Genomic DNA, 144,179 nt, shown 5'->3' on the forward strand with positions numbered 1-144,179 from the left:
TTTCTGTTACTTAGGGATTTTTTTTAGTAAACCTGCAAGTAGTTTAGTAAATACAGCGTATAGGTAAAATCCTAAGCTTCCAACAGTGAAAGTAGCAGCCTGTTTGCTTAGCATTTGCAAATTTCTCTGGCTTGACCGCGGTGGAATGGGACTGTACATGTTTTGGGGAACGTATTTTGAGCCAGTTTCCCGCGCAACTTTGTAACTTGTCCTTGTCGTATAACGGTAAACTAAGTTATGAAGGGATTTCGCGACGGCCTTGGTAAAGATATGCAGCGAGGCTTAAGCTTGATGATGTGGTCACCGCCACAAGGGAAGGAGCGAAAAGCGCTTCCTGCAGCCAGTCCTTTGTCGCTTTTTAGAAAATTTGACGTCTTCCATACATTTTCTGTAATTTTTGTGTTGTCGGATTACAGAAAATGTACGGAGGAACTCAGGTTTTCTAAAAAGCAACATAGGACTGCTCAGACTGCACTCCAGATTTAGTGTGCAATTTCTTTAAGCTCATTAGTTACATTTTTCAAAGGGAAATATATTCAATTAGCAAGAATTAGATGACTTTGTATTCTCACACAAACTTTTGATTTTTCCACCATCTTGTCCTGATTACCCAGCGTGCCCTCGCAATCGTAAATACCTGTTGGTCCTCTAATACACCAACTTGCGGTCTCGGGGCTACGAAGTTGACAACGCACGCTCCCAATTTTGGCATGACTGTTTGTTGTTCAGTTTTAAGCTGAGAAATGACTTAATTAATAGACCATCTACATCACCGTCGCCTGTCAGTTCTGACCCGTGTCAAAGGACAACTACCAATAGATACGAAAACATTTTAACTCAAACTCTTTGTTGGAATGGTTTATTCTGACATTCTATAAAACCATGCATTGCTGGTTTGCACGTGACGTCACGGCGGCGGCCATGTTGGTAGACAAGAACAAAAGCATCTTTGTCCTTTGGGAACTAAACGCCATTTTCATGTAAATTCTTCGAGAAAAAATTCTAGTGTATTGACCACCAACATGACCGCCTTGTCACGTGGTTGCAAACAGAATATTTTTCACTATGAGGTCAGCAGCTATGCAAATTTCTTGGAACAATGAGAAAAAGAGTTCAATCCCCACAGGGCTTTTTTTTGTACATCAACATGGCCTACGTGACGTCACATGAAAACGATCTCTGGAAGCGAGACCTTCGGTACCAGTGTGGTGTATCTTATCATTATTAAGGGTTATTTTCCAGATGTTTTTACTGGTAGAGACTTGAAAAGCCCGCCCTAAAACATCGTTTTCCGATTTTGAATACTTAGGCCTCCATTTGAAGACTCTCCACTCCCTCCCTCAAGTGAAGTACTCTCAAAGAAGGTAACAGCCTCATCCCCAAGCCGGATCGCTGTTCTTCCCGTCCCCAGGGGACGAGGGATGAGACAGGGAAGGCAACGCCCGTCTTCAGTATTGGAAGCAGTGTTTGTGAGCCTGATCAAAGGTAGGTGGGGGCGGAATGTTAATTGATTAAAAAAGCTGGAGTAGTTTTTTCAAACAGTAAAAAAATAAATATTTCCACACCACTGACTTGCGCTTGAGTAGCGGCAGCCAGTTTCAGGCCCTCAGTTTGTTGGGACGGGCGAGAAGAACATGAAACGACTAGGAGAAGACTGAAAACGGGCGAGCACTATTTTAGATAGAAAATAATCCGAGCCCTTGTTTCGGGGCACAAGTTTCAAGTCCCAGTGAGTAAAAAGATCACCGTTTTCGTTAGATAGATTTCTTTCTAAATAAGTTACTTCAAAAACCAGTCTCAAATATAGATGTAATTATACCTATTATATGTAATCGCTACAGTACATGCATTTATTCTGAACGTTTGGTCAACAGTCACTTATCAAAGTTGGAGTGACACTTGTGGTTTCCAAGGAAGTAAAAACAATTTTGCCGGGGATATTCGGAGGGGCATGGGGAAGGGGGCAAAGAGGTGCACACCACCAAATCCTATCCCCAAATCTTACCCCTAAATTTAACCCCAACCCACTGATCTCTTTTTACCCCAGACGTCCTTCGTCCTTAATAAAAACTGTCGCCACCCCTTACTTATCTATCCCCCATTATTTTTCTATCTTAAAGGAAAAAAAATGATGCCCTCGTTATTAAGGAGGCGCTAAGTTTTGTGACGTACTTTCGCATGATACTAAGTTAATATGAGAGTAAGAGGCCCTAATAAGTTTACTTAGGAAGGTCCCACTGCCTAATGAATACCAATTCTTATTGCGGATTAGCGGGTCCTGTCTCTAGTATAATTAAGTTTTGACCTCATCCAATACAAATATTCTGGAGTCTCGTGACAGTTAAGTGTGCTCGCGTCACTTCGAAGTAAGAAGGGTAAAGAGCGACCTCACTTAACAGCTTAGTCGCCTAGATACCACTGGATACCCTAGACTTCCTCGACTGTAAAACTAGTTTAAAACAGGAAAATGCAAGAGGAGAATAAAGCCTATTCACAGGCAATTTGCCAGTATTGATAAGGACTCATGAGTCCGTTGTATTTGTATTACGCTTCCCGTTTCCTAGAAGCAACGTTAAGAACATTCCGTGACAAAATAGAACAAAAATTAACACCTGATCGCAGGTAAATTAAGAAGGACTCCACGAGTCTGTTTAACTCTCATTAGCTTATCCCATTCCCCGTTGTTTGCTTTCTCTCCTTTGGTGAAAGGGGTCTCTTTCCAGCCTCATCCATAGTTAATAAATAGGACTCTGGCAGAGGTGACAGGCGACTCCTTTGTAAGTCTGGTCTTTGAAGAGCACTGGAGTCAAACGAACTCTTTTGGTGGATCCTTCGGATTGGGAGAAGTCATAGGCAACGTTTTCGCCGGCGATTTTTTTTGTCCTCGTCGCATTCTGGGAATTTCCGGAGAGAGTCGACCCAGATTTGAAGCACCGGAATCTTCCGATGGGACCTGAAGAGTGAGAGAAATGTTCACACTACCAGGCGGAAGTGAATTTGATTTTCCGTTACAATGACTCCAACCGTTTGTCCCAAGGGGTCCCTGATCAAAAGTCCTGGATTCGACCATGGTGTTTGCCGCTGATGAAGGTTCAGCTACGCTTAACGTGGGCTCAGAGACGGCTGCAGACAAGTTATCTTTTCCAGAGTCATCCGAATTAAGATCCAAATCAACATACGATTTAAAACTCTCCATAGATGGCTTTTTCTTGCGGAAACTTTTGATCAGCTTATTACTAACCGTGGGTTTGCGGCGATTGGCGCTCAGGTCTGGGGAAGAAAAGTTCTTCAAAATTTCAGATCCGATAGTGGCAGTGATTTGTTGTTTTCTAAAACCTGATTGCACAGGCATAGAGCATGGACGCGGCCTGGTGTCTTGAACGGGCTGCCGGTATTTTAACAGGCTGTCACGAACATCCGGGGACTTCTTATCAAAACAGCTTGTTAATTCAGTAGTGTACAAATAGGAACCAGTTCTTTCGCGTGTTCGTGTTTCTTGAAGTAATGATAAATTTAAAGTACATCCTCTACCTGTCAAAAATAAAGAAAAACCTATAATAATAAAGACAACTTTCCGTTGCTCACAAGAATCAATTTTAACTTGCAGCTGTATCGAATACCAAACAGTTTTCCTTCTATACTTTTTGCCGAACGATTAAGGGTGTTTCTTGGTATTGCAGAAACTATTGTTGGTTCGCTTTTGTTTGTTTGTTTGTTTTTTTTCTGTGAATGTATTGTTCTGTGTCAATCTCTTTCTTACCCCCGCCCTTCCCTCTCATTTGGAAGAAAATACGCGAAGAGGAGACTGCTAAACAGCTAAACCACTGACACGAGTTGTACGCGTTCTGCCACTATTGAAGCTATCAGTATAAGATTCTGGGAGACGGTTCACCCACCCCTCCCCTAATCCAACATTAACGTCAACTTCTCACTCAGGACAAAATATTGATTGAAGGGAGGGGTAGATGGGGAGTTTCCCAGAATCTTACACAGATTCGATGCTAGTGACCTTGAGAGTTTACGAACCTTCCAGTAAGTCCTTTTCGTTCTTGGAAAGATCTTCAAGCTCTCGTTCTTTGACCGCTAGCTCAGCCTAGTAGGAAAATATCACACAAACAAAATGAGAAGCCTCAAAATCAAACCTGTCGGATCATTATACGTTGCTGGGGAAACTGCCCACCTACCCCTCCCCTAAGCCAACACTAACACTATTATTTTCACCTAGGGCAAAATGTTGGCTTAGGGAGAGCGGAAACTGCCCACCATAAAATTCGGCGTCCTGATATCACAGAGGAGAGAAAGGTCGATAAATAGAGCTTATTACTATAACACGTATTTGGGTTGGTACAATGAGGCTTCACGTAGGTACCATTAAGACAGCGTTTGTCCACACGTCCAGCACGTTGGTTGAAATTGTTAAAGCATTGCAGCACTCTTTATGGTATTGTTACCTTTGTTCAAGTGCCTTCAGATTTTACTTAATTTGGGACTCTACCCGTTCTCATTTGAGCGCAAAGAAATCAACCAACCTGGAGAAGTTTTAGCTTCGTATTCATCTTCATTCGTCGAAGAGCATCAACAAACACTACAACCAGCCTGTACAAAGAAAGAGACAATGTACAATTCCATGCACTTAAAATCTACATTCACAAAAATTTGCTTAGAAATTAGGAATTTAATATATCGCTACAATGCGAATGATAACTTTTTCTTCCAGGACTTTTCTTCTTTCAGTGGCTTCCATATGATTCATTCACCTGCATCATATTTGAGTATCGCAGACTCACGTTCACAACCTATCGAAGTCACAAATGTCTTTGAAGCATTTTTTGGTTGGCAACGTTTAAGGATCATTGTTTTTATATAAATACATAGTATTTAACGGTAGCTCCGCTTTTAGGCTTAGCTTAATCTCTGCTGTAGTGGGATGTGATGGCCTATTGTACATTATGTTCTACCTTGACCAAGGTGATTTTACGGCTAGTAAGTACTGAATGCAGCATTTGAGCTTTGGTACAAACCTGACGGACTCAGAAGGTCGGTGAATATGCGTTACTATCGTTTTGTGATCCTCCTCTTCCACATTTGTACCATCCACTTCCAAAATTATGTCTCCTGGGAAAACACAAGGGATATTTAAGATAAAACCAATATTAAGCTTTAACAATCATATCATCGAGAAGCTAAGCCTCTCTTTTTGGTACAAATCTTTGCCGTTTTCGTCAAAGCCGCAATCATGGTTAAATCCGGCGAAAATCAAGACTGCGTAAAGAGCGTGAAGACAACATAATCAACCTGGACAGTTAAGTGGCTTCCATATACACGAGAAAAGCTGTAGCAGTTTCAACGTAAATAAAAAGAGCAATAACAATTTTTTTCAAACGACGTTCTTCCGGGTGATGCCTCAGTATTCGCTATTAACCGGTCAGATATTTGAAAGATATCGGACTAGTCCAGTGACACTACAGTGCAGATTTAAGTAGAAACGTGCCTTAACAAGCTTCTTACACCAACAGCAAGGAGGAAAATGTCTCACCTGGTCTTAACCCTGCCATATAAGCTGGTCCATCTTCCTCAACGCTTAGAACAAATGTCATGTATTCTACGTCGCCACCTTGCTGAACGATTCCGTACGTCTGTAAATTAAATAGACGCGCGAGCGTTCAAATATAAATCAGTGAAGTTGATTCCTACTCTTTCTTGAATGAATTGCGCAATGTTCACGTATATAAGACACTCCCTACAGGCTAGGTCAAGAATTAAACCCAAAGATGTAAAAAAAAATCTTACAAAAATCTTACTACAAGGTCTACTACTTGTATTGGGATCAACATGAGCCTAGAGTAACTTCACAGACAAACCACGTTAAATTTACGGCAGACAGCAGAAATAGCCATATGTACTGGTAATGTATAGTTCTTTCTCCAGTTGCTAATCATTCAGTAAAAAAAAAAACATTCCTTTTCGCCAAGTGAAAACGGGCAAACGACGAAAAATAAAACCGGAAATATGGTCACGTTGCCATCTCTGCCGTTTTTTCAAAACGTGAAATTTAATGTCTTTTCTCACCTACCTGCAAAGTGAAACCGAAGCCTCCCGAACTAGGTTTGCTAAGTTGAAGAGTACGGCGTTGATTTAAAGGCGGAGCGTTCTCTGTAGAGCTGTGAAAGAGAGAGAGAAAAGGAGTATTTCAAATGGAAACGAAACAAAACAACGGAGATGACACATGCATTCATTCGGTAGCCTGTTCCAGGCGTTCATATAGAGCAGAGCGCGGTGTTCGGATGGTGGGGAGCGAGTTAAATCGTATGCCGAGGAAACGAGGGGGGAAAACGAGAGGATAGTGGGGAGTCTCTCCCGTTTTTTTTTTCCTCGTCAATTTTTCGACCGCGCTCTACTATCTTAACGCCTGGAACAGGTTATTCATTCGGTGGTTAGGCCAGTATTCCGGCGTTCGCCTTTCAACTCAGTGCATGAGCACGATGAGGGTTAGATTCTCCTCATGTGAGATGCGTTTGTTAGTGGTTCTCTTTCCCGGATGTGCTTCTTAACGTAAACTATGCTTTAAAATTAAAATCTTAAGAATGTGGGTATGGTTCAGGCCTCTGTATCAAGCCTCTGTATCAAAACGAGGTTAAGTGCTCAGCCTTTGATATGGTTTTTCACAAGAAAGGTTGTGCACATGGCCTCACTTTGAAAGTGAGGGGTTTTGGAACTCAGAAGTGGCTTATTTGTTTCCTTAACTTAAGAGTTTTGCTGCAAGTTATTTCAAAACTATTTAAACTTGGATCTTTCATAGCATTTAAGAAGCAAGTCCCTATTCAAGGTCCTATTCTTCGAGTTTACTCCCTGCATAAATACAGATGTTTCCAAATTCCAATTCAAAAAGAGAGTCTAAGGCCAAAGGTTTGTCCATCGAGACTATGACGTGCCACGCTCATGAAATAAGGTCCACTTATTAAACTTTCAAGACACGCTGTCACGTGTTTTTGACAAGAACCTAAAAACAGGTTCTCATCTAGAACTGCAGAGTAAAAAGGAAATAAGGAGAGTCAAAAATATTTCAGAGTCAAAAATACAAGGATCCAGTCCTTTGTCGGAAATATAGTGTCTTGGAATATATATTTAAGACCGTGTCACTACCGCTGTCTCAAAGACGTGAGGTGCACGTGATGTGTACTAACCTCCAGGCGCCAAGCCTTTCTATCGTTGTGCACGTGTTAGGAGGGAACGAGGGAAGTTTGTCCGCTGGTGACGAGTAATCTCGGAGAAGTTCGTCAGTGGTCGACGAGCGAGGATTAAATTCTTGGGTGCTAGGTAGAAAACATAACACGATTAGTACAAAGTGTGAACAAACAAAATAATATTTAAAGAAGAAAATCATTTATCAACAGTAACAACAACAACTAAGCAAAGCAGGTTTACTGCGCAGTTTTTGCTATGATTCTAAACAAGGCATAACTTATTAATCTTACGCGTCTCGTATGTTACACACAGTCAAACCTAAAAAATCTTACAGAGATAAAATAACAACTCCAAAAAAAAAAAAACCGCCCTAAATTCAAGTAAGATAAATGACGCAGTTCAATAAATGAACAAACCTTGTGCTCAAGGTTATTGCAGCTCGTTTCATCGGAACAAACGCAGAATGTGACCGCACTCCTAAAATTGAAGGAAAAAGTGAATAGGAAAACACTTATTTAGTTTCAAAGACCGTACTGATTCAAGGGAATTTCTTGCGGGGAGCTCAAGAGCATATTGCTTCAAGTACTTATTTCACTGCAGTAATATAATCTGTAATATCTTGCACCAGAACGCATCTTACCCTCCCTAGACGCATACATAACAACAACACGAGAGTACTACAAGCTATGAGTAGATGGAGCCTGAAAAGTTACTGTCGACTGCCGTAAATATTTGACAATTTGTATGTAACTGGGACGCACCCGAAAAACTTTTCACACTTTTTAAGTGGCAAATAAAAATTTCAGTATTATTCATTCAAAATATTTCGCCGTTTCTGATTGGCTCAAATCTCCCTTCAAAACCAGCTACTGCTAGCGTTGACCAAATTTTGAAGACGTTTGCGATATCCTGTAAAATGACGTCAATGGTGCAGGATAACTGCAGAAAAAGGCACGGCAATCAATCAAAGGCTCCTAGGAGCGAGCTCATGGATGAATTGAATTAGTGTCGAAAAGACAGTTCAATAATCAAAGAAAAACATATAAATCTTTTTGAACGGTTCATTGTGTACGGACTTACGAAAATACAGCGTGACTCGATCGAAGTATCCGATTGCATGTGCACCCGAATATTGTAGAAACTTTTTATCAGCGCAGCATTTCTACTTACAAAGCAAAGATCACCTTTAAAAGCAATTATTAACGCTTTTTAGTTGTAAAATAATTTGCGTTCTCATGTGACTGTCAAACACTTTCCGAACGACAATGCACTTTCTTGTAAAATAGCCAAGTTTTACATAAGCACAAGTTTTATTTAAACCGTGGTTTTAAACAATATTTTAATGGACCTCGACGGTTTCCTAAAAGTGCGATGCTTTTAAATAAATGTTTCCATATGCTGTTCACAAAGAGTTCGAAACGGTTAGTATGTGTAGTACGAGCTATATTAAATACAGAATACAGGCGTTTATGGCTAAATTGAACTGCTTTAGAACACGCTTTTGATAAACACGACCTAAAAAAGCAGTACGTGCTCTGACCTAGCCAAGTAATTTAAACGCAGTCGAAGTATCCGATTGCCTTTCTCCACTTGAATGTTCTAGACACTTGTTTATACCAGCGCAGCATTTCTTGTAGAAATTACATTAATAGCCCTGCTAAATGGAATCACCGACAAACAAAAGCTTACTTTAAGGCAAAGATCACCTAAGAATTCAAGCAAAATAGCGTAACGCTTGTTGGTTCAAAAACCTGTGATTCTAGTTCACACAACATTAATTCATTCCCTGTTTGCATACGTAGACAAATGGTCGAACGGATTCGTCCAAATAACTGAATAAACCACAATAGATACTCCTCAATGTCGCTTTAACAATTCGAGGACCTTTTTTTTGTATTGATTATAAGGCTCTTTGGCTTATTCGCTTTTCGCTTAACGAAATCCCATCGTCAGGCTGCAATAGCTCTTTCACACTCCTGTTGATCGCATCTTCTCCATGTCAAGTATAATATCGGGAACAAATGTGCACAATTCGTCCAAATATGCAACAATGAACCACGCTCAATTATTTCAATGTCCTTTTAACAATTCTAAGTCCATTTCTTGCGGATGATATTATCAGTGTTCTTTAGAATCTTTCCATTTATACAAAACCCATCTCTATAATTGATGTGTCGGGAAAAAATTCGCCTTAGTAGTACCCTCTAGAATATTCCAAACATATGTGTAAAAGGCACTTGGAACAAAAGTGAGTGAGTGAGTGAGTGAGTGAGTGAGTGAGTGAGTGAGTGAGTGAGTGAGTGAGTGAGTGAGTGAGTGAGTGAGTGAGTGAGTGAGTGAGTGAGTGAGTGAGTGAGTGAGTGAGTGAGTGAGTGAGTGAGTGAGTGAGTGAGTGAGTGAGTGAGTGAGTGAGTGAGTGAGTGAGTGAGTGAGTGAGTGAGTGAGTGAGTGAGTGAGTGAGTGAGTGAGTGAGTGAGTGAGTGAGTGAGTGAGTGAGTGAGTGAGTGAGTGAGTGAGTGAGTGAGTGAGTGAGTGAGTGAGTGAGTGAGTGAGTGAGTGAGTGAGTGAGTGAGTGAGTGAGTGAGTGAGTGAGTGAGTGAGTGAGTGAGTGAGTGAGTGAGTGAGTGAGTGAGTGAGTGAGTGAGTGAGTGAGTGAGTGAGTGAGTGAGTGAGTGAGTGAGTGAGTGAGTGAGTGAGTGAGTGAGTGAGTGAGTGAGTGAGTGAGTGAGTGAGTGATCGAGTGCCATTCGAGTGCCTCCAAAAGCCCATGGCATGACTACGTCATCCATGAGCTAAAAAGCCCTGGAGACGAGGTTGCGTTAGCTCAGCTGTTTTGGTAGAGCAAGAAAAAATGACGGAAAATTGCACGCGTTTTACGAACAAGAAATCGCCAAACTGGGGCCTAAAAACATAACAAGAACAGCAGGATGAAGGATAATAACTGCTATTTGCAGAATATAGGATAGACTACAAAATCCTGAATATCAATATTGGCTAAGGACCAGACAAACGAAAACAGGAACTTTAGGTCAATCGATGTAAGCACGTTTTCGTTTGAATTCTTTTGAATGAATAATAAAACAATTCATGATTGATTCCGGCTTTCGTATAATCTGATGAACTATTCAGATCTCAGAAGGCGTTGTCCACCGCGAGGCCCAAATTGCTAATTATCCTGATGTCATATGACGTCCGGATATCCGGATCAATTTAGGTTTTTGAGTAACTGTCCACCTACCCCTCCCCTAAGCCAACATTAACACTTACTTCTCACTTTGGGCAAAATGTTGGCTTAGGGGAGGGGTTGTTGGGAAGTTGCCTAAAAACCTAAATTGATCCGAACTCTCTTACGTACATAAACAATGGGTGTACAAGACACTGCACATGTTGATACGTGGCCGAAGTAAACAAGAAGAAATAAAATTCATACCTCCCTCAGCCTCTTCTTTTTCATAACGCGTAAATTCTGCATCCAAACGTCTGAAACGAAAGATAAGAAAAATGTAATTTAACCCGCAACTTGACAATGCCTAGGAACATTGTTTCCTAGTGAGATTGCTGTTCCCTAGAGAAAAATAGATTAATTATTTAAAAAAAGGGGAAAAAAGAGAATCTCCCAGCGTGATCTAACCATTCTCAAGGAACATCCCTTCTTCAGGTAATCACGAAATCACGGTAATCAAATAGACAGACGTACAAACAATAAAAGTTTACATTGTTTACTCCTCCAAAAATATCTAAAGCCCTAAGGACCTCACTTAGCGTGAGTTCCTGCGTTCCAGGAAGAACTGGAATTGGGAAGCGTTTGTTTTGTAACCACTCACAAGATATTCTCTCCTTAGCCAACCACTACATAACGACAAACAAATAGATTGACCCAAAGACATTAAAAATGTACCGAATTAACCCCAAAGAAATCACGAGAGTTCGTACACGATAGAACGGGAACTTTGGAAGTGTTAGGTAGTGAGGAGAGAAAACTGCAAATCCCGGAGAAAAATCTCTCGCAGTAAGGACAAAACCCACAGATAATTGAAATAACATGATGCTGTCTCTTCTAGAAACCAGTTAAACCATTTTGATAAACATTGTGATAATACTGAATGCGCGAAACAGTGTTTTTTTAGTCCTACAGAAGCAACCCGCTCACCTTAGCGACAGCTTTGAGGAATATCCTGGACCTATTGATCAACAATTAACTTTATTTAGAAAGCGTCGAAACTACTGGCTGGTCTTAAACGACCTCCCAACTGGGACACTTAACAACAACAACAACAACAACAACAACGACAACAACAACAAACATAATTTGACAAAGGGTTATTGCTATCAACTAAGTATTAGTAACTACTTCTGAACACCATGTGCTACCATCTCTCGTAACCACAAAAGTTTTCGCAGTCAAAGCCCCATCATAATTTGACCAAAAGTTGTTGTTAGCAAGAAACTAATAGTTAAAACTACTTCCGAACTCCATGTGCGACCACCTCCCGTGAGCAACAAGATTTTGCCAGTCGAAGCCCTATAGTTGGAGACCGCCTTAAGTAAGCAATCGCGACTACTTTTGGGCGATGAAGGTTTTCTAACTGTTTTTAAACCTCTTATAAGCGACCACTTAACGCAAGGTCTGTTCGAAAAGTGACAACATGGAACTACAAATATCGTAACTTCAAAATTGCAAGCGGTAAATTCCCTTCAAAAGATGTCTTCTCGAACGAGACCCTTTCTGGTTCGACTCTCTTCAGCGAACATCTCCCGTGAGCGACCACTAAATCTTCCTTTTTTTGAGGGTCGCCTACGGGAGGTTAGCCGGACTACAGTACTATATAGATAACTTTAACTATTATCGAGTCAAAGTGGAGTCAAACCCCATTTCTACGGACACTGATGAGGCCGTAGAAAGTGTCCGTATTAATCGGGTTGAATTTAGAGAAAATGTAAGGGGCTTTCTTCCCCCAAAGACGAAGCAAACTGTATTAAGCAAGTGTCCGTAGAGTGGGGTTTGATTGTAGTGCCTTTCTGAACTTACTAAACCCAAACTTTTATTGTCAGAAATGAAGGTTACCTGTCATTCATGCAACCAGAAACGTAAACGACAAAAAGGACAGCGCCACCGGCGAGTGAAGGATTATACTACTTGTTTTTCTTACAATTAAGCAAATTGTAAATTAATTATCTTTTACCTGTATCACCGTCATCTTCTTCTTCTGTGGACAGAATATAAGTCAAGTGAGGATTAGATAAAAATAATTTATTTACGACAATTATTAAGTTTAAAATTATATTAGTGGCCTACCCTTACGATGAATTTCAGAACAAAAGTGGAGGGATTTAAATTGAGATGTAAAATGCTTATTGTTTTTAGCAACAGAATTGCTCAAAATAAGGGAATCCAGAATTTGGAAGCGGAAATACTTTATACGATTGTAGCGACGGAGGAGGTTAATACATGCAGCTTTAAATATAGCCACTCAAAACATGACGTCTTGATAACAAGATCGGCCTCCGTTTATTGATTTAGCTGTCAAGTGGAACTTTTTCATATTCTGTTTTGCTAATTACGGAAACCAGAAAAAAAAGGCCAAAGACAGTAAGCGAAGTTTCCTTTTCACATGAAACATTTACTCTGTATCAATATAATTCTTCTATCAAAAGCATTTACCCTTCTCTTTTCGGTCTAAAACTACAACTAGGAGCAAGAACCTTGTTTTGTTATGCCGGTTGATTGCATCAAGAGGCTACACCTTGTATTTCTAAAAAGCTAACACTTTTTTTCGCATCAATTGAATTCCAAAAATAATGGTCCAGTTTTGTTATTTAAGACTATATTAAGGCACTCAAACTATTTTCTGTCGCCTGTTGCAACAGATGGCAAGGATGGACATGGATTCAAACTTGAAAAAGTTGAGCCAACTTTTTCAAGTTTTAATGTGATGCCTGCAAACCCCCACAAAAATATCATGGTTAGTGCTCCGTGATAAAATTTGTCAGATATCTTCTTCGTAACTCTAAAGGCCCATTTTGTGTATGGGTAAACACTTAAGTAATGACTTTAGCGCAGAATTGGCCTTGAACAGCAATATTCACGCAACATGGCCCCTATAAGAACGATCTCATTAGGAAAAAAAAAACTAGTGCTATGATTATATTGCCTGGGCAGACAAAGATTCTTTGATCATCTCTTCAAGCCCAGTGAAACGTCGCTACATCGCCTCTAACGCCCAACTTAAGCCTTCCTCAAACAAAACTGTCGTAACGATAGAAACGTCAGCTAATTTTCAATCTTATTGTGGTGAACAAATAACCTATGTTGGAGCTCCCTCGATCAAACAACTGGTATCTATGAATTGTTTGACACTACCAATAGGCTACCGACTCCGCATGAAATAATGCGCGATTCTTGCCTCCTTCCTTCTGTAGTGACAGTCAACCAATTAAATGAATAAATGAATCAAATCAAATCAATGAATGGAGTGGGGGGGAGTGGGGGGGGGTTGGAGGAAACGCCCGCAAAGTGTTCCCACCTGAACTTGACGATCCCACGATTAAGCTTATTCCTCGTTGCCTTAATTTTTTGGTCACCAGGAAAGCATAGTTTGGCCGCACTCCACCTGGTGACTCAGCGTCTGCAAAATAAGGACAATCTACATGTTATGAAAGGTTTGAATCCAGGAGTCATTTCATTAGTAGGTTGAGTATGATCGTCTCGGTGAACTCTTGTTGTTGACAGTGACTGACGTTTCGACAACTAGTGCGGTAGTCATCTTCAGAGTCAAAGTGAGTTGTATCACGTCTGTTGATGGCATTAAACTCTGTTTATTGACCTGATAAGTCAGTTAAGTCGCGATGTTATTGGTCGTCTTTCAGTTAAGCCGTGATGTTGTTGGCTATAAAGATTCGTCATGAGCTTAAACGCGCTTTGCCACGAAATATATCAAAATTCAAAGAGTGGGAAACGTCACCAAATTGAGTGAAAGTATCAATTTAGGTTTTCTGGGAAACTGCCCACCTACCCCTCCTATAAGCTATTAACTCTTACTTTTCATTTAGGGTAAAATGTTGCATGGTTTAGGGGAGGGGTAGGTGGGCAGTTTCTCAGAAACCTATATTGATCCGAGTGAAACATAAAAATTATGGCTCAAAACATTTTAAAAAGGTGCAAGTAGCACAGCAAATACAAAGGAGGCACGGATGTACAAACCTCAAGAAGACTGAAACGGATTTTTGAAAACTTGTTAGCGTAACAGTTTTTCAAAGTTCATTCTTTCTGTCTTGAACGGAATGCATGGGAGACACTGTCTAGTGTTTAACATAAAGAAGTGAACTTGCCATTTGCAAGCAATTTCTTTGCTAACGTTAAACTCCATTGCGAATAAGGGTGTGTCTCTGACAATAATATTAACCCTTTAAGCCCCAATATCCACATACAAATTCTCCAAACTGATCTCTATGCATTTCTTTCATGAATGGATTGAAAGAATTTGATAAAAGATCAAAGCATTTTCCCTTAGGTGATCATTTTGTTAATTCTCATAACCTAATCTCTTGACATTGTATGGATATTGTTAGGAGAAAATTGATGTTGGTCACTATTGGGACTTAAAGGGTTAATAGGGAGTTTGAGCAGCGACGTTTGTGAGCGATGCAAGTCGACCGGAAGTGGACTTTTTGCACTCTTGAACCACGACTTTGAACAAATTTTAGGGCAAATCGTCTCTATAAGAGTAAAGACACTTAGCAAAACAAATATGGTAACGTCAAGGCATTTAAAAAGACAAAAAGGCTCACTTCCGGTTGACGTGTCGCTCAAAAACGTCGCTGCTTAAACTCCCTAACAATAATAACAAAGTGAGCTTGACAGCCGCGACACAGCCTCATTAAAGGCTGAATGGCTGACAATAAGCATTACGTACAACTGGATGAAATCGGAACATTTCCGTGCGTATTTTCTTCCAAAACACTGGATCTTGACTCACCAAACTCACGCTGTGGTGTGTTCTTCTTTACGCGCATTTTAACAGTTTCTTTCTCCGCTCTCAAAGCTTCTTCAGCCTCATGCGGTGGAACTTCATCTATAACTGTAACCATCCTATCATCTTCCGAATCACTACCAATGTACGTTTCTGGCACATCATCATTCATAAGAATCGCTTCTCTATGACTTTTCACATTCAAAGTAGTTCTTCCTGCACTGTCTTCTTTTCTTCGCCTAAGAGCAACTTGAGAGTAATCTTTATTTCTTATTTCTTCACTTCCCATATTTTCGCTTTCCATTTGCTCATTTCCCTTACTTGCGTCCGCATATCTTTTCTCATGTTCAGTTGTATGATCAAAATCAATATTCTCCAATGATGCTCCAGATGAATTTGAGCGCGAGAGCGACGGAGTGGTCGACCGCGACGTAGCAGGCGACGAGGGAGGGGAGGGTATGCAAAACTGCTCCCAGATGTCCTGTTCACTTAGATTTTCACTCGCGATAGATCGACGTAAAGAACTTCGTTTATTATTCGGCAAGGAATCTCTGTTGTTTTTGTGCCTGGAATAGGGCGAATGAGGAGGGGAGGGGAAGGGGGATAATTGTGGGGTTTCCCCTGGGGAGGCAATGGGCGTCCCGTCTTCATATTTTAGTTTAGAAACTGAGGGAAGACTCAGTTCAACGAGCAGACTACTTGGCACACTTCCTATAAAAGTTTCAGTTTTTGAGCTCGAGTTAAGAATCGCGCCTTCCTCGCTGATGTCAAACGATGAAATACTCTCAACTTCAGAAGATGTTTCCCAGTGATTTCCATTTGTGAGAACCGTAAACTTGTTTTTTGGCAGCTCAACAAAGCATCGCCAGCGACCGTTTGGCATTTGCCCGAGTATCGTCAGTTCAGTTCCTTTAGGGATAAACGAGCGCGGGTGACCTGGTACCAAGAAGTAGTCTGTGCTTGTTGTTGACTTAAACTCGCATCTTTTTATCACTGAAAACAAGAGAAAAAAAATGAAACATCGTCTTTAAGCAGAATGGCATCATCTGAAGCTCATACCATGACCTCACATCTATCTAGCTTGTACTTCTATTTTCTGAAAACGCAGCAGACAGATTAACGGCTTCGAGTTGAAACAAGTCTGAAACGTTTGAACTCGAAAGGGCGTTGATTTTAGAAGTGGGAATACTGTCAAAAAGATGAATGAAAGTAACTAAAGAACGATCAGTTAAGATCCATTGACAGCTGTTAACATAACTAAGATACGATGTAGTCTGCATTTTGCATGAAAGGAAAAACTTACTTTTCGAATCATTTGGGCCTAAAAAAGCCTCTTCTTCCTTTTTCAATTGTACTACAAGGTCCTCCATTTCCCGCAGACGTTTCTACCATTAAGAAGTAAACATACAATTAAATACATAATTGCACTCCCAGAAAAAATCGAGATACATACTATAACGAATACAATTTGAGGATGTTTGAAGATAGTAAAGATACGCGCTGCTCTCACCTTTTAAGGTGATGTTACACGAGACGATTCGCAAAGACGATTTTTAGCGCAACACGGTGTTGCAACATCAGTGTTGCGACACTGATTCGAATAGCTAGAACATTGTTCCGACACTGCAACGCTGTGTTGCGCTAAAAATCGTAGTTACGAATCGTCCCATGTAACATCACCTTAAGGGTCGACTCTCTCTGAGATGGACAACTTTGGGACCGCCACTCAGTGTCCGTCTTATAGCGAGTCAAATTAAGGGAGTAAAGAAAGGCAGGGACCATCTATAGGTGTCCGTTTTAAAGAGGTGTCCGTCTTATATAGGTGTCCGAGTCGACTGTATTGAGAAGGAATGCCACAAAACAATGCAAGAAAGTCCACGCCCAGACTCTGGATGAGGTGGATGACAGCTATAGGACTGAAGATTCTGTGCTCACGTGTCAGCTGTTTATGCTTTGTTCAGGGTTAGTACAACCATGTGACATACAATCTACTCAATAATATTTTCCAGTGTCGCTACTCATACGTTTCTACTTTGTATAACGTTTCTGTCAGTGCTTAGGCTGTAAGCAGTGAACAGTTGGAAAGAAAAGGCCGCTAAATTTGAGTTAACAACAGTTTCCTGACCTTCAAACTGTCCAGATGAGGATTTGCTGGAATTTTCTTGGACGCATCGTAAGCTTCTTCCACGTCTCCTGCAGAAATATTAACAACTCTATTTAAGACCTCACCAAATTTAAATGTACAAACATTCGACTTGTGTGTAGTAAATACCTTCCATTCCGGAGTCAACATCATCTCTTGAATAATGAAAACCCCTGAAAAAAAATTCAGCAAAGTCAATACATTACAATTCGTAATTCATACTTGGTTCAGAGGCTTTGAGAAAAATATAGGAAATGTATTCAGTGCTTTTCTCTGAAATACAAGGTAACCCGTTTTAATTCCCCAAGTCTCGGAACCAAGTATGAATACTGGTCTTTATTTTGTGTGACTAAAAAACTTGTATGATGCACGCAAATGATGCACCTTTTCAACCACAAGGTACAATAACAACATCATTTGTAAGTATGCGCTTTCAGTCAGCTATGAACATTTGTTCATCTCCAGTCTGTGGCTTCAACAAGCCTAGAAAGGGGCAGTTAAGCATTTCGTCCTCCTGTTAAGGTGGAAGAAATATCAGCTGTCTCCCACTGTAAGCCACGCCTTGTGCAGTGACGATGAATCCCACTGAGTAGAAAGACAGCTGTTGACTGCTACACTTACGTGAACTGAGTTATTAGAGACCTTAAGATTCGGGGACGAGAACGACTACGAGTACGAGATTTGATATAAAGTTTTTCGCGTATTGTCAAAAAATATACACTCTGGAAGTCTTCATTGTACCTTTTTTCACTAGAGAAGTAAGCAATGTTATCGTTATTGAAGGAGGTTAAGACCTCTCCCGATTGCAAATGCTAAAACTTCTAACATTTGATAACTCGTTTCCGCCACAACGACGACGGCTATCACGGCTACCACGACAACGGCTACCACGTTTTCCCGCCAAAATGACGCTGCCTCACGCGCGAGCACTACTTACTATTGAGAAAATCTCGTACTCGTCGTAGAATCTAAAGGTCGTCTCTAGTTAAAGACCCACGTCTCGAGCTCCGCGCGTTGGCCACTGTATTGCCCGTTGTTTTCGAGATTTCGGACGTTACATGTAACCACTAAGCCAAAGGTCGTGTAGAATTTAACTTATAGTATGATATTGTAACAAAATACCAAAAAGTGGCATGAGCAGGCATTTCGGGCGCGTGACTGACCCGTCTTTAGTGTATATAAAGCCGTTAAAGTACGCAGTTGTCATATGGACGTTAAACGGAAGCGCGTGCGCGAGTAAACAGTGGCACACCGTCTGGTGAAAACACTGTGAAATCGCAGCTGCGATGCTGCATCAAAAGGGAACTTGTTAACTGTGTACGCGGTTTATTTAAGGTGACTCGACCCAGTTTTTTTGGGGGGTACCACCCTACTTTGAAGCTCTCTGGTATCCCCACCTTTACTTTTATCGTAAGTCTAACACATAGAATGGATAACATATAGATCAATCTACAATATAACATAAAATTTTTGGCGATCGGAGTAAATGTCACGTGGTTATAATGCCACGCCCCTTTGAGGTCTGACTCGAAAATCTGCTGTTGCCGGCATTTTTTCGTGAAAATCTCTCGGCTACACATAGTGCGCATTAGTGCCTTGCGCTGAACAGAGTTTCACCAAAATCGCAAAGACCCAATTCGAGAAATTCAGCGGTTTCCAAATTTAGGTCATAATTTATGCGAAAATGATAAGCAAACTTTACACGGATTATATCTAATAAACTATGAGATTCATCTCTTTATTTTGGGTATCGTTATAACAGATGGGTCCTTGCAAGTCAGCAAAACGCTTTACGGCCTTGTAAATGCGCGCGATTTCAAGAAAAGCAAACATATAGAAATTATAGTTTTCGCTATTTGTTGACGTTTGTCAGCGTTTAAGAGTCCTTCTCACGAAAAAAGTATTTTCTTAAAAATTCGTAGTTTTTTTTCCTTCAAATTTTTTCAGGGCCACAATTGATTAACTAACTACCCGGACTCTGAATTTCATGGTCATTGAAAAACTGTGACATTGTCTTCTATAAGCCCAAACTTGAGTAAACATTGAAGATTTTTAGCGTTTTGGCTGAGTTAGTGCTTTGGGAGTTGTCTATTGTTTCTAGTCTGTCATTATACAGCATTCTTGTTCAGCACGCGTGCAATGACCACGCTTGGCTGACTTCCGAATGCTCACCGAGATATTCCCGTCACGACTTGGTTTAATTATTGGCTTGCATTAAACCTATGAAAAAATGATATTTTTTTAATAGTAAGTAGATTTAGTATGTAGCACTTCTTGATCTTTTTGCAAAGGCACAAGAAGCACGAGAATTGATTAAAAATTGTGAGTTAAACCTCTATGTATCACGCGATGGCCTGTCTCACTGTACCAAAATTATTATATCTCGGTGAGCATTCGGGAAGTCAGCCAAGCGCGGTCTTTGCACGCGTGCTGAACAAGAATGCTGTATAATGACAGACTAGAAACAATAGACAACTCCCAAAGCACAAACTCAGCCAAACGCTAAAAATCTTCAATGTTTACTCAAGTTTGGGCTTATAGAAGATAATGTCACAGTTTTTCAATGACCATGAAATTCAGAGTCCGGGTAGTTAGTTAATCAATTGTGGCCCTGAAAAAATTTGAAGGAAAAAAAACTACGAATTTTTAAGAAAATGCTTTTTTCGTGAGAAGGACTCTTAAACGCTGACAAACGTCAACAAATAGCGAAAACTATAATTTCTATATGTTTGCTTTTCTTGAAATCGCGCGCATTTACAAGGCCCTAAAGCGTTTTGCTCACTTGCAAGGACCCATCTCTTATAACGATGCCCAAAATAAAGAGATGAATCTCATAGTTTATTAGATATAATCCGTGCAAAGTTTGCTTATCATTTTCGCATAAATTATGACCTAAATTTGGAAACCGCTGAATTTCTCGAATTGGGTCTTTGCGATTTTGGTGAAACTCTGTTCAGCGCAAGGCACTAATGCGCACTATGTGTAGCCGAGAGATTTTCACGAAAAAATGCCGGCAACAGCAGATTTTCGAGTCAGACCTCAAAGGGGCGTGGCATTATAACCACGTGACATTTACTCCGATCGCCAAAAATTTTATGTTATATTGTAGATTGATCTATATGTTATCCATTCTATGTGTTAGACTTACGATAAAAGTAAAGGTGGGGATACCAGAGAGCTTCAAAGTAGGGTGGTACCCCCCCCAAAAAACTGGGTCGAGTCACCTTAACTTTAAGTACTTTGCAAGCAAGGAAAGTTTGGAGGCAAGGAAAGGAGTGCGCATTATGTGTTCTCAGAGGTTCTCACTTCCTGTAAAAAACTTACATTTCGGGAACCACATGGTATCTACGCTGCTCCATGGATAGGAGTTTGGCTTCTTTCAGTCTCTTGTCTGAAAAAGAGATAGTAACACCGCCATGACTAAAGCATGAAGTAAAAAAAAAAACGGAGAACAAAAAACAGCACAATCACATAAACGTAGAGAAGATGATCATCACAGTTAAATACGCAACTTATGTTGCTCAGAAAAGTAAGCCCGAAAATTTTCAGGCTTGACGGAATTTGAACCCCGCCCTATCTCTGCGATATGGTTGATATTTCTTCATCCCGCATTTCAAATATATGTAATTCATATATTGGCCGTTTTTACACTGACGACACATTATCCGTCTGGACGACCTTGATCAAACATTTTGTAGTTCGTCTAGTTATGCGTCTTTAGTATGAAGACGGGAAAAAGACACATTATGCGAACAAACGAACTACCCTGCGTAGTGCGTCGTTCAAGACGTATTTCGAAGGAAAGTTCGTCCACACGCATAATACGTCTTGTACCCGTCTTTATACTTCAGACGCATAACCAGACGAACTACAAATGTTTGCCCAAGTTCATCCAGACGGATAAGGCGTCCTCTAGTATAAAAACGACCATTCATCATTTCATCTTGAATGATCTTTTCCGGGTCTCTTATGAACCAACGCAATGACCATTTCCAGCTGGCTTGTTAGCAAAGTTGCCTAGAACGCTTCACTGACATAAGTTGCGTATTTGACGGTGATGGTCTTCGCTGCATATATTTCTTCATCCCGCAGTTCAAATATGTGAAACTCATACATTCATCATTTCAATGTAATCACCTGAACTACGAAACAAATCATGCAGCGATTTAAAATATCATCTTGGTAATGACAGGGATGCAAAAGGGAGGGCGGGTGTGTACAGTCATACCCCATTAATACGGACTCTGAGAGGGGGATAGAAAGTGTCCGTATTAAGCGGGTTGAATTTAGAGAAAAAATTTTGGGCTTTCTTTCCCCAGCAAATTGTCCGTAATAATGAGGCGTATTTGGCGAGTGTCCGTAAAGCGGGGACTGTACCATCTAATCCAGAATAAATCACTCCACGAATCGGAAAGCTCTTCAACCACGCTACAGAACGAAGGGTCAAGTTGAGACGTTTTCCTCTCATTTGTCTGTTAAACATTTTCTACTCAAATGCACCAATAAACGACAACTTGACTGTTTCTTTCCTAGCAATGCTACATGCAATTGCACTCGTCCTCACTAAATGAAAATTCTCACGTTTAAAACGAGTCTTTTTATACAAAGAAATGAAATAAATTCTATACCCAACACATTTACACCTCTGCCATTACAAACCAAAATAAGCAGATGATAGTGAATTACGCTATCCTAAAAGAACGAAGATAATAAAGTACAATCTAAAAAAAACAAATTTGAGGAGTGTGTATTGAAGTGCTCCATTAGTGGTAATCATTTATATTTTAAGTGCTTTTAGTTTCCTAACTGGTTAAATCTTTAGATTAGACATACCCTACATCCTCAAATAAACGGTTCTCACTGGAATAAGCGCCCTTGCTTAAATGTAAATTTGAAACAAGCACTTCTCTGTCTTAAAATAGCTCCGCACTTTTATTCTTGGTGAAAAATAAAACAACGGCAGTTGAGTATCGCAAGTAATCGAATTACGCCCAGCGGCAGTGGTTCCTTCGTGGTATCTTGAGCTCTAATCCCGAATTGTCCCATTTCACGGGTTAACTCAAAAAGAAAATCTCTTCGCCTCGAAAAAAAAAATGCGTTGTTTTTATTTGACCCTGTTTGGCTCGTCATTTGCAAGATAGCCAGCATAGCCGGCGGGATCGTTCGCGCGAGGAAAGTTTTGGCAGAGGAGCTGCGAAGCTGTGCGGAGAATGGGGGTAGACTCTTTGAATTTTCTCACGCCCTCAGTGTTCGCTTGGCGGCCTGACCACCAACACTCTCAGGCGCGCAAAAACAATTCCGCCAGCTACGCAGGCTATTTGCAAGATTATTTTCATGCCATCACAATGCTCTCTGGACGCTAATTGAGGATTTAAGGTACAAATGTCTGCACCCAGAAAATTAAATGGTTAGAAAAGAGTAAACTCAGAGAGTTTAAATGAGGCGATATTTTGTTAGAAGGTGGACCTGTGCAATTTGAATTTAAAGCCAAATCCGGTCAAGCGAGCATACCCCCATAGATCATATATTTGACTGAACGATTATATGCAACTTATTGAATTCAAATCAACATTCTACCGTAAAGCGGATCAAGCTACGACTTTTCAATATTTGGTCAGTTTGAAAGGTATATTTCAGACGTGTATGTCAAAATTCAAGAAAAATTAACCAGGTAGAAAATTTCATAGTTTAAAAAATCATCCGTCTTTTCGCTCCAAACTACATTTCAGACTGCAACGTCCATGGATGCACAAGGACACTTTCCACATACGAATGCCGAACTGAATCAGACATCAGACAGGGGCGTGGCCGACTTTTCGACTAGTTGTAAACCTGGGTGACTTTCATTTCCACCTATCGTGAAAATTGCACGCATGACTAGTACGCACTGACCTCACCAACACTTTGAGCTCTTAAGCTTTTTAGCTCCCCCCAACAACGCATAATTTATTACAAGCGCTAGAGTGGTCAAACCAAAACTTTGTAGGCCAGGGGCTACAGGTCTATTGGCCGGCTACGCCCCTGTCAGACTTCGTCAAGGACTAATGGAATAAGTTTCAAATAATCAAGTCATTTATAGAACCTTTAGGGGTACACTTAGAATTAAGATTGACCGAAAACTTGTGCATTTGAAAATATAATGGTTTGTTTCTATTACACAAAGAGTGACTTTGAGACCTTTACTCGTAAAAGAACTGATAACTTACTAAATGAAAAACCTCTCAAATAGGTTAGAGCTGAAGTTAAAGCCGAAACAACTAAAAACAAGATCAAGAATCAAAGCGTTAATTATTAACAGAGACAGAAACTGTTCCACTTTATGTATATAATTCAATGTAATGAAGTATCTCCTTATCGAGTCTTGAATTTAGATAACAACAAACTGTTAAATTTCGACTCTCTGTCTTGTTAAGTTATTTTAGTTTATTTAAGAGAAAATAGAGTTTAAAAGTTATTTAATTACCTTTCACTGCAACGTTTACTACTACCGAGTTATTACGGTGTAGTAACATGCCAACACCAACTGAACTTAAAGGCACGTTACCATTCTGAAGGTGGTTTACAAGTGTTAACAATAGTTTTGAAAGAAAAGAAATCAAAGTTTAGCCTATCACTGCGATCGCCACTAATACTACAAATATAACCCAGCGATACTAGCAATGAGATGGAACTGACAAGTATGACCACAATGTTCGAAGATTTATTGCCACATGATCTATAGTCTCCCTCGCAGCCGTTTTTTGGATGGATGTCATGCAACGCTCCCTTTGGGGAGCGTTGCGTGACATCCATCCAAAAAACCGCTGCGAGGGAGACTACATGATCTACGGTTGAACTACTTTCAACTGAGGCAAAATAAAGAAACTAACACAATGGAGCACTTTTATTGCATTATCCACCGCTAGGGCCTAGAGTGTCCATGAAGTGAAATACCTAGACAAGATCGAATTCAAGAATTCCCTGATCCCTCCTCACCCCCTATCCCACAGAAAATCTTTCTTATCCTTCATAACCCTGCGCTTTAAACTAACTTCCCCTCCCCCGCCCTCGACCTACTTCTAAGGTTACAATTTTGTACAAAATTGAAACACCGTTTGTCAAGAAATTTACTGACTGAAAGCCGAAAGTAACTATGATAGTACAATAACAATCTATTAAAAAAAGTTTCATTTGACGTGAAAAAATACCTGTTGCTGATTCATTCTGCCGTAATACAAGTCAGTCCAGTCAGTAATGAAATAAAAAGAACAGAAAAAGTGAACATAACTGATCATGAAGTGCAGTAAACACGGTATAGCAAATAACATTTCAAGAAGTTAACACTGAACAACACTATATATATGTAGCCTGTTCCAGGCGTTTACACATTGGCGAATGGCGCAAAATGGAGAGCAGAGGAAAAACAGGGGAAGAAGGGAAATGAGAACGAGAGAGGATGGTACACCTGTGTAATTTATTTTCAGCTGAAGTCTCATTTCGCCCACTTTGTTTGCTTGTCGGCTTGTAATCCGACCGTAGGCAGGGTTCTATCTAGGGTATTTGAGGGGTAGAAGCTTCCACCCCAAAATGCCCAGCTTCTCCCCCCAAAAATATTGTTATTATTACAGTATATGAGTAATTATATCGGAAAAATCATCCAGACGTGACGAGATCAGTGCACACACTATAACATTTCTCAAAATTATGTCTCAAAATGCACCAGATTGCATCTCAGCGCATTTTCATTTCAAAAAATTTCCAGGAGACCCCCCTCGGAAGCTTCTCGCCTTTGGCCACTCAGGACTTCTCCCCCAAACGATAAATCCTAGATAGAACGCTGGTAAGTTTTGAAATTTTTTTTGTTCTTGAACGTTGTCAATCAAATAACGGTAACAGACCTCACCCTCTCTCCCTAGCCCCACCCCTCGTTGTTTTTTCCTGCTCACTTTACTTTGCGCCGTCCAGATTATCTTAGCCTGCGTGGCAACCGGACTTGTCACTCGAGACCCAGATAGAGAACTCAGTGTCTGCGACGCAGGCTACATTATCTGAACGCCTTGATCAAGCTAAACAACATACAAATCTTGAACACCTGATGGCGACTAACTTATAGATTCCCCGGTTGTTATCTTCCTACCTAACAATTATATCTCATTAGAACAATTAGTCGAATGCCTGCTGAGATTGATTAGTTAATAAGGAAATGGTAAGCAAATATTTTCTACAAAAAGTCAGCAAAGTTTTACCCTGGGTACCAGAGGTTTTTCTCGCGTGCGGCGGGAATTTTCGGTGTTGGCCGAAGGCCGACAGATCTTCGGCGTCACTATAAGGACTTGAAAGAAACCGGAAACCGCGCTAGAAAAGTCTCTGGCACCCAGGGAAGCAAAGTTTTTAATCAGGGGTCAGAATTGACTCTTATGTAGTTTAGGTTCATAAATTAACGCTGACCAGTTAGTAAGTGTAAAAGAGCTCACGTTGTGTCACACACCTGTGGTTTGTCTGCGATATCAATGCCCTCTTCAATTTTGCTCATCCTATAGAAACAAATGCAAAAAAATGTAATAAGCTGATATCAACTTCGCTGCTGGACTTTGCTTCCTGAAGAATATCGTTAAAACAACATGTAGCTCGCTTTCCATATTTGATGCTGAAAGAATATATTAAGCTTGACTTTGATTTTTCACTTTCTCGCCAACTCCAACAACACCAACCCACTTCCTACCGCATAGTTATTTTCGCTTCCCTACTCTATTTTTCATTTTCTGGATTGTCTTCATTCCTAGACAACGTTACAACAACAACAACAACAACAACAACAACAGTTAAATAGCTTGCCCCTCAAATAGCTTGAAAGCTAGTCGTGGTGGGGAAAAGACAACTAACATCAAAAAACACTACACTTTACAAAGCCTCGCAGATTGCAACTTAAAATAAATAAAAGAAAAAAAAGAAGTTCAGTGATTTAATTAACTACTCAGTACTTACTCAGGTACTCAATTAATTATTTAACAATGCACTGAGACAAGGAGTCACTCGTGAAGATGAATAACAAAGAAAAGAAAAAGCAAAAATTAAAAATTTAACAAGTATCCATACAATTCCGAAAATAAGTCTCGAGGCTTATATTTTTCAAAGGCCTTTTTTGAAGGGCTCATATTCGGAGGGGCTTATGTACGGAGGGAAATTTGCGTTTCAAAATCGATTGGGCTAGCCTTATAGTTGGAAGTAAATTTACCGTTTTTGCTTTATTTTCCCTTTGTATTTGAGGCCAGTTTTCCAAGTACAAGCCCCCGGGGGCTAACATTTGGAGGGGCGATTTAATTTGCGTTACCGGTTCGGAGGGCTTATATTCGGAGGGGCTTATACATGGAGGGGCTTATTTTCGGAACTTTATGGTATCTATCTACATAGACTGACTTTTTAATAAGCACGGGGATTTGATTATAATCATTTTCATCTAAGATGACAAAAAGCAATTTACGAAGAACTCTTTTGAATATTTTGTTTTGTATTTCTATTCTAGAGCTTTTAACCGTAGAACTTTCCGGACGTGAAAGATCCGGTATTGTATGAGTGAATTTGAGACGTTACTGTAATGTAGTAAGTTTGTGTTTGACACCTACCATCGATACATGGCGCCTTTGGAAGGTGCTTGAAAGAGGTAACATGGAGAATTTGATGATCCCTTGGCGGAGAAGGACAATTTAAATACATGTCTTCTATTTACAGTTAACCTTTTCCTGGACTTGCGAGGCTGAAACAAATGTGGGTGTCGAACTAGCAGTTAGTAACTTTTTCATTTAAGTTCAGAGAAGGTGATGAAAATAACTGTCAAACTCTGAAAACCAAGTCTGCTAAGCAGCCGTTTTCTGTGTCCTTACGGAGGGGAGGAGCGTTGCGTGACGACCCAATTGGCCAAAGAACGGCTGTGTAGCAGACTACTGAAAACCGCCAACAACTAAAATATCTCAGGAATAATTTGTGTGTATGTGTTGTGATAAACACTCCTGAAATTAGCCAAAATTAGACAACGTATTATACCTTTTCTGAATCTAAGCGACTAATTTTTTCCTGGTCATCCATAAAAGCAGTTTCAAAACAACCGAATGACAACATGAAGAAGACCAACAAAACGCAGGCTACACTCACGAAGTAAACGTGGGAGACTTTGACAGGAAACCGTGACTGAAAAGTGACCGGAAATGCTCAACCCGGCGCACGCGTAGACGTTTTGCCGCGGTCTTGTTGTGACCAATCACAACAAAGATCTGGGCACGCGAACAAGCCAAAATCGCAAACTAATTACGGTCGCTGCTTGTGGTTTAGTTTTCTCTCGCCTGATTGGCTTTCTCCCTGCAGCACAATACCATTCCAGAAATATTTCTAGAGTGCTTCCTGCAGTAAAAACTCTACAAAACTTTGACCACGGAATTTTTTTTGTCTATAAAAACACACGGCTGTTATAAAGATTTGTTTTCTATCAATAACCAGTACCATAAACCCCTGCAACACTAAGTGTGATTGACCGTGATGTGCGTCACAGACTGTTAGCCTTCTTGAATATTTAAAAAACTCTCATGCCTTGCATGGGCCCGAGTCTCACGAGTACGACGAGTGAATAACGTTGTGTCAATAGCGACACGCACGTGTAACCCTCACGTGCTCCATGATCAAAAGCCATTGTCAATAGCACAATGTTTCCTTTTGCTGTCTTTTACACGCGATTTTCGGAGCCTATGCCAAAATTTAAAGACGAACTGATCACAATTTTCTATTCTCAACATCTTTTACAACTGTTGCAGTTAAAACATTTGTGCGCTACTTGCGGTTTCTGCTACAAAGGTTTGCAACGCTTTGACGTCATTTTTACAGTCTGTAAGGCTTTGTTCACACTATGACGTATAGCTTTTCGTGGCGCTACAAAAAGTGTGAACCCCTATCCGATATGTGGCTTTCCATTTTAGAGATCGGCGCGGTGCAGCATCGCTCCGTCACAGAAATCGCGCTTCCACAACCGTTGCTGTGTGAACAGAAGCCCTATATCCGGTACGATTTTCGGGGTGGGTCAACAGCTACTATCCGGTAAAGTGTGAACACAGCCTAGGAGTGTTGACTTGAAGACTACGAAGGACCTGATTATCCCATCCAATTATCCAATTACGTCGTGGTTAGCAAAGTGGCTTGAATTGTCTTCCAGATTTTTTAATAGGTAAGACGCATACAACATGCGTAATTTGATTATGCAAACATTTTTTGAGAACCGCTCAAAAAAAAATACAAATATATACAAATAAATAAACAAACAAACAATTTTTAGTCTTACACCTGAGTACACAGTCTTTTTACCTCATAACCAGCATCCACCATTGTGACTTCTGCACCTTTCTTTAAAATGATAAATGCTTCTTTCTTTTCATTCTACGAAAATCACAAGGAAATAGTAAATCATTATTGCCTTAGTACCGAAAGTCACTTGCATTGATCTTAGGTTCTTCCTGAGCACTAAACAAGTAATACAGTTGAACCTCCATTAAGCGGGCACCTCACGTCACCATGGTAGCACTATTTCTGGATGACAACAAAACCAACGACGACGGCCACGGAAGGAGAATGGCAGAAAAGTAAAAGGTTTTTTTATTGACAAAAACAACAAATTTGCACGTGCATCACGCTATTTTGTACATTTCTATGCCATCGTTGCACCCCTGCGACATGAAACTTCCTAATTTCACACCTTCGCTTTATGGAGTAGGTGAACACAACACAAAAGTTGTCTTTTTCCTCTTCTAAACTTAGATACAGTCCTTTTGGATTCAACCCTAGAAAATTTCGCCAACATTTGCCAAATTAAATGAAATTGAATAAGATCGATGAAGTTTGAAGCTGTGCGAATTCGCGTTTTAAGTGACGTTTTCGGTTTGTTGTCATCCAGACAATTTTGTTACCATGGCAACGTGACGTAACGACTTCTCCTGTCTAAAGTGGCCAACCTCTATTAAGCAGCCGCAGCCACCTTTTGCCCATCCTAATGACAGTTCTCCCATTGTTGTAACCTCTATTAAGCCGCCATCAAAGGCTTGATATACTTAGTTTGGCTTTATTTCAAGAATACGATGAAGGAAAATACAGTCTGAGATAGAAGGTGATGGCCTATTGTGGACCAGTAAGGCTGCTCCCGTCGTGTGGGTGTTTTAAAATAAAGGGATGTTTCTGCTAAAGAATATGCTCATGTTACAATGCATGCTAATTTATGAGGAACCTCGATTGAGTACCCAATCTCCATTAACCGTCCACTTGCCGATACCCTGAGGGTGGCTACTTCAAGGAGGTTCAACTGTATAAACGATTTGTTATTGAAGGGTTTCCTAGAAAATGGGTGCTTGTGGCCGTTTACCAGGTCGTGACTGTCTACTAGGTCATTACAAGTGCACCTTTTCTAGGAAACCTTTCAACTACAAGGAGTATTACCTTTTTGCTAGACTGTGAAAATGAAAATGAAAATGAAAATGTTCCTGTTATTCATTAGTATTATATCCTAACAGTAAGTACACACTAATAATACTACTAATAATAGTAATAATAATAATAATCTTTATTCAGTCGATAAAATACATATTGAAAGTTACAAAAGTGATAAAAAAATTAAAGTTAAATTAAAAATTACAATATTATAGTAGAAACATATTGCTAAGTTATACCTAAAGCATAGCCTATTTACAAAGCAGTTCTTAAAGCACTCAGTGATAACTAAAGGTAACTGAAATATCTTCTTCCTTCAAAGCCTTTGAGAAGAGGCCTTTACAGTCAGTATAAGACAGAATACAGCGGGTGCTGTTTGTCCTTGCTAATTTTATCATAGAGATTTCTGTCAAATTATTCCAAAAGATCATAAATACTAACAAGTCATACATGATTGTGTTAAGAGCAATACCTCATTTGTTGGTCCAGTGAGACGTGAAGGAGGGAGTTTATCTGATGAATTTGCAGGTAGAGATAAATCCTGGTAAAGTAATTATTATGATCAAACAGTTGAAGATTAGTTAACAAGTCAATACATTGGTTTCCTATAATGAAAATGATTCCTTTCAATCAGGGATGTGGAATACACGTAAGCAAAAATATGTAAATAAACAAATAAACGAGAATAATAATAATAATAAACATTTTCATTCTAAAACTGATCATCTTTCTTTGTTCTAAATGTCATTTATAGAAAGCTACACATCATAATAGAGCCCAAAAGCCCATACCAGTCATTTGGCTGCCCCACCCTCTCTCTTTGCTCTTCACATTATTTATAGCAAGCTACATGTCATAACTTAGCACAAAAGCCCATACCAGTCATTTGGCTGCCCCACCCTCTCTCTTTGCTCTTCACATTATTTATAGAAAGCTACACGTCATAACTGAGCACAAAAGCCCATACCAGTCATTTGGCTGCCCCACCCTCTATCTTTGCTCTTCATATTATTTATAGCAAGCTACACGTCATAACTAAGCAGAAAAGCCTATACCAGTTACTTGGCTGCCCCACCCTCTGTCTTACCTCTACATGTTACTCATAGAAAGCCACAAATTATGATAGAGCCCAAAAGCCCATATCACACTGTAGCTTCCCCACCCTCTCTCATTGTACTTCATTTCCTTATAGAAAGCTACACATCATATTAGAGCCCAAAAGCCCATACCAGCCACCTGGCTGCCCCGCCCTATCTGTTTGCTCTACATGTTATTTATAGAATGTTACACAACATAATAGAGTCCTAGGCCTATAACAATTAATTAATAATTGCTCTGAAAATCTTCATTATGAATCGGTATATTTCAAAGAGCTGCACAACGAGCAAGGATACTATTGACCGACAACATACAAAGCGAGGGCAGCTGTAGTGTCAACTATTACTAGTTTATAGCAAGTTTTAACGCATCATCATAGAGCCCACAGGCCAATACCAGTCATTTAGCTGCCCCACCCTTTCTCTTTGCTGATACAGTGTACATGTTACATGTATTGATAGAAAACTACACATCATATGAGAGCCCAAAAGCCCACACCAGTTACCTGCCTGCCGAGCCCTTTCTCTTTGCTCTAAATGTTATTTACAGAAAGCTACACATCATAATAGGGACCACAAGCCCAATATTGGTTATTCCTGCCACGCCCTATCCTACCCTACCTCTTTGATATGTACATGTACATGCATATTGAAGACGGGCAACATGAATGCAACATCAATAACAAAACCCAAAACCCTCATCTCTGTACTTTAGACATAAGTGATAATTTGAAAGCTTGAAAACTGAAACCGCAAGAAAATAGTCAGCCAAGCTCCATTCCAGCCTGCCTGCTACATGAACATTCTGCACCCTGCATGTAAGCTATGTACATAAAATAATTCAAACAAATGAAACTTCGGTACATGTAAGCAGAAAACAACAGGAATGGTGGAAAGTGCTTGCAATTTTGGAGCTGGATGCTTAAAGTAATGATTCTTTCAAGTGATTCTTTTAAGTGAGGATTCAAATAAACTTTCAATATAGTGTCAAGAAGTATAGCTGTCTGCTTATCTTAGTTTATAGGCATTTGAGTGTTTTGTTAAAAATATTTTTTATCTCACCTTATATAGTCTGAGTGTTGATCCGCACAAGTCCACCCAGTAAGTCTGCCAAATGCAGTCCTACAGTACAGCAAGAGAACACATTAGTCAAAAAAAAAATTCCTAACCTGCACAATTAGAATACATGTTATGCACTATTTTACTATTTTTATCACCAACATCGGTGATTTTGTTACCTCTGCGTCCTGCATCCCTGATATATAAAAAACCCCAGATGCAAAATAAGTCATGGCATTTGTCCCGTAAAACACAAAGATTGATTGATTGATCTGAAGATGTTTTTGTAGAATATGCTGTTCATGTGATTTCTGTGGCAGTGCTTGTGGCTGTTTTTTAATAATGCATATTTATCTGAGTCTTTTTTATGTTTTAATTAAATAGAAGGGCTACATTTTAATTTCAGTAAACGGTACTGAAGAGTTTTGGAGTCTGTCCTCAGATTAACTGTCTCGTTACATAAAGGCCCAAGCATTTTCAATTTATGACTTGTTGTTTTTTAAACTGGGACTCATTGGTTCTGCACTGAGGATCATGCTTTTTTACAAGATGAGTCCCAGGAATCACCATACAGTAACTATTGTAACAAAATCAATGCAACATTTGTCAAGAGCAAAAACTGACTGAGCCCAATGGTAGGATTTTTTTTAAAATCTCCAATGTTTTACTGCTTAGAATTAAAATAAACGTGATTTTTACTTTTACTGTGATATGTCTATGGATACATGTATTTTCTTTTCATAAATACAAGTAAAATGTCTTATTTTTTAATTGTTATTGAATTCATATTAAAATGCCTTTAGCCAATTTTTTAAAGAAAACATATAATGATTCAATAATCTCTTTAGGTCGGTTGGTAAGGTGCTCCAATTTTTTAATGCTACATGAAAAAAAGTTCCCCAAAGAATACATAATTGCCAATTACTTCTTAAATAGAAGCAGAAAAAGTGTATTCATCATCTAAGGTACATGTACATATGTTTTAAATTAAGTAATTATAACAAAAGGTCAAAACATATTAGGGTTATAAATACATATTCCACACAATATTTTATACCTTTATTTTCTTTGGATCATTGAGCAATGTGCAGTTTAGGTAGCCCCACTGAAAGATGATAAATAAATAAAATAACAACACTGTTAAGTATATTGACATTGAAAAATATATCTGCAGCCAGTTAATCAAAACCTTGAGTTACCTTAATAATAAAGAAATATTTGAAACCCTCTGCCTCTGCATAATAATATTGACATGATGACAATAACAACAATAATCTTCATTTTTCCTTAATTCTAGTTATTTACTAGCCTGAAATTCATCCGATTGCTTCGAGTCGTTTTCTCCTCTCAACAACGTCTGAATCTACGGGCCGTTAATGCCGTCCAGTGATGTCACTCACTACCCGAAAACCGGGTAGTGATTTTGCATTGATTGGTTGATTGTCTAAACATTCGCATAATTATGTATAATTATGAAAAATTTTAGCGGGATTGTTGCTTGATATTCAGTGGATCGCATCCCCAGCATTCTTTCGTTTAGTTCAAACATTTCGATAAGCTTAATCTTTATCTTAAACAGCAAAATTGCCCTTGTCTTTGAAACTCAAGTGCTACGTGAACTGACGAATGCAGAATCATTGTGGAGAGTGGGTAGGTTTTTCATTTAGAGCCGCTTTGTGGTTTCGGCGGCCGGTGATTTTGTTTACGTGAAGTTTTCTGAGATCAATTTTATAATTCGACCTTCTTGCTATTTTTACCGTCAAGTGTAATGAGCTTGTTAGCCTGCCTGTTAGCTTTTCTTTCTTGTCTCCTTGTTTTTTTTCTTCGTTAATTAAAGCAAATCATTGTGTTTTTGAACTAAGTGTTCTGTGTGTGTGTTTATTTCATTTGCGCGATTGCGACCGAGTTTGATATTTATAGAATTTAGTACAACCGGTTCAGAGTTGTACTGCATGCAGTTGATAGTTTGAACGTTAAACCAGGGCTTCTCAGTGATATTTCGCGCGGTCGCGGATTCTGGTATTTCCGCGAAATCCCGCGAAATTCCCAAAAAAACGCGAAATCCGCCAGAAATATTTCCAAATACATGTCGGCTAAACATATTTAATACTTATCTTGGCTATTAGACCGGTTTTATTCACCCCAAACGTTCAAATTTAGCTTGAAACTTTGTCACTGCAACGAGTAAACAACGTCCCAAAACTAGTAGGCGTTTTTAGATGAACATTGCGAAACACTGGGCACTAACCATAATGTTAATAGGTTTAACATTCGCTCATTTCTCGAGTGAACTGATGTTGAAAGAACAAATGATTATCCCTGTTAACAAAAACGTTCACCAACGCTGGTCATATCGACGCAAATTGATCGATTTTAGCGAAATTTGCCCAAAAAAAACCAGTGAAATCAGCTGTTTTTTACTGATTATTTCTTGGCGAAGTTTGCCCCCGAAATTTCCTGTGAAATGGACCGATTTTCCTAAGAATTTGCCCCGAAAATCCTTCAAAATTTGACTTTTTTCTGCTAAAATCCTGCGAAATGGGCCAATTGTTCCGCGAATTTTGACTTTTTTCCCGCGAAAATCGCGTGAAATCGGCCGATTTTTCCGCAAATTTGCCCCTGAAAATCCCGCTAAATTTTGCTTTTTTTTTTCGCGAAATATCAGAAGCCCTGTTAAACATGAATTACAATCGAAAAAAATAAAACAGTTCTGTATCATGCAGACATTTCCAAACGATATTTCTCGGTTTGCCACTTGAAAATCGTGTTTTACGTTTTGCATGAATTAAAGCAAAGGTCAAGGACTAGTGACGACACTGGACGGCATTAACGGCCTGTCGATTCAGACGTTACTGAGGGCGGCGAGTAATAACGACTCGAAGTAATCGGATGAAATTCAGGCTAGTTATTTACAAATGTGTTGACCACTAGAGAGAATTAGAGACTCAAATACCAATAAAATAACAAAACATTCCCCTACTTTCGGAAGATTTCCAAAATTAATGAAATATGGCACAAACCAAATGTTTCCCCCGATATACACTGTAAACTGTTAAGTAGAGCCTAGAGTACCAACGATGGCCAGACCACCAACCAGGGTCTTAAAATCTGGTAAGATTATGCTGACCGTGATTTAAGACCTTGTACCAATTCAGATGATTGGGTCATTCGGTGGTGATGTTAAGCCATATTGACCTTGCGTCCTTCATCCTTTCCCATGATAGCAAAGTGTTGGGGGTGCAGACCCTGGTGGTGTGGTCTGAAGTATGCAAACTTCAGGCAATACTTAAATAATTGTAGCCAAGCTCTGTTGTACTGTGTCATCCTAACTATTACCATGTCAGTGAATATCGAACGTGGTTAAAGTGCTCCAAATTTTAGTAAACTAAACTCCTTGAATTCAAGCTCTCCAAAGTGTAACATCCTTGAGGAGAGATGGGATGCTTATCCCTAGGTGCAGATGTCTCAATATTTTTGCTTTTACATGCATATATCTCCCATGCTTAATTCTCATTAACTCATTTAGGGGTGATGGCTCTTTCTTGAGTACTCAAAAGTCATTCTTCTAACTCAGAGATTGCCAAATTAATTAATGTATAACCTGACATAACTTACATGGATGCAAGACAAATCAATAGATTCAGTGGAACCTGATATTCCAGAGGTTGTCTGAAAAAAAAAAACAACAATGTATAAAAGAAAGTTTTATCAACACACTTTTCATTATGTGTACAGGCAAATCCAGAAACACCAGCCTTCACATGATTTATTAAGTTCTGTTACATGTGATGCAATGAACAGTAATCAATATCATTATGCTACAGTCACACCTCCGCTAACGACCACTTTTTTCATCTCAGTGGACAAAAAATTCATACAATGACTCTTGTTTAAAACCTCTCTATAATGGCCACCTCTTTACAATGGCCACTTACTTCTGTCCACAAGGTGGCCATTGTAGAGAGGTTGAAGTGTAATTTCTCATGATCAGGTATTACGTGAGAGGAGGACCTGAGAAGAGAGGACCCAAAGAGCTGAGCATGTGTTCTTATTTATTTATCTATTTATTTATTTATTTATTTATTTATAAACTTCAGCAAGATCCCTGGATCACTCACAGAGCAAGCTCCAATACGAGGACCAGGCCAAAAAATTAATGTTTAACACCTGGCCGCAGTTGTTCAAAGGGTAGATAAAGCTCAGTCAACTAGATAAATCTCTAATAAGCGGGTAATCCAATTGGTTTCCCTAACACTTATTCACTGGACAGTGATTTATCCAGTGGATGGCACGATCCATGCAATGTATCAACAACCAAGACCCTGATCAGCATAATTTTTTGATGTTATTTGTCTCTCACTCTGGCCTTGTTTTAGATGAGGATACATCACTGGGGCTAACTACAAAACCCTTTTTAAGCTGGAAACTGTAAGATCCGTTTATTTTTAGCAGGGTTGCTGAAAGAAACATTCAGTGACCTCAGTGATTAAGTGGAAACAATTTGCGCCAAGGAATGCAGTGTTCTCAGCAATCACTGACTATGACTAAGGTAGACTTCTGTCACAAGTCTTTGTGTAAGGCTGGCTAATGCATATAACTATTACAAAATTAATATTGCTGGAATTTTTTCAATGATACTAGCAATCACATGGACCAGCCTTGGCATAAACGTGCATGAACACAGAAATAGTAACCAAATATTACAATAATATGTGTGGAGATACGCCAGGTAAATATAATTGCGTCCACAAGAGTCAGCTTTGGAAGAGTGGTCTGCTTCTACTTATGAAAAGACTCTACTGTCCATAGTGAACCAATGAAGAATACGAAATTCAAAATCAAACAATTTTAAAGCAGAACTCTTTCTCACAATTTAAAGGAAAAATTAAACTTCCACAGTTTTCACTTAATGTAAATCAGATTAATGCGGGGTTTTTATTACAATAAGCTTGACAGTCCTTACAACAGCGGTAATAATGTTATTCTTTTTCTGCACAGAATTACAATTGTTTCATTTTTCTTACGAAATAGAAACAGATGGATGTTGCAATTTATATTACGGGTCTCTAAACAAACAAAATGGGAGATTAAATTAATAAAAAAGTACGGTATGGTAGAAATATTTTCATCACGTTTTATTACCATCCTCAAAGAAAAATCAAAGGACAAGAGACAATAATGTTCACATCGAAGATTCCGACAGTGCTAAACGCATTTGGCTGGCCCAGCATGACTAAATATTTTTTCCCTTGCTCCGATCCAGGGCGGCGAATAAGTTCACTATTTGAGAACGACAAGAGACATTTCAAATATGAAGACTAGACTGAGCTATTTCTTTCCAATATCAGACAATGTGCAAGGATAATACGCGCCTGTCAAAAAACCGCCTGGGCAGTATTGTGAGTGAAAGATGAAAACAATGATATTTAATAAAGAGCCTTAAGATCCACAACATTAAGCTCAAATACAAGCCATATGAAAGATCTACGACGAAACGAGGACAGCAACAATCAAATTAGGGTTATCTAAGACGAGTTTTAATCACTAACATGTTGCTGACAAATCGTATACGCACACAATTTAGAACCGGTATCAAGTTTTTCGGAGTGATGAATTTTTCATGCACGTTTAACGCTACAAACAAAGGCTGTATTAAGGCAATAGTAAAGAACACGTTGAAGATTTGTTCACGCTGTAAACCTAATTCGGTAATAACTACTGTTTAAAGAAGGAAGAGATTGACATCTTTACCTCATTTTCCGAAGAAGGCATACCGTCTTCCGCTATTTCGGCCATGTTTACGAGAACTTCAAAAGAATGATAATGAATGCACGACAGTTCCATATATGGGTTCTCAAGGGACTTCCGTTTCAGTTTGTGTTTCAGCTGGGCTCGGTTTCCGGTTGTCTCATTTGTCTATGAGGGTAAAAGCAAAAGCAAAAAAAAAAAAATCATGCCGTAATAGATAACAAGCTGCAGTTTGGAATTTATAAAACTGGAAAATTTTAATCCTTTCTCTTCAAGCCAAAAGAATAGAAAGTTGTAATAAATCGGGAGCGGTATTGAATGAAGTTATGGATTTAAGAACGAAAATCACTTTAAAATATAGCCAGACGAATCGGATTGAAATTCACCATAAGGTATACGTAACGCAGTCGGTTTTAAGCTTGCTATTAGACTAGTTGTAGCTTTCGCTACGTGCCAACGAAAGAAAAAGAATTTGCCTACATCACCGGTTTTAGTTCCAATGTTTATAAAACCATTTCAGCTGCTGATGCGAGCCGTTTCCACTACGAGCACTCTTCGTTCCTACATTTCTACCATGCTCTTGGCCTTAAAATCGCTCTTATTCTTCTGCTTAGACATTTGGAACCTTAAACTTGTCGAGTTTCAAACAGCGAAAGGGAAATAACATTTATAGGTTTGCGCGAACTTGCAATAGCGAGTTGTAGTTCGTACCGTACAGTAGTGAACAGTAGTGTGGCATAGAACAAAGGCCGAACTTTGAAGGTTTGTTTACAACAAAGGTCATCAAAAGTCACGTGAAACTACACGTGAAATCTAACGCCACTAAAACTCTCAGGGAATCTACACCTTACATCATGGTTTTTACAGTACGATCCAGAATTTTTCTGCCTGCTGCAATACTTCGCGTGGCATTGAGCCCCCCCCCCCCGGGGGGGTACTCCACATATGAAAGGGGTGGGGATGCTCGTTGGAAATTTTGAATTCAGAACCCCTAAAGGAGACCGATCTAGGCGGGGCCTAAGCTTTTTTTGACCCCTAAACGAGACCATGTTAAAACACAGACAATATATATATTTTTTTATATTTTTTCGCGTGCAACCCTAAACGAGACTTCAGGGCTAAATATGATGGCGTTTTGCCCAGAACACCCTAAGTGAGACCAAAATCCAAAATTTATACCCCTAAGCGAGACGACGAGCATCCCGACCCCTTTCATATGGGGATTCCCCCTTTAGCATTAAGCTGGCTCGGCTTGCTCGTTGGCAATTAACACACGAGCACTAGCAAAACACAAACATATGAAGAGAGGTCTAATCTGGCTAAAAAAATAATAATAATAACAACAACAACAAGAAGTAAGACTAAAGGTAACCTACGTAGCTGGCGGGAGCAAAGTTTTAGCAGAGGAGCTGCAAGGCTGTGCGGAGAATAGGTAGGAAACGTTTGGTAGTTGCCCGCGCCTTTAGCGCGAGCAAAATCAATTCCGCATTCTGTTCACACAAGCAAAAACAATTCCGCCGGTTACGCAGGCTAAGATTAAAGGTCAAGCGAGCTTTCTGGCTTTCCACTAAGCTTTTTTTAAGAAGTAATGATAGTTGAGTGGTAACTGTAAAGTTTTGCACTAGAAGAAGACGCATTTTGGCCATAAGCGGCGGATATTGTTATTATCATTATTTTTATTATTATAATTATTATTATTAGTAGTAGTAGTATTATTGCTGTTGCAATTGTTATTGTTATTGTTGTTATTAGCGAGTCAATACCTCCTCAAGTTTCAATTAAAGTTATTTCTTTGTTTCGTTTTTTCCACAAGTACCATATTTCTACTAAATGACCTTCTTTAACGACAGATATTACCTTTGTTGACATTAACACCAGCTGAATAATTTTCGTTCTTAACCGGGCAGTTGAGAAAGATAAGGCTTTTATCTGATCAGCTGAGACAGCTTGGCCAGATAACTTTAACAAGAAACTGATGCGCCGTCAAATAACAGCCATCACATACATGTCACATAAGTTCACTTAGTATGTATTAAAGCTTATTAAAAGCTACGTACCAGCGGACGCAACAACTCCCAACATTGTTGGCCCAACATTGTCAGGAGTTGTTGCGTCCGTTTGCACGTAGCTAAACGTTTGACCGGTTTCAAACTTTGAGCAACAACATGCAACAACAAAGAATAAAACATGCAACAGGGAGTGGAAACGGAAAGGAAACCGGTGGAAGAAAAGGATTAATATTATAAAACTGCACCCTTAACTTTCGTAGAATTGATCGAATATATTGAATAATAACAATATTTAAATAACCATGTAAATAAATAAATCAGAGAAGAAAGAATAAGCAAGTCGACTTTATAATTACTGGACATGCAATACATCTCTTCCTTTGGCGCAGTCTATAAATATTCCAGTATTCTACCATTTTACTCATGTTATTCTTTTCTTGTTTCAAAGGCCACTCTACTTTGCTTACCAGCATTCCTATGGAGTCTTCAAAGCAAAAACAAGTTTGTGGAAAATGATTGGGATGTGTGCACCAGTAGCTGAAGCACTTCTCACTGAAAATGTCAGTTTTGGGAGGCATCTAGGGTGAAAAAAATAAGTCTTCTAAATTTAGCTTTAACGAGGATATAAATAAGCTTGACTTCTCTAATAACTGAATTAAATATCAGTAAAAAAATGTCGGGTCATTTTGCAGTCCATTGCTCAACAGTTCTCTATAATCATGTGACATCACAATCAGGCGCGGATCCACACAGATTTTTCCTTTTTTCAGGAAATCGTTCAGTTTTTTGACAAAAAAACACACATTTGGTCACAAAAATCAATTACCAAATTGAAATGGCGGAAGCTATAGAGTAAATTTACTCAACCGCGTGAAAGAATATCTAACAATTTTTGCCAAATAGTTACAATCACACAAAAACAATGAAATTACAGCGTAATACTGTGAATTAGTACACTAATTATTTCAGGGGTAAAGCCAAAAATTTGACTCCGTATTGAGCTGTCTTAATGACTCAGAAATCCACAACTGGACCCAGGAAGGGAACTTTACGGAGTCGAAATTAAAAGTAAATTTCTAGGGGGGGCATCTCAAGAAGATTGCCCTTAAGTGTTTCCGTAATCGGTCACGATTTATCCTACATCCACTCCCGTGGCAATTTTTAGAATTTAGAATTTCCGCTCCAAAGAGTATGTTTTGAACATTTTATGACGTCATTTCTATGATCTATAAGAGTGTATAGCATGGAAATTTATTGTGGTCGATTTGTTTTTTACAATAACATTTTTTTTTTTACGAAAAACCGAAAACAAAACAATGGCCACTGCGTGACATGTTACGTCATTTCCATGGTCTATTTGAGCAATAGACCACACTTTCTACGGGTTTACCGGCGTGACAACCCACGCGCGATGTTGGGAGAACACTTGAAAAGCTTGTAAATCACACGCCGAACCCATAGAAAGTGTGGTCTATTGCCTTTAGAATATAACTTTAAGTAAAACTATGAGTTTACCTGCACAATAAACCACGGGTTTTTAGCCAATCAAAACGCGCGACTAATCAGCGCGCGAGGATTCGCACAGTTATTGTAAAAAGTGATTTGTATGAAATTGTCCATTGGAGCATCGTTCTCATTTCTTTATGTTTGCTCACTGAAGCTGAGTTTGATCATACAAGTGTATAATTTATTATGAAAAGAGGTCGTTGTGAACGCTCGTTACAGTGGAACCCGCCTTACGGCCACCTCAGTAATACGGCTACCTCGTTATTACGGCCAGTTTTTTTCGACCCGGCTAAACGCCCATACAATTTCCTTATAAAAACCCTCCGTTAATGCGGTCACCCGTGAATACCACCAACGGCCACATTTTCAAATCCCAAACAGTAGAATCTCTTATAATTTCACCCCGATATTACGGCCACTCATTCAAAATTTCGAAAATTAAAATCCCTGAGACATGTCAATTTTATTGGCCTAATAATCTGAGCTTATTCTTGTACTGTTTTCAGACCACAGTACCCTTAAAAATGCACTTGTGGAGTTTTATACCTGAATTTTAAAAGGGTTTCATGCACTGAAGGAAAATTTTGAGAAGTTTTTTCAATTACTGTACGCGATATCTACATTCCAGTTGTTTACTAATGTGAACAGTACTGTGAATGCGATGTACGTTGTATCTGTTATTACTGCCCTCAAGTCATGAAATTTGAGCCTGCCCCGGTAATAGGGCCAACCCGTTAATACGGCCAGTTTTTTGGCCCATTAGTGACTTGACCACATAAACAAAGTGCACCCTTGCTTAATATTTGGAAAGTAATATGTACGGTCTAAAACTGAAACATGCTAGGGTAGCTTGAAGAGCCACCCCCTACAGGCTTGATGCAAAACATTGTGGGGTACAACCATAGAGATTGAAAGAGAATATTTAAGCAATAGACCACACTTTCTATGGGTTTACCGGCGTGATAACCCACGCGGGATGTTGGGAGAACACGAGAAAAGCTTGTAAATCACGAGCTGAAGGCGAGTGATTTACAAGCTTTTCGAGTGTTCTCCCAACATCCCAAGTGGGTTATCACGCCGGTAAACTCATAGAAAGTGTGGTCTATTGCTTTTATAAAATAACTTTTAGTAGAATGGAGTCTTTTAGGTAAAAAATATGGTTTTAGTACCGTGATCAAGTCATGTCTTCTCTCTAAAGTCATCATAAGCCAATCATGACTCACGATTTAATAGCGCCGAACTTTCTCAAAACTCAGTTCAGTCAAACAACAAACAGCAGCACTTCAAAACAGGAGTTTTTGCACTCATTATATGATAACTCATGAAAGCTGTTTTACAGGAAAAGTCAACATTTATTCAAGCGAACGTACAATGAAAAAATACGTTCATGGTTTGTTTACTACAGAAGAAGAAATTAATTGAACATCAGACTGTACGCCGCTGTATTTTGTTGAGCCGATCCGTAAGAATTTCGTGCTTACAGACGGAACTGACAGCTATTGTAATGGAGGACTTCATTCACATTTTACAAGCCGCAGTGGTTTAAGATCTGTTTTCTGGACTTTATTATGATTAAGAAATGCTGCGGTAACGACGTGGCTGCATTTGCTAAATTGTCGCATGTAACTTTTATATGCACGTACAGCGACCGATGGAAATATGTCAGTGGTGGAGAAAGGTTTCTTTGCCGTAGTCACATATTGGCGTTAATATTTGTCGATTTGTAAAGTCAGGTGGTTTGAGGTAGGTTATGGCATCCATATCACCGAATAATTTGTGCAAATGTTGGAAAAAACCAGCCCGAAACTCTGACATCTTTCATCATCGTTGGCAGCTTGTTTACAACCTACAGTGGCCGATTTTGTACCATATCTTGATCAGAGATCTCTTTTTGGAACAATTTCTTTCATTAAGGAATTTAATTTTGACATAAAATAGATCAAGAATGCTAAAACTATCCGTTTTGTTGCTGGTTAGCACATGGTCAAGTTTTCCTGGAGACTTTCTACACCAGAAATTCACACAGTTGTTGTCTTTCTCAGCGATTTGGCATCGTCATGAAATGTAAACTGCTTTCCAGCTTTGTACTTTATTACTTCTAAAGCTATGGCAGTAATAAAATGTGAAACCAACGCTTTTGATATTAAGAAGGGCTGGGTAAGTAACTTGTTCTGTTTTTTTAGCCTTTCTAAAATCGTTGTTTGCAGATCAATAGCGGATTTTGTTTATGGCTCGTGGTCCGGATGCCTTTTTCTATGGGTTTACCGGTATAATAAACCATAGGTTTTTGACCAATCAGATCACGCGTACTATCTCAGTTATTTTATAAAAGTAAATAGTGGGTAATAACCGGTGTATAACTGATAAACCTCTATGGTATTAATGGCATTCTTAACCACAGTGCTTCTAACCTGAGACCAGGCTCTATTTTCGTTTCGCTTTGTAAGAGACTGCTTCATACGCCTCTGACTCCGCACGTAATTATGCGCAGATGCGCAGAAGAGCTTTGGGGTACAAGGGGCGAGGGGAGAAGTCGAGATATTGGTGTCGATATCGATTTTGATTGGTATCCTTCACGTCAATTACAAAAGATCAATGTCTTGATTAACTCGCAAACCCTTATAATTCTGAAGTGGATATTCCAACACCTATAAATCTTTTGTCAATCACCTTAAATTGAATATACTTATTTTCTCATGCTTCTTCTTTTTCCGTCTCTAGTATTGTTTAAGTATATGCCATAATTTATGCATTAAGCAGGTCACGCGACACTGCGAGCTGCAAAAGGGCCAATTACTGTTGTCGTCGTGTCATACGGTGGGGGACAAAAATACGAGGTAAAGAGGGTCAAATAAAGAAGGGAATGCCCTTGACATTTCGGAAAAGTTTGAATGGGTTATGAAATAAGAAGGTACATGGATCCACTTTCTGTAAGACAGCAAAAACAACAACAAAAAGAACAAAAAAATTAGGTCCTGAAAAGTGATCCTGGCACGCGACATCTGGTATTTCGCGCTTAAATTGGCCAATCACGGCTCAGCATGAATTTCCGATATTTTATAGGAAACGCTGCAGAAATGTGACATTTTATCTGCCTTCACTCAACTGGTCTTTGAAAACGAGACCGTCCTCAATTAGTTTCGACGACTCCCTGACCCAGGAGAGACGTGAAGCTGTACCTCTAGAAAAACATGGCCATCAAGTAAGAATTTGCACGCAGTTTTGTTACTTTTGTTTTCATTTTTTGCATGGTATATATTTATCGTGGCTTTGCAGGACCTGTTGCATGCTGTTCATGGTAGCGATGATGCTCTGTGGGGCCGCTTACTCCAGGAATGGTTTCCGACGAAATGTGGAATTTGAAGTCGCAAAATCTTTGCATGGAATTTCCGATAACAAACACAGGATAAAACGGTTAGATAACACAACGAAAGGTAAGCACTAGACTTTAAAAATATCAAAATTAAACTGATCACTCTATTTCAAAAATATTTTATCAGTTTGAGCAATTTTGCCTATTCAGACGGCTTTGTGCTTTCTACACTGAGGACATGGAAAACACTGCTATTATTTTACTGACCATCAGATACTAAAAGTCAACCACCAGCAATAGGACCAACAGTAATCAGCTTTTATTACATTCACTGGAACGATTAGGAAACTTCAAATGGTTATTGAGATTAATGAGAAATCCTTATTAGCCGATCCATATGTTTATGAACTGTTATAATGTAGACTTTAGGAAGCTCAGCGGACCTGTTATAGGGGCATTTAAAGTGCTGAAAAGCCATTTAAAACCGAACCCCTGTGTAACCCAAAGTACATAAACAAAAGATCAGTCAAAAATATTTACAAACCATAATTGAGTATGGCCTTGTGGTTTTATTAATTGGAGTATGAGGTGATAATTACGTTTATAAATCTCTTGAGTGATGATTCGCTTTTTCATTTCCATCTACTCCGTATGTTATGAATGATGGTACCTACTGCCGGCATTACCAGGAGGTAGAATATTATCCTTGCCATCTGTATGAATGCACGGCTCTGTGAAAATTTGACCTCGATGTCTGCATGTTCTAGCCCTTTTGACCCGGAGGGGGAATCCGGCCCGTTTGGAAAAGACGGGGAGTAATTTCCTAAGGGAGACCATCGTCGGCCACGCTTTATCTGACCCCTAATTATAGAGACCGTTCTCCAGCGCGCGATACTCTAATACAGTTTGACGGCATTTGTTTTATTTACCTAGATATTTCTTTACGCGAACCCTAATCGATACTTTGAGGAGTAAACATATCAGCTATTCGTCCTACGCACCCTAAGGGAGAATTTAACGAGAAGGCTACGTCTGTAGTTTTTACCCCTAAGCGGGGGACGATAAGATTCCCCCCGGGTGTGCTTGTAGTATGTTGGGCTTAGGATCTTGCGATACTCTCGTTTTTGGTTCTACAAGTCTCAACGTTTTTAATCAGCATCGTTTTCCACGATGTCAAAAATATATTGTTAAGAATTGTGAGGAGATTGAAAAATGCCTATTCAGTTCCTTGAGATAGTTTGAAAGCGATAAAAAGATTTTTTTTACTTAAATGTACCGCAGGTAATTAAACGCCTCTCGGAGCTTTGATGGATCATTTTTTCCTGATGACTCATCATTTTCTTAATGAAAAACGAAGAAAAAGGAATGTTAATTTCGCTGGGGATTTAAGTCAGGAATGCCCAAAACTCTTACAGTATAAATGCGTTTTGTAATCGCGAAATCTATACCGTCTTTATTGAATTATGTGTTTTTTAAGTATCCGGTTTGTTTTGAAGTTTTATTGGATGAAAAAGTTTCTGAGTGCTTTTTAAGTATTAAATATAAGTGAATTTTTGTTTGTCCGGAAAGAACTATGCTTTCTGTCTCAAGAGATGCTCAAAGGAACATGGAGCATCGAACAAAGAAAACAGAGAGCATTGAAAACAGCTGGAAGTTTTGACCCTAAAAAGATTCTATCAAGATGCTACTTGAGATTGAGAGTCGGTGACTGAAGAGGGTTCACTGATCGCGGCTTAATTGACGTTGTTGCGTGTATGGCATGAATCCAGATGATATGTTCTGAATCTTTCTATACTCGGAACTTAATGTCTTGCAAGCAAAAGAAAAATGAACCTAAAAGAACATTTGTTATTTCAGTTCCTGGTATATGTTAGGACACGTATAGAAAAGGAGCATGAGATAGAAATTACTGAGACCCGTTCAATTTAAGTATAAAGACTATGGTGACATAAAATACAGCCTGCAGTAAAGTTTTGATTGGAACAGAAGTCACATAGGACACTGAGGACAGGGCCGCTACCCTGCGATTACAAAAAAAAACATAAAACTTCGAGTTCAGTCAGAAATCGAACAAGTTGTTCTGCTTGTTTTATCTCGTGACCGGTTAAGAGCAATTTAGGATAGATCAAGGTGAAGAATTTAGTTGTTTTAATGTGACCTTCTGAACTATATTTCTACTGACTGGGCCTTAGAGAATTTTTACACTAATTAAGCGCCATGATTCTGTTCCAAATCTCTCTTTGTCTTGGAGGCTTCCAAACGCAGTTAATAACTCTTGACATAAAGGTTTGATAATGAACCATATTCTATCACAGCGATTGATAGGAGTTATTAAAAAAATGGCGTAAATATGAGTATAATTTCCTGTTCTTTTCAAGGTTTGGATGTAATTTTGGGCGATCCATTCCGTCGACCGAACCCGTGTGACATGCGTGCACACGATCGTACAGATAATGTCGGCTTTGGTGAATGCACTCTTCCGCCCGTCATTGTGTAGAAGAGGAGGTTCGGTTGGTTTTAGAAAGATCATTGAATTCTAGAATCCATTCGGCTGTTGCTACAATGAATCCTGAAAGTTCCTTGAATTTACACCGCTTCAGTTCATTAAGAATTTCTTGAAAAACTTTTTCTGACCCTTGCCTTAGAGTTGCAGAATTGCTTATTTTTCGCAGTCATATAATTTCCATTTAGTTCTCATCAGCCAAACTGTGTAATTATTTGACTTGGTGCAAACTGTTCAAATCTGTCCTCAAACTCTTTCGAATACCTTTCACACCCATGCCCTTCAGTCCTCATCCTTATCACTATTTATACTATCATTTCTACTGGAATATGATGAGGATTAAACTTGGGCTAACAGATAGCAAGGGGGATACTGTTAGCTTATTTAGAAGACTGAACTGCAGCCCTTTGATAGTTTATCTTTGACAATAGTGCTTGTCTACAGCCCTTCCTTCCCTGCAAGAACGCCACGACATTGAAAGATATGAAGACCAAAGAGGGAAAACCTTGTGTATAACAGAAAATCGGCGAAGCAAAATGGCTTAATTCTAGTACGCATTAGCTATAATTTTAGTTGATAGTTGAGAACTACCAAACATAAAAATAAAAACCGGTTTAGCCAATGACTTTTACAATCATGTGCTCTATGAATAAAGTTCGGTGCCAGAAGTAGTACGATTTTTAAAACCAAGTCGTACCTCTTGCCAAGCCGTTGTCATCTCCACGCTGTCGTTTGAGGAAAATCCTTGTTGAGGTGACGATGTTAGGGGAAATATTTACATTGATTTTCCCCATAAAGAATTTTAATTCATCCATCAATGAAACTTTGTTTGGTTGAGAAAAGATCTATTAACGCGAATTTTAAACGCATTTAATGTTTAGAATGATAACAAAATGAGTGTTAAGCAATGTAAAAGCATCTCATTTAGGTATATTTATCAAACCTGAATTCCATTAATACCGAGAACGTTTTGTGATTTAAAACTTTTATTTAAGTCTTTCATGTAGATAAAAAGGAGAGTTGCGATAAAACTGCTGCTGCTTTTGTGCTGCTTGTTTCCAGAATTTCGGAAGACGAATAATTAAGCCTTGCTTCTCCTCTCCTAAGTTCAACGCGAGTTTTAATGACATGATCCATTATTTCTCATGTTACTGTTGTATGCTTTCCCAGAGGATTTGGTGGGTAAAAGCTAAATTTCATAGAATCGAAAGCGGTTTTGGCGTTGCACTGGTCGAAAACCTCAATATTTCGTAAAGCTGGGTGGACTGTGGCTCCGCCTTTCACACGTCTCCGGTCTTGGCTGAATGCATGCACTGAATGCGGACCAGATTGAGAGAAAGGTAAATGACGTACCGAATTCACAGGCATTCCTTGTTGAAAACTTTTGACCAGTGAAAAGGACCTTAGTTTTTACTTGTTTTTTTTTCTTCTGAAATATGTATACTTAAAAATAAGGCAACAAGTTAGAGTTTTCTACGAGTTAGCCAAATGGCACACTACCCTGGATTCGATTCCAAGTTTTTATGAGCTGAAAATATGCAAAAAAGATCGCTTTGTTTACAAAACTTGAATTTACCAAAGAAACGTTTGGATTCGCCTCGAACTCAGTAACAACTTAGTTTGTATTTCTTACCATCTGAAACGGTTCATTTCGTATTTGTTGAGAGTTTTTCTAGTCACCATTAATGAGTTTGTCTACTTCTTTCTCAAAGATCATCACTAAAAATATTTGTTAAATTACTTATAAGAGGAAGCCATTCCGTTTTGTCTGTGCTCAAAACACTCGGCCGAGTCCTTGTCCCGTGGCGTGGGGCGGGGGATGTACTCCCTTACATTTGCCTTATAGGTATGTGCCGCCCCAAAGGGTATGGCTTTTGCGCCGTTATGGTCTGAAAGCGGGCCGGATAGACTTTACCTATTTTGGTCTGAATTCGGGTACGGTTTTCGAGGGAATGCATGAACGTATTTGTCGTTTCAATACCAAATGAATAAGGAAGAAAGAGTAATATGCGACTTTTTTTCGACGTGGATGTTGAAAAATCTTTTTGTTGGCATTCTAATCTGAGTGATGAAGATATAATTTCTGCCTACGCCAAGTCTGAAAAAGGGTATGGATTTTAGAGTCCAGATCTGAAAACGGGTGTGGAAAATGACAATTTTTTTGGTCTGAAATAGGGTCAGGATTTGCAGAACCGGGGGTCACACCCCCACCACGAATTCCCAGGAATACCCCCCGGGGTCCTTGTCATCCTCTCTTGTTATCGCGCAATAGATAGTGAGTTCGCTAGCTAATCAGATCAAAGAATTCGAACCTGATACCTGTAGCATGTGGTTCTACTAATTTTCAATAAGAAAGTAAAGCTTTCTACTCCTTTTTGGTTTGATCACACCATATCGTTGGTCGGTCAAGTCTTTTATTGCGAAAGAACTAACTAGCCTGAGGATACACTCCGAAAAAGGGGGGGAGGAGGGGGGCACTCTAGAGAAGTCTGGGTAGAGGTGTGCCAATGCCTTCAAACCTTGCTCCTACCCTATTTCAGACAAAAGACCTTAACTAAGCACGTGCTGGTCCCTAAGAGAACTGTTTCTTTCAAATTTCGTCCTTTTCAAGTGCATCCACGCTCATATGTGTTACATAATTAATGTAAAGGCCAAAGGCAAATTCCTTAGAGAATATTACGTGTACTACTAATAATAAAAATAATAACTTAATATTTATATTGCGCAAAATACATGTAAATATGATCAAATGCGCGCATTACATGAAAGTAAATTATCGACATTAATAAGTTATCTAAAATAACCAAAAATATTATAAAAAAACAATGGATCTATGAAAATATAATATATACATAATCCTAAAAAGTCCTGATAGAAAGCTAATCTAAAAAAAACTAAATTGTGTACTAAATAGGGAAAACGAATTAAACAAGCTAAAAAGGTCTATTTTTCAAACTAACATCATGGAAGTAGATTTTGGGCAAAAAAAATTGTCGGTACCACAAATGTAGACCGCTCATCTCGAACCTTCACACTCTTTCAGATGGTTCTGGTCCAACTCATACTCCACGTTCAAGAGGCTAAATAGTGAAATTGTAGAACATTTTAAGACTCAGACCCCCTGAAAAACATACCCTGTTCAGTTAGGCTAATTAAAGGAGTGCCCCCCCCCCCCCCAGAGGATACACAGCCTTTCCCTACCACTCACTGCCACAGTTAAAGTGCAAGCAACATTGAGGACAGCAGCCAGCACTTGTCAGTTAAGTGATTTAGACAATACTATCTGTTTCGTGGCGTCGTGCTCATCTTGACAGCAAACGATAGTCCGAAAGACAGGTTTTTCAGCATCGTCAGCTATTACTTTTTCCTAAGATATCTTTCAAGGTAGCGCATATCAATGTTATCTGCCTCAAAACTCAACAGGTGTTAAAAACCTTCGAAAATGCTTTTGCGCGTGATAGACTCAGAGGGCGTAAAGCCGTTATGATAGTGGTGTGTTTTCAATTGTTAAGTACGCAGTTATCGCATAGTTATCAGCAGTACCTGCTGATAAAGACATCTGCTGCTGTTTTGCTGTTTCAGCAAATGCGGGTAAAGGAAACATAGTGTGCGAGGAGGGAGAAGGTAGGACAAGATATGTTATTTCACCAGGTGGCGGAGACTTCGAATGCGTGTCTTGCCCAGGTGGGGGGGGGGGGGGGGGGGGGGGCTACTACGGTAAATGTTTTCTGGGTATATGCCGCTTATGTCTCAGAACCCCCCCTACCCCATTATATTTAGGCTAAGAGAAGTTGTTCCAACCTGAAAGAAATGAAACTGAATATTTCAAGTTCTTCAACTTTGCGTTTAAGACAACAGATAACAACAAATAAAGCTGAAATCACTGCTAATGCTGACATTGGAAGATCGCTTAAGGTCTTGAAAAAATGTTTCTTTATTTAATTACAGTGATACTCATACTTGCGCGGGAACGCTAAAATTTCAAAATGAACCCACTTGACGAATTATCTCCGGTAGTTTTGACATGGTCTGTAAAAGCTGATGAACTTTTCCAAAGATTATTACACCCGCAGGAAGTCCGGCGAGTCTGAGCCAAAGCCTAATGTCTAGAGAATCACGTTTACGGCAAGGGGCGTAGCCTGTGTACAGACGTCCGTACACAGGCTAGAAGGGGCGGGACTTTGGATAATGGCCTATAAGGGGAGGCTACGGCCTAAAGGGGTACGGGATTTCGCTAGTTGAAGAATATGAAGGGATATGCAAGTCTGTGATTTTGGTCTGCAAAAAGGCCCAAAAGAGCTAGCTTATGCATTTTATAGCTGTGAAAAAGTTACGTTTGGACAACGTTCTAGTTTTGTGGTTTATTCGGCATTCTTTAAAAGACGGTGCATTTACAGCTATAAAAAGGGATACAAAGATCTAAGCTAGGTATGTGAAAGGGATACCCTTTTCTTTCAAAAACTGTATATTAAAGATAAAAGGGTACAGGGTCAGACCCGGGTGGGGCCTCCCCGTATAACACTTTGTTGAGTACCCCTCCCCTGGGCGAAACGATAAACGCCATTTTTTATTGCGTGAACTAGACGATTAAGATCCTTTACTTGTAGTTTTCTCTGTTATTTTAAGAGCTTCCAATCATCAACTTGTAGACAAAAAGAATTAAAACTGACTCTCGCACTAACCCAGCTTTGGACAACTCCGCCCTGATTAGACTGGTCTGGCCAGCCAATTTTGATAAATGGGAAGCCTCCTCCCCCAGGGATGGCATAAATATCCCCTATCCCTCACTAGTATTTTTGACAGTGCGGCGTGGCTACTAAGCCTATAGAGTACTAAAGTGATGACGTCATAAAAACGAAATTTCTGAAATTATGGGATTTGTCAGGATATTCTGAAAGAACAATGTCCAAGAGGCCTACTTACCAAAAATGAGCATTTCGGGGCAAATTGTCTCTGAGATATTAGCCGGTTAAACTCAAAAAACTCCATACAAACCCTTCTAATTTTTTTTTGGGTCGACCCAAAAAAAATTTAGAAGGGTTTGTATGGAGTTTTCTAAGCATAACTGGGCTACGATCTCAGGGACAATTTGCCCAGAAATGCTCATTTTTGGCAGATAGGCCTCTTGGGCATTGTTCTTTCAGAATATCCTGACAAATCCCATAATTTCAGAAATTTCATTTTTATGACGTCACACTTTAGTACTCTATAGCAAAGGCTTTTAAGAAACAGAAGCGCCAAGTTCAAATTTTTCCCGTCTTCCTGAGGCCCAAGCTTAATGTTTGGAATGAGACTGACGTTTTTTAAGAAGGGGACTCCTCGAACTATTCTTCAGCAAAGGTTTGGAGCGATTGGAGTCAAACGAAGGTGATTTTTGGAGCTTTTTCCTAGGGCAGTGTAGGAAAGCCAAGGCTTGGTTAGCCTGTTCCAGGTGTTCAGATAGGCTTGGTGAGACATAAGAACATAAGTACCTGCTAAAATGGCGTTCACAGGGTAAGAATCAGAAAGAAAACATAAAAAAGACAGCTCTTTATGAGGTATGTCAGTATAAAAGCTGTAAATGTGAACTTTGTACTGTTTTCAGCTTAGGAGCCTGGTGTTTTTAGGTCCTTAGTTCGTAACTTGAGAGATTGTCAACTTGATTGTGACAATTTTAACGTAATCGTGATTCTAAATCGTTCTAAACTTTCGCCTCAAGAGAATCCGGATTCCAGAAGAAAACGAATTGTTGCTTGTCGGATGCGGAATCCTGGAATTTTTTTTTTATTGTGGTATTCGGAATCCTGGATTTTGGAATCTGGAATCCAGCTCAAGGAATCCGGAATCCCACTACCGATTGGAGTTCAGAATCCATTTTTCACTGACAACAAATCCGGAATCCAGTACCTGTAATCTGAAATCAGTAGAGTGGAATTCAGAATCCAAGACTGTCTTGGATTAGCTTATGTGGGGTGAAAAGTTGTTGACTTTGCAGACACCATTGTTGGCTTGTTGTATTAGGCATTTTGGAGCTTGTCAACTGCAGCATCTAGTAACAAAGTGTTGGTGATGGCAGTTCCTAGATAAGTGAATCTTCACCCCATGCAATTGCATCTGAATGCTGGGAAATTTTTGCTTTGGAATCCTGAAGACAGCTTAATAAATCCAGAATTCCATTAATCGGAAATTCCGGAATCGGAGGAATCCCAGTTCTACTTACAAAGAATCTGGAATCCAGTTCCTGGAATCCAGAATCCATAGTGTGTAATGCAGAATACAAGACTACGTGTATCTCAGATTACATGGCTTATGATGTTGTTGATTTTGAATAGTTAATAGAGTGGAATGATTATGAAGCCTGTCACACTCCTTCGTTACATGTATAATGTTTTTGTGGACTTGACGGTGTACAATGTTCAGTAGTATTCCAATTATTTTGATCTTTTCCACCAATAAAAACGTTGCATCAATTTAATACGTCCCAATTTGTGAACAAAAAACAAAGGGTTGTGCACTGTCAGAGAGCTTCCAACATAAACTGCAGCACTTTTGTTGTTTTTTTAATCTTGATGTCTGCCGTTTTTCATAACCAGTGTCCTCTACTCTCTCTGATTGTGGGAGATGTGTTGGTGAACCTTCTAATGAGGTTTTCAGCTTGTACTTTGTGTGTAACTACATGTACAGCTGTATCATCAGCAAAGTAGCAAAGAGAACCTCAATGAGAACCTGGTGGATCTTATAACATTGCTTTTGGCTGGAAAGTGCGTTTGGTTGAACAGTTTTCCATTTATCCCAGTGTCTAGTGTGCAATTTTCCTGACAGTCTCTGAAGGCATAAAAGCAGTAGCATATATTTAAGAAGATTAGCTGATCACGAAATGAAAGAGGGCGAAAAAAGAATCATGTCTGCTTTTAATCTTAAGCAACACTGATATTCTAGAAAAAAATGGGAAGCTGTGGGCTTGAAAGGGCCACTTAAAGAGACCTTACAAGCAGTTATAATAATGATAATAATATTAACTGTTTATTCACAAAGGACAAGGAGAGTGCTTAGGAGAAAGATGTCCTTTCAGTTGTTGCAATCATTACGGACTCCTTTGTTCATGAATAGGTTGTGAATGATTTAAAACTTTCCTGGTGGAGTACCACATGTTTTGAGGTATTGAGTCTACCCTCCCACCAGGAAATGCAGGGAAAACTCTTGGAGCATTTCCATGTAGGACCTCCATTATTTTCTTACTGACACCAGGTGGTATAAAGCCATTTTTAGGTGTTTTTCTGCAGATAAGTATTTCCAGTGGCCTTACTTTAGTTCCTCATTGTTTACTTAGCCTGCACCACAGACGAAATTAAACTCTGTAAAACAGCGTCCCAATCCTTTTTCTGGGCCCCCACCTGTGTACCAGGATTTGGGTCTGCGCCATGATTAGCCTGTTAAAAAAGCTTATGTCGATCAAGTTCCCCATCAGTAATATTTAACAATTATTATTCCTCGAGCCCCAATGGGCTCTGAGTCAATAGCCCATTCGGCCTAACTCAGAGGCCATCAGGGCGAGAGGAATAATTGTTTTTTATAAAATCCAACTAGTTGGTCAAAAATATCGAGACAAAACAACTTTAGCTAGCAAAAAGCGATTCAGCCATCATTGTTTTGGTTTTCAAAGCCGACACTTTTCGCTACTAGTGGGCTATGAAATATAGCCTGGTAGTAGCTCAACCAATGAATCACAATGCAGCACTGATTATAGACCTCTAGTTGGATTTTACTAAATCTATTTTAGTAGAGTCCAGCTAGTGGTCTATCATCAATGCAATGCTCTGTTCTGATTGGTTGAGCTACTACTAGGCTATATGTTATAGCCAATTAGTAGCGAAAAGCGCCGGCAATTTGGCGGGCAAATTATTATTTTCTAATTATTATTTTTTATTATTTTCTCACTGCCGCTACAAAATTGTCATATTGTTCTTCCAACAAAAAAAATGTCTCCTTTGTTTTTTATCTCTCGTTGTAGATCTCTTGTCGCCCCTTTTCTCGTTGGGCTTCGCTGCCCTACCGCCTAGTTTCTCTTTTTCTCTGTCTTTCTCTTGCCCTGTTTTCCAAATTTGTGGACATGACAATTAATCTAAGCTTAATACTTCAGACAACACAGATACAGAAACAATTCCCGCTTTCCGTTTTCGTCTTTATTAGGGCCATTTATACGAGGAAAAATAAGACGGGTCTTACATTGGACGCGTCTTAAATAAGACGCGAAATTTCCGTATAAACGGCACATTTCGTCTAAAATAAGACGCGGCTTATTTTAGAACAGCCCTTAACACCTGTTCTTAGATAAGACGCGTCTTAGCTAAGACGAGAAAAACTTCGTATAAATGACCTTCGCGTCTTACATAAGATGCGAACGCATAGTACGCATATGCGTTAGTTTTTGGCACGCAACGTTGGATTGCTGTTGCTATTTAACATTCACATGAAAACGAGTCAAGAACAGAAATAAGACGAGAACCATTAATACGAGCTGTTATAAAAGCTGCTATAAATGGTACAGTTCGCGTCTTATTTAAGACGCGTCTTATTTTTCGTCGCATAAATGGCCCTATTGACGCTTTAGTTGTGTCTGCTTTACAAGATTTGGGCTTCTATGCCATTTCCCGCCAAAAAAACCTCGAGTTGTATTCGGGTTGCCATACCTGTTGATTGAGTTATTTTACATTGGTATTCCTGTGCGGACGGTCAGTCGCTCGGTCGGGCGGTGTACGGTCACGTGATCACCAAATTTTCTAGGATGGGTAGATTTACTTAGCTATGGGGCTCCGCACGCGCGCGCGAGCTCCACTATGAAAGGAAATTCGAAACGCCCTTCTGGTAATTCGTTGAGTATGTTGGGGGCACAAAACAAGCATCTCGGCGCTGCTTTACAAACATTACTAACCAAGGTTAAATTACGTCTACGACGCAGGCTATTGTTTACTCAGCATCCAGTTCTGCAGTTTTTTGAATTCATTGGGGCATTGAGAGCCTCCTGGGTGTTTATGGTTTTCTTTAGATTAAGCTCAAACTGAGTAGTGCGTATCCCTCCACGCCTATTTACTGGGATCTCTATTGACTTCACCTCTATTGGTTTTAAGGGAGCCGCTGTTTCACATGCAGCTAGCCTTGACTGACGAGCCATCGAGCAACCGAGCCACAAAATTTATACCTTTAGTTGCTCTTTAAATGTTTACACTTTTACGTCTTTTTTTATGTCTGTCTTATACTTATATATGTCTTATTTCTTTTTCGTTCTTTAAACATTTGTCATGACTAGCGAGCGACCGAGCCACTTCTGTTTAAGACGTTGAAATATGAGCTTTTTATTCTGTAGTTGCTCCTGATGAAAGATTATGAATATAGTTTTTGTAGTACTGAGTAGCTGTTGGATGTTAGCCATCCAATATTTACTATATTTTCTAGGGACGTAAAGTTTTTATCAGTTTTTATCAGCATAAAGGATGTTAGTATCATCTTCGAAAAGATAAAACCTTAACTTAGTTGAGCATTTTATGTATGTCATAAACATACAATATAAAAAGCAATGGGCCAAGTACAGATCTTTGGGGAGCACCACATCTTACCATGGCTTTGATTGATATGTGCGGTCCGATCTGGGTCTATTTCATACAATTATTCTAATACTAAGAGAACCAGTCTTTACAGTCATAGTTCCACGGAAACCATAGTGGTTTAGTTGGTCAAGCCAAATGTTATGATCGACAGTGTCAAAAGCTTCCTGGAGGTCTATGAAGACTGCACACGAGAATAGACCTTGATTCATATTTGATTGTATTGCATTTACAATGTCTGGAATTGTATGTTGAGTTGAGTGACCTTTACGAAAGCCATAATGGAAGGAATACAATAAAATATGTTTGATCCAATTTTCAGATTAAGAGAAAAATGTTATATTGTTTCTCATAGATGGTCCCTCAAAGCCCGCGTTGTGCAATTTCGTCTTAGAAGCAGAAGGCATGTACAGATGGAAATGTGAAGATAGAGGTAAGAGAACTAGTTTTTGCTTCCACGGTTGGTGACTTACAAATACTAATGGAACTACCAAAAGTGAAATAGATACGAGGATGCTGCGCCAAAAGGGTGCCTATGTGTACTTGAATGTAGTTTCATTTGTTGTAGTTCAGTTTTCACCTTTGGTTTAAGTATTTTTCAAACCAGTTTGTTCTGTACTCTTGGTCATGGTCATATAGACACCGCACAGGGACATAACTAGGGAGGTCCTGGGGTGACCTAGACCTCACCCCCCTCTTCCGTCGTCTTGTGAGGCGCATCCCTTTCGTTTGAAATCTCACTTTGTTGAAAATTTCAAAGTAACAAATTATTTTCCTCAGGAGTTCTTTTACCGTTCTTTTGCCTTTCTCTGAGTGCGCATTTTAAATGTATGTAACATGGGGTCAATGTACAGGGGTATTCCGAGTGTCTGTGAAAATCCTTTGTTAATTTGTACTATTTCATATTGCCGGGGATATAGCGGTGAAGTCCGAAGAGTGAAGGTTTTTAAAAGGAGAATGTAAGCATCCCCACGTCAACTATAAGAGCAAGGAAACAACAGTTTGTTTTGTTTGTTTGTTTTTTGTTTGTTTATTTGTAACGAGGTATTCAAACATCCCTAAAGCTAACTCCTTTATAGATTAAAGAATGACATGAACTTTTAAGGAGGAGTTAAAATTTTGGATATCGACACTACTTCGATTCGGTGTCTAGTTCTATTGAATATCGTATTTATTCCAGGAGTGAAAGAGCCTAAAATGGCTGAGCGAGACTTTTCTCCTTGTAATAAAACAGACACATTGTAGTATCCCATAATAAGGTTCAAATTTTTACTATGACTTGCGGCTAGATATTGGGATAGACGTTCCAATGTTTTTCAACTTTTGACTTGAACCAGTTAGCGAAAATCCGTCAACATGGCTTAAAAGACCCCCTTAAAATCAGTTAAGTTGCAAAGTTTCAATCAATCAATCAATAAACTTTATTTACGCTCGAATTTACAGTGTAGCACTCATGTGCTAATATCTTCGAGCCAACTACATTAATAAATAATTATAATAAAAAGTTAATTCTATATAACAAATAAGATTATAACTACTTAGACAACTAACTTGCAAATTATCATGATGTAGAAAGGTTTGCAGTTCCTGCCCTTTTAAGTAAATTATTGTTCCCAGTAGATATCAGTCGTCGAAAAGAAGTAAAATCAGAAATAGTGCGGTAATGGTCAGGAAGAGAATTCCAAGATGTTGCTGCCAAGTAACTAAAGGAATTGATACCAAAAGAAGTGGTCAATGGTTTGGGCAAACAGAGCATATTATGTCCTCTTAAAAAATAGGTACTAGAGCGTAAACGAAACATATCTTTTAAATGTCTTGGATAATCAGAAAAATGCAGACATTTAAAAATAGTAAGAATCATGTTTTGTAAACGCTTGTCCTTAAGGTTTGCAGTTCCTGCCTTTTTAAGTAAATTATTGTACTCAGAGTTAAAATCCTTGAAAATAAATCGAAGAATACGTTTGTTTAAAAGTGATTTGAAAGTGATTTGTTGAAAACTAACGAAGATATATCAGAAAAACCACCGCATGGTGATCGCGCGGCAACCATTTTGTTGAAATGGATATCCTTCATTAAGTTTTCCAAATATGGTCAAAGTGAATATTCAAGAGCATTGAACGCGAGTTACACGTTTCAACCCCTTGTGAATTTCTGGATATTAATATATAGCTCTTCAAAGTCGCGGAATTTGAACTTGCTCCCCACCATACAAACGTCTGTAAAATTCCGCGACTTTGTGAGTAATATCTTTTCTCTCTTTCGACGTATCATCATTAAAAACTTGGTAAGTTGCATGTACCTTATTTTAACCCAATATCCACATACAAATTCTCCAAACAGATATCCGTACAGTTCCTTTAAGAATTAGTTGAGAGAATTTAATAAAAGATCAGAGTGATCATTTGTTAATTCTCATAACCTTATCTCTTGACAATGTATGGATATTGTTAGGAGAAAATTGATGTTGGTCAGTATTGGGACTGAAACGGCTAAATCGATAGATATTCTCCCACTGCTCTTTATCAAAAGTTGAAAAAAAAAAAAAGAAAAACGTGGATCTAATAATCGGCGCGGATACAAACGTACAAACGTCAAACTAAAAAATACCTAAATACAGTTGACTCCTGATAACTCGAACCCTCGCTAACCAAAATCGATCCTCGGTAACTCGAACCCTCGATAACTCGAATCTCCCGCTAACTCGAAGTCGTTTTTGTTTCGCCTCAGATCATTTCTATATACTTTTACCCTCGATAACTCGGACCTTGTTTTGAACCCTTAAAAAGTCGGGAAAAAAAAAAAACAGTCTACCAGCGTTCGAAACATTGAATGTTGAATTTCCCAGTTGTAGGATGATAGTTTACACGTGGAGGCTGGTGTTGATTGTCACAAATCTAATAAACGTGAAACAGCTTTACTTCTAAAAACAGTAAAACGCATGCTCTATTTAGGCAATGTTCTTGTTACGTTACGTTCTGATTTATAATCTAGACTAGAATAGAAGTATCTTTTAATTTTTACTTAACATTTCTATAATTAAATGTAATTAAAATGTTCACTGTGCAGTAAAAACTGTTCTTTTCCTTACTCCCGGCTATTTTCTTCGAGCTCCCGATATCTCGAACGATAACTCGAAGTTTTTTTGATTTCCCTTGAAGGTTCGAGTTATCGGGAGTCGACTGTACTATACACTAAAAAAATGAGTTGCTCTGACTGACCTTGCGTCTTTAGTATTAATTAAATGTACGGGTAATGTCAGTTAACAAATTGACAACCGACCTTTTCGGAACATTTTTTTGACCACATTTCCGAGAGGAATTGTCTGTTTATTTATTTTGGTCATCGGTTGACCTCCAGTTTGAAAGCAATTAGTCGTCACTGGTTGTTAACAGGCGGTACTACAATGTCTGTTTTCTCTACGCCCGTAAAAGTAAACAAAAACCAAACATGAAATACAAACAGATTAATTCAAATGGCTCCAAAAGTGTTAACAAGGCAGCATTCAAAACAGACCTCCCGCAATTCCGTATTACAGTTGAACAAGTGCTTCAGTTTGTAGAGCTCTGTGACAGTTCATTGGCGGTAGATAACGCAAAGGACATTGGTATGCTTTTCCTGATATGCTCGCACTGAAGAATTTCCCATTTATTGATAGGCAACTATGAGAGTATTTAATATTTAGCTGGCATCATTTCTTTTTCTACGATTGTGCCAAACTTTCCTTATGGGCTGAAATTTGAAGCACGAGACAAAATCTCTCTCTTTCTTGTTTTGTTGTTGTTGTTTTTTTCACTCTTCGGCATTTCTTCTGGAGCATAAATTGTCTTAACTTCTTGCAAAAAAGTGCTAAATGATCCTAAATGCTGTTCTCATTTTCCTGTTGTCGCGCTCCATGGTCTTCCGTCATCAAGTTGAAACAAAGCTAATTATAAGAAACACGTTTTGCTACTGTGATTTCAACTTGCTTGATTCGACGTCTCTGATATTTTTCCTTGAAAGAAATGGAGCAACTCCCCGACTCTTCTCGAGTTAATCAGAAAAAATACTGTCTTTCTACTTACTTTGAAATGTATTACAGACTATTTTGTAGAGTGCATTTCAGTCTATTTTAAGAGTAGACACTAATCTCCCGGATCTTTTAATTTACCTACCTGTCTCCGCCACAGCTAACATCTGTCACAATTTTATGGACTTAAACGTCCAATGCTCAGTCAAAAAGGTACCTTTAGCATTTTAGTAGAAAGGGATAAGCTGTGGATATTTTAGCAAAGTCTTCCATAGGACAGAGCTTTACACCGAATCTGGACCAGGGTATTAGACAACAAAGTCAATCTTCTTGGCAAGTAATTGTTTGTGGGGAGCGGCAATGGAATGATAATATCAAATGTCCATCGTTCCACTTTCTGCTTGCTTCGATTCTTGTCCTTGGTGTTCATCGTTCGTCTGTTTGAAACGTTTGCATTCTGAGTACATTTTCTGGAGATCAGAATGAACAATGAAGATCGTAGTGTGGAAGTATGAATCCAGCAACCTTCTTGTTTCTCTATTATTACTCAGTTGCGTTTGTTTTGGGGGAATTTTCCATGTTAAATCAGAAGGACCACTTGAACCGTTTCGCCGTGTCCGCTTAAAACGTAAGTACACAATCCTTCACCCAAATTATTTACCTTCAATGAATGCCAAGGTGGATAGCTATAAGATTTGTTAAAATCCAGTTGGGTTCCATTTGCGAAAGACAGACAGCTTCGCTGCAACTGACATGAAGTCCACATACATGAATTCAAAGTTTCAACCCTACAAACTCATGCTCTAACTTTATTGCAGTTTATAATTCACAGAAAAGGCTTCCTTGATTTTTCATATGTTGTGCATATATTGATTTGATTCCCGTTTTGAACTTTCGTGATTAAGTCCATTGGAATCTGTAATACCTCTTTGAACAAATTCCACTTTTATTAACTATTTGGCTTGTTTTTAAACCTAATGAGTAACCAAAAAATAGACACGCTTCAGTGCCTGGTCATCGTCTTGAAAATGTCATCTATGCATATTTACCTCTATAGCAATTCCTCATGTTATGTTTAACTTTCATTAACCATGTTTTTAACTGTATTTTTTACACCATGGGTTTTAAATGCCACGATAAAAGGTTACAAGCTCTTTCTGGACGAAAAATCAAAAGTAAGAGTTTTGTTGACATGATTACAAGTACGACAACTTCATTTGTTCAGGTTTCCGTTCAGGTTTCCTAAGGTTAAATAGTTCAAAAAGGTTAAGTTAGAAGAAAGCTCTCGAAGGAGAATTAAAACTCGACAGATTAAAACATGCTTCACTTTCGCAAGTACAGACAGTACATGCAATCAGAATGTCATGACATAGGGATTAATATATCGAGAGCCAAAAAAAAAGTAGTGTCACACATCATAGTCGCACATTGCACATGCCTCCGTTTCGAGCGCAGCGTTTCGATATTTTTTATCTGTTTTCCTGGTCAGAGAATTTTTGTTTTAACTTGTGTTTTGAGCTGGAGGAGTGCGTGGTAGAAGAGTATACTACGACTAAAAACGGGCATTTCGAGAACTTACAGCTTAGTGAATGAAGGAACATGTAAATGAAAATGATGTGGATAGTAATTTCGTAGTTTAAAGCAGAAGTCTGGTAAAACAAACTTCTCTTATCTATTAGGAAGTAATTGGTTTTCCAGATAGATTTATCGCATAGTTTTTCCACATATTTGATTTTTATCGTACAAACAACGTTTTCTTGGCTGTTTTATTGCACAGTGCGAATCATGCTTCTTTTTCTACCTTACGAAATGAAGGTGCGTTATAAAAATCTGTAGTTTTTCTTTGCTACTTTAAAACTACGTTCTGCATTTCCCATTTCTTTGCGTTAAGTAAACATATGGTGCATTGATGCGTAATAACAAGGCTTTGTTTGTTTAATCAATTGTTTATAAATAACTCCCGTTGCCTGAATTAACTGATTGGAACATTGAAGGTAAGTTGTTATTTAGCACGTTCCGATTTTATAGTGAATAGATAATTAGCTTTGTCTCTGATCGAGGCATCATTTAAAGAGTAGATAAACAAAACGAAAAGTGGCATAAAGTCAAATTATATGTGAATATGCCTATAACGAATCCGCCGATTTGTGGTCTTATGGTGATCCCATCTAACGCGACAGCCATTGATCCATGAGCGATAAGGTGCTCTTTTTCGTAAACATTTTGAAAAGAAAACATTTGAAACTCATTTATCATGTACCAAATGGAAAGCAAAGCTTGAAAAAATTTATTGCGGTTTTGGCAATTTCTTATCTAAAAAAGACAGGCCCCACACAGGCCCCGTCCTCTAAAACTGCGAGCAATACGATATATAGATTTGACCTTTTTTATTGGCTTATGATAAACAAGGATGCCGTTAAAAGCTAATAAAAGATATCCACGCATTTTTAAATGTTTTGGATCTTTTCAGTAGGGGAAGTAGCGTGAGAAATTCAAATTGTCAATGCGCATTGTTGCTTATGCAATTGTCGGAAAAGTGTGACAAAGCGAAAAAGTGAACGCAAACCTTTTATCAAAATCGACGTTAACATAAGATAACGGAAATGTCCAGATAATTTTATTATAGGATTATTACAGGATTCGTAAAATCTTGAGGCTTTCTGATAACAACACGAGATTACTTGCCAAAACTCTCACAGAAACTTCCAAATTTCTTTTTGTAATGCAGTAGAAACTCGCGACTAAGAACCTGGTTTTTAAGAACCTGTTAGGCTAAAAATTTTTCAAATAGGCTCATCTATACGAGTACCTGTTTAGCCTAAAATTTGAAACAGGCTTCTTTTTTCTAAAAACTATAAGAAAAATTCAGGACACTTGGGCAAATGAGATAAACCAACATTCAGGATCCTCTTTGGAGATTTAGGTGCCTTATCACTCCAACTGCAATGTAATGCTAATATTAAATATACTAAATGCTCTTAGCTACAATGTTTTCTTTTCTTTCAGAAAATAAGAATCTATTTAAGAACCTAAATAACCTAAATAGCTAACATCTGTGCTAATTACCACTGACTTATCTAAGAACCTGTTTAAGGTAACCTGGGAAGATGCAGCTGGTTCTTAGTGGCGTGTTGTTACTGTATATCAGTATAGAGGCCGCTGTGGAAGTATGGCTTAAGAGGTTAAGTTCTCATCCAAAACATTCATACTGCGTTTTAAATTGAGGAAATGGAAAGAAATGTTGATGGGCAAGCACATACCATCTTCTAGGCGCAGCACACACTCAAAAGCCCAATATATATACTGAACAGGAGAATATAATTATTAGTATAAGCTTCCGAGTGAAAGTTACTCTCGTATGCGGCACAATCAATGTGAACACCATACAGAAAACTACATATATCTTCGATGTCAATTGATTGGTAGACTAAAACTACATATACTTCCAGCGATCAGTTGGGGAACAGGGCTAAGTTAAAGTTAGTTAGGGGTTTGCATCTGTTCCAAATTTTTATCAAGAAGATCCAGCTTTTTAGTCCTTCCTTGTTATATTCACATCACATTTTCGTGTCGTGTCCTTAAGTATAGCAAATACCTTTAGCGTGAGTCGCTGAAAATAATCTTATCTTGAGTTATCGCTTATCTCCGAAATACCACTTTTTCTTTGTTTACCTTGCTCTTTAAAATGGACATTCTATGGTTACGTTAAAGGTTTTCTTTGCTGGAACGAAAATGGAGAGAAGCTTTAAGCAGTACTTACATGTTTTGTCACTCTATTTGTTAAATGGTATTTTCAGGCAGTCTCGTGTCGATACTTGATTACTCTTTTTTTTTTTGTTTTTTTCATTGAGAAGTTGATCTCATGTCAATAGCCCATTATCTGAAGTTTTTTTTTACGCAAGTCTTGAATCTTTGAATCGATCTTGTTCCTTTCTTATAGGATCGAGGTATCAGAGATTATCAGGCCCCGGTTGTTAAAGTACGTTGGATAGCGCTATCCACTGGATAAATCACTATCCAGCGGATAAGTATTAGGGAAACCAATTGCGCTATCCAGGGGATAGCGTTTTTCACCTTTTCAACAACTGGGGCCAGATGGGTTGGTGGTTGGTATCTCCGCGACTAATTAATTTGAGCCTTGAGGGCTATTACCAGCTTTTTGTGGCGCTGAACCACTTGTGATTCGTGAACCAAAGTGTTCCGCGGCTATTTTCTTCCTAAATTTATGACAATACTGTAAAATTTCCGAAAATAAGCCCCGGGGCTTATATTTTTCAAAGGCCCTTTTTGAGGGGCTTATTTTTGGAGGGGCTTATCTACGGAGGGAAATTTGTATTTCAAAATCGATTGAGCTAGCCTTTTAGTTGGAAGGAAATTTACCGCTTTTGCTTTGTTTTACTTTGCATTTCAGTGCAACTTCCAAGTACAAGCCCCCGTGAGGGCTTATATCTGGAGGGGCGATTCTAACGGAGGGGTTTTTTGCGTTCCGAGTTTGGGAGGGCTTATATTTGGAGGGGCTTATACATGGAAGAGCTTATTTTCGGAATTTTACGGTACCTACCACTGTTATTTGTCTCCAGTTACTTTTTTGTCACCCTGCGAGCAAAGCCTCCTCTTGTCTTCTTCTTGATCGAGGAGGAGGAAAGGAGGCTCTGCATAAATAGCATCAAACCTTTGAAGTCGCCGCAGCCCAAACCTCTGGACTAAGGTTTTAGCCAGAAGGGTGTCCAGCCGTCCTCTGGACGCCTATTTTTGGAAGAAATACAGGGAAAGTTCTCTTAATCTCTTATAATTTTATGGGAAAGCATGCCTCCTTCTGCACAGCCAGTTTTCAAAGTCTGGCTAAAAAACCTGCTCTGGACTAGTCAATCTGGTTTTCTCTCGTCAAACTGAGTTTTTGTGCGCAAGCATCCGTTTATTGATAAACCGATGTTCATAACGGAGCCCGTAGTACCAAGCGAACGGATATTAGGCCTGGGTTCGAAGCTGTATCCTAGAAATATGCAACGCATGCTCAAAAGAGATCTTGTTCGATTCATGCAATGTTTTCCTCGAGTACGCCAAAATCGAGAAAGCAAAAGAAAAGTTCTGCTGGTAGGGTGCTTTTTTGTATTTTTCCACCGTCACTTTTTTGCTTCCGTCCACGTGACGCATCAGTCCTTCACAGGGCTTTTCCAATCTTGATGGTGTTTTCCAGGCTGATGGCTTTGTCGACTCGAGGATATCCTGTTGGCATTGGCCCTCGCTATTCATGGGGTCTCTCTTGTTGTGAGGGGTTCGACGCAGCGCCTGCTAAAAACTCCATCCGACATGCATGCATGGAGGCGCACAACACGGCTCAACACAATAAGGAGGCGATGGAAGCTGAGTTTGAGTAAACTACAGATTGCTACATGGTTATCTAAATTGCCTGCAAAATTCCCTGGAAACCATCCTTGTTTCTGTCATCTCGAGTAATATTTTCATAGACTCTTACAAGGGCTGTACATTTCCCCTCTTCTTATTTGGAAGACCATTTTCTTTTGCGGAGATCCATTGGAAGAAAGTGGGGGTGGGAAGAAATTGTACGACTGTAGTCTGCATTTATTACAATTTGAAGGGTAGAAGAGAGAAAAGAGGTTAACAAGGGAGGGGAGAGGCAAAGGGATGAAAAAGATAAGACAAGGGGAGAACATTGTATCCTTTTCCCTTTATTTCCGTGCTTAATACCTTACGCTTTCGCGTGACCGCAAAATGTTTGCGCCCGTACTATCTTCTTTAGGCGCTATTCACTTGTCCGAACTGACCGGCCAAAACATTTTCTTCGTAATGAGAATTTCGTTTCACTTTTAATCAAAAGTATCCAGCCAGATCAGTCAAATCTTAAATAGTATGCACGAAGGGGATGGTTTTTCGGCAAAAACTCTTGGAAAAAGCCTATTTCATTGTTCAAATGACTAGTCCAGCCTTGGTCCGGTCTGCCAATTCTAACTTTTGGAAAGCACCCTTAGGTTGCAAATTCACAGGTTCCCCTTTAATTTCTTTGCAGGTGTGCCAGACAGCAGTCTCAGTGACATTGATCTGCTTGGGACGATAGGAGAGCCACTTCCGCTAGGCGTTACCCTCACAAAAGGGCCACATACTAAACCTGCTCTTCACATCAGACCAGTAGCGAACGTGGGTCGTTTTGCACGTTACATTTTTCCAACACAATTTTTCACCGAATTCTCCATTTCTTTGGTAATCCGCCCAAAACGATCTGAACGCAGCGTGGTGTTTGCTTTGTTGTCACATTATCGAAGAGGAACCGTTATTCTAGGACTTGAAATTCAGAATGTCGCTGGAGACTCTATTATCCGACTGACTCATGCACCTGACGAAGAGACGAAAACTGTGTTCGACTTCACGGTGCCAGATATAAACGGTAAATGGAGCTGGTTGGGATTCAGCATTAAAAAAGACGGCGTCACGTTTTATTTGGATTGTAATGCAGCTGAGACAAAGTCTAAGCCGTCTTTTCTGGGTGATCTTACTATACCAATTTACAGTGCCTTGTATATTGGCCGTGCGGGGTGGACTGCGGGAGCCCAGTCCAACGCCTTTGAGGTGAGTAGGGTCCTGGTTTTTGAGGTCGTCTATGTAAAATGATTATGGTGGTTTTCGGCTACCGAATACATTTCGGTCATAATTTTTTCATGTACATTCTTAAAATGGCATCTCACCAGTATGGAGAAATCCTCTTCATTTCCGAGTTGCTTCAAGTCCCTGTTTCAAAGAGAGGCAAAGTACGAAGCCATTGGTATGAAAATGTTTTTTTATTCTCTTTCAAATTAAACTCAATATCACAAAAAAGGATTTTACACTTAGCCTCGCTCTGAAAGTGAGGGTTTTTGGAACTCGGAACTGAGCTATTCGGGCCTTAAAGATTTCTGGGAATATATTAGGGCCTTAGAACCTCTTTTTTGTCTTTTTGAGTGAAGAGGAGATAAGAAGGCTCTTCGTCAATCGCGTCATGTCTTCGAAGTCACCGAAGCCCGAACTTCTGGACTACTCAATCTTGTCCCCTTTCGTCAAACTGGTTTTCCGAGTATAAGCATCCGTTTATTGATAAACGGATCTCGTAACTGAATCCGCTGTACCGAGCACACGGAGATTAGGCCTTGAAAGGAAATTGTATCCCAGAGACAAGCAGCACATGCCCAACAAAGATCTTATTTGATCCATGCAGGGTCTTTCTCGAGTAGCCAAAGTCGATCAAGTGAGAAAAAGGCTGTGCTAACAGGGTGAGAGTAATGGTAGCGGTACTTGGGAAACTCACTGGCCCAAGTAATAGGAAAGAAGAAAAAAAAAATGACGAGATCTAAACACATCTGCTGCCACACTAACTATGGACAGGAATATGAAACCCAATCAAAACACGACAACGCCACGTAATCGACGTGTGACGAGTGAGAGTTCATTATTAGCTTGGTCTTTCTCATTCACAAGGGAGCACAACAAACCTTCCCTTGAGCCCTCCGTTAATGTCTACTGTGCTGAGCACCTCATGGTGGTCATAGATTGGAAATATGTTGGAGATTAAGATTTTTTTCGTCAAACTAATTCAACTAATTCCACTTCCTTCCTTTTATTTAGGGTGATATAGCAGAATTGGCTATGCACAAAGATGCAAACAAAGCACAGCAACAGGAGTGTAAGGCAGGTAACAGGTCATGTCAGTTTGGGGTTCAAAACAGACTCCTTCTGGGTCTTTAAGAGATATCTTGATTATGAGATCGACACTGAAGAAGGGAAAAATTTCAGAGTGGCATAGTGGCACACACACTTCATGACTCAAATTACTATGCACAGCGTGAAAAAACGGTTCAGGAAGAAAGTTTGCCGTTAACCCATGCCAGTGAAGGAAATTTGATTTTCAAACAAATAAGAACTTTAAACCTAAAGTGCATTCTAATCTGGCAAACATTCGAGTAGCTATCATTATTTAGCTCAAGGCCTGACATGCTGACATCTAAACAACACAAGAATTTTTGGCATTGATGAAAAATGCATTGAAAAGATGGTGTGACGTTGTAGGCACCAAAAATGAATTCAGTTATGTTCATTACTACTCGTAACCTTGTGCAACCTTGCTCATACTGCTATAGCTATATATATGTCTCTAGTAATACATCCAAATTGGAAGACGTCCGATCTACTAATTAAAAAATTTCGAAAGTCACGTGGTCTGTAAAGCTAGAAAACCAGTTTCCAGTCCTCAACATGGTCTATAATAGCATATAAAATGAAAGCGTATGTACAGGAAATCTAACATTCCTACCAAATTTGTATCTCAGATAACAGTTTCAACCACAAGCACGCCTTTGGTGCCCACAACACTCAAGAGGGAAACAATAGAGAAGGCAGTGCTTGCAACACAAACGGCAGCACCGACCCTAAGAAATGCTCCTTCTATTACACCAGAAGGAACAGAGCAAAGTAGAGAAGAAAAAGAGAAAGGTAAGTAGACGAACGCGTTGAGCTGGTGGTAACTTTTCGTTAACTTAAAACCAAACTCATAATTATAATCACGCTCCAGTCAGTTGTTCAAAAGATGGATAGCGCAATCCAATGGATTAATATCAGTCTATACGCTGGAAAACGCGATTGTCCCTCTTAATAGTCATATTCAGTAGAAAGAATTTTATTCGATGGATATCGTTATGCAACGTTTGAATAATTGAGGTTTGTTTATCCCAGAGGAAAGCATTAATTCTATGGCCCAGTTAGGTATATATATTAAATCTTCGCACATATCTGTTTGAAATACAAATATGACAATATGAACGTAAGAATTACGGTTGTTGCTGTTTTGCATGGTACATTTCTGAACCGACATATGTTCGCAGGAGGAACGAAAAAGTGGAGTCACATTTACGTAATATGGAAATGCAAAAGCAAGAAACACTGCAAGGCGATGGAAAAGGCTTTTGCATAACACTAAGTAATGCACGGGAACCTTCAACATTAAGCACTGCGCTTCAAGACCGAGTCAAACAGGAAAACAAACAGTAATTTTGATATAATAATTTTTTTTTTTAAATTAAACAGATAGCCCAACATCAACAAGTAAAATCGCCACATCAGCTGAAGGAACTTCAACGACTTACGAAGACGTAACAACAGAACAACCGAATACCGAAAAGATATCTACAGATGAAACTGTTACATTAGAACACATAAATAAAGAAACGTCACCAACTAGTGAGGCGCTCACAACAGAGTCTCCTGTCGAGAACATTTCATTTGGTAAATCGGTTACAACAGCCCTCATAACTGAAGAGCCTTCATCAGAAGGAAAATCAGTTACAACGAGTGATGCAGTAACGACGGAAGTTGCAACTGAGGAATTATCGTCCACAAGAAAAGCAGTTACAACCGAAACTCCTACTGACGAAGTATCGTCGACAAGTGCAACATTTACAGCAAAACATTCAACTAAAGGAGCGCTGTCGGTAAGTGAGACAGTTGCAACAAAGGTTTCCACTGAAAAAGCATTGTCGACGGGTGAAACAGGTACAATAGAAGATCCACCTGATGAAGCACTGTCGACTAGGGAAACAGTTGCAACAGAAACTTCGACTGACGAAGTATTGTTGTCAAGTGAAACAAGAACGACAGAAAATCCTACTGGCGAAGAATTTTTGACAAGTAAAACAGTTGCAACTGAAGCATCAACTGATCAAGTATTGTCAACAAGTGAAACACTTACAACAGAAGCTCAAACTTACAAACTTTTGTCGACAAGTAAAGCAGTTACAACAGAAGCTCCATCCGACGACGCATTGTCAAGAAGTGAAGCAGTTATAACAGACACTCCAACTGACGAAGTATTGTCAGCAAGTGAAACAGTTAAAACAGAATCTCTGACGAACGAAACATTGCCGACACGTGAAACAGTGTCCAGTCAAGCAGTTACAACAGAAGAACCTACTGACAAAGTATTGTCGCCAAGTGAAAAAGGTACAACGGAAGCGCCAACTGACGAAGTATTGTCAACAAGTGAAACAGTTACAACAGAATCTCCAACTTACGAAGTATTGTCAACTAGTGAAAAAGTTAAATCAGAAGCTCCAACTGATGAAGTATTGTCCACAGGTCAAACGGTTTCAACAGAAGTTGCAGCTGAAGAAGTTTTATCGACAAGTGAAGCAGTTACAACAGAAATTCCAACTGCCGAAGTATTGTCGACAAGTGAAACAGTTACAACAGAAGCTCCAAATGACGAAGTATTGTCGACCAGTGAAGCAGTAACAACAGAAGCTCCAACTTACGAAGTATTGTCAACAAGTGAAACAGTTACAACAGAAGTTTTAACTGACGAAGTATCGTCGACAGGTAAAACGGTTACAACAGAAGTTGCAACTGACGAAGTGTTGTCGACGAGTGAAGCAGTTACAACAGAAACACCAACTGAAGAAGTATTGTCAACAAGCGAAGCAGGCGCGACAGAAGAACCAACTGACGAAGTTTCGTCAACAATTGAAACAGTTACAACAGAAGCTCCAACTTACGAAGTATGGTCAACGAGTGGAATAGTTAAAACACAAGCTCCAACTGACGAAGTATTGTCGACAGGTAAAATGGTTTCAACAGAAGCTACAACTGAAGAAGTGTTGCCGACAAGTGAAGCAGTTACAACAGAAACTCCAACTGAAGAAGTATCGTCGACGAGTAAAACAGTTGCAACAGAAGCTTCAACTGATGAAGTATTGTCGACGAGTGAAGCGGTTACAACAGAAGCTCCAATTTACGAAGTATTGTCAACAAGTGAAATAGTTGCAACAGAAGCTCCAACTTACGAAGTATTTTCGACAGGTAAAATGGTTTCAACAGAAGCTACAACTGAAGAAGTGTTGTCGACAAGTGAAGTATTTACAACAGAAACTCCAACTGAAGAAGTATCGTCAACGAGTGAAACAGTTGCAACAGAAGCTCCAACTAATGAAGTATTGTCGACGAGTGAAGCGGTTGTTACAGAAGCTCCAACTAATGAAGCATTGTCAACAAGTGAAATAGTTACAACAGAAGCTCCTACTGACGAAGTATTGTCGACAAGTGAAACAGTTACGAAAGAAGCTTTAACTGACGAAGTATTGTCGACAGGTAAAACGGTTACAATAGAAACTGCAAAAGAAGACGTGTTGTCGACAAGTGAAGCAGTTACAATACAAACTCCAACTGACGAAGTATCGTCGACTAATGAAACAGCTACAAGAGAAACTTTAACTGACGAAGTATTGTCAACAAGTGAAATAGTTACAACAGAAGCTCCTACTGACGAAGTATTGTCGACAAGTGAAACAGTTACGAAAGAAGCTTTAACTGACGAAGTATTGTCGACAGGTAAAACTGTTACAACAGAAACAGCAACTGAAAAAGTGTTGTCGACGAGTGAAGCAGTTACAAGAGAAACTTCAACTGAGGAAGCGTTGTGGACAAGTGAAATAGTTACAACAGAAGCTCCAACTGACGAAGTATTGTCGACAAGTGAAGTAGGTACAACAGAAGCTCTAACTGACGAAGTATTATCGACAGGTAAAACGATTACAACAGAAGCTCCGACTGACGAAGTATTGTTGTCAAGTGAAATGGTTACAACAAAAACTATAAGTGACAAAGTATTGTCGACAGGTGAAAGAGTTGCAACAGAAGCTCGAGCTGACGAAGTATTGTCGAGAAATGAATCAGTTACAACTGGGGCTCCAACTGATGAAGGATTGTCAATAAGCGAAATAGTTACAACAGAAGCTCCAACTGATGAAGTATTGTCGACAAATGAAGCAGTTACAACAGAAGCTCCAACTGATAAAGTATCGTCAACAAGAGAAAAAGTCACAAAAGAAGCTTTAACTGACGAAGTACTGTCAACAGGTAAAACGTTTACAACAGAAGCTGTAACTGAAGAATTATTGTCGACAAGTGAAGCACTTACAACAGAATTTTCAACTTACGAAGTATTGTCAACAAGTAAAACAATTACAACAGAAGCTCTAATTCACGAAAAAGCGTTACCTACAATTGATGCAGTTGCCTCGGAAGTTACAACTGAAGGAGAAGGAGCGCTGACGACAAATGAAACAGTCACAACAAAAATTATTACCGAGGAAGCACTGTCAACAGGTGAAGTAGTTACAGCAGAAGTTACAGCTGGTAGTGCATTGTCGACAAATGAAGCAATGACCACAGAACGTTCAACTGTGGAAGCTTCACCAAGGAGTGAAAAAGTTGAAACTTTAACATCTAGTGAAGCAATCAGATATGTCTTTTCGAGAACTACTTCGCCTTCAACGCCTCTCGAAGACACCACGAAGTTTAGTGTCGAGATGTCTTCCACTCCATCTACTGTTGCCATTGCAACGTCCAGCGCTGTAGAAACGGTGGGTCTGACCGACATTACTCAGACCTCCCCTGATAGGCCGGTGACCAGCAGCAAACCTAAAACGAAGGCTACAGTTGTACCCATTGATGACATAGACGCAACGGATGCAATTATCGGTAGATTTGAAGGAGTACCAGAGAATACTACCAAAGAATCTCCTACAAAGGTGAAGACCCACACATTTACGACTGAGGTACGCTGTCTTCATTCTGTAATTCTTTCTATTGTGTTTAGGTAACTTTTGGTTTTCGCAGAGGTTACAGGAAATCACTCACAAGCAGTTTTCAAAGTTTACTGAACTGTCATTCTACGAGGAACTTTCTGTCTCCTCAATATAACCTTTTCTCGTATTTTTTCGTTCTCAGGCGCCCAGTATCGGTACTCCCACCGTGATAAAAAATGGGCTACAAGGTCCTCGAGGTCCCCAAGGATTGCCGGGACCCAAGGGTGACAAGGGAGACTCTGTTATCGGGCCTCGGGGGCCAGGAGGATCACTAGGATTCCCGGGGCCTAAAGGAGGTAAGGAGCATATAGTCACCCCCTGTAGTACCAAACAATTGATTTTAAGCATCCCTCTCACATAGTTAGGTAACGATAGGTTAAGCTGAGAGAGCTGCCGGTTTTGTGGTTGATTTGACCGAATTTCAAATCTAGACGCCTGTACGCTTCCAAGATAGCACTGTTTATTAGGAGAGACAGCAATTAAATTTAAAAAAGTACACCTCTAACACGATCAAGCGCATTGATGAATAGGGAGCTTAAGCAACGGCGACGGCTACGACAGCGTCACTTAACAAGTGAATTCGCGCGTCTCAAACTTTATCGCGCTTATTCCATCTCGTTTAGTTCGTCGAGTTTTGGCATTTTTTTTTGGAGTTGAATCCTAAAGAACTGTATCAAAGTTCAAGAAAAGAAAACGAAAGTTGCGTCTTGTGTTCTCGTCCTCGACAAAACGTGAAATTAGCCACTTTCACGTTGTCGTGAAACGACGGCTAAGAAATGTACATAAAGGCGTGATGCACGTGCAAAGTTGTTGTTCTGCCAATCTAAACCTATTGCTTTTCTGCCGTTCTCGTTGCCGTCGCCGTTGCTTAAGCTCCCTAATAATAAAAATAAGTAGGGATTATTCTGAGTATTACTAGGCGCTTTTCCTTTAGAAAAAAATTCCGGAAATTGCGGTTGGAAAAGCCTTGGAATTTCTGTTTGGGAAAAGTTTGTTCCATTTCACGTCGCAAATCCTGGCGCGGCTTACGTTACCTGACGGCACACCAAGATGGCTCCGAGTTGGTAGTGATTTTGGATCAGGTCTTAGCCATTGAAGAGGAGGAAATGATTACAGCTTCTGATGACGAGGAAGAAATTTATCTAATGGTAGCGATTTTGACTTTTACAAAGCGAAAGCTAAACAGAAACAGGGTTTTTTTTGTAAAGTTGTCATGTGTTGTGGATGTGTTGAAGTCGCACTTCCGGGTGACCACTCACGTGAATTAAGGAATGGGGCAGAATTGAAAAATGCCAAAAAATAGAAAAAAAATTGCAAAAATAATATTTTATTATTCTAAGGTCTTACTTTTATATAGGCTTACTAATCCGCGGAGACAGAAAATATCTGTGCGTTTCACGTGACACGACCGTTATTCGTTCCTTAAATTTGGCGCCATTTGTGTTTGTTCTATTCGCTTCAAATTTACACCACTTTGTACACCGTCAATACAGCGTTAAAGCATCAAGGCATGGGCTCCTATGTTCAGTGTTTTTGAACTTAATCGGGAAATCCAGGAAAATGCCATTTATCTCTGTGAAATTTGCCATTCTTTTTCGATTAACGCCAATTTACTCAATTACTGCTAACTCATAAGGCCATTTGAGATGGAATCTAAAATCCCCGATTGGATCGTAGTTTTTCATAATAAGGCTATGGTTTCTGAATAGAAAAACCGTCGCCTAAGCGATGGTAAAGTGGTGTATTTCACGTTTTTAATACTTAACCAGCAGCTCTATTTGTCCGCCATGTTTGAAAGCGCGGTCAAGACATTCGGGGAACTAGAACCCAGCGAATTTCCTTGCTGCTATAGCAACAATTCCCTTTCAAGATGGCGGACGTCTTAAAGTGGAAAAGGTAATACAGTTTTTGAGGTTTTTTTTCTCGTTTCGTTTGTATTATTGCGAAGACCTTTGTAAACTGAAGGCATTAAATTGATTTATATACAAGAGTGGATATTTTTTATCTTAATATGCTTACATTTTTGGACTTAAAAACGAAGAAGAGATGACAAATTTTAGAAAGACGTCGTTCGTAACAAGGTAAAACATAACGGTCTTTCAGAGGTTTGCGCGTACTAACGACTCTCAAAACCTTATTTGCTTCAAGAATAATAGGGTATCATGTTGCTGTTCTACATTATCTTTTGAATTTTGGCGCAATGTTCAGATAAGTGGGGTTAGTTGTGGTGTAAACATTCGCTTCGTGCAGCCTACAAACAATTGTAGAGAGATCAACGTTTCCAATTATCTGTCAGTATTTAAAGGATCTAAGGCTAAACTCAGCATCTTAAAACACACAAAGGATTTGAAGAGTCACTTAATTGAGGGAAAAAATCTCGTTCTGCTATTATGGCGGGACTTTTTAACTGTGGCTTCGCGCGTGTAGCTGCAAGGAACAGTGTGTACGATGAGAACGGGAAGGTCATTTACGACAAGGGCACTCGTTTACAGAGGTTCTTGAGCACATTTTTTGAAAACAAGGAAGCGTTTGCTGTTTCTCAGAACACATTCGACAAAAGGCTACCTGTACTTCTTAAAAACTTTAAAAAATGGCGCGGCGAAAGCAAGACAAAATATTTGGACCACTTCAGTTCATCCACATGGAAATCTCTATCAGCTCTTAAGAGGGGGTTACATTCTATCTCAAACTGCAGGGAATGTCACACGAATCATCTGGATTTCCAAACGCAGTTCCCTCTGAAAACTAATCGGCTAAAGGGAGCTGATCCAGTAGCAACATGTACTAAAGAAGCAGTAAATTTAAGAAAAACAACAAAGTCTGTGAAACCATCAAAAAAGGCCATTCGAAACACTGCAAAGATCATTTATTCCAAAATTAATGAGCCATTCAAAACTCTCTACAACATCAACCTTGCCGATGCCTTAGCAAAGGTTCCTGAAACTGGACTAACACATGCAAAAACTAAGGTGCAAAAACAGAAGGAAAAAAGGGAAAGTGCAAGGCAATTCAAAAAAAGTACTGAAGATCAGTGGACAAAAGTTGACTGTGACACCATGCTGGGAACAAGGCAGTCCTTTAAACAGAGAGATTTACAAAGAAAATCCCTCTATTTTGAGTCCCAAGAAGAGGCCAAAATTCGGACGAACAAAAGGAAAGCACTAGAGGAGGCAGGCCTTCGAAGAAAAAAGCGTCACTCTCCAGATCCCAGTTCTCTTGACTTTGACAAAGATGGTCTCCTGCAGGAAGTAAATTCAATGAAACAGGGTGAAAAGGTGAGAACAGTCTAAAAGTAAAGTAAAGAAAGTGGGAAATAAGAAAATTGTAATTGAATCATGACAGCAAATAAATTGAAATGACTGCCTCTTCCCAAGCCAAAACTTAATCAGAATTACCTCCACCCACCCCCCCTCCCCCTACACACACACACATGCCCAGACCCACCCTTTTATTTTTATAGCAAAGATACACTATTCACTACTCGACAACTAATTAGCTCTCCATGTAAAATAATGTAAAATTACAAAAAGTTACAAAATTGCATCTTTAGTTCAGGAACATGATAAAAACATATCTCAAGTTATTTACATAATATTTGTTTATTCTAACATTTCAGATCAATTTCTCTGAGCTGGCTAGGAAATATGGAACATCTGAGAAGACAAAAGTTGGAAACATGGTGGTGAAAGAATTTCTTATCAAAAATGATGTAAATTTAGAAACTTTCAAGCAATTCAGAAAGAATGATCCACTTCCAAGAAGGCAGCTTCAGAAAAGCTTTGGAGGGGAGATTACAACACCAGTGCCTCGCACAAGTGCAGCCATAAGGGAAACCTTAAGAAAAAAAATTGAAAATGGAGAATACTGCTTGGGCGAGATAATTGCTCCAAAATCCTACCAGAAGCTGACACTGGATTCCAATGGCACTCTCAAGAAAGAATGTTTCACAGTCAGTGGCAGAAAGATACCTTTGGTAGAAATAAGGAAGAATCTTTTGGATGAACACGAGAAACTGGGCTTGGTAAGAGACCACTCAGAAGCTCATTATGAGGCTATGACATATGAAGAGCTGGAAATTCGCTTGAAGGAAATTGGAGAGTTTAAAGAGAAACCTGATAGTGGGATGACAAGGGAGGAACTGGTTACCTCACTAAAACACTGGGAGCGAACGCGATACCTGATGATCTGGTCTGACCACTCAAGTGTCATGAATCATGGTCATATCCTGTTGACAGTTAACACTATTTATGATCCGGCATTCTATTACACATCGCAAGAGCTTGGGGGCAAGGATGTCCAAGAAATGGTGGAAAAGCCACAAATTTACCTCATGGCAAGGTGTAGAGACACCATTGAGGATCAGCTGTTGTACAGCGACACCCGCCTTGAAGACATCCAACATCTCACCACAAAGATCACCTCTTCCCACAACATTTTCGTCACTGACATATGCCGACTGTTCCATGGTGACCATCCATCACAAGAAGTTGAGAGTGGGGAGCAAGTGGGTGGAACCTTTGGCTGCTGTGGTTGTACCCTATCATCAGCACAGTACTCTGACCACATAGCATCAGTAAGAGCCCCACAAATTACACTAGAAGAACGGAGGAGGAAAGTTATTGCAGGTCCAGCTGGCAAAGAAAGGAGGAATGGAGGCGTACAACCTTTCCAAAAAATGAGCAAAGATGACCTGATTAGAGAGTGCAAGGGCCGAAATCTCCAAACAGATGGTTTATTGAAACCAGCCTTGCAGAGTCAATTGAGAGAGGAGTTAAAGGGTATTCAACGGGTCCCCGCATTGTGCTTTCCAAATCAAAGTGCTTCAATGAAAGAGCTTAACTTGACCCAATATGAAGTTGTGCCAGTGGAACCCCTCCATGATCTCAAGGAGCACATAAATAACATCCTAAAGGAACTCCCTAAGCACCTAACTGGTGAGGAAACATCACTGTTTGAGGAGGCCATAGAAGCAGTTCTCTCCACCAAAGAAAAATTAAGGGGAGCAGATTACCGTCTTTGTTGTATCGTTCTTGCCCTCCACCTTGGAAGCAACTGCCGTCTAACTATAAGAAGGTTACTGTATAGTCTTGCAGAACTCTGTGAATTGTTGTACACTCCTTCAGACAAACGCACCCCCCGGTTTATTTTACGTCTACATAATGTGACATTTTGCCATGTAGTTGCAGTTCAAAAGGTATTTACCACCACAGAAGTCCTGACACACAGAAAACTCTATGGTATATATTATCACAGCATAACCTGCCACGCCCCCTTCACATCACGTCTAATCTCACTTAGTTCTGTAGACACAGAGGAGGAGGAAAGAGAATTCAGCACCATCAATTCCATTAGCAAGACAACCTCCAATGGTCATTCAGAGCATATAATTCCTAACTGCATAGTTCGAGCTCAAGCAGAACGAAATTTCAAAACAACGAAAAGTAGCTTTCTTGAACAACAGTCAAAGATCAGAAAGTTTGCCAGTAACCTTCCACAGTTTCCTGACACAGTAATTCCCTATGAACTCCTTGACAAGGAACTTTATCAAGCTCACCTAGAAACTATCAGTGATTTTCTTCTGTGTGGAAAAGGAGTGTGGTGGCACACAAATGAAGATGGTAAGGAAATTGTCTTTCATGATGGAAAAGAATGGCCAGAATTTCATGAGCAAGGTCCCCCTTTGCACCACTTCCGTTCATCTTCCTTTGAAAGTGAACGTAGCTATCTCACAAAAAAGTGGGAAGAATGCTTGAATCATGGTAACCTCCACTTGCCTGTAAGGAAAGTGAAAGTCTACAACACTGAAGGCTACGTAGCATACACTGAGTATTACAGAGTGTTCAGAGATGAGGAATGGCCAGAACCAGAAGATTATACTGCGGAGGAAATCCAAACAGATGCAGACAACCAGGATCTCTCTTTGCCTAGTGATCAGGAAGATTCAGAAGAACATGAAGAATCTCTTCCACTGAGCACAAGTTTAGTTTACACTTCTGAAAATGTTGATGCAGCTGAGTTGAGTGAGGATGACTGTGATGACTGTGATTATGAGAGTAGCAAAGAAGGAGGTCTAACAACTACAGATTGTCATATCAACTCACCGAGTGTTCTTCCTGCCACAAATCCACATGACTCAAATATCTTTGTAGATGCTGTCCAACAGCAAGCAGTAAATGACCCTGCATTGAAAGAAAAGGAGAAAAATCAGCAAGAGGATTACATCCTCCAAACAAAACTTGCTACATCTGTGGCCAAGGTATTAGGCATAACAGCTCTTGTAAAAGCACTTGACAAGGCCAAAAAAGCCCTGCACGAACAACGAAACAGAAACAACAAGTATTGCCATGACAAGTACAAAGATACTTTGGCCTGTGTCCAGACCCAAGTGCTTGCAGCTCACAAAAGTTTAACACAGGAAATAGAGAAATGGGAAAAGGAATTTCTTCTAAAGTATGGGTTTGCACCAACATATGAAAACTTTGAACAAGAGGAAAAAGTAAAAGCTGCATACAAGAAAAAAAAATTGAGCAAGGAACTACTGAAACATTGGAAAATAACTGTGCATGTTCATCCACGTTGATTAAAATAATTTTTATATGATGTGAATTATTTTTCAAAGAATTCCACTGTCTAGTTTTATAGTTAACATTAAAGAATTCAAATGATATATTATTTGCAGATAATCGTTCAAGAAAATTATATTTAGCGCCGTAAATCGGGTATTGCAGAAAGGCCTATGTGAGCCTGAGGCTATTATGATAACTGTGTATGCATGTTCATCCAAGTCGCTTAAAATAGTTTAGATATTATATACATTATTACCCCAAGAATTCCATGTTTAAGATTAAAGATTATATCTAGCGTAAATGTTAGGCCTAGCAGTATTCAAAAAGAACATTAGAAGATTCCTTGTCGATGAAAGCACGCCGAACTGTACATGCATGTATATCATTTATAAAAACACGCGTACGCCTAGTATTTAATGTTCTGTTTTCCCTATATCTTTGATTTGTAACCGTTACTTCTGGCAGTTGCCTGATGATTAATCTCGCAAGAGGCATGAAACTCTGAGTAGCAATAAATGTTCAAGATTTAATCCAGTTCCATCAGTCTACTTGTAAACATGCCGTGATATGTTTCAAGTATGCAAGAATTTGTGACACTGAAATTTCTGCTCGTCACAGCAGTTATTAAATTAATCATCTGTTCAGTTGCCTTTGAAGCTGAAAATGAAATATGCATCAGTGATACTTGTTAACAGTTCCTACAGCTGTATTACAGAACGATTTTCAAAAATAGCAATAGCACACACGTATTACACAAAATTATTAAACGAGAGCTGAAATTCACGTACCTGATTCTGGCGAAGATCCGTTGAAAATATCAAGATACTTGTAAAAATCATCCAATGTACCATTGAAGGTAATATAACCTTTTTTTTACGCTGAGAAAATTTGCTTTACCGAAGAATCCAAGAAACGTTTCATGATTAGTCGACCTTTGAATAGCAACGCCATGGTTGTTTACAAGCCGACTTGCAACTTGAGAGCTCTTTAGTTAATAAAGTTAGCGATTACCCAATACTTAACTAGAGTCCTTGCTGGGGGTCACGATGTCGTTTTCTACCCATTCCTTAATTCACGTGAGCAGAGCCACACTGGAAAAGTTTTGCAGAGAGGTGAAAGATACAGGACGTATTCCTCAAGGAAACCGCTTTGGAAGACCTCCAATTCCTTGTGAGGGCGATCGACTAAAATCTATGGAGCGATTGTCTAAAGAATGAAAAGGCGCGAAAAGCGTGTCAGCAGAATGTACCGATTATTGCGTGCAGCCAAAGTGAAGATGAGCATTTGAATTTATTTTTTCAAATACCAGGTACTTGCCGATCCCAAGAGAAAGGCACTCATGATTTGAAAGCGATTTCATGGAGTCAGCACTGAAAAGACAAATTGTACACTGATACACTGGGATAGAGGCCACTTTTTCCCAAAATGACCGTGGCAAATTTCTTTCTGTGGAACTGGCATGAAATACGAGAAACGTGGTAATGGAACACGAAAATCAGTTCGGAGCGTTCCAACCGGAAAAATGGGGATACCTTTTTAGTTGTCTACCTTTACCGGGAATTTTCCTGTGGGACGAATCAAAGAATCGTTTTCCATTTAGCTCCCAACCAAATGGAAAGTGCCGGCTGTTTGTTTTTGTTTCAAGGACATTTGTATAGTGCATGTTAAACGCAAAAATTAGTATCTTACCTTTTGATCTTGACTCTTACAAGTTCTTTAAAACCTGTCTAGTCACGACTGATGAATAATAATACCATTGCTAACCAACCCAGTTTCAGTATTATAGATTTACTAGGGTATCTAAAAGATAGTAATGCTGCGGCACATTCTGTTGATACTGGCATTAGTTAGGCAGTGAGACTTAAAAGAATCAAAAATGACATTGAATGTCCTATTTACATGTTGGAAAGTACTAAAATAATTACTAGCAGTCTATAGAAAGAACTCGTGGGAACGTTGTTTAGAAAATGATCAAGTGGTTATCAACTCTGGTTTTCCCACAGTAAATTGAAGGAAATAATAGAAATGCAGATTGTTTATCCATATATTTAATATGCGGTGCACGATATTTTCTCTGGAAACACAATACTTTTCTTGCTGTTTATTGCACTTTATTAAGTAACAGTTATTTAACTATATATTTATAGAAAACAACAACACAAAAAACGGAAAAAAAGAACGTAGGAATTAATAATCCGGTAAGACTCGAACCTGGCACCTTCGACTCGACGCGACTACACCTAACCACTACACCACAGAGGCTGATTACGAAAACGTGAGGAAAAGTCTTTCATTTTATTCCTTTTCCCTGAAACTTCCGCCGGCAAGATGATCGCCAGCCGCATTAACCGAGCTATTAACAGTGAAAAAACAATGTAAACGCATATTCCATAGCAATGAATGAATGAAAGAACATAATGATGCTTTTCAAAACGCCGATACACGTCCTCGTCTGCAAAGTAGGACACAAAACATATGTTTTGTTATCTCGATTTCCGCTGTTATTTTGAAGCGAATGGTCAAAATCACATCCATTTTCGGCTCATACAGTTTCTTAAGAATAGCATGGCATGACATTTTCTCACTTTCACATAACCTTCTAGCAAGCTGGAATTTGTATATCCCCCGTGTTGCGGAGTCGAAGAGCAAATGCTCAACTTCTCGTCAGGTTTAACACCTGGACGAGTCAAAGGCTCTTGAATTGAAATCAAATCCCCAAGTTAACCATCGTACTCATCTGAAAGACTCCTGCGTGTCTTAAAATTTGGTAAGACCTCTAACCTTGCTGTAGAAAATTTGCCACAAAGAAAACTCTAAGTCTGAGCAGCAAACGGTGCACTCTCTCACCCACCGAACTTCCCCGTGTTTTTATTTGAGTTGTTCGTGGCGCATTGCACTCTGGTTAAATGCAATGCATTGTGGTAAAAAGTGATGAATTCGAGAATTCGTCGCCCCTTATATATTTCCTTTAAATCCTGATTATGTTGCTGCTCGCTCCCTTCGGTCGCTCCGCAGCAATTAACCCCTGTTGAAATTTTAAAGCTGCAATGGGTACATGGTTTGACTTTTCGTCACTGAAGGACCAGGAAATTAACAAAGAGTCTTACTGAGCTAATATAGTAACAGTGTATAAACAAGGGATTGTTGTTCGTTTGTTGCTTACAGAGAAAGGATCCAAAGGCGGCCGCGGGGAGAAAGGACCTCAGGGCATTAAAGGCATTCCAGGACGGCCTGGACCAGCAATATTTGTTGATTCTGGAGAGGAAATTCTAACCATTAAGGGAGAGAAGGTTAGATTGGCATTATTACGTATTTAAAGACACGTTGATGCCCAACGTCTCATTTATTGGTACCCGTTGTAATCCTGTCCTTGTTAGCACTCCTTAAGTATCCACGTCAACGTAACTAGAACTACAGAGCCAGGCATTTCCTTTAAAATGCAAAAGTGATAATAATTTTTGTGTTGCTGTGAGTGTTGATCATATTCTCTTACTCGTCGGAGTGGATTTACACACTATCATAAATTGTATTAAAAAACACACAAGGCGCATTAAGGTCTTCAAGAGTTTAGTAAAGAGTAGAATTGGTTGAGGTCGCTCAGTTATTAACCTAAAAGCGTCTTAAAGTCTTCAAGGTGATATGACGTGTGTATTATTTTCTCTAGAAGGTATGAAAAAGAATTAGCTGTCTGGTCAGCGTGGTATATGAAACGGTAGGGGCTTAGAGTCGGGGTACAAACCTTCTTTAAATAGCTCTTGTACAAGGAGGTTTAAATCAGTGCCTTAATGTGCCTAATTGATCGATACTGTTATTCAGTTAACTGTGGAAAAAATATACTCCTGATAAACAAAGTTTGGAGAAGTAGGCATCATTAGTTGATAAACCCTCATCCATCCCATTAAGGTTACAGATTTGGCTTTCATTTGCAGGGAATTACAGACAAATTTTCTTTAACTCGTGTATGTCACTTTTTTGCCGTACTTGTTCAATTTGCATTCCTTTGGTATTGGTGATTTCCTTGTCTATGAACAAATTAAAACAAAAATGAACGTATCGCCTTCCATGTTCCCCCGGCTTTTACCGTTGTGATTGACTTCCATTTCGTCTGGTCCGACAACACTCGTTATTTTCTTCAATTTCTCTCTTACTGTTTTATTCTCCTGCCATAGGGAGAACCAGGGCCAGGCTATACAATTGTTCGAGACGTGAACTGTACAAAGGTATTTATTGTTATCATACTCAACTTTATTCAATAAACGTTATTAAAATATCAAAATAAATAACTATAAACAACTTCGTCGCTTAAATAATGTAGACTACAAGAAAAATACACAAATACAAACCTTTGGCAGTAAATGGGACTAAAGGTTATTGGGTGCACCCTTAGGTGAAAACGAGATTGGCAGCAACTTACCACATAAAGTGCATGCAGTGAGGGTGGAAGAAACACAACCTAAACTGGGTAATCACTAATGCAATGAGAGTGACAGCGACACACCCTAGTAATAATACGCAATGGAACGGGAATGAGGGTGGCAGCCAGTGCAATAAACCCTAATTAGTTTATCTGTTAGTTAAAAGTGCTGGCAAATATTGTGAATAACCTTAAATCGGATAACATATACCAAGACCAAATAAATAAGAAGCAGGAAAAACAGGCGAAGCTTTCTTCTCCATCTGCAGGGTGAATGTGGCCAGTACATTCAAGGACCAAAGGGAACAACTGGTACAAATGGTCTTCCTGGAGTTCCTGGACCTGCGGGACTACCCGGTCCTCCAGGTACCCCTGGTAAACCCGGAATGATTCTCGATCCAAAAACTGGATTGGTAAGTTTATGAGGAAAAAAACCGTCCTATTCCAAATTTAGTCAGCGCTCGCTATAGCCGGTTTTGTAGCATATCTGGTGGATACAAGCTAATTAGGGACGGAGAAATATTTTGAATAAATAATAGATATGTTTATATATTTATAGCGTTCGCTTGCACGGTTGTGAGGCTTGCACAGTTGTGAATGACTTGGTACGGTTCTATTTAGTCAGGGTAGGGATGAGTGTCAGGATGAAGCCGGAAAACTGCTCTGAGTTTTCTCATTCAGTAATTGATAACCGTGCAGAATCTACAGTTTACAAATGATCAGTTCTTCAAGTGATGTCATTCAAGAACATTGGAGAGCAAAAAGAAAGTGTTTAAGGTTGTTCTTTTGCTAGTATAGTTATAACGTGTATTATTTATATATTTTTCCTTTTAGCCTGTCGATCCTCCAAAAGGTGACAAAGGTGAACCAGGCGTTAATGGCACAGAGGGACAAAAGGTATACAAAATTTTTCATTGTATGAAAAGCAGTTGTCCCTTACTTGATGCCTTATCGTATGTGTCATCTTTCTTTTCGTTTTTGCAGGGAGAACCTGGTCGAAAAGGACAACGTGGGTTGATTGGCCTTCCTGGGCAAAAGGTAGAAAATGTTATAAGACTCTTATTGGCTGCATACCACTTATTTTGGATATTTTTATATTATAGGCAGGAAACAGTATAGCGTAACTATTCACCATTCTGTCTTTCCATTTTCTCTTGTTTTCTTTTTTCAATTGTTGAGAATTGTTGAGAAGTTGCCTAGATGTAAGTAAGGCCCAGTTCTCTGGCCAAGAGAAAATTCATTGTTTATTCTTACATGTAAGCTTCACTTTTAATTCTACTTTTATTAAAGATCTCGATGTCATTTTCCAGGGTGACAGGGGGCCTATTGGACTGCCAGGTGCACCTGGTAAGGAAGGCATGCCAGGAATGAAGGGAGCAGAGGGCGTGGTGAGTTTGCTTTTTTATTATTATTATTAATATTCTACACACGCAGCTGTATAAATACGTACACTGTACTGATTATACTGATTTTTTTCATCCGCAAGGGAGTACAATAAAAAAGAGCTTAAACAGTTCAACAGTTCTAAGCATTGTTTCTCTTTTTGTAGGGAACTCCCGGGCCTAGAGGACCTCCAGGGAAAGATGGCGAACCTGGAGCAACAGGTGACAAGGTTTGTAAGTAGTACTGTTTCATCTCTTATTATTTTTGTCGATTTTTAATGATGTTCTTATCCCACTATTTTGTTTTGGCTTTTTTATCTCTAATCATCAGGGAGAAATGGGTGATCAAGGACTTCCTGGTCCAAAAGGCGAGGATGGACCGATGGTAATTAAGCCACTATCCTGTGTTACCGCTATACTACCACTATCACTTTACGTCACTACTACCATCACTAAAACTTCTGTTAGCGCCGCCACCACGAAGAGGCAAAATTACTTTCTAGATAATTATCTTGAGTTATCTTATTTTTTAGGGACTGTAACACTTAGTGAAACACTCCCACTTGTTTTGATATATCCCGCATGGTCAGTTACTCTTCAGTCTCGTGCGTTTTCTTACAATAAACGCAGGTTATGTACACTCCTAATGTAGCAATTCACTTGTTTCAGTGCAAGCAAAGTCGCCAATAATTGTTTTGTGTAGAAAAAACGTTATCATCAAAGATTTAGCCTGTGCAGTTGTCTTGAACGCAACACAGTAAAACATTTGTAAGTAAGTAATTTGTAAGTTTTTGTAAGTTTTTTTGTAAGTTATAGGGTATCAAACGCATGCATACCCCAGCAACTGCTATTTTCTTCTTTCGCTGAGCGTGTATCTGACCAAGATGCGGTAATCGTAAATATTGCCCTATTTACCTGTCACTTATTTTATTTCTATCACTACTAATAAAAACCGATTGAAATTGTTTCGTAGGGAGATATGGGACCCCCTGGACCAAGAGGAAAGAAGGTGACCTTAAGTAACTTTTCCACAATTAACAAACATTTTTCAATTACATGATAACTAATCTCTGTTTATTTTGTTTAAACTGATCAAGTTGATCAAGTAAGATTGCAAAGAGAGTAAATAACAACAGTACAGTCCAACCTTGCCTTATGGAAACCTGCTTGTTGCAGGCAGTTTGCTTTGTCCCTGGGGAAAGTAAGCACTTACATTTTCTCTAGCCCGACGGGTGGGGGAGTACTCCCTATGATGACCTATACGGGGAGGCTCCGCCCGAAAGGGGTACCTTTTTTAGGCTTCAGCTATATCAAAGGGAGGGATTTCACTGGTTAAAGTATGTAAAAGGGTAGGGAAATCTGTCATCTGGGTCTGTAAAAGGGTCCAAAATGGCTAACAGATGAATTTTATGGCTTAAAAAAGTCGAGAAAACGTTTTATTTTTGTGATTAATTCCTATTTAAAAGACGGTGTATTTCAGCAGCAGTTAAAAAGGATGCAAAGTTCTTAACAAGGTATGTGAAAAGGTACCATTTGTCAATAGAAGGTGTACGAAAGGGGTACCTTTTTCATGAAAAGTGGTAAATAAAAGGGTAAGGGGTTGGACCTCGGGACGAAGCTTCCCCATAGAATTATTTGTTGATTACCTTCCCTCCTCCACCCGGGTTCTCTAGGCGCTTGATACGGACGCCCTGTTAACACGGACGCTTTCTATGGCCCTCTCAGTATGACTATCCATATTAACGGGGTTTGACTGTATCTCCTTAAATTACAAAAGCCTTGCAAAAGCTATAAATTATTTTATGATATACCAGTTCTTTTTTAGTAGTGTTGACTTTGCTCGTAAAAAAGCTTTGTCTTCTTTTTTTGTAATAACTCTCATCCACGATCGCCAGGGAGAAAAGGGTCAGAGTATTGTTGGACCACCGGGACCTCCTGGTCCACCAGGAGTAACGGGGAATGAATCCATGACGGACGTGATGTTCAAAGGCGAGAAAGGAGACCGAGGTTTGCCCGGTCTTCCTGGGCCTCCAGGTCTACCCGTAAATGTTAGTTATCCAGCTAATCTCAGTGGAGAGCCACAAAACCCAAATGCTAAAGGAGAGAAAGGAGAAGAAGGAGTCAAAGGACAGAAAGGCGAACCTACAGGTTTGTGGAGTCTTAACTAGTACTAAAGACTACAATTGATGGTACGCTGATGAAACACCAATTTGAGAGTCAGAGTGCAAGGGGTAATGACACTGCGCCTGTATCAGTTTTTTCTGGCGTCCTGCAGGGCACTGTGCCTGGCGCCTTAATGTCCTTCATCTACATTAACGATATAGGTGTAAATGTAGAATTTCACATTCAACTTTTTGCCGACAACACGTTCTTATACTGCAACCGTCAGCAGCAAAGTTGACACCAATACCTTGCAGCAAGACCTTTACAGCCTAGTGGCCTGGACCAAATCATGGCAAAAGTCCCTCAGTTGTGACAAATGTAAGATCCTGAGGGTTTATCAGTCGAGAAACCCAATCATTCATCAGCATACAACGAATGGAACTCCTTGGGACTCCGTATCTCATCGTCCTTTCTTGGGAGTCGAGTTGTCCTCCAATTTGAATTGGAGCTTTCATATAGAGAACATTATAGGGAAGGCTAACCGGTCCCTTGGTTTCATCAGACGTAATCTTCATTCCTGTCCAGAGAATGTTAAAAGTCAGGCCTACATCACCCTCGTTCGTCCTTGTCTGGAATAAGCCTGCAGCGTGTGGGACCCACATACTCAAAAGCATTGCCACGATATTGAAGGAGTACAGTGGTGAGCTGCCAGATTTGTAAAAAACTACTAACGAGCTGGAACCCGGCACAGTCATTAATCTCTTGAACGATTTGAACTGGCATTCACAAGAACTGAAAATTGCACGTCTTACTACCATGTTCAAAATAGTGAACAATAAAATTAGGGTCAATATTCCGGAGTACATTGTACGCCCAACCCGTGTTACACACTCTTACCATAGCAGCAAGTTTATAAACATTAGTAGTAACAGCAATACCCATAAGTACAATTTTTCACTAGAACTCTAAAAGAATGGAACACCTTACCTTCTTTTTTATTAGATCATCCTTCCATGGGCGCATTTATATCTCTCTCATTGATTTAGTATATCATTGATTTTAAACGTCATTTTATCTGATTATTTTTTTTTACATTCACAGTGATGGGAAACCTTTGTGAATTATAACATGTGAATAAACAAAGCGTGACTGATAACATAGACTTCCTTTTTTGTGATTAAAATTTTGTGCTAGAGCAGCCATGGGGTAACGTTTTTGACTCTGAAAAATAAATGAGTAAAAAAAGGTTTAATTTTCTAAGATGTTACTTTTAACATTCTAGGCCAAAAAGGTGAGAAAGGAGTAGCAGGATTCAACGGGACGAAAGGAGATACTGGACCAATGGGCCTGCGAGGTCCTACTGGACCCCAAGGACCACCTGGACCACCTGGTAACAATATAACAAAAGGAGTCCCTGGAGCAAGAGGACAACCAGGAGGAGACGGGGAGCCTGGACCACCGGGAGAGCCTGGGCCCAAGGGAGAAAAGGTCCATAGACCGTCTTTGAATGAGCGAAAAGGGGTTAATAGTTACCTCGACAGTGTAATGGGCATAACAACTGGTATCAAAATCTAATCTCTTAATGTACCACCGGTCCGGAAGGGCAAGCGAAAGGAAAGGACTTGTTAAATCATCAGGGGGTTTGCCTGCGAGTTAAGTTTGCTCCATCCATTTCCTTTATTCTGATGGCACCCTGTTAGGTACATCAGGCTTAGCATTTTTTATTGTCTCATTAATTTTTTTGTCAACAGGGAAATGTAGGGTTTCCTGGACAGAAAGGGAGAGCTGGACAGAAGGTTGGTAAAATAAGTAATCTTCTTTTTTCTCAAATGATGTTTGAAGACTAGTCGTTCACAGGCCTTAGCAACAAAGTTAACAGGACGACCAATGATTATAACGGCCCAAATCTAAAAACGTTGAGAAGCAAGGCCTTCAATTACGCACAGATTCCAACCAAAAAGAGCAAATAACAAAGGTTTCGCATGTGAACTAACCTATTATTTACGGTTGTTGTTTTAAGGATAAGATTTTATTCAGAGAACATCGCCTGACATTAACTATCGCTGTTTATTGTGTAGACGATTACTTTTCGCTTAACCTGTACTTGTTCGAAAATTGAGATTGATAAAGCTTTGTATTAATTTATTTTCTATTAAACTCACTGATTGTCTGTTTGGCCTTGAAAGCGTGCCGAAGTTCAAAATGGATTTCAAGATGCCTTTATTAGATTAAATTTCGCCAAACTTATTTGCAAAGTAACTCCGCCATGAATGAACTGCAAACAGGCGCCTGTGATTTGGTAGTTTCCTCATTACTTGGTCGAGAGAACATTTGGTTCGTCGTTATGAACTCCTAAGCGCCCTTTATGGTTATCTACGTTTACGCGCCATATTTGTCTTTGTCGGCTTTTTTCACTTGCCCTCGATTTTCAAACTCATTAATAATTCATAAAGAGAACAGAAATAAATTTAATGTTTAATGAGTGTTTGGAGATCATATGAAAAACTGCGCATTTTTGCACATTTAATTTCTCCTTCTAAAATTGTTTTGTTTTGTTTGAGAAGTAATATCAAGCATTCGACACAGTGTTTCATCACCAGATGAAACACCTCGAAGTTCGTCAAAAATATTCCGCTGCGAGTCGTATTTTCAACTCTCTTCTCGGTGTTTCATCTTGTAGTGAAACACTACGTCTCATGCTTGACATATAACTTCTGTAGGGTGAAATAGGATTCCAAGGACCTCAGGGTCTGTCTGGAGAAAAAGGCCAAGAGGGAAAACCGGTAAGCGGGCTCGAATTTTTATAATTCCATTACGTACATGTGTCACTGAAGAATCGAGAAAAAAGATGGATGTGTGTAACCTGTTTTGACCTCGAAATTCAACCGGATCAAGATAAGGCTGGACCGTTCTCAAAAAGAAGGTTACAAGCTTGACAGAGTTGTTTCCTAGAGGTCAATACGATGAGCGCTGGTTATTTCAACGAATTCCAAGTTAAATCTTGTGTAAATAGGGTTCGAACGCGTCTTGAAACCTTTTGAACGCCGTTGAATTTTAGAGTCCTTTTAAGGCCTTGAAATTCTTCTTCATTCATTCTGGCCCTTGAAAGTCCTTTAATTTCAATTTAGCAACATGTTCAAACCTCAAACAAACTTTGGCAAATGGCAGTTTGAAGTCAACAGAATAAAATTGGCATTCAGGACTCACGAACGAATTTTCATTAGAATGGTTGCCCTTGAGAACAGAAGCTCAATTTTATCGTAATATATTCATAGTTTATTTAGAGCGTGTGTGATAAATTAGGTCCTTGAATTTAGAAATGTGGTCCTTCAAAGAGGGAGGAAGTATACGAATCCTGTGTAAAGTATCTCCACGTCATAACCTGCTTATTTACTGGCCAGCCATAAGGAACTGTTTTTTTTTTCAAGCACTGTTTTAACTGGGTTTGAGGCCACCAAATTTTAAAGCTCCATTACGCTGTTTACGCTCTGGTAGCCAGTTATTTTATTCCATTTTTTGGCAGGGATTAAAAGGAGGCACTGGAGAGAAAGGGGAAAAGGTAGGTACTGTAAAAGATTTAATAGACGCCCGGTTTTAGGAGCCCAAGCGGGGCGTTTACAAGAGAGGGGCGTCTATTTTCATAGCTGTAATTAACCCCACAAAGTATTAGGCTTTCGGGGAAATATATCACCGCATTTCATAAAAAGCTATTTCATTCCTGAGGAAACAAAACTATTCATGCTACAAAATTATAATGCTTAAAAATTAGAAAAAAAGGTAGTGTTATTAACTCCTTAAAACCAGTTTCACACGGGTGCGGTCATTATTCAAAAATACTAATTTCTTATTTGTTTACTGGTCGTTTGTATGAGAGGTTCAATCGCCACTTCTGTCAAATTTCAACTCTACCCACTAGAGTTTGTTACAGCTTTGATTTTAAGATTGACGTTGAGTAATTGTAACCTCAGTTGCCTTTTTTTAACTTGTACATTTTGGTCACATTTTTAGGGTGAACGAGGCATCAGTCTTATAGGCGAACCTGGTCCGCCGGGAGAGACTGGACCTCAAGGACCTCCAGGACAACCGGGTCGACTAGTCATCTCAGAACCTGAAAAGGTAGGGCTGCGTCACCACCAAGTGTATTATTCAGACAGAAAAGTCCATATAATAGGAGGTATATTACATAAAGAAGGTAACGACAAGTAAAGTGGTTTAGTCATTTCCAAAAAGCCGCCTTTCTGTTGTAATGTTTATTACGTTGTACAAGGTGCCTTCTAACTTTTGAATTCTGCTGTGGATGAAATCTTACAATATAAGCATTCAAATGATAACTATTAGACAGTACTTTCCTGTTATGCTGTTTATGACTCTGTGCAAGGTGGTTGTAACGTTTGAGTCTGTGAATGAGACCATTGTAGTACAAGCTAATGAGAAGTTACTCCCTGTGGTACAGTCAAACCCCGTAAATACGGACACTGAAGGAGCCATTCATAGAACGTGTTAATGTATTAACGGGGTGTCCGTATATTAAGCGGGTTTTGTTATTTAAGTCAAAAACCACCTTTTATTGGAACAAAATACTAAAGAAATAAAAGAGCGCATTAGCATCATCAATTAAACATCTCTCGCCTTCACAAAGCCGTCATTCCGCACACTTAAACCACGGAAACACTCAAAAAATCACTCCTCTATGAATTACTCAATCAAAACCCTTCTCTGCATAACACTGGACGAAACATTGAATTTAATGATATTTGCCTCGAAGACAAATCTAAGACAAATCTGATGTCAGATTTGTCCACCCATCAAATGTCCCAAATGTGAGACAAATCTGTTGTCACATTTGTCTTGAGGAAATGTGAGACAAATGTGATTCAAATATGCCATTATATTTGCCCTTGTACAAAGATATCTTAAAACAAGACAAATACGAGAAAAATAATTTTTTGACTTCTCGTTCCAGTAAAATCGCTATATGATTTTCTGAATTGTTTAGAAACAAGGCTATTGTTTGTCTCATTAATTAATTAATTTATTTATTTGGTTGTTTTTGGCGCAATGGGTAACCCTTGTCAAGTACTCGTAGATGCATGTAGGTGTAGATATGTAGAAATTGCAATGAGGGATTTTCTGGTTAGCTATTATTGCGCCTTACTCAGACTGGATGAATGCTCCGATCAACTTACCGTACTTTATATGCTGATTAAAACGTTTACAGAGGCTCGTTATATCGAGGTTCCACTGTATTCAAGTCAAGTCAAGTCAACTTTATTTAGGCAGAGTGGCCCTATCAGCCATTGGCTGGTATCAATAGGGGCCCTGCGTAAATTACGACTACACGATAAAAATTAAAAAATTAAAAATTACTTTAACTGAAGTGAATAAAAGGGAATAAAAGGGAAATTAAAAATTACTTTAAGTGAAGTGAATAAAAGGGAAATTACCGTAAAATGACAATTTGTTTATATCCATGTATTAAAAAGGAGTCTTTTGAAGTTTTGGCGTATGCTAGGAAGTTACCTTGCGTTGCAAGTGTGAGGCTCACTAGCCTTTTTTATTACCAAGATTGGAAAGTTGGATTAGATGTAAAAGGAAAGAATTCCTCCTCCCTTTGACTCCTTAAAACTGATGAGTTGTCAGTGTTTTGATCATTATGCTGTGCCACTGAAAATATGAAAGTTCAACTCTAGTCAAAAGACCAAAATTATTCAGCCGTATGGTGGAGTCTTTTTTGCACTACCACCCTACACTATAGGGTCTAAACCACATCACCATATATACCGCTAGACATAATGAAAGGCCAAGGGACTAGGAAAAATGTTCTTCGTTACTTCGGAGTCCCACTGTACAATCACTGAACTCTTTATGTCATGTTTAAGCAATAACAAATAAAAGATAAATAAGTAAATAAGTACCGTAACAATTTTGAAAACTATACCTTTTTTAATAATATAAAGAATACTTTATTAAAATCTTATAAAAACTACACACAAAATTTCAGTAAAATATTCATATAAAGAAAACGTCCATATCAATAGAGTTATAAAAAATCAATTCAAAAGTCCCAGTGGATGGCGTAAAAGTCAATGCGCTGATTTTAATAAGATAAGGTTGTGATCCATGAGGCGAGATATAAATCTATTGATGTTAATTTTCCGTACCAATTTCCCGATAAAAAGACCTAACTATAGAAAAATAATAATAATAATACAGTGAAACCTCCATTGAGCGGACACCTTCGGGACCTTCCCAAGCGTCCTCTTAAAAGAGGGTGTCCGCTTAACAGGGTTTGTAAACATTGCGCAATGTTTAACTTGTTATTAAGGAAGCTAAGGAAGCCGTGCTGTACTTTGTGCAAGACTCTCGGTATAATCTACAGTTTATCGACAGCTAAATGTATTGATTTACCTTTATTAATCGACTACAGCACGTTTTTCAAGGACGTAATCCAATACTACTTTTGTTAATTCGGTCCGCTGTCCGCTTAATAGAGGTTATTAACAATAAAAATTAGCCAAATACAATTTATTTTAGTGTCCGCGTCCGCTTAATAGAAGTGTCCGCTGAATAGGGGTTCGTTATAATTAACAGTTAATGAATGAGGCGGAGTATCTTATGAAGAATTATGGAGATTGAGGAGGGTGTTATCCGTCGAGGCCGTAGGCCGAGGCGGATAACACCCTCCGAGATCTCCATAATTCTTCATATGATACGAAAGCCGAATTCAATAACTGTTTTATTATTCATTCAAAATAATTCCTAGTTTAGAAACAGAGCTGAAACATGTTTACCTCTATCGATCCATCGATGTTCAGTTCATCTTCGATAGTGTACGTTTAGGTTTGTCCAGCTCCGCAAATATTCACCAAATAGCAGATGTCGCCCTTCGAGTTGTCTTCTTGCTGTTCTTGCCATGTTTTTAGCTATTTTTTCGCCTAGTTCTTACTCTTGAAAGGAGTGAAATGTCCGCCATTTTTTCAAGTTCACAACCAAAACAACTCAACCTCGTCCCCAGGTCTTCTCGATTAACGGTGCCTTAACCTGCGAAAACGCTGCATTTTTGACGTCATTTCCTCGTTAAAGTCAAATTTCTTCCAAATTTGGTCATCAGTAACTGGTTATGGTGAATTAAACGTGTGCTTTTAGCCAATAAGAATTGGGGAAATATTTTGAATGAATAATAAAGGGAATTATAAGACGTAATTAAAATTTCGGGACCCGGTTTAGTGTCCGCTGAATAGAGGGTGTCCGCTTAATTGGGGGTTCGCTTAATAGAGGTTTCACTATAACAATAATTATAGTAAATATCAGTATTACGTGAAATCCATTCCAGAATTTATGCTTAAGTCCAGATAAGCGCTGCTGATAAGTACACCCTATTCTCTAATCCCTTCATCTTGATCGTCTTTTTGAATGAACGCGCGCGCGAATGCACGAAAAGTACTCGCGTTCAGATATTGTGACGTTAAGTTACGTCAGCGATTGAACGCCAATCAAATGTCCACAGCTACACGCGCGGTATGTTTGATCACCCTTTTGACAGCGTCTTCAGTTCATTTCGTAAAGTTCTTTGTCAGCTTGGCCCTTAGTTTTCGTTGTCTTTAGACTCGTATTTTATGGTTCAATCATGGCTACAAGCAGTCCTGCTGAAGAAAGACAACTTTTCCTGATGGAAAACATGAACAGGAGACTAGATTCTATTTTAGAGAGCCAGAAGAAACTGAAAGAAGCAAACGCAGCAGTTCAGCAAGATAACGTAACTAGCAAAACAGGAGCGACTAAATAACAGCAAACGCGGCTCAAAACTGTCACGTAGAGAATCTAAAGGAGAAGTTCCAGTGGATTTAAGGGTAGGTTTACTTTCTTGTTGCTTTGATGATATAAGAAATGCTTTTGATCGTGAGAGTTTGTGCTTATTCTTTGGAGCTGAACTGATAGCGTGTCTTCAAAGGCGCCGACTTGCCTGCGTTGTATCAAACATCACAGGAACCTACAACTTAGCTTAAAGCGCCCAATTTTTGAGGGACAATGTTAGTCTTTGAAGTGGGGCCTACAACTTTGCTTAAAGCGCCCAATTTTTGAGGGACAATGTTAGTCTTTGAAGTGGGGCATATTTATTTCTTCTTTAAAGAAAACGAGATCGATGGCCTGGAGAAAGTTGCTGTTGGAAGCAACCAAATACATGTATATTATGGATGATTATGGTTATCTCAAAGCAGAAGTCCTTATCAGGGTTATATGCTTCTGTCTCAAAGCTTAAGTTTAAGCTTATCTAACATTGCACTTTATTTGGTAAATTTACAGCTATAATTTTTGTTTTGTTTCCAACATGCAGAAAGATGGCTGACAAAAAACATGACAAGTGGCTCTAAAGTGGAAGAGGAGTATGTTCACAAATTTATGTTTTATTTTTTTACCTCATGAGTGTTAAAATGTTTTTCTAGCCAAATGGCTGTGCTCAAAGAAAATTTGAAGGGACTGAGTCCATTGCTATGAAACTGTGAAATCCACACTGCTCAAGATATGGTTCCTATGAAAAATGTTCTTTTAGGCTGGGTTCAAATGTCGAATTTCACTTGAGCCAAACTTAACGCAAGAGTTAAATGCATGTGAAGTGCAACATTTGAATCAATTAAGTTAAATGCGATGTTTGCCCTGTCTGCGACTGAAACAGTCGAAGATTCGACTAAGGTTCAACTTTTGATTCAAACGTCACATTTCACATGTGCCAACTTAATACATGAATTTTGGTAAATTATTATTATATTACTGGGAATATTGACTTTTAACAGAGTTAAATTCAACAGAGTTCAGGGAGTTAGATTTGACGTGTAAATCAAATGCCACATTTAACTATTTAAGTAGACTAAATTAGGAATAAAGTTCTGCGCATGTGAAATTTGACGTTTGAACTGGGCCTTTTTAGGATTAAAAGTCAGTTGCCATGGGTGACCTGGAGAGCACAGCCTCAGGTGTTGTTTACCTTAAGAATCTTATCCCTCATGCCAGAGCTATGGCAAAGCCCAGGTTTGAGAGTGGGATATCCGAGAGGCCAGCACCTGACGGTCCATCATGAGCCATATTCAGGCCACTTCTCAGTCAAGGCCTAGGCCCAGTTGTTCAAAGGCTTATTAGAGCCCACACGGGGATAAATTTTTAAATAATTTGGTTTCCTTTTTCATTCGTTCAAAAACATTTTCCCACTTAATGTGCTCTCCTTTTTTAGAGCATCCAATCATCAAATTGCAGACAAAAAGAACTTTTAAAGTGAATTTGTTTATAAGCTTTCCTATCTCAACTCAAAGTTTGCATAAACCAGCATTACACAACCTGGCCTGACCTTGTTTATATGAATTCATATGAATTTAATGAGAAAGAGAGTGGAGATAATAGAAAAGTATATGTTATTAGTAGTATGAGGCTACCTTCCACAGAAGATAATCAACTGTGGCATTTTTTTGTCTTAATAGGGTAGCTTAATTTATCATATACATCCGGGGTGCAAAGAACATCAGTTTTACAGCCTGCCATTCTGGCAAGCTGTAGCTACCCCGTACTAGCCCACAAGTCATTTCAACTAGCCCCCAAACCCTTTTTGATTAGCAGGATTGATTACAATCCTTCGGTAATTTGAATTTCTCCAAAAAACAGCACTTGCCCATCAGGCAAGTTAAGAACAAAAATCACTAGCCCGATAGCAAAATCCACTAGCCCCGGGCTATCGGACACGACTTTCCTTGCAGGCTGACATCACATAAAAGTACCAACTTTGCTTTTCAAAGACAAAAGAAAACTTTTCAATGACTCTTTCGAAGATGTGAAGCCAAAAGAAAATCAGGCTTAGGTTTACCTTCTTGTTTATTTGCAATATTCATTTAAGAAATCTTTGACCAGAGGAAAAGTTGTGATAATCAAAAAGTTGGTTAATTGAGGTCCAGAACTGATAATCAAGGTTTAAGTGTTGGCTTAAATGTCCAAAGTCCATTATTTGGTTATAGATTTTAATAACAGTACATGTTATGGATTTTCTAAGAGCTTATATAAATGTAACTTGGATTATTTGGTTAACTGTGGCAAACATTGAAGAGTGCAAACGGTATAGTCTTTGATTACCCAGGCTTAAACTTTTCCAAATTCTCAAGCTATCAATAAGATGCGTTTACAAAAATATATTATGACATGTGAAATTTTTGCTGTTTACCAAATTTTAGTCAAGTCTTTGAAGCATTATTGATTAATGACAAATGTACATTAAACCCTCTAGCAGTCACTCCAGAAGTCAGCTATTTCATTAGTTTTGTTGCCTTTGGCAAGTAACAATAGCCCACGAAACAAACCTTGGCAATTGTGAGGCATTTGCTTTTTGTTATTGGTATTTCCTAAAGTGCATTTAGATATATTTTTAATATAAGAAATAGGAATATTTTGTCTGGACAGTCAACTCTCTTTAAGATGGACACCTTTGGGACCAGCACTATTGACTCGGTATATCCGTCTTATAGAGATCCAAATAGAGTGAGTTATAAAGAGAAACAGGGACCATCTCAAGGTGTCCACTTAACAGAGGTGTTTTTAATAGCTATTATGTAAAATTACATACCGTAAATCCTCTATTTAGCCCCCCCTCCCCCTCCCCCAATCCTTATACTTCACAAAAAAATTAACAATTAACGTGGACTAATCAGTTATGGCTTATTCACGCTTAAAGTTCATATTGTTTTTGGTCTTTGGCCGCATGACCTCCAACTTCATATGCTTAACTTTCTCAACTTTGCGCTCTAGTTCTCTGTGGAGAACATTTTTGAAGAATAAGAATTTTGTTTTTGTTACTTTTAGACTCCCACAAGTGAAATAAATACTTTTTACAGTGACTTTAATTGTACAACGCATAAGTCTACTCTGTCTCATACCACGGTATTTTTGCTACAGGTGATGCGTTTTGCTAAATTAACTAAGCCCTCCCTCTCTATTAAGCCCCCCCTCAAAAGTGCTTGAAAAAAATAAGCCCCCCGGGGGGCTTAATAGAGGATTTACGGTGCTCTAATAACAGTGGAACTAAGTGCAATGAAGATTGTAGCCTGTGAACAGGCTCTCTGTTTGGGGAAAACAATAGCAAGTTAGTTCCCCACTCGACCAAAGGCCTGTTCACAGGCTATGAAAACTGTTATCTTTCCTGTGGTAATTAACTAAAGATACAGTTTGTTGGATGTTGTACCAATGGTACCTGAAGGGAAAGTTTTATTTAATGGTTAATTTTTACTGGGTATGTGCTGCTGGCCTCTCAGTATCCCTATCCCATTACTGTATACCGATAGTCTACTCTGTGGCCATATTATAGACCCCATTTTGGTCACTTTGGAAAAAAAGTGATTTTTGCAATCCCAGCTTGGTCACTTTCTGTTTATTTATCTACCTAATAAAGTCTTTTGACTTGGTCATCCTGAAATGAACTGACACTTGTTAAACTTAATGTTTTAGTTTTGTTTTACAGTTAATTGTAAGATCAGGACAAGCATTGTGAAATAAATGAGAATTGTCAGTTAAAATTCTTGAGTCATTTTTCTTTAAATATTGTAATCACCTTGCACCCTTTACAGTGGAACTCTGATATTTAAGAAGTTTCAAGGAACGAAATGCAATGAAGATTGTTACTGTTTTAGCAGTGTCTTCGTTATATCAGGGTTTCAGGTAAGGGTTGTGATAAATGAGGGGGGAAGGGATCGAACTGATGGTCTTTCAACCTGTCCTAGTTGAGTTCAATGAACTTCTGCAGCATTAGTCCACTTTAAAGAAAGGTTGAAAGCTAGTGTTAAGTGAAAATTGCAAGAAGCAATAAAGGGGTAGATGCCAGGGAAGAAAAGAGAGAAGGGTAGTACGTATGTACTGGCCTGGCACGCTCACTTTACAATATAAAATTTGCTCTATATTTGTCCATACAAATATGTTATTTGACAAAGTTTGAACACATTTGTTTGCAGTTTGGCTCATTTATCTGCATTTGTCACAAAGCAAATGTTAAATTTGTCCTACGTTTACACAGCATTTGTTCACATTTGTCTTAGACAGCAAATGCATCATTATCCTATTTGTCTTAAAGACAAATGTCTAATTTGTGCTTTGCACAAATGTGAACAAATATGACAAATTTTATATTTAGACCACATTTGTCCCACATTTATCTCATTTCAAATCTGTTTTTTCATCCAGTGTAACTCGTTTGATGCCAAAATAGTCTGAAAGTGACGTGTGCAAATCATCCTATCCGGTGTACGGTAGCGCTGGCAACATCGACATGATGTCAACTGAAGGTTTTTCTTTTTCACCTTCAAAAAGGAAAGATGTATTACAGCACACAGTTGATAATGAAGTGTCCGCATTAGCAAGGTTGACTATCTATGAGAATCTGTTGATTGGACAAGAAACAAGTGTCCGTTGTCCGTATTAAGCGGGTGTCCGTAAGGCGAGGTTTGACTGTATTTGTTATTTTGGTGTTAACTTTTGTGTCGGCATATTAATCCCAAAATCGTGAGCACGGAACTGAAAGTGTTGTTTTTCAGCCCAACGAAAGTCTCTCAGTTGCTTTAGGTGATTTTTTAATAATTATATACTTTGTCGGGGCTAAAGAAGTCGTTGTAATTCTTATAGAGCATTTTCACTCACGTGGCCAGTATCTATGCAAATGTATGGGATCAAAACAAATTGTTTCCACAGGATTTGTTTGGAACACCAACATGGCCACTGTTTCATTGTTTTGGTATACCAAAATGACCGCCATCACGCTTTGTATTTCTTATTTTTCACTTCTTGAATGGCGGCTCGCTTGTTTAAACGAGTAGTTTCGCTGACAGCCAGAATTTGTTGACCAGCTTTGAACTTCTCTGTTATTTAACAGGGCGAGAAGGGTTATAAAGGTACTAAAGGCCAAGCTGGACCTAAGGTGCGTTGACTGTTTGCGACGGTTATTCCGCATAATTTTTACCAAACAATAACTTTGTTTGGTGAAAATGACCAGGTTTTGTTAGAATGATCGTGAGTCAGTTGCGTTGCGCGAGCGCTCGAAACACTAGCCTGCAGCGCAGGCATTTTTTCGGACGCGCGAATGTTTTTGCTCGCGAAAGCGCCATGTTGAAATTCCAAAAGAGAGGAAATGGGGCGAGTCAAAGGGGGTGGTTCAAGGGGGCGGGAAGAAGTGAGAAGAGAAAATGCCTGCCCGAAAACACTGTGAAAATGAGAAACACCTCCTAATTAGTACCGCTTGACCGCTCTTCCGGAAGTCAGTAGCTGATCAATCAAAACCGAAGAACTATTGCACTGGAAGCTCCCTTCACTTCCGATAAAATAAACACTAACACATGTGCAGTCTACATTCTGCAAGCTGCTAGCATGCGTTGTTTACGGGAAGGAGAGTAATGTCGTCTGATTCGATTGTCAGTGATTATTGTAGGTTATGTAAGATTTCGTTTAAAGTTATATTTAGAAGCAATCTTGGAAAGCAAGGCCATTCTTCTTCAGAAAATTTCTTCAGCCCATCAAAACGAAAGGAGTGCTTCGGAGTTTTGTTAGCCGAAATTTCTAAAGAAGTTGGATTGCCGTTAGTTCAAGATTCCATGCAGTATTCTGATCGGGTCTGTAACCCATTTGGTCAGAAAATTCGCAACACAACTTGGACCAGTTTTACCAGTTCATTAAAGCTGCAATTACATCCCCGGTAAGTAACCCGGTTAGGAGCGGCAAACGTATTCTTGACGCGTCGGACAAAGCCACTCCAGCATGGAGAAAATCAAAACCCGACTGTGTCAATTCGCAGGCAGCGAAGTCACCGGGCCGTCGATCGAAGGTTCCACGTCGGCAACTAGAGGCAGATCAAGAAAGTCTCTCTCCTTCTCTCCTCTGGAGAAAATTATAGAACCTTAAAGCCTTATTTAGCCGCAATAAAGACCCCTCATTATGAAACAAGCGGCTAAAATCACATTTGCTCAGTCAAAACATAGAACCTTTCAGAGCATAATCTATCCGTCTGAGAAAAAGCATTTTGGAACAAGCAGCATTTTGGCACGAGATAAAAGTCATGTAGGGCTACCGACCCCTTCTTAGCACTGTGAGCAAATCTTGTCCTGATGCCAGTGTAGAAATCACTTTCACTTGCTTATTGCGTAATATACGCGACATTCCCAGCCGCTCCAGTTCCAAAAGACTTTCCTCGAGAGCAGAGTAAATATTCGAATTTCCGTCCGCCTTTTCTGAACTCAAAATAATTCTCTCCCACAGCTGCGTGCGAAAGAAAACGGAATAAACAATATAGACTTACAGTTAATTGACAGGCATCAATCTACTTCCCCTACGTCGCTCCAATCGGGAGCTCCGTTTGCTAGCGTACGCAATGATATCGGGCAGGCGTATTTTTTCTCCCCTCCCCCTCTCCTTTCCTTCTTTCGCCCTAGCACCTGCCCTAAGGGTTGTTATTTCTACTCTCCCCAATCTTCCTCTGTCATAAAATCAAAGATCACGTTGGCTACAACAATACGAACATGAACAAGCAGCTTTCGCTCACCCAAAACACGCCTGCACTGCAGGCATTCGAAACATCAACCTTTGAATCCACTTGCGATTTCAAATTTACTTTATTCATTGAGATGTTCCAAATAATTTTGGCATTAAAGTGTCAGTTTATCCTACTACTGAAGGACACTTCTTACTTGCATCGTAGTGGAACGTGCGTGCTGATAATATTCATCCTCAAAAGCGATACAGAGCTTTCTTTATGATTTTTCTCCATGCTTTTCATATTATAATTCCACTATTAGATATTCATTTTTAATGTAGTAATAATTTATCTTAAAAGATGGATAATACGATCATTAGTGGACAATAATTTCTTTCGAACATACAGGGAGACAAAGGCGATTCAGGAGAAGTTGGTTTTCCAGGACGAAGAGTGAGTAACTTCGTTGATCATCGTTTTCAAAAACTTCACACTAAGCTATCTCTAATTAAACAAAACTAAAATGAAGTCAAAAAAGGACTTTATCTCACAACAGCTAGGTATTGACTTACTGAATGACTACCTTATCGGCTCTTTTGCTGGTTTCTAAAAGAACACTTTTGGCGAAGTTTGCAAATTGTCTAATTGTCCAGAAGGTCAGAGCAAATTAACAAGTCTTTTCAAATTATCTAAGAAAATGTCTTTTTCAATGCCCAACAAACAACACGAGAATAGATAAGAAATTTGTTAATGCTGAGTTAATTTTGTAACGGGCCATTTCATCAGACTGTACGTGTCATTCGATCGATGTCTGAACATTGACCAAAATAATTGTTGTTAATTCATTATAATTGTAGGGTATCCCTGGAAATCAAGGACGAACAGGATTTCCTGGTCGGAAAGGCGAAAAAGGAGCGGAAGGTCCTGTGGGTCAGGTAAGTGCGTTCAAGGTCATTGGCAACAAGGACATTCCTTGTCTGTTGGATCTTAATCTTCGATGAGAAGCTGCCGTAGAATCGGAAGAATTTCGGAATACTTATGATGATCTTCTTAATGATCATTTCATCTCGTAGTAAAGAGGTCGAAATCATAGTGCATGCATACTAAACAGGGACAGTAATATCCTGCCCACTTTAATTTGATTAGCTGGCGAAACTCCTTGGAGATATGTCATTTTCAGCTCCACCCAAGCAACTTGAGATATAAAATGGAAATAGCCAAGAAAATGGCTCGATATAAAATTACATTATCTGTGGTACATAAAATGTTTATTTGTGAAGTACATGGGCCAGTTATTTCCTTACAAGACGAATATATTTTGTCTTTGTGACCAGGAGACACAATAGCGGGACCATTTGTCTGATTGTTTAAAAAGAGATGGGCAAGATTAAAAGCGACCTAATTGTTCATTCTTTTCTGTTCTAGGGGGAGCAAGGCCCTGCTGGACCGGTAGGACAGAAAGGTGAAATGGGATCCAAAGGAGAGCAGGTATCCTTTGGGAGACATTTTATCGCTACTATAAGAGCTTGCAAGTAGACCTGACATTTACCAAATACGCCAAATCGACTGGTTCTATCAGTTAGAAACAATCCATTCGATCACCCGATCAAGTGTTCCTAATGAGTGTCCATTACCTGCCGTTTGAGTGCATTATTTACGTTTATTCAAAACCCTATTAGTGTATATGATATCATTTGTAAAATAACTCTATGATTGATAAAATAAGTACCGTATGGCGAGAAAAACTTAATTGAAATTGACTTAATTATGAACAGGCAGCACTTTTACGTTGTTTTACTAAATCTAATTTTTTTTCTTAGGGAGTCTCTGGCAGCACTGGATTTCCTGGCCGCAAAGGAACAAAGGGCACAAAGGTAATTTTTTTATATTAAAAGCAGTGAGTTCTCCGGAACCTTTACATCAATCTTTCTGATCCTGAAGCAAAGACCAACCTAGCAGCTATAATATAGATAAATACAGATCAGCAAACCCATTCATTAGCGAAGGTAGGGCATCAGGAGGATTGGGGCGGATGGCTCCGAAATTCAGTCCATTACATCCTTTAATTTCGTTGTGGAAACTAGATTTCACAGCCTTCTAGAAGACCTGTTCACTATGTCATTCCTGTCTTGCTTAGTCTTAACTTTCATTTATAGGGCGATGCCGGAGAAAAAGGATCGGATGGGCGAAAGGTGAGATTTATAATATTTTTGCCCCACAAATCGTTACATCGTCGATCTAAGTGGCAACTCGACGTCTGAAACCAAGTCGTGCTAGTGTCGAGCCAGATTAGCACGGCAGTAGCACGACGTTTGAAACTGGCCTAACACATGCACGGCCCAAGAACTACGGACAACCGCCACAAGCTGTACATTCCTATATATTTATAATAATAATTTTGTTTTAATCTAGTGTTCAATATCTGTTGTCAGGGCGAACAAGGTGAAAGTATCCCAGGACCACCCGGGCCCCCAGGTCCGCCTGGAGGAATAACGGTTTGTAACTTTTTTTCCATGGGATATATCAAAGAATTGTTTTATAACCTAGTAAATATCCTCTTATTTGGTAGCAGGGATTCTGTACTTTGTATGTTGTTTTTTGTAGGAGGTTGGTGGTGATACAGAGTCGGCAGCACAGGTCAATACACAGAAAGGGGACAAGGTATGTCAGTTAAAGATCATCTAAGCTACTCTGTGACAAGAAGACAATCTACCTTTTGCTTAATTATTGCTTCTTATTTTTTCTTACAGGGTGATCGCGGTCCTCCAGGAAATAAAGGGGGAAACGTAAGATGTTGTTATTTCCCATCCTTGTTATAAAGCATCAATCTTCTCGTTTGTTTAAGTGCACAGTACAAGATTGCGTGATTTGAAAAAGTCATGTGACAATAAAGATTGTTCTCAAGTATCTTATCCTTGCCATTTTTACCCATTTTTTTCTTTGATCCTTTCATTAAGCATCCGCCCTTAGATGTGCAACCAATTAAATGTTACTAAAGAGAAATAAATATAAATCGTTTTTACAGGGAACTACAGGAGCGAAGGGTGTTAAAGGTGGAAAAGGCGAGGAGGGACCCACCGGACCAAGTGGAAAGCGAGGACCTCAAGGATTAAAAGGAGAGCCGGGAGCTAAGGTACTTCACGCTGTAAATTCGCTAAGACAAACCCAAAATAAAAATATTCATTATCTGGTTTATTATTTATTGGCTTTGAGATAAGTAGAAGTAGTAATAGACAGAATAACTTCAGTGGAATTCCATCGCAAAATGTACTTGTATTTCTTGTCAGTATTTCGTTTACTGCAATCAGTTAATTAGTTTTTTATCTCGCGCGTGTCGCTCAACGGACTAAGAAAAACGGAGAGACTGCTCGTAGTCTAGGAGAGGATCGGTTGAGTTTCCAGGGGCCTAACATCTGAAGTGTTTCATACACGAACATTGATCATGACTTGAAATTGGAGAAAAGGAACTATCCTCAAATCCCAGACCCTCTCAAGCTTGCCAAGCAAAATGGCTCGAAACATCTTTTCTTTAAATTTTGTTTGATTGTGCAGATGGTTAGTAAGAGCGTTTTTAAGTTACGTGCGTTTTTTAGGGAGAAGATGGAGTCGATGGAGCAACTGGACCTCAAGGACCTATAGGCCCTCCTGGCATTCCTGGAGAAATTGGCCCCGATGGACCTCCTGGTTTGCAAGGACTTAAGGGCAGTGCAGGAACTCCTGGTCAACCCGGGCCTCCTGGCTCATCCGGATTCCCAGGGAAAAAGGTGACGACCGCTTTCTATGCCATTTGTATGAACTTAAGCAATTTTATTTTTTTCTGCAGAGCACCGTTGTTTAGATCTACCTTAAAGCTGGTTTTCTCTATGCAACAGTAATATGTCAGAGTAAACAGAACTAAACTGTTTTTTTTTCAGTTATGCATCAAAAATATGCATTAAATATACGGTTTTATTTTAGGAAGACCTTGATGAAGAGATATCCTTCGCGTGAAATAAAAGAGTCAATTAAAAAAAAAAAACGATAAAGGAGAGAAAGTTCCCTTCTTGTCCTTTTGCCTTTCATGTGTAAAGAAATTTCAAAGGCGTTCTGTATGCCTCAAAATGATTATTTTACTTGCTTTTTTTGTTATTATTCAAATTCCTCGTCCCAATGTGAAAGGAAAGCTAAATCTTCTCAATCACATTTTTTTTTTTACTTTAAGGGAGAGCGAGGATTTAGCGAGAAGGTAAGGAAAACATCGTTTATTATTGGCTATGAGTTAAGAGTCTGCCAGCAATTCCTTTTTTCGCAGTGACTTTTTCACACTCAGTAATCAAGTTGCCATTCACTAACGCCCTCGAAGAAAGGTAGTTGATCTGTACAACCCTTTTAAACTCTAATTGTTTCATTTCATGGCTCATTGTAAAGCAGATAGACATCCTTAGTTTAGAGGCAGGCTAGCCTGTTTCTTAGACCACCATATCAATTTTAATCCGTAGACACGCGTTGAATTGGAAACATGGGCGAAAGATGAATGAAAAACGTCCTCGACCATTTTTATTCAGTTGGACCACAGATCAAAACGTATAACTGCGACGCGGAGAAGAAATAAGGACAAGTAATTTCGAATCTTAAACGTTCAAAATTTTACATGGATCAAAAAAGATACATGCTGCTGGCTGTAACCGATATTATATACTTTGCATTTGACTTTTTTTTCCTATGTAGGGTGAAAAAGGAGATCCCGGTTTGCAAGGTGTGAAGGTAAGAATAGCCAATTGATCTTAAAAGGTTTTGCAAAAATTTCATGGTAAAAATGGGAGTCTCGATTGTCCCCTTGCATTTTATCAGTATCATTGCCAAAGTTTCCCTTAAATATGCAAGCGCACATCACATTGTTTATGTTTTAGATAGAGATCACGCTAAAACAATTTATATATGAAATTCTTATAATTGAAATGCCAGATCTCTTATATTCAATTACTTCATCTTCATCCCGTGAGGGGTTATACATGTGGTTTGCTTATTACCTCAATTCGTAGAGCGCTGTACCCTTACAAGCCTGAAATTTTTCAGGTCTTCTTTTCGCAACTGCAAAAGTTGTCTTTAACTGCGATGATCTTCTTCATCGCATTTACTTGTTTACATTATTAAATTAGAACATCTTATCCGCGTGACCCTTATCGCAGACTTTATTCTCTAGAGATGCCTTATACCAGGATAAGGATAACAAATGTGGTATAACTCAACCACCTTTGAAAGGAATAAAATGTTTATTAGGGTAGATTTCCACTGTCGCGTTATTTTTACGTACGTACGCGCGTAAATAAAATAGAGGCAATGTAAGAAAGGCAGCGCGTAATCGTAAAAGTTGAACCTCGTTCAACTTCTACGTTTACGCGCGGTAATTCATACATTACTACTATTTTATTTACGTACGTGAAATATACATTAGTACGCACGTGAAAATTACGCGACGGTGGAACCGCTTGAGTTTCCGGTAAGATCTGACACGATAACACAAATGCTGACAGACGCTAAATTAGGCGGCGGCAGACGACTGGTGAAGTAAATGTATTAGTCACTCTTTTTTCTCCTTTCCCTGAAAAATTAAAATCCACCTTTATCTAAAAATTTTCCGGGTTCGTTTAGGGCGAGGAAGGAGAGAGTGGGAATAAAGGAGCTAAAGGAGATCCCGGCTCCCAGGGTTTACCAGGTACCCAGGGTATTGAGGGTATGCAGGGACCTGAAGGGCCAGCAGGACCACCCGGGTTCCCTGGAGAGTATGGGCCAGAAGGACAAAAGGGGGATAAAGGAGACCCAGGAGAGAAGGGGGCACAAGGACAAACTGGAGATCCTGGCAAGGATGGTGTGGATGGAGTTGATGGTAGCCAGGTTAGTGGAAAGAACTCATGATCAAATTGTTCGCATGAGTGTTTATTTTATAGTGCCGTGAATCCTCTCTCAAAGATACCAAAGTTACAATCTATACCTGTAAGATACGATAAGCGAAGGTTACACGTGAAAGTAATTAAAGTTACTGATAAACTTGTGGCCCTCTAAAAATAAAGTAAAAAACACACTGAAATGAAGTAAAAACTAGCGATAGGTTACTATTTACAATAAATAATACCAGTATTCGACTAACGAGAAAAATAGTTAAAAATTAAGGACAGTGAGGATTAATACTCATGTGAGCGAAGTGATGGCATTAATTAATTTCAAAAGATCCCTTAATCTTTTGGGAATTTAATAGTGCTTTCTATAGTTCTGACTTGGAGGATTTCAAATTCTTCTTAGTTCTTAGGGTTCGGGGTAAGTTATTCCAGTCCTTAGCAGTTTTCATTGCAAAGGTGCGTCCCGCCTGTCAAATTCAAACAGCTCTCTCGATACGGACACCTTGCTTTGTATCCATACCAATTGACCACTCCAGAAAATACCATAACATACCATAATGCTCTTTGTTGTCATCCCACAATTTTGCATAAGCATTGTTTTCAGTTTCCCTTTAGGGCATTTTAACTCCCAAGAGAAACTGAAGACAATGCTTATGCAAAATTATGGGGTGACAAACAAAGAGCATTATGGTATGTTTTGGTATTTTCTGTAGTGGTCAATTAAGGAGGTTAGACAGCCCTGTTATTGGGATGATATATTTTCTAGTACTCGATTTAGCTGTCCTACAATCCTAGCCAAAAGGTTTTGGGACACTTCCTTATTCTGTCGTGGTATTAAATGAAATTTGTAGGTAACCCGCCTGTAATTCATGCTCATAAACGCGGCCCTCCCAGGGTTTCTTTCCCACCTTCGAACAAAGTTTCATCCCATTCACGGGTTAAAGATGAACGCAACAACTTGGACTGCCCCCAATGTATGGATCTTCATGGCTCAGTTAGTAGAGTACCGCAGCGCTAACCCAGAGACTATGGGTTCGAATCCCGTTGAAGTCCCTAAATTTTTTTCGGGTTCATTTGTAATTGCTTAAAGGAACAGTATCCCGTTACTGCGCATGCACCAAACTTTGATTTTTGGACAGGATGTCCCGAAATCAAAAGATGCGAGGAGAGTAAGAGAACCTTGAAAAATCCGTTTGCATCGGGCTTGGCCGAGTTTAATACTACACTAAAACTTCTCAGGATTACTGATCAATGATATTTTGTTCCTGTTAAGTTTCGATTTGGGCCAGATCTGGATTTTTTGGCGTTACTTTTATTACCGTTGGCCGGAGGACCAAAAGATGCGAAGCGCTTTGACGCCGATTGAAGGCTTATTTCTTCTGCCAGCTTCCATACAAGCTCAAATAATTGTGAAAGGAATACGCAGAAATGAAACAGCAACAATAAAGACTGTAAGAAAAAAACCATTGAGACATTGATGTGACTGAGGAGATCTTGTGGAGGGGAGCTTCGTGAAGCAGAATGTTCTGCAACGACGCGTTAGTAAACTTTTAAATGAATCGCCCTACGACCGACAAAATCAAACAAACAGGCGTTACATGTTTAGAAAAACTAGTTCCATGAAATCATAATATACTTTTTGACTAACCTTTGCGATGATTCATAGCTTTTAGATTGCATTTTTATTTCTGTCTTTCTAAAGTTTGAGGCTAGAACGCGAGCAAATCAGGCAGATATTACTGGACTTAGAACAATTGACCTCTGACACGTTTCACATTAGAAAATCTGGTTTTTAAGCGAGCGGAAAGAGATTTTCGGGTCGCGAGGCGGCCCTGCTAGCGATAAAATCGCGATGAGTCTTCTTGCCGCGAGCCAAATTTTAAATAAGACGAAAGATTTCTTCGAAAGTCTAAAATATTGCCTGAGAATATAAACAACAAATCTCCGTCGGCGGTGCGGTCCGGAAGGAAATCTTGTCAAGTCAATATGACAGTTCTATTGTCTTTTGAAGAAAAAACAGATGACGCTCGCGCGTGCGCATTATCGGGACACTGTCCCTTTAAACTGTAATTACTACTGCGACGATCATATCCTCATTTGAAATTGAAGTCTGTTAAAGGATCACTTCAGTAGAGATAACCATGCCTTTAATTCTATTTCAAGACAGAAAACGTTTTTCAGAAACGGTTCTTAGAAGAACAGAAGAAAATTAATGTAGGTCTAATGCTTCTCTTAAACCGATCCTATTAAGCGGCGAACATTTTGTTCATTCCCTTAAAACCTCTCTCGGAAGCGGTCAATAAGTAGAACGGTGGCGAGCGAGGGTAGAGAGAGTGAGGGTTTATGCTATTTTGAGTTCTAGGTAGGGATGAATCATAATATTACAAGCCTCTTATATTAATAGTAGAACATGGTACGTTTTTTACATCAAATGGAAACTCGGAAAAACCCGAGCCCCAGATGGGATGCAAACCCACGACCCTCCGTGATCTAGTCGGATTCTTTAACTACTGAGCTACTAGAGGTTCGATGGCGAGCAAGGGTGAAATGTATCATATTCTACTTTTACAAAAGACTTACTTGGTGGTTAGATGGTTGCTTCTATTATATGCCTTAATGTGACTGCGTGATGCAGTTATGAGTCATACGTGCTTGTCCTATCTTAAAAACGTAAAAAATTCTAACGCCATTTAATACCCTTTGGACAAGTGGCGAATTGGCAGCTTAACATAGTCTTTAGAACATGGAAAACAAACATTAAAAAGTGGCTGCCCTGAGTGAAACTACTCGTTCTAAATTATCTACCAAGTTGATTGTCACGATTAATTTGTTTTTTTTTTTCCTTCTCATAAGGGTGCACAAGGTGGTATAGGTTTTCCTGGTCTGAAGGGTCAGCCTGGTGCCAAGGTAATATTTTATTATTATTATTATTATTATTATTATTATTATTATTATTATTATTTTTAACCAACCTTTAGTCCCAAACAGTGGTGACGGTAATGTAATGCAAAACCAACGTCTGTTGAACTCGACTTTTATTATTATTGTTTGATTGCAATTGATATTTAAATAAGTGTCCACACGTATCTTTTGGCTGCCATTGAGAGGAAGTCCAAGATTCAGACTAGTCAACACGGTATTATTACCCGTTCAAAAATGACAATTTGCTTAACACAAATTATTGAAAGGCTAAAACACTACATTTAAAAGTTTTTTTTTGCTCTTTTTTTTTCCTTTGGTGTTTAGGGAAATCCTGGAGAAACGGGACCTCAAGGACCCAAGGTAGAATAAAGTCCCGATGTGTCAGATTTTATTTTCACTTAAAATTTTGTAAAAATAAGTGATAACACGTAGCAATGGGTGGTTTTCGGACATGCCTTCTGTGATTTGCACTGCTTGTTAAGACACACTTGGTGGAAACTAAACGGTTTTATGATTTATGCCTCTGACTTTACCTGTGTGGTCCTTCAGCAGGAATATTATATTCCTTATTCACACCAACTAAACATGTTTATCAAAATTATATCAGGTTTTAAAAAATGAAAAACGGACACGGAAAACTAGAACACTGGTTTTCCAGAGGATTCAAATAAAATTCAACATGTTTTGTAATTTTCACGAAATGTGCTATCAATTTTATGACAGAAATAATTTTAAACCGTTTTTAACTAAACAACTTTTAAACATGTTTAAGATTTGATATGAATGGGGCTATAATTTGATCGCAAAGACAGATCAAATTACTTCTGGTGCTTCCATTTTTTATAATGTCATTAATAGCATATGGAACTCACGCTCTTATTTGTAAACTGCAAATGGAAATTAAATAAGAGATAAAATCTTACCTGTCTTGTTCTATCCTTGAATCTGCTGCGGTGCGAAGTGAAATGAAAGTTGTTTTACGATGCGAAAACGATGTTCAAGTCGACGCTTTGACAGTAGTTGATTTCACAATGCTTAATGTGGTTTGTCACGCGGTCGTTATTATCGTCTTGCGTTTCATTGTTGGTTATTAATTTATTATCAATTCAAGAGAGAGAGAGAGGGAGAAAAGTGACAAGGGATGGAATTAATTTGAGGACCGATTTATTTTTAAGCCGTACTCAAGTATTACGAGCGGTTTTTTTCAATAAATTCATTCCAACAACATTTAAAGGGATAAAATGTAGAGAGGGTCACTTTTTTCTATTGAAAATAAAACTTTTCGCATTCAAAATAACCAGAAATTGATTGCTGACTTTTCGAGCTATGAATGCCTCCACTTGGCTGGACCCGAAGTTAACTTCGCGTTTGACGTCTGAGATTTTCTTGAGCTTTTTCCTTAGTTCTGAGATTATTTCAAGTTAGATTGCATAAATATCCAGACATTGCCTTGTTGTTTTTGTTTTAAGCGGAATGGTCATCGTGGAATGTTACCTCGCGCCGCATCGCTTGGTAAACTGGTCTAGTCAACTGGCGGCATGGATCCTACGAGAGCAGCTATCGAGTTTTGACCCTTGTCACTATTCATTACCGTTAATTCGAATTGTTGTCGCCGGGCATCAGCCGGCAGCAGACCATATTCTTGATCCATTTGAGATTTTTGGTTCCATGGTTCCATGGTTCGATCGTCATCTGTGACTGCAGCGCTGTGCAGTCAGCGGTTTGTATAGCTGCCGCGCCTGTTTTTCTCTTAGGAGCAACCCGCCATTTTGTTTGGCTCTCATGTAAGATCTGTGCAGAAATCATAGTTTATCAGATGCTGGCTGTCTTTTTAAACGGCCTAAACGGTAAGAACAGTTCAAGACGTATTGTACAGAACATTTTTTCGGTTTATTTTTTTTATTCAGGTTTCAAGATGAGTTATAGCGAGTATTTTTTGTCACACAGATTGTTATCTCGGTAATCAGGATTGTAAGTTACATAAGTGAATGCCATGTGCTGTACATCTACCTGACCTGTGAATAAACAAGTTTTGGCCTTTACGTCATTTGTTCGCAACTCATCTCATCGATCCTGTGTATGATGATTGTTCGATGAAGAAACAGCCTATCAGCACTGCTGTTGTTTTAGAATTTCGTGAATTATTAAAATGAATTACAAAATGGTATTGAAACCTTAGCGAGTTATATGAATGTAAGCATATTTGTGATCGTGATCGGTTCATTTTTTTATATTACGCTCTGAGTGTTTCATAATGCGAGCAAGTCTAAGTTATTGACTTTAATAAAAAACAATTCATATGTTCAACTGTTCTACAAACTGTCTTTGTCCTATTCGCAGTTCGCAACTAACGGCAGCACTTCCCTTCTCAATGAGAACTTCTAGTTAATAAATTAATAACCAACAATGAAATGCAAGACGATAATAAAAACCGCGTGACACCAACAAAAAAATGCGAGACAAACCACATAAAGCATTGTGAAATCAACAACGGTCAAAGCGTCGACTTGAACATCGTTTTCGCATCGTAAAACAACTTTCATTTCACTTCGCACCGCAGCAGATTCAAGAATAGAACAAAACAGGTAAGATTTTATCTCTTATTTAATTTCCATTTGCAGTTTCCAAATAAGAGCGTGGGTTCCCTATGTTAATAGTAAGTATTTTAAAAGCCGTGCTCATGTCACCCTTTAGGGCGAACCCGGTTCATCAAGCAGAGGGCCTATGGGACCACAAGGGCAACCTGGTTCTCCTGGGGATCCGGGACCTCCGGTGAGTTTTTCATAAAATGAGATCATCAGTAATTTAATTTTCATGACGTACTTGCGTGACTACAAAAAGTTGAGAAATGTTGCTTTTAGCTTGCTTCGATCGCGTTGTCTATTGTCTACGATGAAAATAACAACTACGAACGAGTAAATTGATCTTAAGAATTTATTTTCGTTCTAGGGACCACCCGGGCCGCCAAGCGGACCACCTGGACCTCCTGGTCCCCCTGGCAAAGATAGCAACGTCCCTGGACCTCCAGGACCACCCGGACCACCGGGGCCCCCGTGGAAAAATGGTGACATTGGACATATATCTCCACCAAAAGATGAAGCTGAAATGAGCCCACTATCTCCCGGGGTAACTATGTGACCGCTTTCTTTTAACATTCTCCATAGAGTAAACTGAAAGTAGTAATATCTGTGGGTATGTTTGGGTATCGTTTTAAAATATTTTTAGTTAAAATCAAGTAACAACTTACATTATATGCATGGTGACACTGGGGAGTATAGTCATAGAATCGAAATCGCCACGTTAATGAAGGAACATGTATCCAAAGAGACCTTTTCAGCTTGTATGTTTTGTTTTCTCATTGCAGACCAAGTGATGGTACTCCAGAATACACTTTCTTTCATATGTCGTCCTATGCGCGTAGATGCACGTGCATATGTATGAATAATTTATGAAAAGACAAAGGGCATGTCTGAATAGGCCGTTTTACAGTTTTGGGCTTAGTATCCTAGCCTTTGAGTGAATGTGAGGCTGTGGTTGACCTTGTTTTGATACAAACCACGCTCCTATTCTCATGGAAATTATGCTTAACAAAATACTAGTTAGCATAACAACAACATATTTTACATAATAAAGCGGGAAGGGTTGTATCAAAACAAGGTCAACTCTAACCTCGTTTTCACCTGTAACTGTAAAATGGGATATTGGGAAAACAAAACATACAGGCTAAAAAAGTCTATGAAGACGTTTACACGACAGAAAATCTCTTTACAGTCTATTGAAATTTAACGTTTTATCAAAGGTTGTTGTATTTGACACACAAGAAGCATTAATCGACGCAGTTGAGGAGGTCAAAGTAGGTACTTTGGCATTTGTTGTATCGGATCAGATGCTGTACATCAGAAGCGCACCAGGCTGGAGATCTATCACGGTAAGGCATTAAAGAAAAAGCATTGAAGAAACCATACCTTTGTTGTTTTGTTTTGAACATTCTGCGTTAATAATTTCTTGTACGAATATCATGAAACCTACAAGCTTGGACGAATTATTCTTGAGATACTTTTATTGATGACTTCAACTTTGTAATCACTTCTTTTGTAGAGATTTACAGGAGGAAGCATTGTAGGAACGAATTTTTATTTCATGAACCAGGATTTGTAGTAAAGAAACTGTAGCGTACCCCGACAAATATGCAGTATGACTGCATGATGTGTGGTCATCAAGTAATGGATGGAGGTGTGAAAAAACGTTACATGTAAGCCTTAAACAAATCAGTCACCGGTATCGGCCAGAGATAACATAATACCCAATATCAAAAAGTGATTTGGCAGTCACGAGAAACATATAATGCCACGCTTATCTCCTCAAACCGGATGGACTTACGATTTAATAATTTTCCCAAAGCGCCCTCTTTTACTCTCTAACGTAAAACGTTCGCATAGCTTGGGGCTGCTTTGAAGACTGCACATTAACGAAAAGTTGCTGTTCCCAGTTAACTCAATAATGTCTTTTTTACAGCTTGGTCCAACCTTGTTTGCGGCTCCTACAGAAGCTTCCAAAACAACAAGACTTACCACTACGCAGGTAGAATTTAATTTCGTTCATGCATGTCTCAGATTATCTAAAAAAGTTGCACGAATTTGCTTTCCCAACTAAAACCTTCAACTAATAAATGATGTAATTGAACTGAAACCGATTTGAAGTTTACCAGCCCCATTAACGAGAGGCGTGTTTCATATCTTGTAGACGCCTTCGGGAATCAGTCTTCCTCCACCCAACATCAAGCTAACAGGACAATACGTAAGTAAACGGAATGGACATCAAATGTGAAAGAATTTTTTATTCGTTACTAAGAAAGACTTTTACAGTCAACTCCCGATAACTCGAACCCTCGCTAACTTGAATCTTGCGCTGACTCGAACCAAAAATCGATTTCCCGTGGATTTCTTTCTTTGTTCCGCATGCACGGAGGTGAAGCTAGAAACGATTCCTGTCAGTCTGGATTCAGGTCCGAACTGTGCCTATTCCTTAATTCATATTTATGGAAGCAACGGGAGTGTATTTTACTGAACTGCACTATACTATTTCGGATCTTTCTAAAGGCCAACATTATGTATTGGAGGGAACATAATGGAATTTATCTTGGGAAAAATAAGCTTATCAGTAGATAACAGCTAAGGAGCGGCATTGCGACAAGCAATTCTCTGGTTGGCGTCTGCGGTTTATTACACGGTCTTTTATCTGTTACGTGGAGAGTGATCAGCTATGTAAAGGCTGCGACACGTAAGTTCTTCCCCTTTTTCTGCGAACAAGCTCAGCGAGCACATCTCAGTGAAAGTAAAAGTTATCGCTTCTCATTTTGTTCCCAGTTTGCTACGACGTATAATTAACCTGTTGAAAGGGCGTCCCAATGTAAAGTGACTTTTGTGTTTAACAGCTACGTTTAGTGGCCCTCAACGAACCGATGAATGGCAGAATGCTCAGCGTCAGAGGTGCCGATGAACATTGTTGGCAGCAGTCACGTGGGCAAAACCTTACTGGGAAATATAGAGCATTCATCTCCAACAGGTTCCAACATTTATATTCTATCATCCATCGACAGGACAGAAGTCTTCCTGTTGGAAATCTTCAGGTAACAGTTGATAACAACTCTTTTGATATGGGGATAGTCTTTCTTGGAAGTCCATCACCTTTCAGCTTTTCCAGGAACAGTAGTTTCTCATTACCCGTGAGCATTCACCGCGGCGTTCTTCAAACGAGAGGAATTTGCACAACCTTAACAGAATACTTCAAAGCTAAGGTCGCTACTATTACTGTTGAAAGTTTTAGATATTATCAGTACTTTTTTTAATTTCTAAACTTTTTGAAAAGTTACTTAAGTTTGACAGTTTAAAACTGATGTTATCGTCGCACCATTTTTCAGCATCCTTTTGCGGCCTCTATGCAGAAGATCAATTGCTATTAAGCTGGCGGCCATTAATTAATTGTAGGTGTTATCACCCTAAACCTTTCCAGTCCAGGTACTGACTTCCTCAAGGGTACGACGAGCCTCTGAGAAGAAAAGATTAACTGCTCGTTTTTTATTGGAGTGTCCACCCCGAGGTATTCAAAAAGTTAAACTGGGTCCTTTTCTCTTGTCTTTCAGGGAGATCAGCTGTTTCCATCATGGGACTCGATCTTCACATCACGTTATGCGTTCAATCCTGATATACCCATCTACTCATTCAATGGAACCAACGTCCTGGAAAGTTCAATTTGGTAAGTTTCACTGTATACAATATTCGCCTCAAGCAATGCCTCTACAAAAGCTATACCCCCCCCCCCCCCAAAAAAGGTGTTTTTTAGTCAGTGACACAGGCGGCTCGGAAGAAAAAATCTGAGTTTTCCCAACAGGAGTGGAACCTGTGACCTTCTAGTTAGGCACAAACATCACCTCACTGAACGGCTCACACAATTTGTTGTGAAAACAATAGGATAACCACCCAAACAATAACTCTAACCATCAACACAAAAGGGAATATTGTTTTAGACCACCACTTAAATTAGAGGTTCTTGGGAGGTACTAGGCTACTCGCTAGTTACCAGTCCAGGTGCTCTAGTTGACTAGAAGGTTGGACTCCTGTTGGATTACTCCGTTTGTTTCTTCCGCCAGTCGCCTGTGTAACTGGCTAAAATAACAACATTTTCGGGGGCTTTTCACTTGATGAGATAAACAGTAACTGCATGATCCCGAAATTTAAGGCGGCCAATGCTGGAAGTCGTTAACCTTATCACTTCCGGAACTTTAGGTGGAACTTAACGGTTGAATGGTAAACTGTAAGTAACTTTCTATAGGCCTTTGAAGAACATTTGGCATGGATCGTATTCAGATGGTAACAAGTACCCTAAAAATTGTCGCAGCTGGATGAGCAATAGTTCCCAGGACTTAAGTTCGGCCTCGGCCTTAAACGGGCGAACTCCGGCCTTGGACGAGCAAGAATTTCCATGTAATAGTAAACTCATCGTGTTGTGTGTGCGAATCAACCCTACGCTGCGTAGAAGATTTAGAGCTGCACATAAACATATTGTATGAGCAGGACGTCCAGCTGTCATGGATAGGTTCTTTAAAAAGAAGTACGTAAATGGCTCTGCAGAAAGGAAGCTACAAAATATGCTGACAAAACACATTTTACAGGAATCCTATTACAGAATTTCAATTCCCTAAGAAGGTTTTCTGCTGCTAGAGAAGATGATAGAATGTTATTACAAGCTTTTTACTTAGGGAGTATAAATATTTATATGACCCCCCAAAATAATAATTCCATTTTGCTCTCGTTTCTAGCTTTATTGACTCAGTTATGAGATCACACAAAATAATCAGATAAGATATTTAACTGTCTTGAGGTGCTCCTGGCCATCAGGGTTCTACCTAAGTAAACTGTGTATGAATATAAAAAAGTTGGAAATTAAAACATCTGCAAAAAAAAAAAAAAGTGGGAGCAGCGTGAGGTGCTACCAGCCCAAGCTGCTAATTAAGATTGAGAGCACAAGGTGTGCTTGGCATTTTGTATGCGTCCGTCCCGTAACACCAGTATACACCGCTCAGAGCAATGAGGACTCCAAATCAGGAGGCAGATTGAGCAGACTAGTGACGAAATTAATTTGTAATCTATAGAAATATATCTGGTACAACCAGTGTATTCGGGACTAGAAGAAGCATACAAACGCGCTATATCAATAGACAGCTTTTGCTTTTACCAACTGGTCTGAGGATTTGTAAAAACGAAAAAATAGTTGTCCAGTTTGGAAGAGAACAAAAATATGCCTATTAATATGTCTGCCGACACTCAAGGGATTCTTGCTAGTGTCCAGTTATAATATGTAGACCTGACGTGACCGTTGTTCCACAGAAGAATGGAGAAGAAAACTGTGGAACTCACTGAAACTCGCGGATCGTCCCCGCTTAATGCACGGCGTTTGGGTCCGCTCAGTACAGGTTTCACTTTAACGACGAAATTGAACTCAATTAAAACAGATTGCATTGGGGTATGCTATAAAATCATAGGCAAGATTCTTTTTGAGTCTGTTTCACTTTGTATAATTTTATGATTGATGCCCAATCGTCATAAACAGAGACGCTAGTGTTATCACGCTTAAATAACAACAGAGACGTTTAGAATCTAAGGCAAGGACGACCACGAGTACGAGATTTTCTCAGTAATAAGTAATGCGCTAGTGACCAGCGTCATTTTGGCTGGAAAACGTAATAGTCGTCGTCATTTTTTTACGATTTTTAGACAGAATGTCGTAGTGGCGGAAACAAGTTATCAAAAGTTAAAATTTTGCGATCAGGAGAGGGCTTAATGTCCTTCAATGAACATAACAGTGCTAATTTCTCCAGTGAAAAATAACGACACCTCTTCCGGGGTGTCGTTATTTTAGAATACGCAAAAGAAACTTTCTCATACTGGTAGTCGTTCTCGTCTTCGAATCTATTAAGGTTTCTGTTATCTGAAGATAATATTTCTTTTTATTACAGTTTAAAAAGATAGTAACATAAATTTCGTACCTAGTTCTTGACTACGTTGTTATGGATAATTTAGATATTTGTCCTAATATAATAGCCTCAACGAAGTTCAAACTTTTTCAAACATATGCTATTCAGTAAATTGGAGATGTTGGTAGAGCTTTCGCAATTTTTCTTTTTTTTTTCTTTAAATAAGATAGGATGACGTGATGATGAAAGTTATTTTTTAAGTTTGCAACACTGTTTATATGTTTAGTTCACTACAACAACAAAAACTTGCACTTTAAACTCTCTTTTCATTTATCGTCTTTTCATTTATCGAATAAGCCGAACGATACATCTGCAACTGCAATAGCTACGCTTTGTGTTATTTGCTAAATATTAATAAAGTCGTAGAAATTTTGTGGCAGTTTGTCCTACTTTATCTCAGTGAACGAATTAACGGGCAAAACTAATCTGGCCATACACATGAGCAGTGTTGCTTCAATAGGTGATGTTTGCATAATTTTAAAAATTACTCGTTATTTCCGCTTGCTATATTTGCCCTTTTCAGATCCGAAATTAAGAAACGCTGGGGATCATGTATCCAAAGTGTCGGATCTTTGTTGGTCATTCAGGCCAATTATCCGTAATCTTATCTTGATTAAATTCTTGAATTTAAGAAAGAGACGCGCCAAAAATTTACAAGAAGAATGCCTGAACCCAAGGGCTCTTACAACTTGAACACCCTGATTCTGATTGCCCAGTTACTATAATCAAGAATAGGCCATTTCAGAGTAGCTCCAGGCCTCTGTTTCAAAGCGATGCTAAGTGCGAAACCATTGTTAAGAAAATGACTTTATATTCTCGTTCAAATAATACTCGTTTTCTCAACAAAAGTTTTGCTCTTAGTGAGAATTTTTGGAACTCGGAAATGGCCTTTTAGACTGAGTTTTTAAAAGTCTTCTTTGAGCAAATAGATCGTTTTACAAAACAATGAATCGCCGGCCATGTTTGAGCACCAACAGAATCCTGTAAGGATTGAACTCCTTTCTCAAGAAAAAAATTTCTTTCGTTCTAAGAAATTTGTATTAAAATAGCTGCTTACCACGTGAGTGAAAACGATCTATTGGAAATCGAGAAAGAGCTGTCTAATTTTTTTAGCAAAAACCAACCAGCATGCAACGTTAGATTCTGACAAAAAGTTTAGATGAGAGTATGGACAAGAAGCCTTTGTATACACAGCTTCAATTCCGCAAACATTGTTTGATTGTCACAAAGGTTTTTGCGTGCTTTAATACGTAACTCCATGTCTTTCAGTTGATTTTTGATGCCATGTTCATTCTAAAACAGATTATTTTGTGATGACTATTTAGGAATAAATCCAGAATTTCTATTTATTCCAGAATAAGGTCAACCCTATTGAATTTGAGTAACGGCTGCACACGTATTTCTGGAAGTTCAACATTTTCCTCAAGCGCTGATTGGTTACTCTTGAAGCATGACTGACACGTACCACAAACAACCCGTAGGTAATTCTTCAGCGCTTGACGGTAGTTTGTACTCAGCGAAAAGATGATGAGAGGATTCAAAAAAGTACTTAGAAATGGTAGGAAAAAGACGGCGAAGATATGGAAAATTTGTCGATGAACTTTAGACAGTTGTACATCGCTTGTAAACTCGCAAATAGGAAAAGCAGTTCTCGGTGTATAACACAAGAAGAAGACAACAATGATTAAAATTAGCATCTTCATTATTCGCTGATTTCTTTTATGTCTTATGGCGCTGCTCAGACTGTTTCCTTGAATAACAGGATTAGTTTTACGCAACGAATTGATGATACATATGTTTAAGATTGTAATGACGATAAGCAGTAGGAAATAGAAGCCCAAAAGCCCTACAAAGGTGTAAGCGGAGTACAGTGTGTTGAACTTTCTCGGAGAGCAAATGAGAGGTTTTTCAGTTTCCTTAGCCAGCCTTACTTCAAACCAAGCCGGAATTACGAAAACCAATGAGAAGACCCAGCTTAGCCAAATGAAAATTGATCTTACCGGGCGTGAAATCATCGACACTTTCATAGGAAACACGATGGCGACGAACCTGTCTACTGAAATAAGCATTAAGCTTAAAACCGACAATGATAATGAAAGATATCCAAAATATGCACCAAGTTTGCAAACGAATGGAGTCAGGACGTCTCCAAAAACTGAAAGCTTGCTCATTGAATATAAGGTCCTAAAACTGACCACACAAAGCACATCCGAGAAAGCCATACTGGTGATGTAGTAGTTAGTGCTGGTGCGCAGATTTTGTGGTCTTAAAGACAGTGTTATCTCAACTGCATTACCGATGATAGATGCGAAGGCGATTATAGACACCACTATGTAAAAAAAGAACTTTCAAAGTGAAAGGCAGTTCCATTTCTTCGTTACCTTGAGTAAGACGGTTAGTAGATTGTTCATTTCGTTTCTTTAAAATTTCTTTTTCTAGAGAAAGTTTTGTACCGGAGGTACAAATATAAAATCACTCAGCTCTTTGGTAATCGCCGTGTCTTGGACATAAAAAATACGTGTTCACTTTAAGTTCAAACCACTTTAAAAGGTTTCTTGTCATAACTAATAATAGACTGTTCACAGTCCCCTATTTTTCCGTGTGATCGTCGAGATCGAGCGCGTCTCACCATTAAGGGCGGCCATCTTGATTTTCAACGCGCTCGATCTCGACGATCACACGGAAAAATAGGGGACTGTGAACAGTCTAAACTAATAATGACGAGAGCTTGTTAAAACAGTTTTTTTGATAGGAGCCAACCCCATGCAAACTGTCAAAAATTACAAATAATTCGATGTATGAATTTTTCAGACGTTTTTGCAACATAATTCTGTACTGTTGTCAGTGTGTGTTTGTATTCGATCATGGTGGAATAAATGACCCCAACGTCTGACTAATATCTTATGCCAGACCTCGCTAGACGTATATATAAAAAAGAACCGATCGACCACAAGCGGTCTGCATATGAGATTAATTCAATACATTTGTTGTTGTTGTTGTTGTTGTTATTTTTGTCATTTCATTTTATTTCATTTCATTTCAAGGAAACCTGTAGTTCCCCAGCTGGGGTGTTTTCATATAAATTGTTTCGGTAGAAAAATAATAACAAATTAAAGCAGACACAATTCTGCAAAGCAGTTTTTTACAGGCTCATATGGCTTAAAACCACTATCGATAACGCTTCAGCAAAATATTTGTACAATTTGTTTGATGAAGACTACGTAAGACTGAAATGCGATAATTATCTCTGGGACAAAGAAAAAGCCGTGTTCACCTGTTCTCAGCATATACTAATTAGCATACATTCGAGCTCCGTAACACCGAGTAATTACCCTTAGGTTCTCTCTGATGTGAGGTCACATTCAGCCCCGGGGGCCCAGGGTATTCAGCATTTGTCACCTTGTTACCACTGGAAGTCTAAGAGCAAGACTTATCAAAAGGTTTATGTCTAAAAAAAAGCTCTGTTGAGAAACAAATTGAGTACGGTCTAGTCGCCCTTTTTTCCGTGTTTGTACCGGTCTGGGCCACAAGGTAAATTTTGTTTTCTTTTTTTAATTACAGTGGAACATCTAGATCTCCTCTAGGAGGCCTCGATTCAAGGACCCCCATTCAGGGGACGCAAAATTTGACCCCCGAGAAAGGTTCACAACATCTTTGTATTTGTTACTTCTATTGAAGGGCCACTTCTATTCAGGGGAAAGGGACAGTTTCTGGGCCCCAAAACCTGGTTTTAACCTCTTTTAGAAGGGACATCCTAGTACTCAAAACCACAATGTTTGATAAGTTTCATTGCTCACTTGTCAAAATGACTACAGCTTTTTTAAAAAATATGAACTGTCTCACTAAAATCGATGTACTAAACTTTTGGGAATTCAACACACAACATCCCAGATTATAATTAAATCATGATTTTTTTGTGCATTATCTAGCTGCTTGAAATAATGACTGCATAAGAAACACTTGTGAAGGCAAAACCGTAACGACAAACCAGTGGTGGTCAGCAGGATCCTTAGTAGTCCTGGATCAGTAAAATCTTCAATACCAAATTGAAAAATTAAAGCAGTAAACTGATCTTTACGGCTGCAGGAAGAGTCATACGAAAAAAAAGAAAGAAAACAAAAATAAAATGGTGAATTATATTTGCCCGATATTCCAGTTTGCAACACAAACCTTCAACGGGGGCTATAAAAGCAAAATGAATATAGATACAAGATGAACGTTACATTTCCAAGATAAATAGTAAAAAGATAAATGTCTTTAACTGAGTTCATCACGTCTATTTATACCACGGGGTTATAATGTCATAGCTTTGTCGATGAGGTGAGCGGCGCGTGCCTTTCTGACCTAGTCACGGTTTCTACGGATTAGGTCCAGCGGAATAGGAAGGACGTCGTTGATAGAGTGATCGGCTTGATTAAAATGTTCAGAGACGGGAGTAGAATTAGGAAAGTGGCCATAGTTGAGGATGAAGCAGAGAGCTCCCCAAAACGTTTGAGGAGATGGCGCTTGGTCTTCCCGATGCATTGTTTGCCGCATTTTTGACTGCAAAAAAAAAATCGTCGCTCGCTAACGGATGTCTTTTAATGACTGCGGCAGATTCCGAGGCAGAATTAAAGAAAAATTTTATTTGTTGGTTAATTATTTACAAACCTCAACCCAACCTCCATTCAGGGGAAACCTCTATTCAGGGGACACTTAACTTGGTCCCGAGGGTGTCCCCTGAATTGTCCCCTGAATTGAGGTTCCACTGTAAAACATTTTCTAGTGACTTTAATGACGTCATTTGATCAAGTCTGACACTGGGCTTTGAACCGTAGTTAACAACCAGGGCTGAGTTGCTCAAAGCATGGTTAGCTTTAACCATTGGTTAAGCAGTATCAAAACCAATACGTTGTCAAGGTATTAAACGCTGGTTAACGCTAACCATGCTTCGAGCAACTGGGCCCAGAGTGTTTCTTCGTGTACCTATTACGAGTAAAAAACAACGCGCTCGCTTCTTTGCAAACAGACGACAAAAAGTGGTACAGAAAGAAAATTTCGGCTCGAATCTTGAACATTACAGGAAAGGATAGGGGCAAGGTTCCAAGACAAACAATTTTTTTTTTTGGGGGGGGGGGGGGACGGGGGGGGGAGTCACCATCATTACGCTTAAAATCCTTTGGATTACAAAAGCTGCCTTTGTTACCTCTCTTCACTAGACGACTGTCAAAAATCACCACCACTTTTAATATAAGTTATATTTCGCAGTAGACGATGCGCAAAAGCAAGAAGCTCACCTCGTGCTTTCCCTTATTCATAGTCAGTTTCGTATTCCAATTCAGGCTAACCTTAGGTTTTGACCACCCGAGTCTGTAGATTGAAATAATTTAGAAGTTTATGAGTAACCGACCACCTACCCATCCCCTAAGTCACCATTAACACTTACTTGTTAGTTAGGGCAAAATTGTGACTTAGGCGAGGGGTGGGTGGTCAGTTACGCAGAAACGTCAATTGATTGCAAAATTTGTTAACGAATACATAGAGGATATTATACGGTGGCGCGAAGATATAAATTTTATTTGCGAGTGGGAAAACAATATTTTACGAACGAGCGCAGCGAGTGAGTAAAATATTGTTTTTGCCACGAGAAGATAAAATTCGTATCTTCAAGCCGCCGTGTAATGTTCTTTTTATTATATAGACAAAAAGACATCGATAAAATAATTAACAATTAATGAAAGAGGCTGAGTATCTTATGAACTCGTATTTTGGAATTATATAGATCAAAAGTTTTTTAGTTACTTGTTAAGTTTTTGTATTAGTTTAGCTTTTAAATGCATTTTAATTGCTGTATTTTAGCTTTTTTAAACAATTTTTTAATCTGTTGTATTTTTAACTTTTAGTGTATTTTTAGTTACCGTAATTTAGGCTAGGTTTATATAGATATATATGTATTTTTATTTTTTTTCCAGGGTCCTCATTGATAGCAGCATTCTATGCTGAAGTGATAACCCTGGCTAAATAACATTTATTATTATTATTATTATTAAGAATTATGGAGGTCGAGGAGGGTGTTATCGGCCGAGGCGGATAACACCCTCCGAGATCTCCCTAATTCTTCATATGATACGAAAGGCGAGTTCAATAATTGTTTTATTATTCATTCAAAATAATTCCTAGTTTAAAAACATGGCTAAAACATGCTTACCTCCATCGATCCATCCATGTTAAGTTCTTCTTCGATAGTGCATGTTTAGGTTTGTGCAGCTCCGCAAATATTCTCCAATCCTCGCCAAAATCCTTGAAACACCCATGCACGTCCCTTTCCCTCTGCAATTTTGAGATGTGATTGCGATGTTACGTGGCTACAACATCATTGGTAAAGGGAGGGGAAAACGAAAGGGAGCAAAATTTTCCAAAGTGTTCCAAGGTTTTTGTCGAAGATTGTAGTTTCGATATCCTAACGACTAACTACACACAATGTATGACTGTGTTTCAATTTTTCTCAAGCCTGAACGACTTTCACTGTTAATAGAGAGTGTGCTGAGCGCAAAAAGATGTTATGAATATCATATGTAAAGCTTTATTATTAGTTTATATAAGGGATTGCATTTGACTATCACCTATTAATTGAAATGGTATTGGATGAATATGGCATGCCGATTAGATGAAGAATTAGAATGAATATAGGGAGATGACAAAGTTTCGACTGAAATGGGAAGGGTTGTGAAGTAGATTAATTTGAGAATGGCTATAAATTAAAATTCCTTTGAAAAATATAAATTAACTTCGTGTAATTATAAGCGACAGGTGCAGGATTGGAATGACTCAGCACGCGCGGTGATAGACTGTAGCTTTAAATCAGACAGATTAGTTATCTACTGGAAAACTTAATTAAATCTACCTCTTTGTATACTTTAAGAAGAAATTAATCAATTTACTTGGGCTTTGTGGTGTTCATCTCATTAAGGTTAGCTCTATTTATGTCGTTTCGTTTGTTCTAGAATACGTGGGTGTCATTATATTTTAAAGGCAAAACTGTGCAATAAAACAAAGGCTAGAATCTTAATACGAAACTGACGCTATATTACTTTCCAGTTCATAACATTACCAGTTGCTTCAATTTAAGGTGAAAATGATCAACACAAGTCGTTCCAGCTCATCCGATGGCCTTCCATTTAAGTTTTGCTCAAATCACAAGTTCCTTCACACTTATGATCTTGTAACAATTCTCACTTGCATTGTAAATGGCGCGTCTTCGCCAGTGGCTGTAGCAGGAAATTCTCTGATTTTGGCATCAATTTGGAGGAACCCTTCTCTTCGAACCCCCACGTATACGTTCCTTGGTTTCCTTGCGTTAGCAGACTTATTTATAGGGCTTCTTGGTCAGCCATTTTATGTTATATACAGAGTCGCAGATCTTAAGGGGTATGAAAAGCTTTATTGTGTAGCATCCGCAGTCGCTCATAGCATCGTCCCCTATCTAGTTATCCTGACAGCATCGACGTTAACATCAATGGCGGTGGAAAGATGGCTAGTTATGAGCCGCCGAAGCTCCTTAATAACTGTTCGGAGAGTATATTTTATCGAGGGTGCTCTGTTGATGGTACCGGTACCATATATGGCACTTCGCAGACTGCCAGGAATGGATAAGTATTTTGACTTACCTGTTGACTCCATCATAGAAGGATGCATGGGTTTTTGCTTCTTTGCTATATTTACTCTATCGTACTTTAGAGTATTTCGAATAATTCGACACCATCAGCAGCAAGTACATTCAAGTGCAAACATCGTTGGCCAGTCCGTCATTCACTTTGAAAAATATAAAAGATCTGTGTTTTCCATTCTTTGGATTGTGGCGCTTTTCGTGTTGAGTTACTCGCCGTATTTACTTTCTACTGTTCTTGTGAAGGCATTGAATGTTTCCTATGAAACATCTCTCATCGTTCTCCATATAGGAACAACCAGTATGCTAATTTTATCGACTCTGAATCCGTTTCTTTACGTTTGGAGATTGAGAGATGTCCGTCAAGAAGCTAAAAAGGTCATTCGAAAGATATTAGGCAAATTAAGAACATTGTTGTGAAGTATTTTGAAAGTTATTTTTAACACGGATCTATCTTAACTTTTAAGTTTAGTTTTTGTTTCATTAAGTCTTGTTTTTGTCCACGTATTGTTTTCCTGTTTTGATCTTTTTTTTTTACTTGTACTTGAAGTTATGCTTAGCTCGCGAATTTACTTATCGCCATATTAGGAATGTTATTCGCTTGGCACTGTCAGATGTTAGTTTTTTTACAGGTGGTCGTGTTTGTGGTGTTAGAGCTGACCTTCGTTATTTGATTATATAATTTTGCACGAGTTTGTCCTAAAAACGGTATACAATTTCGCGCGAGTCTGTCTAAAAGAGTGTAATGTCCTTTGTCCTGATAATGGTAATAAATTTGAGGGTTTTGTCCTAAACAGGGGTTTTTTAATAAAGTTTTTTTGGCCTAAACAAGTGAAACACCCTCAATTTTATTCCCCTGTATAGAGACAAAGGACAAAATGTCCCACCGTCTTGTTTTAAAGCCATTTATTGGCAATTGCAACGAGCAAATTCACGTCATCGTCATTGCTTTTATGTACTTGGAGTACAAACGAAATTCATCCAGCAAATCCAATCAATCGTGCAGGCAATACCCTGTTGACGGACTCACATAAAATTATAGACCCTGTTTTCGGACAGACGCACACGAAATTATATACCCCGTTTAGGATGGAGAGGTCAAAAACCATATCCTGTCCAGCAGCACATCCCCTTATAGGCCATATAAGGAAGTATCCCAGGTGTTGCCACCGCCGTTCTGTAACTTTAACTCCCAATTATTCTTAGTCTTCCCTCGCATCATTAGTTTCTTGGTCAGTGTTACGGACGGGTGCAATCACCAAATGGCGTAATAATAATAATAATAATAATAATAATAATAATAATAATAATAATAATAATAATAATGGTTTATTAGAAGTATATCTATAGGTTACAAATATGAAGGTGTTGCGCCATGGGTGCAATCACCAAATGACGTAATACAAAAGATTGAAAAGACACTGATCAATACCCACACAAGCAAACTAACAATGGTTTTCTCAACACCAAGAACTTGAACAACACCGCGTCAAAATTAAAACTCTTTTTTCAAAGAAATTTTATTTCAATAGAGTCTCAATAAAATGCGTATTTTGGACTTCAACTGGGTGACCGCCTGTCCATACATTTTAGAGAGTTTTCACATTACGCCACGGGAACCATATTAATGTCCCAAGACAATGAAACGGCGGCCAAGTTGGCGTACCAAAGGCAATCTTGTGGGAGTTGAGTTCTTTTCTTATGTAAACGCTTTCTTTTGTTAAAGTAAATAGGCAGGAGATGCTGGCTGCGTGAGTTGATCACGTTTACATGATAGGAGGGGACGGGTCACCCGCTCACATTTTGCCATGTAAACGTCTCAAGGCGGGATAACCCGCCTTCTCGGGAAAGGATTCATATTAATTACATCAAATAGGGACAAAAACTGCAAGCTCTATTCTTTAAGTGCCCTTAATCTAAACGTTTTCTCTTTTGTTAATGAAAGTACATTGTACACATTACTTCGAGAACCTCTGCGAAAAAAAATTTCGATTTGAACGGCAACATGACTTTTTTAACAGTTTTTTGAAACGTTCAAATTTGCCTCCACTTTGGCACACTATTTGTCTTAGTATTCTCTCAGAAGCCTCTCGGAAACAAACGAGCTGGGACGAAGATTAAGAAACTATGACGTAAATTAAGGAACACGTGACTTTAGTTGAAAGTACACAATTGTGGAGTGCTAAAAATATTTCTTCCAATTCACAAACTGAAACAGCTGTTAAAAGATAAAACATGCCATGCAGTAAGATGCGTTGCAGTTAGATACAACAACACTGGCCACCCAAAAAAAGGGATAAGCACACATGAAATCCCGTTTTCCAGTTCCTAAATTTTGAGGTTATGCTAATTTTTCCAAATTAATGCGGACAATACATATATCCAAGACTAGTATATTTCAGTGTGAGGATTGTCAATGTTTTACATTCAAAAGATGCCATCAATTCAAACTAAAATGTACTGTCTAGTCATGGAGGTATGTAGAACTTGTATAGTGCGCATTATTTTAGAAAACTTGGCATAACGTCAAAACAGTGAATGTTGTAACGCAAATTCTTGACAGGTTTGTAGGATAGATTTGTCTTGAAATGTTAAGATGTTGCAGTAGTGAATCAATCTCAATAAAAGTTCCAGACATTATTATATACATTATAAAGATTATGTAAGGAGGTTTTAAAAAATTTTTCATTCTTTTTCACCAAGTTCGTCCAAATGAAAAATATTTTCCTTCTTGTTCGGACGACACAAGAAGAAGGGAGACAAAAGACAACTAGAGAAAATACAGGTTGGGTAGCTTGTTTCAGGTAGAACAAGCTCTGGAAATAACAAAGAAAGAGCAAACGGACATATATCACCTCGAAAAAGCTGCCGATCATCACTATTGCAATTTCCCAGTAAGAGAAGAGTATGTACCCTGATCCAAATGAGACTTCTCGGCGGTGGTAGCCACCTGGCGTTTCTTCCAGTATGACTTCTCCTACGCTTTTGTAATTTTATTTTCATCTTCTGAATTGTCTTCCAATTTCTCATGCCCGTACTCTTGGACTACCAACCAACACGCCTCGGTCTTATCTGCTAGCTTGATAAGTATTTGTCGCTTTCATATCAAATCAAGAGAAGTTTCCATGGACTTCTGGGCCCGCAAAAAGTCAGCTTTCTTGATAGTATCGAACACAAAGGAACTATAGTCCTAGATTTCTGCATTTAACAAAAATTGTTTCTCGTTGCTTTTGAATTTGACTTTCTTCGCCTCAACTTCTCGCTTAAGCTTCTTAGAGTCGGAGTCGGAGCTGTCTTCTTGAAGTGGAAAAGTATAAATGCAAGAAGCTTAGTGTCGATGAAGACTTAGAATCTAATTTAGGGTCAGCAGAAAGGACTAACAAGTTCGAGATTCCTTCTGGTTGTTCCCGATCAACATGTTCGGCTACAGAACTTTTGTCAGACGTGGTTTAAAGCCTAGGTTCATGGCGAAAAAAGTTTAGCGTCTCGTAGGTGCGACTAGACCTGAAACCTAGAATGAATATTCCAGTACAAATGCCCTCCTTATACGCTGTGAAAACGAACGAACAATAGTTCGTAAGAAAGTGGAAGAACAAATTCTTGACAAAAGATGCAAAGAAAAAAGCAATGCCCTCAAACGAAGGAAAATTCATTTCGTCATTTCCGCCGGGGATATTGTTAGACATGATTTTAGAGAAAGTATCTGCCACAAATCTTGTATGATTGGTCAATTTATTAGGCTCAAATTTCTTTTAGCAACTGAGTATAATAGTCTTAGTCTAGTTTCAGTTATTCACTAGTTTTTTACATCAGTCTTAGCCTAAGCAAGTTCTTTCCTTTTTTACCTCTTATAAAAGTTTTCTAAAGCTTACTGGTTATGCTGCCTCATCTCGGCCAAGGCTTATCGGTTGAGGTAGCGGAACATTTAAAACACTGATTTCCCAGTGTATACCAAGCCTGTTACTCCGACAAAAACGCCGAAGATGATAATGAATACATCAAAAACATAATGGTACAGTTTAAGTTCTTTCTTTTTCAAAATGAGATGGAAAAGCGCCGGTAAAATGTACATTGTCGCTGATCCTGTCAAACTTGAAATAAAAGCCATATAGAGCACAAAGTGTGGAATTAAAATTGCTGGTAGGAGAGTAAGAACGTTTGTTGCAACCCGGATGCCAACAAACCAAACAACATGAGGTATTTCAAATGAAAACCAATCAGGGGACACTGAATCTTCGATTATTTGTATGATAATAATAGCCACAAAAGGATATGAAAAAACTACGTTCAAAATTAAAAAAGCGTTGACAAGGATGCTAATAACTCCCACGGGAAGGCTATTAGAGATTACTTCTTGGATGTTAGAGCTGAATGACAAAAATGCACACACTGAAAAAACCACCTTTAAGGTGGCAACGAAACATAATGTGAGTCCAAGTACTGTGCGAAATTGCGACTTCTTTTCCAAACTAGCCTCAAGGCCAGGCAAAGTAGAGTGACAGTTGTAGCAGAATGAGATACAGATTGCCAATGTAACAGGTGCACTGTCTTTATCCCACACTAAGATTTCGCCTGGGGTCCATGATGGATGATGCACTATTCCATAGGATAAAATAGCAACAACAGCCATAAATATAGCTATCACACTAATCAAACTCAACCAAGCGACTTGAGAGAAATTCTTCAGAAATAGCGTCGGAAGTCCCACAGCGGCTGCAATAACAATCCAGGCTTTGTTTGACAGCGGTAAATCTGGAAAAATACCATTAGCAAGCGCAGAGGACAAGACCAGGTACAGAGAGGCGACAAGAAGAAGATGGATTAGCTGGATAGCGGAAACTATGGTGCCGCTGTAACGAGGCGAGCAAGCTTCACCAAGTTGTTTGAAGTTGGATCTGACGCGAACTCTTTCTCCAGCATCGTTTTCATCGTAAAGGCAGTCAATCAGAATTGCTCCAGTGTAGAAGGCGACAAAAGGAAGAACAACCAGTGCTGTTATCGCCACTAAACCACTCTGAGATATCGCATAAGGTAGGGCGAGAATACTTGTGCCCTCAATGTCGCTGATTAAGTTTATTAACGCTTTCCACCAAGGAGATTTATTTGCTGCTTCATCGTCTTCTGCTGCTTCATCATCTTCTGTGATCGATACTGGAGGTTCGTTTACTTCTGGATCACTTCGTAGCAAATGATACCTGTCGGAACGAGTTGTTTTTGGCATGTTCAAACTTGACTGAGTCTTTTAAACTTTCGGCGTCCTTGCTTTTGCTTATTAATGATCAAGCAGAGGCCTTAATACAACAGTAGTGAATACAGCACCTAAAAATTCAAGAATGATTTAAATTAAATTTTTAAAACACTTTTAGTTTTTATGAAATAAATGAGTAAATACCATTTGGAATTTGGACGGTGATGTTGAAAGACTATATTAATAAAAAGGCACTCATCAGGATCGATCTCACTTGTGAATTAACAGATTTCGCTCATTTATCATGTTTATGGTGTCCGTTGAAAGCCTTTCATGCATTTATCAAATGGATAAAAAAAGTCAAATCAAACGGATTGCGATTTTAGTATACTATACAACTATCCCCCGAGGGGGGAGGTGAATTATTGTAGAAAACCGAGACGCGAAGCGTCCAGGTATATATCTAGCGCTATAAACCGACCCTGAGGGGGAATATAGTTGTTTTGTTACTGATTTACCAAGTCAGTTGGATAAAAATCGAAAAGGAACTTCTTAGAACAGTTAACAAAGACAGGCCAAATTTTGTCTCTTTCTTGGTCTTTGTTGGTGCAGCTTTTTCATTTACCGCTAGAATTTCATCTCATTCGAAACTGTCGCGAAACGAGAAGCCATTTTGAATCTCGTCCCAAAACAGTGAATATCAAAGGATATTCCGAGTTATAATAACGGGAGCCAAGCAGAACGCGCGAAAATTGCTGTCCACTGATTTCGTGATTCAGGCGGTGTGCGTCACGACCCACAAAGGTTCATGGGTAAAACTGTTTATGTGCCTTATTTCAATCGTGACACGGTCGAGTTCGTATCTCGTGAGAGAGATAAATCAAAACCCGGGATCAAAACACTGCTTCCTTTTCTGAAAAACATTACGGAGGAGAGCGACTTGGAGAATTCTCCAGATCTCGTGCCTTAGATGCTTGCTATTTGCTTAAAAGGTTAATTTCAATAAGTTTATCGCGATCGCGATGATGGAAGGTGCGATTTTAGCCGATTTTAGGAGGCGATTTCTTGCTTCTCAGAAGATTTTAGGTACTGTTTAGTGCTGTGCTTATATGTTAATTTCTATCTCACAAGAGTGAAAGAGCTTTGTAGCTCATACCTGGATTTGCTTAAATAAAAAATTGGTCTAATTAATAGTAACGTTCGATGGACTTTATTAACCGGACAAGGAGAGGGAGCGCGAACAAAGAGCATAGGTGAGAAATCTTGCATTGTTTCTCATAATTTTATTTTCCTCGACAATTTTATATTCTTTTGCAAACAGTGACTGTTTATAATCCTTGTAAGCAAATAAATCTTCTATAGGCGAGGCAAAACAGACCAAGTGTAGCGCCCGAACAGCTACAGCGCAATAGGAATTTCAAACCCGGGGTGGAGGTGACTCCGCATATAAAAGTGGTGGAGATGCTCGTCGTCTCGGTTAGGGGTGTAAATTTCGAATTTTGGTCTCATTTAGGGTGTTCAGGGCAAAACGCCATCATATTTAGCCGTGAAGGTCTCGTTTAAGGTTGCACGCGAAAAAATATAAAAATATATATTTGATATGCATATTTTAAATTCGTTTTATTTACTCCATTCATATAATCCAAGTTTTCTCATTTGTCAGTGTTTTAACATGGTCTCTTTGAGGGGTCCAAAAAACCTTGGGCGACGCCCAGATCGGTCTCCTTTAGGGGTTTAATTCAAAATTTCCGACGAGCATCCCCACCCCTTTCATATGCAGAGTCCCCCCCGGGATTTCACCGAAGCTACGGCCGCAGAAATAACCCACAATCTTGTCTGTACGTTCATTGAAGTGAGCGCAGTGTATCGATTTTGTTATAAACCTAACCTCACAGTTTTAAAATCCTGTATGCTGTAGTCTAGATCTTCGATAATGGTTTGTGTTTTGGTTGAGATTTATTCCCTAGCGAAAATTTACATGAGGATTTGCATACACACAGCACACACTGCATGCAAATTATTTTAAAGACACGCTTTCAGTTTCCGTACTGGGTTATGAAAAATGTTTTGTTTCCAAAGGTTATCACAATATTCAACCTTTTTACCTTTTCTGGTTTAAAATGAAACAAACTCTTCCTGGATTTTGCGTTACTCGCTTCACGTCGGCTTTCGCTTCGGCAAGTTTCTCAGCCTGTTTCACGGGACTTGTGCTACTTGGCTGAGACAATCACTTCATTCCAAGACACTTTCAACGCCTCATTGTAAACGGGGAAACTAACAGGGGTAGACCCGAGTAGACCCCAAAATTTACAAAGAAGCAAGAAAGGCTGAAGTAAGAAGTTGACCGAAATAATCCGATAAACCGCTAACAGAACCAGCAATGAATCCAAGAAGAACGGCGAAGATAACACTCAAATCATCATGGCGGCTTGCACATGACCGAGCAATTCAAAGTTGTCGCAAACGCTCAAGAAAGCAAAATGTTTAAAAACAACGCAAATACTATCAAGATTAAGTGTTCCAACAACTTTCCTCGGCGGTATAGTGTCCAAATTACCTACACAAGCTTGGAATAAAGCGAAAATTTCACCACGTATAACTCTGAAAACGGCTCTTTCCAAGCGCGAAAATCACTCTACAAACGCTTTCTGATTGGTCGAATCTCGAATTGCAGGACAAAATTCTGTTCTAATGCTTTAAACTCCAGAGTGTAAACTGTAATAGCCTGCACGGCGTCAGTTTATTATTCGTGTTTTCGAATGCTTTAGTTATTGCGTGTCATCAGTCTTTAATGATTTCTTAATGAGAGGACCGAACTGATCATCTGTGTCAGTGAGCTGAATATCCAGAGGCTTGTTGGCTCCGTAGGATAAAAACCATTCGTTAACGGGAATGTTATACGGTTATTTTTATTGAAGAATGTCAAGCCCTCTCCCAACTGCAAAATGACAAAGCCTCTACCGTTTTAATGACCGGGTAGGGACAAAGCTCTAAGTGATGACAGTTAATCTGTATTCGTTAACTGATCACAATCGATCTTATTCACCTTTTTCCTGGGACATTTAAGAACTGTAGTAACAAGTATGACACGAAAGATCGTACCATAACGTTTTTTGTAAAGGTGTTCTGACAAATGCCGAATTAAATGCGAGCTTTAAGCGTTGAAAAATTAGAAAGGGGGGCCCCAGGTAGGTGAGGAAACCCGCTTAGGTGGGGTAACCCGCCTGTCCATATAATCTCTCATTTTAATTTGATCACGTTTACATGATAGGTGGGGTGACCCCCCTCATGTTACCTCACCCATCTGGGGTCCCCCACCTCCATGTAAACAGGCCCTTAGCTATTATTTTCCTTAGCTCCATTGTGTTGACTTCTAGTTGGCTTCTTTGTATTTATTGTTTTACGTCACTCGTGAGTTTCACAGGTTTTTACACCAAGGATGAGGCGTAAAGCTGAAGATAAAGTAGATTAAGCTAGTTACTTCTCATTATCTGTTTTAGCAATTTTTTACAACTAACTTGTCAATAAGTTGAACTTAGAAATAAGGGTCGCCACTTGTGTAATAGTTAATCAAAAATGCTACAAATAGTTAATCTTTAAGGCAGTAATTAAAAAAAAACTGGCATCCCCTCTCTCCCTTTCCCAAAATCCTGTGACCATGCCCCCTTCCGCGACAAGGTGGTATACATAAGAGCATAAGATCGCGTGTCTTAAGCCCTTAATTACACCTTAATAAGAGCGCTGAATCGATGATCCGTGTGAGCTAAAAAAAAAAAACATCAGAGAGCTTAAGCAACGACGAGGGCTACGTCAACGAGAAACCAGCGGTAAAACAGCAATAGGTTTAGATTACCAAAACAACTACTCTGCACGACTGCATCACGCTTTTTTGTACATTTCTTTGCCGTCACTGCACGACTACGACGTGAAAATGCCTAATTTCACGTTTTGCGGAGTACGTGAACTTAAGGCAACGACTTTCTTCTTCTTTTCCCGAACTTTGATACATTCTTTTAGAATTCAACTCCAGAAAAAATTGCCAACATTGACGAATTGAACAAGATGAGAGAGGCGCGATAAAGTTTGAAGCAGAGCGACTTCACTTTTTAAATGACGTTTCCGCAACCGTCGCCGTCGTTGTTTGCTTAAGCTCCCTAATTAGCTCGTTGGCTCAGTAACATAAACGTCATTCTTTTAAGCGAAAATGTTGAGAACAATTTCTTGAAAGAAGTTGTACTGTTTACTTATTAACTAGGGGGGAGGTAGGGGCAATGCTCTAATGATAACGGCTAAACTTGGTCTTGTTCATGGCTAACTGATTACAACCAACATCACAGGCGTCATCGTTTATAATTAGGGAGCTTACGACTTTCGCACGACGCCGCCGCTGGGTCACGTCATAGCTCTGCGTTGCCGTCCTGTAGAAATTTGAATTTACGATTCGTAGTAAAGACGACGACGCTGGTGCTCGCGGCAGGCAAATTTTCCCGCGGTTTCTGAAGTTTGTTTTCTTCTTTTCACAAGTAAGCTTATTTGTTCAACCAAAATATCTAAATTCATTAGAGAAACGAGAGCTCGTATTGCAGACGCTTATGGAAACAGATTTATAAAGGACCGTGTTTTTCACTGTATTTGTAATTTTATGCGTTTCGTCAACAAACTCAGAGTTAACTACGGATTTAGACAAGACAACAAAGGACGAATGCAAGGCGCATTTACATACAGGGAGGGCATTTACAAACTTCCTGAACAGCTGTAGTTACTGTGATGAGATAACCACTTGCAATGATCTAGCTGTAGCTTTGATACCATCTGGTCAATATGGTTTCACTCGGTGTTAATTTATGCTTGTCTTCAGCTAGCTATGGTGTTGATTCTTCGGGTCGTTACTCCAATGAAAACAGACAAACAAATCGAAAACATATGTAGAGAACAAGTCCCTAATGTGATACTTGAATTATCTGGAAAAATCCGCTGAAGTATGTAGGGAAAACTTTGAAAATTAGTCTCACGTCCTGCTTTTTCTAGGACGCCGGCGAATCGTTGTCAACAACGGCGTCGACTTTGGCGCGACGCTGGCAAGTGCCCAGATAAGCATGCCCAGTAAGCCTGTCACGCAGTCCAAAGGCGTCGTCGTGCGAAAGTCGTCAATTCGTAAGCTCCCTATTATTCATTATTGGGAAGCGCCATTTCGACGTTTCCTCTTTTCTTATACCCAGGCATAATACTTTACCTTACTGAGGCGAATAAATATGATTAGGTAAAGGAACACAATACATCTAAGTCACAGACTCGGGCAAAGTTGATCGTTTGGTCCGGACAATCTGCGAATCATCGAACTTAGGGCAAAAATATAGCTTTATGAAATTGTAAATGCTTCGTTCCCTATGGGTATGTGAAGTTTGCTGCTGGAATATTTGCAGAATTAAATATTTTTGGTAGACTTTCATTTAGATTAGGGTTAAGCGCTTTTTCGGCTTTAACACTCATGGTCGACTTTTTGGAGTTGAACTAATTGTAGCAGATCCAAAGAGGAAAACATTTCTAACAAAACTTACCTTTATTTTTGGCGGTGTCCTTAAGATATGTAACGTCTTAATGCAATGATCAAGCAAGTGGTACCTTTATGTACATGATAACCAACTCCAGCGGAGATAAATACAAGCGGTTATCATCTCTTCTGAAACTTGAATGCTGTTCACTAAACCTTGGCAGTCAATCTCCATTGTATAGCTGGCGGAACGAGTTATTTTTTGCATTTCAAATTCGACTGAGTCTTTTAATTTGCCGGCGCCTCTGCCATTCCTTAATGATCCGAAATAGCCTTACTACGGCAATAATACAGCCCCTTAAAAATCATGTACGATTTAAAAAAGATTTCAAAGCACGTTAACTAGCTTTAACTTTATAAAATAAAGAAATACCAAGCGGAATTTGGAGTGATGTTGAGAGACTATATCAGTAATGAAGGCGTCTTGGTCGATCTCCCTTGAAAAATGGCTAGATTTCGCTTACTTGTACTGTGTGTTGAAAGATTTCGCAATGACAGCACCTAAAAATTCAAAAATGATTTATGTTCGTTTATAAAATAAATGAGTGATGTTGAGAGACTATACCTAATAGGCGTTCAGGTCGGTTTAGCTTGAAAAGTAGATTTCGCTCATTTATCATGGTGTGTGAGCTCTTTATTCGACCGACTGACATTCCACAGACATTGATCACATATCGCAACGCAAACTGAATTACAAAGCACATTTCATTCTTTTTTAACGCTCTAAACGAGTAAAACTTGAGCCTGCACGGCTTTCAGTTTGTTATTCATTTTCTCGAATGCTCTATAGCTATCGTCGTCAAATTACACTTTATTTCTTTAAAAGCCATCCTCTTATAATTTCTCCTTCAGGGATGCAGTTTGTTCTTTGACCTTGAACTTTGTGAAGCAACAGCAAAGTAAAAATGTTGCAGGTACGTTGAACGAGCATATCCATAATGTCTAAGTCGATTTAAATGTTCTTAAAGCATAGCCAGTCTTAACGTCTTAATGATGCTGACAGTTTCGATGACTGTCAGCCATCTTTATCAAAACTTGAAAAACATTAAAAGTGTCAGAAGCCTTAAATAGGCCTATTTTTCTTCCCAAAAGAGACTGCGAGAAAAACCCCTGGGACCAGAGTAGTTGGCTGACTGATTATAACCAACATTCGAAACCAACATCACAAAATAATTCATAATTGTTCATTACTGCTAGAAGCGCCATTCAGACTGAGATTTTCCCTTTCTTTATACCCGAAGCACAATGCCAAAGAGGAAAACATTTTTTTAGCCTTGGGTGCCAAGAGAGAATGATCAGCAGATTAATAGTTAAAAATGTGTTTTTTTGTTAGCAAAATATCCTCCTTCCTCTAAATAAAAATGTTGTCAGTTTTTCTCTAGGATCACCTCTCCCCGCCCCCCATCCCCGCCCCTCCGATGGCCCCTGCTCATTGTCATTTACAATGGAGGGAAACGCTTTATGACAAGGCTAAAAAATACACATTCTTGGACACATTTCTTTCCTTATTAGCGCTGCGATTTCCCATTTCATGCATAAAAATCCACGGGCACTTGATACATTTAACCATGCCAATTAAATGAAAATGTATACCTGAAACAAAATCACAAAGATATTCGCGATCTGTGGTCGCTTTTGTCCAGTGAAGAAAAGCGATAGTTAGAGAGGGGTTGTAATTGCCCTGGATTAAATCTGGAGGTGATTGAAGCATTCTTTAGTGATTTACGGCTGATTTCCCTAGGATGATATGCGAGACCTTCACTGCAACTAACCCCTCAACGACAGAACTAAAACTCGCTGGAATCGCCCCGAAGAGGCTAAAAATGCTAAGAAAACACCATAAATTAATACAAGGAGACAAGACAGGAAATTCTGATGTATTTTTATTACTATTTTGGACCCTTAATAACGATCGCCTAAATCTCCATACAAACTCTTATAATATTTCTGTTACGCAACAACAATTCTCACTCGTGAGCTTGGGGTGCCTGTGGTCTGACGTCACAGAGAGTCTCATACGACAAATCGCTTTGGAGAATTACCACGGGCTTCATTTTGCAAACTGCAATTTTATTACAAACTCAGTGAATATATTCATTTGAAGCATGAAACGGAGGAAAATAAGAACTAAATTTTGGTTTTAGTAGTACTTTAAGCCTCTTATAGTGTCTTAGCTTCCCCTGCATTTTCATTACACGCCGAGCCAAAAAAAAAAGTATAGGGACCGCATTATTGGAATTTCCCTTCAAACCATGTTTGGTCCGTTAGCTTAGTTGGTAGAAAACGGATTTTTTAAACTAAAACTGTTTAAACTTGAGTAGTCCCCCTTAGTCCCATGCTTCGAGTCAGTGCTTTGGTTCGAGGAAATGTAGGAACGGTGTATTAACTGAGTGTCTATTGGCGATTTCCCAGATTGTAAAATCAATGATCCTGAAAGATAGTTTTAAACAATGATTTCCCAGTGTACACCAAACCTACTACTCCAACATAAACACCAAAGATAAGAATCAATACATCGAAAATAAAATGGTACAGTTTAAGCTCTTTCTTTTTCAAAATGAGATGGAAAAGAGCCGGTAAAATAAACATTGCCGCTGATCCAGTCAGACTTGAAATAAAAGCCATAAAGAGCGCAAAATGTGGGATTAAAATTGCTGGAAGGAGAGTAAGAAAGTTGGTTGCAACTCGAATGCCAATAAACCAAACAATATGAGGTATTTTAAATGAAAAGCAATCTGGGGACACTGAATCTTCGATTATTTGTATGATAGTAATAACCAGAAAAGGATATGAAAAAACTACGTTCAAAATTAAAAAAGCGTTGACAAGGGTGCGAATAACACCCATGGGGAGGCTATTAGAGATTACCTCTTGGATGTTAGAGCTGAAGGAAAAAAAGGTTAACACTGAAAAAGTCACCTTGATAATGGCAACGAACAAGTATGTTAGTCCGAGCATTGTGCGAAATTGCGGTTTGTCTTCCATACTTGCCTCAAGGCCAGGCAAAGTAGTGTGACAGAGATAACTATACGAGATAATTGCCAATGAAACAGGTGCACTCTCTATATCCCACACCAAGATTTTTCCTGGGTTCCATGATGAATGATGCGCTATTTCGTAGACTAAAACACTAACTACAGCTACAAATATAGCTATCGCACTAATCAAACTCAACCATGCGACTCGAGATAAATTCTTCAAAAATAATGTTGGAAGAACCGCAGTGGCTGTAATAAACGTCCAAACTTTGACGGACAGCGGTAAATCTGGAAAAATACCATTAGCAAGTGAAGCACACAATACAAGGCACAAAGACGCCATAAGAAAAAGTTCGAGTAACTGGACTGTGAGGGATATGGCACCACCAAAACGAGCAGAGCAGGCTTCACCCAGTTGTTTGTAATTGGATCTGACGCGAACTCTTTCCCCAGTATCGTTTTTGTCGTAGAGGCAGTCAATCAAGATTGCTCCAGTATAGAAGGCTACAAACGGAACAATAACCAACATTGCTACCGCCAAAAGTCCACCCTGAGCTATGACATAAGGTAAGGCGAAAATACCTGCTCCGTTGAGCTCACTCAAAAGATTTATTCCCGCTCTCCACAAAGGAGATTTATTTGCTGCATTATCGTATTCTGCTGCTTCATCATCTTCTGTGATCGATGCTGGAGATTCGTTTACTTCTGGATCACTTTGTAGCAAATGATAGCTGGCGGAACGGGTAGCTTTTGGCATTTTCAACCTTGACTTAGTCTATTGAATTTCCGGTGTCCTTGCTTTAGCTGAACGATCCGAGGCCTTAATACAGCAATACTGAATACAACACCTAAAAATTCAAGAATGATTTAAGTTATAGATTTTAAAACATGTTTAGGTTATAAATTAAAATAAATACCATGTGGAATTTGGAGTGATTTTGAGAGACTTATTAACAAATAGGCACTCAGGTCGATCTTACTTGTTAAATAGATTTGGCTCATTCATGGTGTCGGTTGAAAGACTTTCATGCACTTATCAAACAGATAAAAAAAATCCAATCAAACGGATTGCGATTTTAGTATACTAATCAATATACTAAAATCGCAACCCGTTTGATTTGATCTGTACGGCAAGGTTTCTTCCTTTAATGAACCTTCGAAACAGATAAAAGCACGAGGCCTACGTGCTTTCATCTGTTGCTTGTTTTTGGAACCCGTGATGAAGTGCGAGGCCCGAGTTTTTCACATATTACATAAAACAATGCAAGAGGGAGGGGGATTGTTAAGATCTTGCTGCGGGCTCAATTTGAGTCAAAACGAAGAAACTAACCAAGCAATTAAATCCTTTCATGCATTGTTTCTTCAAACTTTGTTATATGCTTTAAATATAATTAGCAATCAAAATTCTGGTGAGCCACGGACTTTACTTATCGCTCAGCAAACTAACAATTGCACAAAATTCTGTTCTAACGCTCTAAACGCCAGAGTGTAAACTGTTAGCCTGCACGGCTTCAGTTTATTATTCTTTTTTTCGAATGCTTTTAGTTATTGCGTGTCATCAGCTTTAATGATACCTTAACGAAAGCACCGAACCGATCATCCACGTGTGTGAGCTGAACATCCAGAGGCTTGTTGGCTCCATATATATTATAGTAGAAAAACCATTCGTTAGCGAGAATGTCATTTGTTATTATCTTTTTTAAGTAGATACCTTTAGATTTGAGGCGAGATTTAACCAAGTTTTTTTCGCGTCTTTTCAAAAAATAGGTTCCCCTGAAAGCTTCATTCTGTTTTTTTTTCCTTTTTTTTTTCACCAGAAAAGCTAACAAGGTTATTTTTATTGGAGAATGTTAAGCCCTCTCCCGACTGCAAAATGAGAAAGCTTCGAATGTTTTATAACTTGTTTTCGTCGCTACAACATTTTCGCTAAATCTGTAGTAGAATGACGATGGCTATGACGTGTTTTCCCGCCAAAATGACGCTGGCTCACGGGCGAGCACTACTTAGTATTGAGAAAATCTCGTTGTCGTAGTCCTTGTCGTCGTCTTAGAATCTATAGGTCTCTACTATTTTTTGAAAGCAGGTGTACTTTTACACCAATTTACCAGGGAAAAGGTAGGGACAAAGCTCTAAATGATGACAGTTGATCTGTATTCGTTAACTGATCACAATTGATCTTACTCACCTTTTGCTGGGAGTTTTAAGGACTATAAAAACAAGTTTGACACAAAAGAAAATAGTCGAATCCGAACCATAACATGTTTTTTGTCAAGGTGTTCTGACAAATGCCGAATTGAATGCGAGCTTTAAGGTTTGAAAAATTAGAAAGCTGGGTTGGTTTTGATAATGATGGTGATTATAATAATGCTGTTTTGATATAATTAGAATAAAACAACCCACATTGTTATTTGTGTAGTTACTTCTCATCATTAACATTAATTTAATGTTTTTGAACATTTTTGGAACTAACTTTTCAATGAGTTGAACTTAGAAATAAGTGTCGCCACTTGTGTAATAGTTAATCAATGATGTTACAAATAGTTAATCTTTTCGGCAGCAATTTAAAAAAAAAATGGCATCCCCTTCCTCCCCTCTTCAAAATCCTCTGACCACGCCCCCCTCCCCCGACAAGGCGGTATATATTATTGATTAACCCTAAGGGCATAGAATTGCGTGCCGTTGGTCCTTAATTATAACTAATAAGGGCACCGAATCGATGATCCGTGTGAGCTTAATAAACAAGCTCGTTGGCTCAGTGGTATAAACGTCATTCTTTTAGGCGAGAATGTTGAGAACAATTTCTTGTAAGAAGTTGTACTGTTTACTTATTAACAAGGGGGGAGGTAGGAGCAATGCTTCAATGATAACAGCTAAACTTTGTCATGTTCATGGCTAACTGATTACAACCAACATCACAGGAGTCATCGTTTATAATTATTCATTATTGAGAAGGGCCATTTCGACGTTTTCCCTTTTCATATAATATGGATAGGTAAAGACCACAATACATTTAAGTCGCAGATTCAAGCAATGTTGATCGCTTGGTCTGCGAGCCATGGAAAAAAGAAATAGTTTTATGAAATTGTAAACGCAGAAAAAATGTTTCCTGCTTCGTTCCCTATGGGTATGTGACGTTTTGCTGCTGGAATATTTGCAGAATTACGTAGTATTGGTCGACTTTCATTGATTAGGGTTAAGCGCTTATTTTATTGACTATGGTTGAGCCGACTCGCTTCGGATTAGGGTTAAGCGCGTTTTCGGGTTAAACACTCATGGTCTTTGTGTAGTTCTTCAAGATCAAGGATCCAAAGAGGAAAACATTTCTTGTAGCCTTGGGTGCTCATTGATCATGGTAACA

At 39.1% G+C, this 144,179-nt stretch overlaps 5 protein-coding genes, 3 long non-coding RNA genes and 1 pseudogene across 9 annotated transcripts; 5 read left to right on the forward strand and 4 right to left on the reverse strand.

Moving 5' to 3' along the window:
* Positions 1 to 2,105: 2,105 nt before the first annotated feature.
* LOC140925084 (uncharacterized) lies at positions 2,106 to 37,717 on the reverse strand (annotated as a pseudogene).
* Positions 37,718 to 76,032: 38,315 nt separating this feature from the next.
* LOC140924703 (uncharacterized) lies at positions 76,033 to 80,822 on the reverse strand. Of its 2 annotated transcripts, none has more exons than XR_012164323.1 (3): positions 80,536 to 80,822; positions 79,283 to 79,360; positions 76,033 to 76,420 (listed from the first exon to the last, which is right to left on the reverse strand). It is a non-coding gene; the product is annotated as an uncharacterized lncRNA (long non-coding RNA). The 2 variants fall into 2 exon arrangements; XR_012164324.1 differs by having other exon boundaries at positions 76,033 to 76,467.
* A 2,094-nt stretch (positions 80,823 to 82,916) lies between these two features.
* LOC140925085 (uncharacterized) lies at positions 82,917 to 104,389 on the forward strand. The gene is made up of 18 exons (XM_073375034.1): positions 82,917 to 83,037; positions 83,917 to 83,967; positions 84,431 to 84,574; positions 84,996 to 85,058; positions 85,146 to 85,199; positions 85,472 to 85,549; positions 85,711 to 85,773; positions 85,875 to 85,928; positions 86,517 to 86,552; positions 87,439 to 87,577; positions 91,680 to 91,762; positions 92,025 to 92,093; positions 100,539 to 100,583; positions 102,537 to 102,581; positions 102,986 to 103,063; positions 103,554 to 103,616; positions 103,949 to 104,002; positions 104,285 to 104,389. Exons 3-18 carry the CDS (start codon positions 84,548 to 84,550, stop codon positions 104,387 to 104,389), a joined length of 1,056 nt encoding a protein of 351 aa, XP_073231135.1. The 5' UTR covers positions 82,917 to 83,037; positions 83,917 to 83,967; positions 84,431 to 84,547.
* A 169-nt stretch (positions 104,390 to 104,558) lies between these two features.
* Positions 104,559 to 104,918, forward strand: LOC140924233 (uncharacterized). Its single transcript, XR_012164217.1, has 3 exons — positions 104,559 to 104,623; positions 104,733 to 104,789; positions 104,879 to 104,918. It is a non-coding gene; the product is annotated as an uncharacterized lncRNA (long non-coding RNA).
* Positions 104,919 to 105,153: 235 nt separating this feature from the next.
* LOC140924232 (uncharacterized) lies at positions 105,154 to 106,354 on the forward strand. Its single transcript, XR_012164216.1, has 3 exons — positions 105,154 to 105,261; positions 105,722 to 105,892; positions 106,330 to 106,354. It is a non-coding gene; the product is annotated as an uncharacterized lncRNA (long non-coding RNA).
* Positions 106,355 to 106,637: 283 nt separating this feature from the next.
* On the forward strand, positions 106,638 to 119,239 carry LOC140925086 (uncharacterized). The gene is made up of 13 exons (XM_073375035.1): positions 106,638 to 106,691; positions 106,836 to 106,871; positions 107,760 to 108,002; positions 110,858 to 110,911; positions 111,251 to 111,286; positions 113,621 to 113,698; positions 113,876 to 114,052; positions 114,726 to 114,854; positions 115,442 to 115,507; positions 115,670 to 115,723; positions 116,361 to 116,555; positions 117,069 to 117,181; positions 117,758 to 119,239. The coding sequence occupies exons 1-13, from the start codon at positions 106,638 to 106,640 to the stop codon at positions 117,993 to 117,995; spliced, it is 1,473 nt and encodes a 490-aa protein (XP_073231136.1). The 3' UTR covers positions 117,996 to 119,239.
* A 7,261-nt stretch (positions 119,240 to 126,500) lies between these two features.
* Positions 126,501 to 127,524, forward strand: LOC140925087 (adenosine receptor A2b-like). The gene has a single exon (XM_073375037.1). The coding sequence runs from the start codon at positions 126,574 to 126,576 to the stop codon at positions 127,522 to 127,524; it is 951 nt and encodes a 316-aa protein (XP_073231138.1). The 5' UTR covers positions 126,501 to 126,573.
* Positions 127,525 to 131,016: 3,492 nt separating this feature from the next.
* On the reverse strand, positions 131,017 to 132,325 carry LOC140924378 (vesicular inhibitory amino acid transporter-like). The gene has a single exon (XM_073374412.1). The coding sequence runs from the start codon at positions 132,323 to 132,325 to the stop codon at positions 131,030 to 131,032; it is 1,296 nt and encodes a 431-aa protein (XP_073230513.1). The 3' UTR covers positions 131,017 to 131,029.
* Positions 132,326 to 140,264: 7,939 nt separating this feature from the next.
* Positions 140,265 to 141,578, reverse strand: LOC140925088 (vesicular inhibitory amino acid transporter-like). The gene has a single exon (XM_073375038.1). The coding sequence runs from the start codon at positions 141,576 to 141,578 to the stop codon at positions 140,265 to 140,267; it is 1,314 nt and encodes a 437-aa protein (XP_073231139.1).
* Between the last annotated feature and the right edge of the window lie 2,601 nt (positions 141,579 to 144,179).

The sequence above is a fragment of the Porites lutea genome, chromosome 14 (assembly GCF_958299795.1).
Source record: "Porites lutea chromosome 14, jaPorLute2.1, whole genome shotgun sequence".
Classification (NCBI taxonomy): domain Eukaryota; kingdom Metazoa; phylum Cnidaria; class Anthozoa; order Scleractinia; family Poritidae; genus Porites; species Porites lutea.

Coding starts and splice junctions, on each gene's coding strand:
- LOC140925086 (XM_073375035.1), top strand. CDS start 106,638: ATGAATGAAAAACGTCCTCGACCATTTTTATTCAGTTGGACCACAGAT. Junction 116,556..117,068: donor TTCCTGTTGGAAATCTTCAG/GTAACAGTTGAT, acceptor CTTGTCTTTCAG/GGAGATCAGCTGTTTCCATC. Junction 117,182..117,757: donor GTCCTGGAAAGTTCAATTTG/GTAAGTTTCACT, acceptor AACTTTCTATAG/GCCTTTGAAGAACATTTGGC.
- LOC140924378 (XM_073374412.1), bottom strand. CDS start 132,325: ATGCCAAAAACAACTCGTTCCGACAGGTATCATTTGCTACGAAGTGAT.
- LOC140925088 (XM_073375038.1), bottom strand. CDS start 141,578: ATGCCAAAAGCTACCCGTTCCGCCAGCTATCATTTGCTACAAAGTGAT.
- LOC140925085 (XM_073375034.1), top strand. CDS start 84,548: ATGATTCTCGATCCAAAAACTGGATTG. Junction 85,550..85,710: donor TGAAGGGAGCAGAGGGCGTG/GTGAGTTTGCTT, acceptor CTCTTTTTGTAG/GGAACTCCCGGGCCTAGAGG. Junction 103,617..103,948: donor TGGGATCCAAAGGAGAGCAG/GTATCCTTTGGG, acceptor TTTTTTTCTTAG/GGAGTCTCTGGCAGCACTGG.
- LOC140925087 (XM_073375037.1), top strand. CDS start 126,574: ATGATCAACACAAGTCGTTCCAGCTCATCCGATGGCCTTCCATTTAAG.